Genomic DNA, 143,855 nt, shown 5'->3' with positions numbered 1-143,855 from the left:
TCCTGATTTTTTTCTTTTTCCGCTGTGGAGAAGCCTGTGTTCTCTCTTGAATGTGTATTTCTCTCCTGCACTTTTTAACTCTGGAGAAGCTCAGGTTCTTTTTCTTTGTTTGTTTTTTGTTTGCTTGTTTGGGGACCACACCTAGAGATACTCACGGGTTACTCCTGGCTCTGCATTTAGGAATTACTCCTGGCAGACTTGGGGGACCAAATGAAATGCCGGGAAGCAAACCCAGGTCAGCCATAAGCAAGGCAAGCACCCTACCCACTGTATACTCTCTCCAGTTGTGAGAAGTCTGGGTTCTTGAACACATTTTTCCTTTTACGCACATCACAACATTTCTTTCAATAAAAATAAATTTGTTTTATTAAAAATAAATGCAAACTGGGGCCGGAGAGATAGCATGGAGGTAAGGCGTTTGCCTTTCATGCAGGAGGTCATCAGTTCGAATTCTCGTGTCCCATATGGCCCCCCATGCCTGCCAGGAGCAATTTCTGAGCCTGAAGCCAGGAATAACCCCTGAGCACTGCCAGGTGTGACCCTAAAACCACACCAAAAAAATGCAAATTGTGTATATTCTACCATAAAGTCAATGAAAAAGGCAATGAAAAAATTAGAAAGAAATTTCTGCTAATTTAACTGGTGACTGGCAGGGAAAGTATTTTGTAGTAGAAGCTCTGAGCTGATGAGTTTGCACAATCAGAATATATGCGAAGTCATGTGATTTAGCAAGTTAAGTACTAAAGGAAACGATCATTTTTCAAACAATCTAAGCAATCTCTATTTAGAGGAAAATGGCTCTTGCAACAAAGTTCTTAGAACTTTGGGCTGGGAAGGGGTCAAATCCAGAATGATTTTTTCCAGTCTCCATCAGCAATCACCACCATTCCCACACAGTGACAGCTATTAAGTGCTGGATCCCCTGGTTTGTATATTGAAATTTTGATTTAGGGGCTGGAATTCAATTTTGGATTATTCTCTGGCACTTCCCAGATTGAAGGGGCTGCTCTTAGTGACAAATTTATGAATGACTTTCTCTCCCGCAATAAATCCTAGAGCCCAGCAAAATCCTACATGCATCCTCAGAATCAATAGATAATTGGGGAAACCTGGGCTCACATAAGTTCCACACAATTATCATTCTGCTCTGAAAGGACAAAACTGCAAGATCTGCTCTTTCAGAGTAGTGCAGAGGATGGGGCCCCTCAGCTATGAATAAAAACCCCCGCTTTACTCTTAGCCCCTCATCCTCTTCCTCACTATGTGGCCTGGCGCCCCCACCCCGCCCCCCCCCACACACACACTCATTCCCTCCAAGGAACCTGAAAAAAGATTGAAGTCTCGAGTTTATTAGAATGTTCTTTCTAAGTTGGTTCTGCTCAGTTGTTAGAAAGTGACAGGGAGGGCCGGAGAGATAGCATGGAGGTAAGGCGTTTGCCTTTCATGCAGAAGGTCATCAGTTCAAATCCCGGCGTCCCATATGGTCCCCCGTGCCTGCCAGGAGCAATTTCTGAGCATGGAGCCAGGAATAACCCCTGAGCACCGCCGGGTGTGACCCAAAAACTAAAAAAAAAAAAAAAAAAAAAAAAAAAGAAAGTGACAGGGAACATTGCCACTATTACCTGCCTTACAGCGTTCCAGTCAGAGCCCTTACAAGGGGCGAGGTGCTGAGCAGGATCTGGAGTCCAAAGTTCTCTGATCTATGTGGACTGTCACAGTTTTAAGAAGAGCAACTGTTTGTTATGCCTGGCGTAATACCAAAGCTGTGTGAGACCTGGTTCACAACCAGAAATAATTTAGATTCTGGAAGTTCTTGCTATGTCAGAGCAACAAGAATGCTTCCCCAAGAAATAGGTCTTCCTAAATACAGCCATCAGACTAAGAAGCTGGCAAAGGGCACTGAGAAGTAGTCACATGGGAATCATGAGTGATTGGCTTCTAGAAGCAAAAACAAAAAAACAAAAAAAAAAAACCTCAAAACAAAACAACAGACAACTTCACGAAATCATTCTGTTGAGAGGCCAAAGAAGACAGGGTGCAAGTGTCTCTAGGATAAAAGGTCCCTGAGACCCTAATAAGTGCTCTATGAGGAATCAGTGAGATAACTCAAAAGTCTGGAGCAAATGCACTGCATGTGGGGGTCCCTCACACAACACTGAGTAGCCCTTAAGCCTCAAGGCAAAAGTTTCTCCTGACATGACCAGATATGGCACCAAAATAAAAACATCCAAAATACAAATAAACAAAACAAAACAAAAAAAGCACCAAAATGTGTTGTGGTAGAGAGGGGAGAGAGAGACCCTGAAAATAACAGTTTTCAAAAGTCTGAGGCAGTTATTGGGAGATAGTGACAATTAGAAATGGAAGGTTCCATCTGGTCCTGTGACCTTGTTCTCCCCAATCAGTCTCTGCATCTCTAATTCCATCATCTGGGAATTCCTCAGCCAAGAGCCCCTTGTTCACCATTGCAAGGTTGTGAGTCTCTGAATGAGCTCGTAGGGGTCTCAAACTCAATTTACCTGGGGGCCACAGGAGGCAAAGTCCGGGTGATCCTTGAGTGCAAAGTCAGTAGTAAGCCTTGGGGGGTGTGACCCAAACAACTAAAACAAAACAAAACAAAAAAAGATTCCTCGAGGGCAGGGCCACAAAATGTTGTACGGAGGGCAGTTTGCGGCCCGCGAGTTGGAGAAAAGCATCAGAGAAAGCAGTCAGCTCAGCTCCACTTTCCTGTGAGTGGATAGAGTGACCACTCCTTCCTGGTTCTCTCTTCATAATGTGACAAGTCTGGGGGCGGAATAAAGCATTCTAACTTGCCATGTAATTTGCATTTATTTACATAAATAAGGTTTCAGTCCCCAAGGAAAGATAATGAATTAATGAGTGGTTTCTGTAATAATCAAATCCAGCTCTGTGCACATTAATATACCCACAGTAGGGGCAGGAGAGATCGCACAGTGGCAGGGTGTTTGCCTTGCACAAAGCTAACTCAGGATGGACCTGAGTTCCATTCCCAGCATCCCATATGGTCCCCTCCCCCAGCTTTCCAGGAGCAATTTCTGAGCTAAGAACCTGAGCAAAGAACCAGGAGTAACCCCTGAGCATCGCCGGGTGTGGCCCCAAAACAAACAAGACAAGACAAGACAAGACACCCACAGTAAACAGAACTAAGGACTTAAGACAATCCTTTAAGTAACTGATACATCCTGGGAGCATTTGGGGTCTGTATGAATAAACATTATGCAGATCACAATTTAGGAAAGCAAATAGAATAGGGATTGCCATTACCCTGTCATAAAGAGATCAATTTTGCTCTAATATGGACTTGTTTGACAGATGGAGGGCAAGAAAGGTAATATCCAGAGGGATTCCCTTTAAGAAAAAATAAGGTTGATGAGGAACTGCCTGGTTTCTACCATTTGTTGCATAAAAAAAGAAAAAATACTGCTTCAGTTCCCTCTCCTACAAGGCTTTGCTTGAGGAATAACATCTAAGAATATCTGTTAGACCTATATTTGGGTTAATTCTTAGACAAGAATCTGATATAAGCACACAATACCAAATCCAATGTGAAGGATTATTATTATTGTCATGTGATGCAAGTACCTTTAATTGCAGACCCAAATAACTGACAAAGACTTGTTGCCTAGATGACTGTATGACTTTGGGCAAATCGCTTCTCTCTGAGTCTCAGGGTCTTGGCTGTGGATTGAAAGTGGGAAGGTTTGCAGAGGAGTGTAGTGAATACTAGAACCCAGACTCTAGGTAATCCTGCTAGTGGTCCTGATAGGCCTGGTGGTCTTGCTTTTTCTTCACAAAGACCATTCAGCTTTTATTTTTTTCTGTCCACTCACATCCCCAGACCTCTCAGATTCTCTTCACTCTCAGCAAATGAGCTGGCTTCCTACTGTGTCAAGAGAATACTGTCAATACAGTCATTCCCTTTATTTGTGGTTTCAATTGCCCACCATTACCCATGGTCTGAAAACATTCCCTACAATAAAATATTTTTAGAGAGACCACCTTCAGGTATATTTTTATATAGAGCAATATAAAAAATGTTTGCTTTCTGATCAACGAGTTGCTCTATGGTCAATTATTTTGTTAATACCTTACTGTGCCAAATTTATAAGTTAAGTGTCATGCTAGTATTTAGGCACAGGTAAAAGCATTTCTATAGGATTGGGTAATATCCAGAGTATTAGCTATCCCTTGGTGGTCTTAGAATGTACCCCCCCAAGGATAATGGGAACTAAATCCTCTTATAGGCACGATTTCAATCTCCCACTGCAACATGCAAACTTCTTTCCTCCCCTGTCCCTCCTAGGCTAGGAGAAAGCATCTCTTTAATCTGAATTTAAATACAACCTACCCTGGTCATTCCCATCATAAAAGCAAAACTAACCAACATAAATTTTCTTTGGTTCCAAATCCCTCTCTAGTGTGTAAAGTTTTTTTTTTTTTGTTCTCCCAGACTTCTTAGAGTTTGTTTATATCTACTGTGTTTATTTGCAGTCTTTCAGACATCTCCAGGCTATCCCTTCTTTCCCTTTTCTGATTCCTTTATCTCTTTGCCTCCCCCTCCATTACATCTGCCTTTATTAAGGTCTCAGGGACCTGTTACATTAGGGACATTCATAACTCTCAGCAAAATACCTCTTGAAGTTATCATCTGTTTTCTTGGCTTCCAGAAACCAAACCCTACTGATTCCTAATTGGCACCTTCTCCGTCCTCTTTTCCTGCTTCTTCCTCTTGATCGGATGTTCTGATTTAGAGAGACATAGAATCCAGTCATTCCCAGAGTGCTTGAGAGTTGAAGGAGGTGGGGAAGAGTACGAGGTGTTAGAGATCAAGTCCAGTTCTCCAACATGCAAAATCATACTCAATTCATTGAACGATCTCCTATGTCCTCTTTCTGATAACTTCTTTCTGTTTATTTTGTTTTGAGGCCACATCCTGCATGCTCAGTAGTTACTCTTGGCTCTGCACTGAGGAATTACTCTTGGCAAGGGTACCTTATGGGATGCAGGGATCAAACTCAGGTTGGCAATGTGCAGGGCAAACACACTACCCAAAGTACTATGTAGCTCCAACCTTCTGATAACTTCTAAGGGTTTTTATTTTGTTTTTCATTTATAATCTATTATTCATGTTCAGTTCAATTTCTTTTTTTTTTTTTTTTTGGTTTTTGGGCCACACCCGGTGATGCTCAGGGGTTACTCCTGGCTATGCGCTCAGAAGTCGCTCCTGGGACCATATGGGACGCTGGGGGATCGAACCGCGGTCCGTCCGAGGCTAGCGCAGGCAAGGCAGGCACCTTACCATTAGCGCCACCGCCCGGCCCCTCAGTTCAATTTCTTAATTAAAAAATTATTAGAGGGACCAGAGAGCTAGCACAGTGGCAGGGTGTTTGCCTTGCACGCAACTGACTGGGACGGACCTGAGTTCGGTTCCCGGCATTCCATATTGTCTCCCGAGCCTTCCAGGAGCGATTTCTGAGTACAAAGCCAGGAGTAACCCCTGAGTGCCACCGGGTGTGGCCCCAAAACAAAAACAACAACAAAAAATAACCCTAAAAAATGTATTAGAAAGAAGAGATAAGGGGCCGAAGAGATAGCACAATAATAAGGCATTTGCCTGGCGTTCAGCCAACTGGAAAGGACCTGGTTTGATTTCTGGCATCCCACATGTTCCCCTAGCCTGCCTGGGGTGATTCTGAGTGCAGAGCCAGGAGTAGCCCCTGAGTGCTGCTCAGTGGTCCAGAAACCAATCAATCAGCCAGTCAATCAATAAATAAATTTTAAAAAGAAAAAAGAAAAGAGAGATAAGAAAGCACTCAAGAGAGAAGATAGTTTCATAAAGGAAGAAAAGAGCTTCATATGAAAGAAAGAAAGAAAGAAAGAAAGAAAGAAAGAAAGAAAGAGAGAGAAAGAAAGAAAAGAAAAGAAAGAAAGAAGAAATAAAGAAAAGAAAAAGAAAGAAAGAAAGAAAGAAAAGAAGACAGAAAGAAAGAAGAAAGAAAAAGAAAGAAAGAAAGAAGAAAGAAAAAGAAAGAAAAAGAAGAAAGAAAGAAAGAAAGAAAGAAGAAAGAAAGAAAGAAAGAAAGAGAAAGAAAGAAAGAAAGAAAGAAAGAAAGAAAGAAAGAAAGAAAGAAAGAAAGAAAGAAAGAAAGAAAGAAAGAAAGAAAGAAAGAAAGAAAGAAAGAAAGAAAGAAAGAAAGAGAGAAAGAAAGGAAGGAAGGAGGAAGGAAGGAAGGAAGGAAGGAAGGAAGGAAGGAAGGAAGGAAGGAAGGAAGGAAGGAAGGAAGGAAGGAAGGAAGGAAGGAAGGAAGGAAGGAAGGAAGGAAGGAAGGAAGGAAGGAAGGAAGGAAGGAAGGAAGGAAGGAAAGAAAGGAAGGAAGGAAAAAAGAAAAGAATCACATACCCCAATCTGGGATGCTGGCAACACCAGAGTGAAATGCCTGGAGCTCAGGTATAAGACAAGAGCTGCTTCCAGAGAATGCTCAGCTATGCAGTGTAGCCCAAAAGGTTCAGGGCTTGACTTGGCCATGATTTCGATGAGGGAGAGGGTGAGCAGATGATCCCAGGATCTGAATGAATTCTGGGTCTCACACGGAGTTCTTGGCAGCTCATGTACTATGGCAGGGGATGGGGTCTCCTGCTTTAGGAGCAGTATTTGGTGGTGATCCACTGGAGCGATCACAACAGCAGCATCAATGGATTACACACAGCAATTGTGGGATGCTGTCCAGGGGTCTCAAACTTAATTTACCTAGGGGCCGCAGGAGGCAAAGTCGGGGTGATCCTTGAGTGCAAAGTCAGTAGTAAGCCTTGAACATTGTGGGGTGTGACCCAAACAACTAAAACAAAACAAAACAAAAAAAGATTCCTCTAGAGCAGGGCCACAAAATGTTGTACGGAAGGCCATTTGCATCCCATGGGCCGCGAGTTTGAGACCCCCACTAGGCCCTGAACCCACAGCCTCAGGCTTGCAAGGCAGATATTATACCATTGAGCCTCCCTTGCCCCACAATCTGAACCTTAGTAATTGGAATGCATGAATATTATCCCATTTCAATAACTGTGCTTTTGCAAAATAATTTGTATTGGCTATGCATTATACCTTCGCAAGATTTCCTCAATTTATTGGTTTGGTTTTGCTTTTGCATTTCCAGTGTTGATCCAGGGCCCAGGGTCCACTCTTTGTCCGGAACTATAAACTAGATGCTCCAGTGCTAGGCCCAAAGATGATAGTACCACTTGGGCCTGGATGTACCCCAATGATGTTTTGGGGGCTATGTCTTAGCTGAAATTAAATTTGAGTCTCTCAACACACAAGGCATGCATTTCATAACTTTGTGCTCTGGTCCATAGATTTGATCCAGTGTTCCTACTTGCCCTGATTAGTAAGTAGGTATGTCATTTTTTTTTCTTGGTGCTGGATATCAAATTCAGGGCCCACATACGGTACACTACCCTGACCCCTGTGGGGATAGATTTTGTAATAGAAGCCAATGAGTCTTTCAGCATATTTAATTACTGCTCAGGACACAAATGATCGTCAAAGCAAGAGTGTACCTTTCTACACTTGTGCTCAGACAGCTGTCTCCCTCAAGGTCTCATGCTCCCTTCTGAAACCCTGGCTGCATGACATTTGATAGGGCATTTGACAAGGCCATGTGCCAATTTTACTTCATTTTTTTGAAGATGTCAGTGTTATCTTGCTCAGTGTCCTCACACAGGAAGTGAGGAAAATCTACACCAGGAGCAGCTGGTCTAGCATGGCCCCAAATGAGCAAAATTGTTCTTTAAGTTGGTTAGGGAAAAGAGCCCGGATCCTTGCCAGGTGACCCTTAAATGAGAAGTTGGCTTTTTGTGTGCATGAGGCTATACAGTGGGGAAATCAGAGCTGATTTTTGAACCAGGGGAGCAAGTGGTACCATCAAGCATTCAGAGACATAGTAATCTGAGGGTTCTAGAGGGGAATTTGAGAGCCAAGGGTTGAGGACACAGAACACACATATATGTTACAAGTAGACAGTGAACTATTGTAGAAACTCTACATGGTCTGAGGTTCTAAATGAGGTTGGTCTCTGTGTGTTATGAGAAGAACTTGTATGTATTTATTTGTTCATTTATATTTTTACAAGGAAGTTGAGGCCACAACTAGTGGTGCTGAGGAACTCTGGTGGTTCTTGGTGATACTTAAAGGACCATATGTGGTACTGGGGATAGAACTAACCAGGGTTGGCTGCATGCAGGCAGTCTTCTTATGCCCTGTGCTATCTCTCTGGCCTACGAAGAACATTTTTTGTTTGTTTTGTTTTGGGGCCACACTCAGCAATGTTCAGGGGTTATTCCTGACTCTATAGTCATGAATTACTCTTGGAAGTGCTTGGGGGACTATATGGGATGCCAGATATTGAGCCCAGGTCAGTTTTGTGCAAGGTAAGTGCCCTACTTGCTGTATATTTCTCTGGCCCCAGGAAGGACTTTTTAAAGTAATGCCTAGCCTTGAATGAAGGCAGATGTGTAGCTCAGGGGTAGAACCCTGCCTTGCATGTGTGGCCCTGGACTCAGTCCCTGACACCATAGGAAGGAAAAACAAAACAAAGCAGAACAAAAACAAAAAGCATAGTCAGAGCAAGATCTAGAGGCAGAAACAGAAACAGACTTTATTAGGCTGTGAATTGTCCCTGGTGTTATTCTTTTTCTCTTCCTCTTTTATCTGGTGTTCAATGTCCCCTTAGATGAGAATCTCTGAGATGCCACAGGGTCATCATCAGCTCTTCACTCAAGAGCTAACATACTGAATCTATGGGGCCAGAAGTCTCCAAACAGAATCATTATTATAGGGCAGTTTGTCATTGTAACTTCAGGAATCTGGCTCTGAGGTTTGAAGAGATGAGTGGAGGTGCAGTCAGTGTCTGGTGCCTAGAATGCATGAAATCCTGGTGTGGATTTGCACAGAAATACATGAAATCCTGGTTTGGATTTGGTTTGTACAGAGAAGTTACAGTAAAAGCAGAAAATTTGTTGCTAGGAGCAGGAAAGTTGGAGAAGTTTTCCTGGGTGCAGAAATTGCCAGTTCCATTTGTGGCTGCTCCAAATATAGTAGTCTTCTGCTCTCCCCTCTAATCTTGCTGTGGCCACCAAGCTCTTCCAGCTGCTGCTGCTATATCCCCAGAGTTGATACAAGCTGCAGCCAAAACCCAGTGCTAACACAAAGGCACACCCTGCTACCATCATGTCTACAGAGCACTGACATCTAGAAGCCTTACTTCAAGAGGACACATTTGGATAAGCCAACGGCCAGTATTCATTTCTCATCTACTTGAAAACGTTTCTGCTCCTGCCTGGAGAGTTTAGTTCTGAAGCCTGAGAATGTGCTAAAAAAATATGTGTTGAGGGTTTCTACACAGTGCTGTTCTCTCTTGCCTTCACAGAAAATAGAGAAATACTGGAGCTGTCTGGAGAGGGCATCAATGACCAGAACAGAGCTGAGGCATCCTGTGTTCAGACCTCCTTCCTGCACAGCTCAGGGGACCTGAAAAAAAGTCCTGAACCTGTTCTTTCCTGTAGAAATCTGTTGGTAAAAGCAAACAGGCTCTAATTATCAGACTTTTATTATGCTGAGTGAAAAAAACACTTCTGGCTGTGCTCAGGACTGACTCCTGGCTCTTCATTCAGATATTACCCTTGCTGACATTCAGAGGACCACATGTAAGGATAGAAATTTCAACCAGGGTTGGCCAAGAGCAAGGCAAATGCCTTATCTCCTATACCAGTGGTGGGCAACCTTTTTTTTTTTTTTTTTCCCAGTGAGCCAAATCTCACCAAAACCACGATTGAAATTTATTTTGAGAGCCACATTTTTAAAACTGAAAATACATAGGATGGTACACTGTTTTTAGTTTCAATAAGTTTTTATTGAGTCACATCCCCCCATACCACATGACCCGACTGGAGCTGTGTGGAGCCGGCCGCCGGGGCTGCACATAGGTTGCACAATGACAGAGGCTAGGAACAGAGTCCTCATTCCTGGAGCGGCCACCCGGCACACAGAAGAGCCGCATTAACAAGTTGTAAAGAGCCGCATGTGGCTCGCGAGCCTCGGCTTGCAGAACACTGTCCTATACTATCTCTCCAGCACCTCGATTTTAAAAGATGTATTTATTTTTTGGCTTACACTACTATAAATAATAGTTTTTCATGGATATAATTCCTACACCACACCCGGGGATCAAACTTGGGTCCATCCTGGGTTGGCTGCATGCAAAGCAAATGCCTTACTGTTTAAAGATGTTTAAAATGCCCAAGAGAAACTGGAGTGACAGCATCATGGATAAGATAATTGCCTTGCATGCAGCCATCCCAGATTTGATCCCGAAATCTAATATGATACTATCGTAAGTAAAGTTTAAACAAATCAGTTTGCTGAGCCAGAATGATAACACAGAGTTACAAGTGTTTGCTTTGCACAGCTGACCAGGTTCAATCCTTAGCATCCCAAATGGTCCCCTATGGGGCCAGAGTGATAGCACAGCAGTAGGGCGTTTGCCTTGCCTAGGGTCAACCCAGGACAGAACAAGGGTCTATCCCCGGCATCCCATAAAGTCCCCTGAGCCTGCCAGGAGCGATTTCTGAGCATAGAGCCAGGAGTAACCCTTGAACGCCACCAGAGGTGGCCCAAAAACAAAACAAAACAAAACAAAACAAAAAAAAAAAACACGTCAAAACCAAATGGTTCTTTTTAGCCACATGAGAAGAGATTCCTAAACACAGAGCCTGGTGTAAGGCCTGAGGACCTCCAAGATTGACCACCCTCAGACCTGCTTCCCTCCTCCCCATATTGCCTTGCATGCAGCTGACCCAAATTTAGTCTCTGACACCATGTTTGTTCCCCTGAGCACTGCTGACCTCAAGACAAAAATAAAATAAAATAAAATGCCCACTGAAAGTTACTGATAATTTCATAGCAGAATCCCTTGGCAAGGCAGAGAAATCAAGCTGTAAGGTCTGAGTTCTTGGGCACCCTGGTTTCTTCTCATTGCTCAGAACACCATCTCATTCCGGCTCTTGTTCCTGTCTCCCTGGTCTCCCTGTTTTCAGTTCTCAATTACATGCCAGGTCATGTCACTTTCTTTTCTTTTTCTTTCTTTCTTTTTTCCCCCCATGTCTTGTTTTCTGCCCTAACTCGTGTTTATAAATTGTAGCTTTGTACTTGCAGTCAGAACAGCTCATTCCAAAAGGTGGCCAGAGGACTGATGCGGGTGTTCACATAACTGACTTTGTTTTGACAGCGATGGTATCTGATGGAGTGGGCACCCATTCCAGCCCCACAGTCAGGTCCATTTCTGCCCGCCAACTATTCATAGCTGCAGGGGGCGAGGAACAGAAGCCGGTCAAACAGAGGGCATGGAAGAGGCGGGTGCAAAGCATAGAGGTCAAGGGCATGTTACAAACCGAGTCTTTAAAATATTGGCTTCAGGACAATCACTCTCTGGTCTAAATTTATCCTGCTCTCCCAGCTCTCACAGAGCAGCTAGTGTTACCATTCAGGAAAAAAGGCAGAGCAGGGTCCAAATTTGTATCTGAAAGAAATCTCAAATGAGTGCCTCAGAAATTTGAACCCAGCTCCATCCAAAGCTGAGAGGAACACACAGGGGCTGGGCTAAACCCTGTTCTCTACTGTTCCTTAGTGTTTTCTGCCATGCTGGGTCATTCAAACTCTTCTCACAGAGCAAGGAACATGGCTGGATAATAGCAGAGATTCAGTTCTGTCCTTGTTTCCCTACTCCAGTCCCCTCCAGCCCTACCTGTGTCCTTTGTGTTATCCATAATAACTCCCCCAGGCACCTCAGTCCTCTGGTTTCTTGTTGGTTTTTGCAAATAGGAGACTCTGGCAGGAGATTCCAGGTTGGCAGGCAGAAGAGATAATACTTGCCTTGCATGTGGCTGACCCAGGTTCAGTCCTGGCACCACCTATATGGTCCTCTGGGCCCTGTCAGGAGTGATTCTTGAGCATAAAATGAGAAGTAAGCTCTGTGTACTACTGGTTTTGCTCCAAGGCCCCAAAAGAAAAAGAAAATGGAGAATCCAGATTGGCATATTGACACTCTACTCTATGTCACTCCAACCTCTCCCAGTGCTTCCTGGGAAACTCTGGCCTTTATGCTCACTAGGCTCAGCTAGGGCCATATTCTGGGATGAGCCATATACCCTTAGCCCTCCTTGTACTTTACATCTGATTCTGGTCCCTGGTAAATTCTGGTCACCAAGTTCTTATTTTCTGTCCTCCTTCCCCCCCAATTCCCTTTCCTCTTGTCATTTCTGCAGTGATCAGAGGCCTCATACTTATCATGGGACTCACTTCCATGTGCGGTGGGTGCTTTTGCACATTTTGGAGAGTGTGGCATCTGCCAGGCATCACACACATCATTGAAGTGCTTGCATTGCTGGCTGTGACTTTGTCATCACCCTGTAATCCCAAACAGCAGAGCAACTTGGGATCACACATGTGGGGCATATGGGATCAGACTTAAAATCTCACTGGCCTGGCACTTAAAAGGCAGATTCTGTACTAACAAGCCTCTGGACCCCTTCATTCACTTGACAGCACATCTGTTGCCTGCAAAGACCAGATCAATGTTCTTGGCCTTATGGCTCTGGAAGCTCCAGGTATTGTTCAATTCCAGGCTCTCATATGTGTCCTGCAGACAGAACACTTCACTGCCATGAACTCTGACCTTGGCCCTGGCACAGATCCTAGGGCCTGTTCCTCTACTTCTGCTGATTGCCAGTCGTAATCTGGCTGAAAGAGTTTGCTGTGCTATTTGGGGCAGGGGGAGGCAGGGCCAAGTTCCCAACTGCAACTATAGCCTCTTGAGGTCACTTCCCTTTGCAAAAACTCAGGAGAAGCAGAAATGGGCTAGGGCAGCTAGTCCCTGTGGAGAAGGAGACTCTCAGGCCCTGGGGGTACATAGAGGGTCATGTTTACAGTAAAGATGCTCAGGCCAGAGAAGACAGGACTCCTCTGAGGTCAGGGTAACTAATGTGGTACTGGTGGAGACAGTGTGTAAGAAGATCGTCATCACATTTGAGCTTTTGTATAGGTTTTTATATAGCTTTTATATCTGACCACAATACATAACCAGGTACCAACTCTGCTATATATAGGTCTATATAGAGGTGATGCCTGGAACCACAGAGGGCCCAGGAGACCTTCTCACTAACCAGGGATGGTCCAGACAGCAAAGCCTGACACAGAGTCAGGCTTCTTCTAGTCATGTTGACCAGTGGCTCAATCCCTTTCACAATACAAGTTTCATGCCAGTCACATGATGTTGGGGCAGCCATGCCTTCCTTTCTAAGGCTAACTAATCCTAGGGTACAGCCTTGGCTGTACATCTCACCACCCCCTCCCTTGCTCATTTCCATGGCTGTTCCAACTCTCCCAAGCACTGGAAGGTGGGTGGGCCACCCTGACCCATGAAAGCATGAGCAAACTTATTTTTTTAATTTTTTTTTCTTTCTATGAGCAAGCTTCTGTCTAGCCTTAGTGTGGGAAGGGATAGCTTAACTTTCTATTCTCTTCATCTGGTTAGAAATAGAGGAGGGAGGGGCCGGAGAGATAGCATGGAGGTAAGGTGTTTGCCTTTCATGCAAAAGGTCATTGGTTTGAATCCCAGCATCCCATATGGTCCCTGGAGCCTGCCAGGAGTGATTTCTGAGCGTGGAGCCAGGAATAAGCCCCTGATTGCTGCCAGGTATGACCCAAAAACAAAAACAAAACAAAACAAAAAAAAAACAGTTCTTGCTTCGGCAGCATATATACTAAAATTGGAACGATACAGAGAAGATTAGCATGGCCCCTGCGCAAGGATGACATGCAAATTCGTGAAGCGTTCCATATTAAAAAACAAAACAAAACAAGAAATAGGGGAGGGAGTAGAGAGATAGTACAGCAGGTAGGGCACTTACATTGCAGGTACCTGACCCAGGTTTGATCTGGGGGCATCCCATATGGTACCCCAAACCTTCTAGGAGTCATACCTGATCGCATAGCCAGGAGTAACCTCTGATCACTGCTAGGTGTGACCCCAGAACAAAATCAAAACAAACAAACAAAAAAAGGCAAAATATCTGCACAGATAGAGTTCAACAAGCAAGGGAGTGTCCTTGGCATGCAGAGGATCTGGGTTCTATCCCTGCTACCAATCTGTCCCCCCAAAGCACCACTAAGAGAATTCCCTTCTGCCAACCATATTTACTGGCGATTATCTACTTCTGTTCACTTAGTAAAACCGGGAGACTCAGGATGTTTCCCTAATTGATGCTCAGGAAGAAATAGGTCAGAGGCTGGTGATCCAAGAGAGCTTTATTCCTTCCAACCATGTTTATACAGCACCAAAGAGGGACTGGGATATCTAAATGATCACAAAACATAGTTCAGAGGGTAAGTAAGGCAATGGAGAGCTCACCATGAACATTGAGGCTTAGTATTGCCCTGGAGCAACACTATTTTAACCAGAACTCTATGTGAGAGAGGAGGACAGCCCAAAGTCAATCCCAATCAAGAATCATGGGGAGGGGGGGTTGCCCCTCTTTGTGCTGTTCATTGCCATATCAGTTCAGGTGGTTTGGGAACAGCATCACAAAGGGCATCCAACATCTTTCCCGCTTTATTTTTTTGGATTACCCAGTGGTTCTCAGGAGTTACTCCTAGCTCTATGCTCAGAAATCACTCCCAGCAGGCTTGGGGAACCATATGGAATAAGGGGGATTGAACCCTGGTCAACTGTGTGCAAGGCAAATGCTCTACCAGCTATGCTATTGCTCAGGCTGCACAAATCCCCCTTTTATGTTTGCAAAATGCAAGAAATTGAGATGGGCTTGATAGGCTGTGCTCTCCGCATGGGTTACTTTTTTCAGCAAAAGACAGGATCCCAGAATCAGTAAAACAAACATGATATAGGACAATACTAGCGCTGCCAACAGCATGGGTGAGAAGATCCATTATACTTTTGGGAGTGAATAGTTACACAAAAGATGAACTATTCCAGTCACAAAATAGTCCCCCTTATTTTTTTACCCTAAAATATTGATCAGCTTCCATATTCAGAACAGAGCTTAAAGCAAAGTGTCCAATCATTGTTCAATATTGTGATGGCCTGGACTGTCCAGAGATGGTATGAGTCTTTCTGCCATATTTTGACAAAACCATAGATCTGAACTGAGTTTTAGGGAACCATTTGAGAAACTGTGCCCGCAACAGCAATGTAGTAAGATGGGATTAATCCCCAAATTATGGCTATCAGGAGTTGGATGGATCTGGATTGCAGGGAATATCAGAGTAGGTGTGTCATGACCTCTCTAATGAGGCCTTTACCAGAGTGACTACTGCCACTCTCAGGTCAGGTTGACTGGCAGCCAAAGTAAGAGGTTAGTTTAAATTCAAGTGAGAAAAAAACACTAGGGGCCGGAGAGATAGCATGGAAGGTAAGGCGTTTGCCTTTCATGCAGAAGGTCATTGGTTCGAATCCCGGTGTCCCATATGGTCCCCCGTGCCTGCCAGGAGCAATTTCTGAGCATGAAGCCAGGAGTAACCCCTGAGCACTGCTGGGTGTGACCCAAAAAAACAAAAATAAAGAGAGAAGAAGAACTTTAAAAAAAAAAAGAAAGAAAGATGAGCATCTCTGGGTATGGCCCAAAAACCAAAAAAAAAAATGTAAACTGAGGCATCTGTGAATAGATATAGTTCCAATCAGCAATCTATGCACAAGAGACAAATTTGTTTCTTGTAGCAAGACCCCGATTAAATAACTTGAACCTAAATTCTATTATGTGCTTTAAAACTGTGTGGCTGATTTTACTTTGGATCTTAGCACAAGTCCTTATTATCCTGTATGGGTCCAAAATAATGGTTTTTACATCAAATGCCCTTAAAATGAAGCATGTCTTTTCTTTCCACCTGTACAATTAACAAACCAAGCTATTTGTCTTTAGAAAAAGTGTTATTTTGCATAGGTACAGTAAGAGCTGGGATAGTAACTTTTAACCTAGATTTAGCTTAGAGCGAGGTGGCATTTCTAAAGAAGCATTTGGTCAAATTTTTCAACTTCAGGCTTCAGACCAGTTTTTTAGTTTACCTAACCATAAAGGGTCCTTCTCAAGGTCTTGGAAAAATAAAGGCTCAGTTTTTCCCATTTTCTTCTAGTTAGTGGCTGTCAATTTAAGACATCACACTTGAGTCCTTGGGTGCTCTCATGTCCCATGTTGTTGCCGGGGTAGCACATAGCCTGCCCCAGTGTTCATCTAAGGTCCTTGGTGGGACCCATGTTTTAGAGTGTCAGAATGTAAGGTCAGTCTCAGAGCAACTGAAGCTTAAGTCAAGACAATATGACAAATGTTCAGGATTCTATAAGACCCACCTACAACATTTGAATTTTGGAGTTCCTAGGTGTAATAGACAGGAACCCCTTTACTATCTAATATATCTCATTTTACTATTAACAAGGATACTGCCTCAAGTATTAAGCTTTTTCTATTCTTACCATAGATACAATTTATCTGTTTGTAATGGGGCATATAGCAAAAGGAGAGCTGTTAAGACCTATAAAGGTAGAACACACTGTTTAACCAGTAATAATCATATTTCTTCTTTTTTATTGTTAAATTATCTTTATTTAAACAATGTGATTACAAATATTATTGTAGTTGTATGATTACAGTCATGTAAAGAACACCCCCCTTCACCAGTGCAAGATTCCCACCACCAATTTCCCAGATCTCCCTCCTCCCCACCCCACCCACACCTGTACTCAAGACAGGCTTTATATTTCCCTCATTTATTCACATTGTTAGGATAGTTCTCAGTGTAGTTATTTCTCTAACTGCACTCATCACTCTATGTGGTGGGCTTCATGTCATGAGCTGCACCTTTCAGCCCTCATCACTCTTGTCTCTGAGAATTATTGCAAAAATGTCTTTCATTTTTCTTAAAACCCATAGATGAGTAAAACTATATTTTTTCTTCTTAGTATTATGAGGAAAAACTTAAGTTACTATAGGGCTTCAGGAAAAGACTTTTATTATGGCTATGAATAGATTTTAAGGGGTAACTTGGGTGCAGGAGGTTCTGAGAATTTTTCCTCTTTTCCTCTTCAAGTCACATTCCTAATGTGGCTTCATGATGTGTTGAAAGAGCTAGAAGCCTATTTGAATCTCAGTGAATTCAACTTCTTTTTTTTTTTGTTTTGTTTTGTTTTGGGGCATACCTCATGATGTTCAGGGGTTACTCCTGGCTATGTACTGAGAAATTCCTCCTAGCTTGGGGAACCATATGGGATGCTGGAGGATCAAACCGAAGTTCATCCTAGGTCAGCCATGTACAGAGCAAACGCCTTACCGCTGTGTCACTGCCCCAGCCCCATGAATTCAACTTCTGATGAGGCATAATGGAACTCAAGAGGTGGGGCTGCCATCTGTGTAAATATAAGCATAGCCTTTTCCTCTGATGAGATTTCCTGCTACCCATTATTTGTCAATTTTCACCCAGATAGGTGAATTAACAATATTCTCAGCCTATGCACCTTCTTGAAAGTGTCATTTTGTAGCTGTGTGGGGCTCACCTTGGTGTAAATTTAAAAATTTAAAGAGAATAATGTAGGGCTAGAGAATCAAGCAGGGATATGCCCCCTTTTTTCTTTTTTAATAATTGTTTTTTGAGGGTCCTGTGAGCATGTTCAACAGGGTCTTCTCTCTGAGGATTATAGGGGATACCAGTAACATGTTTGATTTACCATTTATTACAGAATAATGGAAACATTATACTAGTGTAGGCTGGATGAATATCAGTTTTGATGATACGGGAAATGCCCATGGCATAAAAACATTGAACAAAAATGAATAAATGCCCTTAGCTCTTTCAGAAGTCATAGGGACAGCCTGTAGAAAGCAATAATAAGTGTTAATGACTACATAAAGAAAAGTTTTTTTAAAAAAAAAACTGGCAATATGTGTAAAATTCATTTGCCATATTCATTTGTCTGAAGACCTCAGAGATTAGCTCTTGCCACATGGAGTCTACAGTGTAAAGAAGTACAGATAAGATAAACACAGACAATGTCTGTGGCCACTTGTCATAATAAGATGTAATATTGCACATGAAAATGGCAGGCATTTTTGTGCACACCCCGATGCTCTTCCACAGGCAAGATAAATACTGGTACAACTAAGTGATCAGTAGTTTCATTTTCTTGAGCCATCAGTCCAGAAGGCCAGAATGAGATTTAATATGAGGAATAAAAATGAGCTCAGAGTGCTTTTGCAAAAGAGCTTGTAATTGCTGAAGCAAATCCTGAATCACATGTTTATGGGTACTTAGGGAAGCAGTGATGATCCCAGGGAAAAAGCCAACCACACAGGCTGAATTGCTCATCACATTAGATGGGCCTGACACCTGAGAGAGTAAATAAATCAAAGTGGAGAGTTCTTGTTGGCATAAATATAGTTGGTATACACTGTTATGGTCAGGGAGAGCCCAATGATCCTGCCTCTCCCAGAGGAAGAACTATCAGTGTAATACTCTAGGACACCAAGAATGGGGGATGGAGTGGATGATGGAAAAGATTACCACAAAAAATTCCTTCTGAAAAAATCCCAAGTTTTCCCAGCCAGGTAATGGCAGGAAAGTTCTTCTGAGAAGTCAGCTAAAGCTTGTTGAAGAGCTTACTTAGAGGCAAATTCTTATGAATGGAAAGAACAATGACACAAGGGTCATATCACAGTAGAGCATGCACTCACAACCTCCCCTTAATTATAAGGTATACTATTAACTCCAAATATGGCACGAGAATGTGAGGCTGCTTATTGTGTAAATAAAGCTATTCTAGCATGCCTGATAGCTGCACAACCGCTTCAGTGGGCAGCTGAGGGTTAGCAAAGAGAAGCAACCAGAATTTTTTCTTCAGGAGCAAACCAGGAAAGAACTTCTGGAGTTAGCATATAAAAATATTACCAATTTTCCTGAGCCTCATGGGTTAACTGTCTTGGACGATCAACGGTGGTGTCCTCTTCATCGGTTAGGAACAAGTTACTAGGCTCTGAGTTGGGAATGCAAAGGGAGGGAAGGACCCAATTAATGTCTCCAAGCAATTTTTGAAAGTCATTAAAAGTTTTGAGGTGGGGGGGTAGTTTTGAAGTCTTTTTGGCAAATAAAGATACTTTTGAGGATACTGTAGTTCTAACCCAAATATTCATATGGGGGCAGCATCTGAACTTTCTGTATGACAATCTTTCAACACATCTTCACATAATCTCTGAAGCTCCATGTCATTAGAACACTCAAGCAAGATATCATCCATATAATGAAAGCACAAGAAGAATTTAAAACCAAATCAACAAAATATTGGCACATGATAGGAAAGTTAGTCATTCCTTGAAGTAGAACAGCCCACTGAAACCTGCACATATGTGTCTGTTAGAGGAGAAAACAGAAAACGCAAATTTATAGTCATCTGGGTGGATAACAATGTTTATAACATATTAAACAATATTTTAAATCAATCTCAACTAGTGACCAGTCTTTAGAAACTACTGCAGGGCTGGGTTGGAGGATCCCCCATGGAAACCATGGTAGAATTAACATTCTACAAGTCAATCAACTGCCAACGCTTGCCCAATTACTTTGGTATTACAAGGAGAGGGAATGAAGTTTCAGTATGTTCCAATTTAAGCTGTTCTTCTACCAGATTTATCAGCACTCTTAACTTTACATTGCTGAGGGGCCATTGTAGTGTATATGCAGGATTGTAAAATTTCCATTGAATGCAGAGGGGTGGCAGGGGTTGAACTACAGTGATCTCAATTAAAAAGGTATGGCCTCTGAATTAGGAACCACAGAAAGAACTGGAGGAGGAACCATAAATTGAGCCTACCATTGTTGGTGAAATCTAGGCCCCATATATTCAGGGACATGGGGATACATAGGGCTAGAAGGTGGCTGTAACATTTCCTGGATTAATGCATTTTTAGCTCTCTGGAACTCTGTCAGAGAGGAAGAAAGCATTTTGACTACTCCATACAAATCATAAGGTATTACTTGCAATGCCTAGTTGTGGAGCCAGTATTGGGAAGAGATGATAGAAATGACAGTTCCTGTGTCAATTATTCCCTTAAACTCCTTCCCATGGATCTCAAGAGTTATAAGTGGGCACTTGTACTCTGTAAAAGCAGCTCCATAGGCCACCAGGGTATTAATGCTACTGACACCTCTGTTCCAGGTGAATGGATTGGCCAAGAATTGCCAGGCAATAAAAGGGAATGAGGAGAAGTTTGGCCATCCATTCACCCTCTTCAAAAGTCCAAATAGTTAATACCAAAATGACAATTGCTATTTTCCCAGAATAATCAGAGTCAATGACTCCAACTTGGACAGTGATTCCTGTAAGAGTCAGAATGCTTCTCCCTAGGAGTAGGCATACAGTGCCTGAACCTTTTATACTCGTCTGGTATACATTTATTATACCAAAGGAACTGAACCTTTTTTTTTAATATAATTTTTATTTTGATCATAGTGTCTTACATATTGTTGACAATAACATTTTAGGTACATATTTACATAAAATCAGGGGGGATTCCCATCCCCAAATTGTCCTCCCTACCCCTCCGTTGTTGTCCTACCTCCCATTTCCTCTTCCCTCACCCCCAGGGCGGCTAGAATATGTGGTCCCCTCTGTATCCAACCCACTACTTAGTAGTCTTGCACCTGTTTGGTCTTGATGCCTCCCTTATCTCCCCCTCTAACTGTAGGCAGGACTAGCTAGTTCAAGTTGCGTGGTTTTGCCTGAGAAGGAGAAGATAAATAAACTGGGGTAAGAGTCTAATACTCCCAAAATGGGTGGAATCCTTCTAGAGGCTCTCATCATCGATTTGGGAGATGAAGGAGAGAAAGAAGGTGAAACACTCCACCAGTACCAAAAAAAGTGTCAATTATCCAGTGAGGACTCCAGCTATATCGATAAGCACCACAAAAAAACAGCCGAAAAACAAAGCAAAACAGACAGACAAACAAACAAACAAACAAAAAACAGAACAAAAACCAACAAACAAACCAAAAACATGCCATGGTCTTGAAATAAGAAACATGGCATAGCACATAACGAGGGAAAAGAAAAGAATAGAAAAAAATAAGTATAATTGGGGACGACGATTTCAATAATCACACCCAAACAGAGAAATCGACCAAAATAGATAGGTAAATAAAAATAATAGTAACAATAATAAATGAAGGTAAAAGATATATATGTATATATATATACACACACACATATATATACATATATATAAAATACTAAGTTTTTGTGCTTTTTGTATTTTTGTTTTTTCCCCTCCTGCCCTGGCACAGTAAATATTGGGGTCATTCGAAAAGGAATTCACATGGCCTAAGAAATATGGGGTTTCTCCGTCCTTGGAGTATACTGTCATGGGATCAGCTCCAGACTTTGCTCAGGATCATTTATTCTCCTGGTGGTGTTTTTTGGCGTGTGGAAGACTTCTGCTCTGTCCAGGGTGATACACTCAGAGCTCTGTGTTTAGAGGTCTCAGTATCTGCACAGATCCTGAGGTAGGACTTATGGTGAGGTCAGTCTTTGTGGTTCTAGAGGTTCTGTTACCTCAGTGTCGTTTTAGTCCATCTTCTGTGGTTGGTGACCTTGGTCTTTGCACTGAACCTAGGATGGCACCTAGGTTAGCGTCTTTCTTTGTGCTTCCAGAAGGCCCATTCTGTTGCAGTTGTCTCTGTCAGACCTTTGGGACTGGGGGTCATGCTTATTGTGCAAGTCATAGTTCAAACCCTAAACTAGGGCTTTTTTATTGGTCCCAAGATGTATACTGTCTGGTCGTGGTTCTAGTAGCCAGTCATCTGTAAGTCACGATCTTGGCTTTTGGACCTACCAAAGGGTGCCGAGTCTTCTGGTTTTGTCTTATCGTTAGCTGGTAAGGTAGGCTAATCTGCTCTAAGGTCAAGTTGTTCACATTTTCCTCTTTGTCAGGATATCATGTTAGAGCTGGTCCTTGTTGTTGACCCCGAGGAACTGAACCTTTTATAGTAGATTTTAATTTGTAGGGGCCCTGGCCAGTGCTATCATTATGGTATCTGGACAAAGAATATCCTACGTAGCACTCCCTGTGGTGGCAAGTTGTAGGGAATCTATGGATCATAGCTCTGTAAACCCAGGCCAGCGAGGAGTGGGGGAATGCAGTCAGGAATGTCCCCTGATTTGCAAAGTTTGGGGCTGTCCCCTTGCCCAGTTTCCTGAGATAGGATTATTGAGGCAATCTCTTTTTCAGTGATCTCCCCCACAGCATAAAGGACAAGGTCCAGATGGCAGTTGCAAGGGATCAGGGCCAGGAGGGGTCCTGCATTCCCTGCAGAAATGACCCAATTTATCACAATTAAAACATTTACCCTGAGCTTGCCTGTGCACTGTATAGGCCTCAATAGCATTCACATATGCCAGATATTTAGTACAACCAACGTTTCTATATGCCTTTAATTATCCCATAACATCCTCCTTTTCTCTGATGAGACACAAGATAGACTGACAAGCCTCATTAACATTCTTAAAAGCCAATTGTTTCAACAAGTATGTTGAATCTCTTTATACTTAACCTGTCTCAGAATTGCATCCATCAGGTTCCCAATAAATTCTACATGTGGCTCAGAGATTCCCTGAAAAGTTTTTGTATAGTTTTCTTTAAATTCAACATCTGCATCAATCTTCTTCCAAACCCACAACACTGCCTGTGGATGTGAGCAAAGCAGCTTGCTTTTTGTGTGTCCTGCTATTCTCACTCACCAATTAGCATCAGGTTTTAATAACCACATGAAAATCCTGGGAAATTCAACCTGTAAGGTATTCATTGCAGTACAGAGATGTAGGTCTACATGAAGCACAGGCCTTTTTTAAATGACTGAGTGAGTATATTTTTAAGCCTTAATAAAATAAAAGCTGATTTTCCTCCAGATGAATGGGAAAGAAATGAAGCTCATGAGGCCTAAGTGGAATATACCTTTCAGGGACTGATAAGGGTTTTAACCATTAGCTTCATTTGGACTATATTTAGGGCAGTCTCTATGAGGGAACTTCTCTACTGAGTCATTTTCAGACTTTGAGTCTGAAAAAATGGCAGCCTTTTCTTCAACAGATGTACTGGAAATTAAGTGGTATGTGGGAGGAAGAGGGTCTCTTCGAAAAGTGAAGAGTAAATTATTGGCCCTGGGAAGGCCTTTAGACTGAGAACATGTCTCCAATGGGAAGATGCCCCTTCCCTTTCAGGGTTTGTGAGTGGGAGAATGTCTTATTTTGGGGAGGTGGGCAAGGAAGAAGTTGAGAGGTAATATTCTCAGTTGGAGGGGCTTTTTCTGTTTTGTCTCAAATCCTCTTAAAGGTTTTGTTATTCAATTTTTCCCTCTTATCTCATATTTAGTATTCTCTTCTCCAAATCCTGGATGATGAAATCAGCAATATCCCAAGTTTCCCAAAATTTCTGGGGATCTGAGTTCCCTCTTATATGCCCTGTAAACATTGTCCTTAACTTTTTTCCAAATTTTTGTTTCCAAGCTACCCTTATTAGGGAACCACGGGTTAATTTCACAGACTGTTTTAAGGCAAGACTGGAGTTGGTACCAGTAAACATGATCCCCAGTTTTGTGCAAAAAGTGCAGAAACAAATCAACAACGGCATAGTATGTTCAGTCTTGAGCAAAGGATATTGGTGGGGCTTAGCTCAGTACAATTGATGTCCCATCTTAATGGGAGAGGTACGGCTAAGATTCTATCTCTCCAATACCTTAGAAAAACTGTTAACTCACTCACTGCATCATGGGATCCACCAAACACAGTCCTATGTTCAAGTCCCTATGTTGAGGTCCCTGTTTGGGAGTGTTTTGCTGACCTGTTGGCTGGCAAGGGTCTACTTCATTGATATGTTGTGTTTGGGGACCCCCAACACAGAGCCAGGAGTAGTCCCTTACCACCACTGAGTGTAGCCCCCAAGACAAAAATATATTAAGTAAAGAGTTTCAAGCAAGGAACATTTGTGTACACATGGGTTTGGGAAACAACTGTGTGAGTACAACAACCCCACCATTACCATGTATCCCACATTCTGGAGAAATGAGTGATGGGGTAGCTAGCTGAGGTCTATGGTGAATGGGGAGAGATGGAGCCATACAGATACCATGCAGTTTTCCAGGTAAGCCTTCAACCATCAGGCCCATCTTCCATTGACCCCTTCAAGCCTTCTTTGGTCCAAGCACAGAAATCTGATCCTGAGGAAAGCCTGGTGGTCTTCTTCCTGATTTCCATGTCACCTCTCCTGCTACCTAGCACCCAATGACTCTAACCACTTGCCTTGGAAAGTGGGCTGTTCCACCCAGACAGAACCATTTCTCTTTTTTGATTATTATTCAAATGGGGTGTTTTGGTTTATGTATAGGCACTGACAAGGAGGGAGTCCCAGGTTCCACTTCTTCATAGCATGCCCTCTCCCACCATACCACATCCCTGGCCTTATTTCTTTTTAAGTTGAAGTAAGGTTTGTTTGTGGTGTCTACAGGCAAGCTGTGTGCTCAACAATGAGCCCCTGTGCAGTGTTCCAGTTCACATTTGTATGAAGATATGTATTTAAAGTTCACCTTAAAATCCAAACCCTTTAAATTCATACCTGTATTGATCCTCTTACATTCACCACCAGAATTCTAGTTTACATCCATCCATCACCACATAGTTGACCCTTAGAATTAATAGTTATCCATCTCCTTCCCTACTTCCCTTTTAGGAACCATTGTGGGTTTTTTTGGCCAGGGGGAGGGCTAAAAGATAATTTTTGCTTCATTCATTCATTTCCTTCTTTTAACTTTAATATATAACTGAGATGATGTGGTATTCATCTTTCTATGAGACTTATTTCAATAAGCATAATCCCCTCTAGTCTATTCATTCATAAGGTGAGTGACAAAATATTATTTTTTAGATAACTAAATATGGCATTACTTCAGCATATGTGACAACTGTCATCTGTCAGAAGAGAATTATGATTTTTTTTCCTTTGGGGCCATATCCAGCACTGCATAGAACTTACTCCTGCTCTGTACTCAGAGATTATTCCTGGCAGGCTCAGGTGACAATATGAGATACCTGAATGAATCAAACCAGAGTTGGGGACCGGAGATATAACATGGAGGTAAGGCATTGGCCTTGCATGCAGAAGGACAGTGGTTTAAATCCTGGCATCCTGTATGGTCCCCTGAATCTGCCAGGAACCATTTCTAAGCGTAGAGCCAGGAGTAACCCCTGAGCACTGCCAGGTGCGACCCAAAAACCAAAAACCAACCAAACAAACAAACCTGTGTGGGCTACAAGGCAAACTTCTTACCCACTGTACAATTACTCTGATCTTGAGTAATTGCTTTAAAGGGCTCTTTGAATTGCAAAGACCTTGCCTTGTCTGGTCCTGAGTTCCAGTCTCTAGTGTCTAAGTTGTGTTAAATATGATCCTGGCAGCTCAACTATTTGTGGTCGCAGAACCACAATCAATTTTTTAAAGAGGTACTACCCTCGGAGAGCACCACAAATGAAAAAGATGCATAAGCACCCTGGCAAGCATGTATGCAAGCACCCAAACTAAAGTGAGCACTGTGGCTGAGTGTGTGAATAGAGCAGCCTGGCAAAACACTGGAGCTAAAACGTGTGTGCCAGGCATGCGTAGGGTTCCCTGCCTCCATTACAACAATAACAATAACAACAACAAAGAAAAGGGGGAAGAGAGGCAATAAAAGAGATAAAAATTTATTTTATTTGAAAAATAAAGAGTCCTTTTGTCCCTTTTTAGTACCCAAACACACCTAGCCCTGTCCCTGCAATTGTTGGGAGCTTTACTTCAAGCAAAGCTGCAGGCAAAAAGCAACATGCCCCATGGCTTTGTACAATGCATTCTGCAGTGTTATCTCCTTTATTGTTCTGAAAGGACAATAATTTAGGGACACTATTTACAAGTTTTTGATAACAACAATAATAATAGTAATGACAGAGATGATAACCTCCACCTTCTTTTTCCATTGTAGAGACTTCCAGCCATTCACCCTATCAACCCCTTAAAATAGACCCCTTCCTCTCCCGACTATTCCCTTTTGGGACATGACCTAGGTTTCTAAGTCTAATCTCCAAGATCCTGGGGTGGTACCCACAGAGATTTTTTTTTTAATTGGTCAAGGCCAGAAGAGATTATTTTCTGATGAAAAAAAACAATGCCATGTGTGTGTGTTTCCCACCCTTCTGGAGGAAGAAACATTTCAGGGCACCACACCTAAACATCTCTGGCATTTCCAGCAAGTCTCGGCAGTAATGAGACATAGCGGAGACCCCTATTATTCAAGATAGGGTTGTTTTGTTTTCCTTTGGTCAAATAAATGATATATGCTGAGTCTGTTTTCTGTTTCTCTAGGCTTGCTTTTTTTTTTTTTTAGGATTTTTTTGTTTGTTGATTTGGACACCACACCCATTGGTGCTCAGGAGCTGCTCTCAGCTCTGTGGCCAGGGGTCACTCAGGGCAATGCTTACAGGATCTTGGAGTGCCCTTGTGCAGGGAATTGAATCTAGACCTTCTTCTTTATATAAAGCATGTGATCTAGGGGCCTAAGGAGAAAGAATTAGCAGGTAGGGCAATTTCCTATTCATGTGATCAATCTGGGATTTGATCCCATATGATCAGTTCCTTAACTCCTGCCAGGTGGGATATCTGAGAACCACCAGATGTGACCCAAAAACAAACAAATAAAGAAGCATGTGTTCCAGCCAGTTGAGTAATCTCTCTAGTTCTGCTGCTTGAAGTTTTGGTTGATTGCTGGGGATAGAAGAGGAGCTAGCAGTGCTAGCAGTGCTCAGGGATTATTCCTGGCTCTGTGTTCATGGATCACTCCTGGTGGTATTGGGGAAAGAACTGGGGTTGACCACCTACAAGGCAAGTTTCTTAACTCTTGTACTATTTATTTGGTCTTTAGTTCTTAAATTTTGTTGTTGTTATTGGGGGGGGGGGGTCACACCTGTAAGTACTCAATGGTTACTCCTGGCTCTGTACTCAGAGATCTCTCCTGAGTTTGGGGAGCTATATGGGATGCCAGGTATTAAATCAGGCAAGCACTCTGCTTGCTCCAGCCCTAGTTCTTCTAGTTCTTGATTTTTATTTTTTAAATTTTGGACCATACCCAGTGATACTCAGAGGCTACTCCTGGCTATGCACTCAGAAATTATTCCTGGCTCAAGGGACCATATGGGACACTGGGATCTAACCCAGGTCCATCCTGGGTCAGCTGAGTGCAAGGACCACTGTGCTATTGATCCAGCCTCTAGTTCTTGAATTCTTTTTTTTTGTGTGTGTGGGGGGTCACACCCGGCAGCACTCAGGGGTTAATCCTGGCTCTATGCTCAGAAATTGCTCCTGGCAAGATCGGGGTGAGAGGGGGATATGGGATGCCGGAATTCGAACCACCATTCTTTTGCATGCCGGGCAAACACTCTACCTCCATGCTATCTCTCCAGCCCCTAGTTCTTGAATTCTTTTGTTTGTTTGTTTGTTTTTTGGACCACACCCATTTGATGCTCAGTGGTTACTCCTGGCTATGCACTCAGAAATCACTTCTGGCTTGGGAGGACCATATGGGATGCTGGGAATCGAACCGTGGTCCGTCCTAGGCTAGCGCTTGCAAGGCAAACACCTTACCTCTACTGCCACCTTCTTGGCCCCTAGTTCTTGAATTCTTAAAGGGTTAAAATCTTCACTGGAGAATTTTATTTGATGATGGTTGATGAACGAGTGATTTTTTGACTGTTTGGCTATATAAAAAGAGAATAATCTGTTTACTTTTTGATCATGCTAGACTTTTGGGTTCATTCACCCAAGTCAGGAGTCCTAGGCCTTGATGTTGGGCTTGTTATAAATTCACCCACTGATTTAAACATGTCAGTTCTGCACATAAACACTTGGTCTCATCACTTATCAAATAAAGGGTTTAGGTGGATGAAAATGCTGAGCAATTTACCTTGTATGAAGCCCATCCCTGGCCCAGATAACCTACCCTAGGACAGTCGCAACTGCTCTGCTTCTTGGGATCCAGGCGCCACAAAGAAGTATGGGATCTCATGCACATAGCAGCCAAGAGTGTAAGGAAACCACAACTCAAGCATACAATTCCCCAGTCAACATTACAACTAGTTATGTGAGCACTGCAGCCAAAGGTGCAGCCCCAAATGAACACTGCACCTAAATCACAGAACACCCCAGCCACATGTGTACTCACTTGCTATCACCATCACAGAACAGCCACCATGACAAAGAGAAAGGAAGCAGAAAGAGGAAATGAAGGAATGGCATAGGGTTGTTCACAAGTCTGAAGAGACAGAGATCAGCAGGATGTGGGAGGCATCTTACCAGATTCAGACTCGGAATCAGGAGAGAGGGATGGGTAAAAACTTCCTGTCTTACGCGCTCTGGTGACATCACTTCCAGACCATTGGCAGGCCTCCGAGGAGCTGGAGTCTTAACACCCATGGTTGCTTTTCTAACATTCAATGATTCTGGTTTCAGAACATTGGAGAGATCAGTTTATTCGTCACCAGTCAGACTCTCTAAAAGTGATTGTTGAGGACTGGAGAGATAGGAGCTAGGGCACTCGCCTTGTACACTGCTAACGGATCCGAGCGCAGACCATATATACGCCCCTGAACACTGCCAGGAGTGATACCTGAGTACAGAACCTGGAGTTAGCTCATAGACTGCCAGATGTGACTCCAAAACTAAACAAAGCACAAAAATGAGTGTTAAGGGGTCAGAGTGATAATAATGAAGTATGTAAGGCATTTGCCTTGCACATTGCTAATCCAGGTTCAATCCCCCAAACCCTGTATGCTCCCCTGAGCACCACCACCAGAGTGAGCCCTGAGTACAGAAATAGGAAAAAGTTCTGAGCACTTCCGAATGTGCCCCCCCCCCCCAAAAAAAAGAGCACTGATTCTTTGAGGGCTTCTCATGTCATTTTTTTTTTCCTTGGAGGATTTAGGGCCATACGCTCAGGTGCCTGAGGCTTACTCTTGGCATTATGTTCAGGAATCACTCCTAGTGGTACTTGGGTTACCAATATGTGTGCTAGAGATTAAACTGTGATTGACTACACAAAAAGCAAGTGCTTTTCCTAAAGAGAAAGAGCAGGCAGGATAAGCTGCCCAAGTACCAGCTTCACCTGTTGTTCCCATGTTGCATTATAAGTCAATCATTTGGTAGCAGTAGCTAGTCCAGTGGTTAGGACACATGCCTAGCAAGAGCCTAGGGTGCAATTCCCAGTACCACATGGTCCCTGAGCATAAGCAAGAATAGCTCTGGAGTCCCCAGTCCTGAAGGTACCCACAGTCCTGCCAGAGCAACTTCACATTCTGTCTTTTGCATCCTGGAATTGCATAGACCTGCTGGCCAAGAATTGCTAGTGAATGTAGCCAGACAAATAGTAGGATACTTGCCTTGCAAGCAGCCAACCATGATTTGGTCCCTGGCATCCCTTGCAGTCCCCTAAGTACTGCCAAGAGTGTTTCCTGAGCACAGAGCCAAGAGCACTGCTGAGTGTGGTTTTTTTTTTCCTTTAAAAAAAGAATCGCTAGTGGAACCCAAAATCTCTTGCACTACTTTGTAGGTCCCCCAAATTAATTAGTCACTTGTTTATCTCAGTCTCCTTAAGACTTCTTTGAGTGAGTCCACTTCTGAGTCCTATTCACTTTGGGGAGCTCAGGGGCTCAACTCTGAGCCCATTTGAGGCTAGCTCGGTTCTCAAACCCGATGCTCCCCAGTGAAGGTTCTCAGCACTGGCTGGGTCACCCGAATAACTGCCAGGTTTGTTGGGACGTTTCCCCCAGCCCTGGCAATTCCCCTCAGAGGAGTCTTCATAAAAGAGCTGAGTGGATAGAGATGCAGTGTAGCTACAGAGAGGGTTTTTCCAGGGCCTTGCTATCTCCCCTCCTGCTCAGCTGTGCCTGGATCCAGAGAGTGGGGTGAGTGTGAGAGTGGTCACCAATGGCGCTGGTGGGGGTGGTGTCATAGTTGTGAGAGGAAGTATGAAAGGCTCAGAAGCTGCTGGTTCGGTTCCCTGTACCTAAAGTCCGGAAGTGAAGGAAACTTTGACCTCATTCAGTGACTCAGGAATTGAAAAGCCCCGAATCTCTGCTGAATTCACGTTCTGGTCATAAGTAGCAGTTGGCCTGGGGGAGTTGAATGTGTCACAGTGCCTGACTGACTTTTGTTTTTGTTTTTGTTTTTTTTTCGGGCCACACCCATTTGATGCTCAGGGGTTACTCCTGGCTAAGCGCTCAGAAATTGTCCCTGGCTTGGGGGGACCATATGGGACGCCGGGGGATCGAACCTCGGTCCTTCCTTGGCTAGCACTTGCAAGGCAGACGCCTTACCTCTAGCGCCACTTCGCCGGCCCATGACTGACTTTTAATTCTGGATGTTGCTGTGGGTCCTGCCATCGGTGCTTTGCAAGCTGACTTTCCAGTGAGATTCAGAAGGCCCTCCTTGGAGACCTCTACCTGGAGAATGATAGCTCTTCTCCCAACCCCCAAAACCCTTGTAGGCCCTGCCTACCACCCACTCACTCTGTGAGGTAAGGCCTTTGCCCTACTGCCAACCCCCTTACTTTAGGGTAGCAAGTTCCTTTTGTGTTCTAAGAGATGACTCACCTGCCCACCCTACGCAATAAATAAGCCCATAAGTTAAAATCTGGAGCAACGAATCCATTGCCCAGCATTATTCTATTGAAATGAAATCAGGCATCACTTTGAGGTTGATTCATATAAACATCAAAAGAAAGTGTGACTAAGAGACTGTGACAAAAGTGCACCCTGGTTCCCAGTTTGTAAAACATAATGAACATATGAATGGAAACTTAGTGCATGGAGAAATAATTGAATACTATTCATTAGAATACTGACAATGTGGGCCCGGAGAGATAGCACAGCGGCGTTTGCCTTGCAAGCAGCCGATTCAGGACCAAAGGTGGTTGGTTCCAATCCCGGTGTCCCATAAGGTCCCCCGTGCCTGCCAGGAGCTATTTCTGAGCAGACAGCCAGAAGTAACCCCTGAGCAACCGCCAGGTGTGACTCCCCCCCCCCAAAAAAAAGAATACTGACAATGTGCTTATGTAAGCACTTTCACTCTTTTTTCCTTTTTGGGTTCTTCCTGGCAGTGCTCAGGGCTTACTCCTGGCTTTGTACTCAGGAAACACTCCTGACAGTGCTCGGGGAAGCATATCGGACACTGCAGATTGAATCCAGTTTGGCCACATGCAAGGCAATGTCTTATCCCTCTAGCACCTGGTTAGCCCTCTTTTAAATTTCTCTGTATTACATGTAAATTTACAAAGAGTATGATTTCTTTGCATTCAAAGTTTGGCAGACTGTCATGTGAAAATGCTGACCTATGTAGTAGCCATTATGGAGGACAGCAGGGTGGGAACGCAGGGCTGAGAATATCAGCCCAGCCTAATATTCGCCAGGTTCAGCCTTGTATCAGCTGACCTCTGCAGGAGGGCTTCCTATGCAACAGACTATGGTCTGAAGACGCCAAAGAGTATCTCCAGATCAAAACTATTTATAAGAGTCATTTCCTTCATCATGAGTTGGAACTTCCATTCACCACTCCTGTGTTTAGATGAAATCATCCCTGAGATTTATGTGCACTGACTCCTTTTCCTTGATGTTATCAGGGACCTTCAGCAGTTCAGTTCCTTCTATTTCTTTGTGTTTAAATGATATCTGAAGATGCTGTCATTTGTCAAGGTTTAATTGTTTCTCCCTGCTGCTGCAACTCCACCAAAAGTCTCCAACGTTGCCAAGCAGATTCAGCAATGAAATAAGCAGAGATGTTGAGAGATGAATCTTGCTGCCTGGCTGCAAGTTCTAACCCAGATCTTCTACTTTCTCTTGATATGACCCTGAATTAGTCATTTCCCTCTGGGTCCACTGGCTTTGTGTCTATAAAAGTCAAAGAGTGTGGGGAGGGGAAATTGGAAGAAGAGCTCAAAGGGCAAAGCCATGAGTGAGGTCCTCCTGACCTCACTGCCCAGCACTGGGCAATGACCTCAACTATGATGAGCATTTCTGGGAATAGCCCTAAGCTTCCCCCAAACTTTACTGGAGGTGGCTCCTCTAATATAAATAAATGAAGTGAGAAGGGGAGGCTCATTGGGATAAGTGGTTTAATACTGTTGTTCCTGTGGACTGCAGGCTTGCACGCTTGCCCTGGGAAAGGATATCACTCCCCAGATGTTATGCCAGAGGTCAGAGTCAGGGGTGTGGATAGTGTCCAGACACAGGCACTCTTGATGTCATATTCTTGGGTTTAAGGAAAGCTGACTTAAAAGATTTGGTTCAGAGTCTTTGGAGCTATTCAAAGAGCTAAGTGTGTGTTCTTTGCACGGTTGTGCCCTGGGTTTGATCTTTAGAACCACATAATTCCCCGAGCAGTCCCCAGGAGTAGTTCCATAGTACTGCACGGTTTGGCTCAAACATCAACACACACCCCTCCCAAAATGTTTAAGCCATCCTCTAGTCCTTTGAGCCATTTCCCTGGACTTGTGCGTATATGCGTGTGTGTTCAACATATGTGCGTATATGTGTGTGTGTTCAACCATGTGTGCAATTATGAACTAAAATAGATTTCTTTATTTAGAAAAAATGAAAGGAGAGAGAATCCTATCAAGTAGAGACATTACTCACCCAGGCTTGGATGGGGGTGACTCCAGATAGGAGTGTGAAATATTGATGATTAATTATTGATTGACCAAATCTGGACTTCCTATAGCAACGCAAGTACTTTGCTACTGTGCTACATCTCAGTTCTTCTATTTCTGTTTTTGTATTGGGACTCATTCTCACCGTATCATGTCAGGGATTAAATCCTGTGCTCCTTCATGCAAAGTATGTGCTCCAGTCCTTTGAACCATCCTCCTGGCCTCACTTTTGATTTTTTTTCCTTTGGTGGGGAAACTACACCTGGTGATGCTCAGGGATTACTCTTGGCTTTAGATTCAAGAATTACTCCTGGTGATACTCAGGGAACCAGACAGGATGCCAGGGAAAAGAACCCCCGGCAAGGCAAGCTCCCGCCCAGTTCTGATTTTCTATGCTGACATTTCCCTTGAGATAATATTGTAACAGTGTCTCTCATATCCCTAGGCTCAATTTTTGTGTGTGTTTATGTGTGTGTTGCAGAAGATCAAATCTAGGCTTCTCACATGCATGGCTAGTGTGTCCCATGAGCTGTCCCATCCCTGGCCTCTGGGGCCAGAAAGTCTTAAAGAGATCTCATCATCTACATATTTCTTTTCTTTTCCTTTCTTCTTTCTTTCTTTCTTTCTTTCTTTCTTTCTTTCTTTCTTTCTTTCTTTCTTTCTTTCTTTCTTTCTTTCTTTCTTTCTTTCTTTCTTTCTTTCTTTCTTTCTTTCCTTCTTTCTTTCTTTCTTTCTTCCTTCCTTCCTTCCTTCCTTCCTTCCTTTCTTTCTTTTTCTTTCTTTCTTTCTTTCTTTCTTTCTTTCTTTCTTTCTTTCTTTCTTTCTTTCTTTCTTTCCTTCTTTCTTTCTTTCTTTCTTCCTTCCTTCCTTCCTTCCTTCCTTCCTTCCTTTCTTTCTTTCTTTCTTTCTTTCTTTCTTTCTTTCTTTCTTTCTTTCTTTCTTTCTTTCTTTCTTTCTTTCTTTCTTTCTTTCTTTCTTTCTTTCTTTCTTTCTTTCTTTCTTTCTTTCTTCCTTCCTTCCTTCCTTCCTTCCTTCCTTCCTTCCTTCCTTCCTTCCTTCCTTCCTTCCTTCCTTCCTTCCTTCCTTTCTTTCTTTCTTTCTTTCTTTCTTTCCTTCCTTCCCTCCCTCCTTCCCTCCCTCCCTCCCTCCCTCCCTCCCTCCCTCCCTCTCTCTCTCTCTCTCTTTCTTTCTTTCTTTCTTTCTCTCTTTCTTTTGGTTTTTGGGCCACACCCGGCGTTGCTCAGGGGTTACTCCTGGCTGTCTGCTCAGAAATACCTCCTGGCAGGCACAGGAGACCATATGGGACACCGGGATTCAAACCAACCACCTTAGGTCCGGGATGGGCTGCTTGCAAGGCAAACACCGCTGTGCTATCTCTCCAGGCCCATTATCTACATCTTTCAATAATCTATGGATACATTGTGTAATGCTTCTGAGTGCACTGCTTTAACTGCACCCCCACAGTCCTTGTTAGGGGTCCCCATAACTGCTAATATTTATAAAGATGAAGAGCTCCTCAAGTCACACCATTTTATATGGTCTCTTTCTGGGGACCACATGTGGTGCAGGGAATAGACAGCTTGCAAAGCAATTTCCTCAACCTCTCTTCAAGTATCTCTCAGCCACCTCCAACTCCCCCATCCCAAGTTAGCATAGGGGAAGAGGGTCTCTTTTACAGGTCCTCTGGCAGAACAAGAGTACATCAGCATTAGTGCTCTTGCTTTTTCATTTGCAAAGCACAGGTGAGTGAAAGAAGCTTTTCACTGCCTGGGTCAGAGCCTGGGCAGTCTTAGTGAAGTTGCTCTGTTTCAGATCTTGGAAGCCAGGTCTCCTTCCGCTTAGCTCAGATCTCAGAATACAACAAGCAAGGTTTTTTGGTTGGATTAAGTTTGTTGTTTGGGGGACTACACATCCTTGGTGCTCAAGGGTTATTCCTGGATTTAACTCAGGCCAGCTACATGCAAGGCAGGCTCCTTATCACTCTGGGCCCAAAACAAGCAGTTTTTAACCTAGCGCTCCAGTGGGGTTCAGAAACCAGAATAGTGGGTTCAGGAAATCAGCTGTTGAGTCCTTTTTTCTCAGACATTGTCTTTTTGTGAGGGTAGGGTATGCTAGGCCACACCAGGTGGTGCTTAGGGCTTACTCCTGGCTCTGTGTTCAGGGGTTATATCTGGTAGTGCTGGGGGGGGGTGGTATGTAATGCTGCCATTGAACTGGGGCCCTCTATGTCCAACTTAAGTACCTTATGAGTTAAATGATCTCTCTGACGCTCAGACTTTTGTTTTTTTGATCTGAGAAAACTCGAGCTGAGCAGCTGATCTCAACTAACTCAGCAGGTACTTCCCTAAGAAGAATACTTCCCTTCCTTTTCATATTATCTCTTTCTGTTTATAAAATAACTGAGGTTTCTTCTCCCCTCCTCTGGCATCTCCCCAAGTCTTTATCCTCCAGCCCAAGATAATTTTTTGTTGTTTGTTTTTGGGTCATACCCAGCAGCTCTCGGGTTACTCCTGGCTCTGCACTCAGAAGTTACTCCTGGCTGGTTTGGTAGACCCGGGTTTGGCGGGTTTGATGCTGGGGATCAAAGCCAGGTCAGCCATGTGCAAGGCAAATGCCCTACCTGCTGTGCTATTGCTCCCCCCCCCAAGATTTTTGTTTGTTTGTTTGTTTGTTTTGTTTTGTTTTTGGGTCACAACTGGCAGCACTGAGGGGTTACTCTGAGTACTCTGCACTCAGAAATCGCTCCTGGAAGGCTGGGGGACCATATGGAATGTCAGGAATTGTACCAGGTTCTCTCCATGATTGGCCACAGTAAAGCAAGTGTCCTACTGCTGTGCTATCTATCTCTCCTGTCCAAGATAATTTTTTTAAGTCCCTCATGTGACTCAAGAAAGTTTCAGTGACTTAAATCAGAACTATTTAGGCTTTTATTACTTCAGACTCCCTCCACTTTTTTATTGTTTGGGGGCCATACCCGGTGGTGTTCAGGGGTTACTCCTGGCTCTATGCTCAGAAATCGCTCCTGGCAGGTTCAGGGGACTATATGGGATGCCGGGATTTGAACCCAGCCTGACCTGGGTTGGCCACGTGCAAGGCAAACACCCCACTGCTGTGCTATCACTCTGGCCCTGACTCCCCTCTGCTTTTTTTTTTTTTTTTTGGTTTTTGGGTCTCACCCAGCATCGCTCAGGGGTTACTCCTGGCTCTATGCTCAGAAATCGCCCCTGGCAGGCACGGGGGATCATATGGGATGCCGGATTCAAACCACCATCCTTCTGCATAGAAGGCATGCTATCTCGCCAGCCCCCTGACTCCCCCTTTTAAGAATAAATTTTTAATTGAATCACCATGAGATACACAATTAGAAAGTTGTTATTGAATTTTAGTGATACAATATCCAACACCCATTCTTCAGCAGTGCATATTTTCTTTTTTGGCTTGAGAAATTTTTACGTGATTTCAGGTATAGAGGTATCTAAAATAGTTGTATAAAACCAAACATCTACTAATAATAAGACATACCATTTAAATGTTAAAAGCAGTGTTTTATAAGTATTCACATTCTTAGTCTGTTAATAAAGAAGCTTCCTGAATCTAAAGTGGTTATAAGGGTGGTTAACTGCCCGATGGGTGGTATCATTGTTGTATTTCCTGAAAGGATTTCTCCCTTTGCAATTATAACCCATAAACCAGCGGAGCTTAAGGTCAAAGAAAGAGGAACAGAAATGCTGCTTGGGTGGAGGGTGGAGGTGGAAGTGCAAAGTGTGCTAATAGTATTGCATTTGCCTTGCATGCTGCCAACCCCAGTTTGATCCGTGGCACCCCATATGGTCTTCCGAGCACCACCAGGAGAGATCCTGAGCACAGAGCCAAGAGTAAGCCTGAGAACCACAAGGTGTGGGCCACAAACAAAAATACAAAACAAAGGTATCTACATGGCATAGAAGTGGGTGAAAATAATTTTCTCACCCATTTTTAGTAGTGAACCCAAAAACCTGAAGGTGCTGAGCAGGCACCAAAGGTGTGACAAGCGCACCTTTACTGTTAGACATCTGGCCCAGACCAGGATATCATCCCCTTATCACCTCACACCCTTGGTAGGAGTCTTCCTGACACTTTGCCTTCCTGGATGGAATGAAGCAACTGAAAAATCTTGCCCCTGAGTCTGAAGCCCAATGGACCAGGGAGAGATGCTGGAATACAAAAGTGCCCAAAGCACAGGCTCTGTTCAAGCAGTGCCATGCAGAAAGGGATATATCTCTCCTAGAAATAGAGAGAACAGGCAGAAGGTACCAAAGCACTTCTCTTCATAGTAGGGCCCACTGCATTTTGGACTTGCTGCTTCTTTGTCCTGGGGAACAAAACAGGGCTTTCTCCTAATGCCCCAAGGCTTCTTTGTCCAGGGAAATGACCTGGGTTTTTTTTTTTTTGGGGGGGGGGTGTCACACCTGGCAGCACTCAGGGGTTACTCCTAGCTCTATGCTCAGAAATCACTCCTGGCAGGCTCGGGGACCATATGAAATGCTGGATTCGAACCACCATCCTTCTACATGCAAGGCAAATGTCCCACATCCTTGCTATCTCTCCGGTCCCAGGCCTGGGGATTTTATGGCAGTTTCCTCTGCATATGATTCTCATCACTATCACTTGTGCAGAAGGAAAGAGAAAAGATTTTCCAAACTCCTTTTGTTTTTTGTTTGTTTGTTTGTTTGTTTTTGTTTGTTTTTGGGTTTTGGGCCACACCCGGAGGTGCTTAGGGGTTACTCCTGGCTGTCTGCTCAGAAATAGCTCCTGGCAGGCACGGGGGACCATATGGGACACCGGGATTCCAACCAGCCACCTTTGGTCCTGGATTGGCTGCTTGCAAGTCAAACACCACTGTGCTATCTCTCCGGGCCACAAACTCCTTTTGTTGAGCCAGGGAGATGAAAGTGCTGAGCATGTGCTTTGCCCGTGAGAGTCCTGGGTTCCAACCGTTCCAAGTATCCTTAAAGTCCCTAGCAGGACTGGGTATACCAGCCCTGCACGTGAGTTCCCTAGAACCATAAATAATTTGGTTGGGGAAAATGGTGAGCTATTTGCAGTTCAAAAAAAAAAAAATTCAATCTGAAGAGCCCCTTTGATGGAGTCCAGGCAAGACTGAGGCTTCTGCTGGTTCCCCGAACCCCTCCACTCTGCATTGTTCCCTCATGGTCCCTAGTATCTACACAGGGACTCTGGAGAGAAAGAGGCCCACCCAGGCTTCCTTGTGCTGGCGCAGGACTGCTGCTAGCTTTGCTTTCGTCCCAGAAAAGTCAAAATTAGTCTCCCTTGGGCTTCTTTTTTTCTTTTTTTTTTTTTGGTTTTTTGGGCCACACCCGTTTGATGCTCAGGGGTTACTCCTGGCTATGCGCTCAGAAATCACCCCTGGCTTGGGGGGGACCATATGGGACGCCAGGGGATCGAACCGAGGTCCGTCCTACGCTAGCGCTTGCAAGGCAGACACCTTACCTCCAGCGCCACCTTCCCGGCCCCGGGCTTCTTTTTCTTTTTCAAGAGAGTCTGCATTGTATCTCAGGAAAAAAAAATTATTGTACTCTGGGGCCTTATCTTATCATTGGGGGCAGAAAGGTGATGAGTGAAAGGAAAATGGTCTTTGACAAATTGCTTCAATTCGGACAATCACGTGTCTTTGCAGTCAAGGTCCCACTGCTGCTGCAGGAGAGGCTATTGTTTGGGACCGGGGCTTTAGCCAAGTAGCAGGCCAGACCAAGAAGGTGGGGGAGCAGTCACAAGGTCTGGGAGCATGATAATGTGAGGGAAGGATAGGACTTTTATGGGGTGATCTTTTGGCATTGGGTGGGAAATGGTGAGACCAGGAGGTTGTGCTCTTTATTAAGAGCTGAAGGTTTGAGCTAACTTTAGGGGTCCCTGCTGCAAAACTGAGGAGCAGCAGGGTCTCTCCTGAGGCACAGGGCTGCATGGTCACCTCAAAGCTGAGTGTGATGTGTCATGCTGGCTTCATGGTGAGACAGAGGCCACTGACACCCTTGGGGAGATGGGGAGAGATTGTTTTACCTCTCACCACCCACCAGGCCCAGAAAAACAAAACCAACCACAGTGAGTCCAGGGCCTAAGGGACCGGAGCTGGCGGAGTTAAGTTTCACATAAAGAATTCAAAGCATGACCAGGCATTTGGCCTTATGCAGCGGTTCCTGGATTCCTTTTCTCCAGAGACCCATGAGCCCCTTGAGCCTGGCCCCATCTCACAGGACCTTGGAGAGAGAAAGACCACGGCATCCCTACTGGGAAAAGTGGTGCAGGAATGTCATGAATAGAGAACACTTTCCTCCACTCACATGCTCCTCTGTCAGATACATGGGTGGGTGGAGGTGGGCAGCGGGAAGGGAAGGGAAGGGAGGGGCCCACTTGACAGCAGAGAGCCATGAGGTCATCGGAGCCTCCCCCTTTTCCCTGACAAGTGGCCTCGATTGTCTTTCCCAGCCTGTTGAGTTCCCAAGGGCTCACCTTTGCTCCCAGGGAGCCTTGTGTATGCTCCTGCTCTGAACAGAACATTTTATCCCTTCGGAAAACAGGCCCTGACAGCTTGCTAGGGAACATCAGGTTTCACACTGGACTTTATTGTTTTGTATTTGTTTGTCTGTTCTACACAGCCAACGTGTTGTGTTGTTCTACACAACAACCCCAGGGCTTACTTATGCCTGGCTCTGCATTCAGGGATCACTCCTGGCAAGGCTCAGGGGACCATATGTGGTGCCAGGGATTAAACCCAGGTCAGCCATCTGCAAGGCAAGCATCTTACTAGCTAGCTGTACTATTGCTCTGGCTCCTGAGATGGGACTCTTCCAGCTCTTTTCTCACCTAACAGGCCCTTTATTTCACTGCTACTGTGTTGTGATGACTGGACATTGGAGGTGTCACACACTTTCATTGGGGTGTCTAGGTACATGTGGTCACCGCGGAGATTACACAAGCTGTTTGCTGTCCCAGAGGTACCAAACAATAGAGGTGATGTGGGGAACAGTGATGTGGATAAAGATCCAGAATAAGGTCTCAGGACCCTGTGCAAGGTGGGTACCATTAGCACCTAGCCATTCCCTGGCCTGCCATCAGAAGTAGCTTTCCTGGGCCTGATCCTGTCTCAGAGGTACCAGGCTCTAACATGCTGCTCTGACATGTCAACATGGACCACCTCTACCCACTCTCGCCACCCTTCCACCAGGGTCTCATCTGATCCTCTTTCCCTAGATCTTGGGGTTTCATTCCAGAGTCCCTGTGATTGTGGATATCAATCAACCTCCTCCCCCCAGAAAGTCAACACATGTCCTATCTTCTGCTTTATCACCCCGGCCCCTACTAACTGGCCAGAGTTGAGGATGCAACTCAAGGGTAGGGCATTTGCCTTGCATGCGGCCAACCCAGGTTCAATCCCCGGCATCCCATATAACCCTTGAGCCTGCCAGGAGTAACCCTTGAGTGCTGCCAGTGCCACTCCAAAAAAGAATAGAGATTCTGGCTTCATCCCCATGAGGTGGACCTGGATATCACTCAGCACTCTAGGGCCAGCTGGTATTGTGGGAGGAAACTTCAGGGGCCAGGCTGGGTACCAGGGCCTAGGCTAGAAAAGAGGCAACAGAGGTCTCTTTTAGGAGGATCTTGGCTGGACCTGAAAGGCTGTAGGGAGCAGCTGACAGAACCCTGGGGAGGCCAGGGCAAGGCATGTGTTGAACAGTGCCACCATGAGACAACAATATGTCACGGCACAAGGAATACTACATGCTGGTAAGAGGTCTTACTCCCAAAGGCTTCATCTAGAAATGAGTGTTACTCTAATGACACAGCATTCATCTAAGTCCCTCACACATTCATTTTCTACCGTTTGATTACAATTATTATCACCCCCTACCACTGTACAGACTAGCAAGGAGAGGCAAGGAAGAGATATGATTCAGGAGGGGCCCAGAGTGATACTACAGAGTGTAGGACACTTGCCTTGTACACAGCTGACCCAGGTTAGGCTTGATTCCTGGTGTCCCATATGGCCTCCTGAGCATAGCTAGGAGTAATTCCTAAGTGCAAAACCAGGAGTTTTGATTTTAGGGCCCTGCGAGTGTGGCCCTAAAACCAAAATAAATAAATAATACCAAATCAACCCCAGGGTATCAGGAGATCCTAAGAAACATTCTAAGGATATTCCTTATTCCCACCCCAGAGGGGAGAATTCCCCTCTTTATTCAGGAGTAGAGCTTTGCCAATACCTCATTCCAAGAGCTGCTGCTTGTGGCTGCTGATGGAGGAGCTAATCAAACACTGGACAGAGGAACTGGGCACCAACATTTCTGTCCATGAGTGAGCTCTTGGTTGAACAGGAGACAGTGCAAGTGATAGAGCACAATCCTAAGGTTTGTGAGGCTGGCATGACTCTGGACACTGCAGGCCCCCAGCACTGCTGGTGATAGTCCCTCCAGCAATGCCAGGAGTAGCCTCAGAGGCAGTCAAGCATACCTGAGCATGGTTTCAGGTATTTTTAAATGAATTAAGACCAGACAATTGATTGACTGGCTGCAGCACATGCTCAGCATGCAGAGACACACAGTCCTCAAGCACTGAGTCAGAAAATAGTTCCTGAGCACTACCAGGTATGTTTTCCATCCCAACCTGAATTAATTTAAACACACACACACACACTTTCATTCATGCTCTGGAGTCCTACTTGGAAAGTCAAAAAGAACCTCAGGAGTAGAAGAGATAGTACAGCGGGTAGAGCGGGTTCTGATCTTGCACGTTGCCAACCCAGATTCAATCTCTGGTATCACATATGATTCCTCAAACACTGCCAGAAGTGACCTGAGCACGAGCCAGGAGAAAGCCCTGAAAGCATGGGGAAAAAAAGCAAACGAACAACAACAAGAAAAGAGAGAAAAACATCTTATTCTTTTCCCCTTCCACTACTGGGATTAAACCCAGAACCTCATACATGCAAGATTCTACAAGTATTCAATACCAGCATTTCTCAACCCAGGTCATATGTCCTCCTGGGATCCCCAGTATATTTTAAAGGAGCTGAAGGTAAAAATGAACAAACACAAGCATATAAAGGAGGAGGAACAACACAAAATTCAGCTGGTGGAGGCTTCTGGTGGGCGGTGGAAGGAAATAAGGTAAGAAGAGCCATGGTCAGAGAAAGGTTGATACTCTGGAGAGATAGCACAGCAGGTAAGACACTTGCCTTGCACACAGACGACCCAGATTCGATTCCCCAGAACCTCATGTGGTCTGCCAAGAACCTCCAGGAGCACAGAGCATGAGCACATAACCCGGAAACATGCTGGATGTGTTCCCCTCCCCCCCCCAAAAAATAGAAAAGAGATAGGTTGACAAACACTGAGCCACATCACAAACATCTTCTCAGGGGAACATTTCCCTTGTCTAGCTTCACCTCATCTCTGTCCCATCTCCCACCAGCACACAAACATACAGGCTGAGTGGGACCGGGAGGGCCCTCAGAGACACTCCTGCCTTGTGGGGGCCTAGTCTGGGATGGAAAAATCTAAGTGAAGGATGGTATTAAGGCACTCGCTTGCACAACAACCTACCCTGGTTGGATCCCCAGCATCCAATACGATCCCCTGAAAACCACCAGGAGTGAACACTGAGCAGAGTCAGGAGTAAGCCCTGAGCACTGCTGGGTATAGTCCAAAAATCAAACAAAAGAAAAAAGAAAATCCCAGCTGAATGAAAATGAGGGGAGAAGTGATGTGCAGAGAATGGATGGTGAGCTCTACTAATGCTGGCCTCTTGGGCACATGTGCTCTTCCTCAGACCTAAGAAACAGCCACTCCTAACCTCATTTCTTCCCCAGAACTGGGGGCACAGAACACTGAGAGGTGGGCACCTTTCTGATTTCACTGGGAACCATTGCTTCTCTCTGTGCATGCTAACAACCCTCTGAGACAAGTAGGTTAAATGCTAATAGTTTCATTTTATAGCTGATAAGATGAAGAGATGTCTGGATAGCCTTTAGAAACTTTTAGAAACCTTTAGAAACTCACATGGTTAGTACCGAGAGGCTGGATTATTGCCAATTCCTTGCTAGTCAGAAGTAGTTTATTTCTTTCCCTTTCACCATCATACTTAGTGTTCTTTCTGGGTTACTCTTGGTGATGCTTGGGGAATTTTGCAGTGCTGGGGATGGAATCTGGGGCTCCCCTATGCAAAGTATGTGCTCCAATCCCAATCCCAATCCATTTTCCCCAACTCTTTTTTTGAAAAAAAAAAAAAACAAAAAACTTTATTGCTGTTGTTATTATTATTGTTATTGTTATTGTTATTATTATTATGGCCTCACCAGTGGCTCCAGGGATCAAATTCAGAGCCTCATTCATTTAAATCACATCCCTAATCAGTATATTAATTTTTTTATTTTGGGGAAGACATACTCAATAGTGTTGGGGATGGGGAGAACAATGAGGTACCAAGGATAACATCCAGAGCTCTGGATAAAATACAAAGCATATATGCTCATGACTTTCTTTCTTTCTTTCTTTCTTTCTTTCTTTCTTTCTTTCTTTCTTTCTTTCTCTCTCTCTTTCTTTCTTTTTTCTTTTTCTCTCTCTTTCTCCTTTCTCTTCCTTCCTTCCTTCTTTTTCTTTCTTTCTTTCTTTCTTTCTTTCTTTCTTTCTTTCTTTCTTTCTTTCTTTCTTTCTTTCTTTCTTTCTTTCTCTTTCTTTCTTTTTTCTTTCTTTCTCTCTCTTTCTTCTTTTTCTTTCTTCCTTCCTTCCTTCTTTTTCTTTCTTTCTTTCTTTCTTTCTTTCTTTCTTTCTTTCTTTCTTTCTTTCTTTCTTTCTTTCTTTCTTTCTTTCTTTCTTTCTTTCTTTTTTGTCATTTGTTTGTTTCTTTGGCCACACCTGGTGGCACTCAGGGGTTACTCCTGGCTCTGCGAACAGAAATCACTCCTGGTAGGCTTGAGGGACCATATGAGATGCTGGGAATCTAACCCAGGTCTGTCCTGGTTTGACCATGTGTAAAGCAAATTTTACCCTACCACTGTGCTATCTCTCCAGCTCCATCATGACTATTTCTTTTCTTTTCTTGGGGTGGGTGGGTGGAGTGGGGAGGTCACAGTCAGCAGTGCGAAGGGCTTACTTCTGACTCCGAGCTCAGGGATCACGACTGGCAGGGCTCAAGGCACCAAATGTGTTGCTGGAGTTGAAGTACATTGGCTGTATACAAGGCAAATGCTTTACTGTTCTACTGTCTCTACCGATACTCAGGGTGTTTCTCCTGGTCTACAATTAATAATCACTCCTGGTGTGCTCAGGGATCATATGACAGCTGGGGATTAAATCCTTGAACCTGGATGCAGGGCAAACACCCTACCTGCTGTACTATCGCTCTGGCTCCAATAGTTTGTTTCTTTTTTTTTTTTTTTTTTTTTGGTTTTTGGGTCACACCCGGCGGTGCTCAGGGGTTACTCCTGGCTGTCTGCTCAGAAATAGCTCCTGGCAGGCACGGGGGACCATATGGGACACCGGGATTCGAACCAACCACCTTTGGTCCTGGATCGGCTGCTTGCAAGGCAAACGCCGCTGTGCTATCTCTCCGGGCCCAATAGTTTGTTTCTTAAGGTGGAAAGAACTCTGGCAGATTGTCTGGCCCAATTTACTCATCAAAGCAGCTGTTCCTCCAAACGTTTTAGAGGAGGGGTAATGGGGCCATTTGGGGGGTAATTCTAGTAATGGAGAGCTCCCAACATCCACTGCAGCTTGGACAGGATCAAATGAAACTTGCCCCTTGCATTCACTTTCCCTCCTCCTTCCCCTCCCCAACAGCCACATGCCAGGGTTTGTCTGTTGGCACAGCTGCGCGCTGACTCACTGGGTTCTGTGCCAGTGTCCTGAGTCACTCCTTGCCAATGGGCCTTGCTAATGGGAACTGGCTTCCTGTGAAGACTTAGAGGAGAGGTAACATGCTCAGCCACTCTGCTCTTTCAGGACAAAGGGCAGTGCAGAGACTCTCATCCCAGCTGCCCTGCAGTTCAATAGGTTTTTTTTTTTTTATTTCTTAATTTTTATTTCTTGTTTTGTTTACTAGGCCATACCTAGAGATATTCAGGGCTTACTCCTTCCTATATACTCAGATGTTGAATTAACTGCATCTTACCCTATTAAGTATTTGTTCTCCACCCCAGGGTGTGATCTGGTTCTGGCTAATTAAAAGCCCCAGTCTCAGGAAGGCTCTGTGCTCAGAAATCACTCCTGGCAGGCTCTGGGGACCATATGGGATGCCAGGATTTGAACCACTGTCCTTCTGCATGCAAGGCAAATGCCTTGCCTCCATGCTATCTCTCCAGCCACACTACCTGCTTCTTAGGAGTGGAAAGCTTGTGTGTTGAAATTCCTAAACCCGTTTTTTCCCTTTTTCACTGTGTGGGTTATTTCTTGCATCGATATTTGCTTCCAGATATCCCCAGGTTTTTTGTTTTCTCACTCAGGGATCACTCCTGGCTGTGCTGAGGGGATCATAGGGGGTACCAGAGACCGAACACCCAGTTGGGTTATGTGCAAGGCAAATGCTCTATCCACTGTACCAGAGAAGGGTTTGTTTTTTTTTAAAAACTCAGACCACCTCACAGTAAAAATGGACTCAGAACCTCAGAGACACCCAGGTGAGCTGGACCTGCAATGGGCAAAATGAAAAAGTGGACAGTGTCCTGCCAGGAGAAAGGCTAACATCTGCTTTTTCCAAGTCTTTCTCTTAAGAGTGGAAAAGCTCTTTTTGTGTGTTTTCAGTTTTTGCAACTCTCCAATATGGCAGGTAGTAGGGGAGAAAATGTGTGTGAAATAGGAAGGATCATGTTCCCACAGAGGGTGGGGTCCTATTCATACCCAACCCAGGCCCTCAGGGTCAGAGGTCAATGGGACCTTTTGAGAGAGAGGTTTAGCCCTTAAGACCCCTGGCAGGACCCTTGCGTGCTTCAGTTCAGGCCTGAGGACTGGCTGCTCCCTGGGGACTGGTGGCAGCACTCAGAGCCAGGCTTTATTGTATGCTATCTTATCTCAATAGGAAAAGGCAATTCAGGGAAGAATTTCCTTGTCATAGTGCTCCAGACTTACCATTGTCCTGCTCGCTCAGCCCCAGTTCATCCCCCAGCTCTGACCATTAGTCATATCCAGGGAGGTGCCTTATCTGGCCTGTCTAAGATAGAAGGCCTATTTTTTCCCAGTACCAGACAAACTGGAATACTTCCACCTTTTGGGGTCTGACATCATCCCACAGTCATCCAGCTCTAAATTCTAGCTCAGAGGGAAACTGCTAAGGCTGCCAGTCCATCTTTGATTCTCTTTGCCCCCCTTTTTTAATTTATATTATTTTACTTTTCCCCTTTTTTTAATTTGTTTTTTGGTTCACACCTAAAAGCGCTCAGGGGTTACTCATGGCTCTATGCTCAGAAATCACTTCTGGCAAGTGCAGGGTCCCATATGGGATACCAGGATTTGAAACACAGTCCTTATGAATGCAAGGCAAATGCCTTACCTCCATGCTATTTCTCCGGCCCCCTCTTTGCCCCTTTTATTTCTTTTACCCTTTAACTCTCATCCCTACTCCCTCAGTCCAGCCATTCCTCTGGCAGCATGGCCTGTGGATTCAGACCCTTGATGGGCAAGTGTGATGGATAGAGAAGTGTCTCATGGCCCAGTTCATCACATTGATCTCTGCTCTTATTCTTTCTCTTGCTAATGTTTTCTTTGAACAACTTCAAACTGCTGCTGGAGACATGGTATGAGGAAAGGTGCTTGCCTTGCACAAGCCAATCCCAGTTTATATAGACCTTTTAGCACCATCCAGGGACACTCTTAAAGTCAGGAATCATCTCTGAATACCAAAATATCTCTTTCCATCCCTCTAATCTCAATTCTCTAGTGCTGGAGAAAGAGTACGGCAGGTAAGGAGCTTGCCATGCACATAGTTGACTTTAGGCTTGTTCCATGCCACAACATTTAGTTCCACCAGGACAAAGGGGCAGGAGTAGGTCCTGAGCACCATGGGTGTAGTCTCCAAGCCAAAATAGTAGTAATAATAATAACAACAACAACAATAATAATAGTAACTTTAATGCTACAGAAAAGCTGGGAGAATAATACTAAGAACATGCTTATTGGTAAATAGGATGTCCCTATTTTTTTTTTTTTTTTTTTTTTTTTGGTTTTTGGGCCACATCCGGCGGTGCTCAGCGGTTACTCCTGGCTGTCTGCTCAGAAATAGCTCCTGGCAGGCACGAGGGACCATATGGGACACCGGGATTAGAACCAACCACCTTTGGTCCTGGATCGGCTGCTTGCAAGGCTAACGCCACTGTGCTATCTTTCCGTGGACGTCCCTATTTTATCACACTTATGAATTCTCTCTCTTTACATATAAAACTAAAAATGTGGGGCTGGAGCAGTGGCACAGGCAGTAGGGCATTTGCTTTGCATGCACTAACCTAGGATGGACCAGGGTTCGGTTCCCCGTTGTCCCATATGGTCCCCAAGCTAGGAAAGATTTCTGAATGTAGAGCCAGGAGTTAAAAAAAGAAAAAGCAAAATAAATAAATACATAATTAAAATAAAATAAAACTAAAAATGTCTTTCTTCTTTCTTGTCAAAACATTCTTAAGTTTGGCGTACATGGGAAAATATTCCTGTCCCTCTGGTTTCATCAGGTCTTGGTTGAGTGATCAAAACAATATCAGAGGATAAGTGAAGGACAGAAAAATGTAATACCATCTGCCTAAGGAAATGATGGGAACAATGAGGGACCCTCCTTCTGTCAGGGAGAAGGGGTGAATTTCTAAAACTAAGGAAGAGGTTAGGACATTCAGGACACTCAATGAAAATATTGCTTCATTTTTACTCTAAAATAGGGGTCTCAAACTCGCGGCCCGCGGGCTGTTTGTGGCCCTCTGTACATTTTGTGGCCCGCAGCCGGCCTTCAAATATTGCAGTATTTGCGATTATTTGCTTACCAAATAATCGCAATAAAAATTGCATTAGTAAGAAAAAAATCGCATTAAACATTCGCATACCCCGAGCAGTTCCGTTCAGGGTATGCAAATATTTAATGCGATTTTTTTCTTACTAATGCGATTTTTTTGTTTGTTTGTTTTTGGGCCACACCCGGTAACGCTCAGGGGTTACTCCTGGCTATGCGCTCAGAAGTGGCTCCTGGCTTGGGGGACCATATGGGACGCCGGGGGATCGAACCGCGGTCCGTCTCCTAGGCTAGCGCAGGTAAGGCAGGCACCTTACCTCCAGCGCCACCGCCCGGCCCCACTAATGCGATTTTTTATTGCGAATATTCGGTAAGCAAAATCCCTTATGCGGCCCTGCCTCACCCCGACTTTGCATCCTGCGGCCCCCAGGTAAATTGAGTTTGAGACCCCTGCTCTAAAAAATGTTATTCTAAGGCAATAAATTAGCTGGTTAACCACCCGTGGATGAAACCCAAAAATACACACTGGTCTAGATTTTCTTAGAAGACCATTTCTTTGATTAGAAGCAGGGCAGAGGGATTTGGAAAGAAACCCTGGACATTCAGGGTCTTTCTTCATTGTTCTCATCTCAAAATAATCAACAATTCTAGGACTCAGACTTGGTCTGAGTTGAACACCTTCTAATGTCTATTGCCAAATTGTGACAAATCTAGGGCTGAAGCAATAGTATAGTGGGCAAGGTGCTTGCCTTACATGGGGCCAACCTGGGTTCGATCTCTGGCATCCCATATGGTCCCCTGATCACCACCAGAGGTAATTCCTGAGTGTGGATTCAGGAGTAAGCCGTGAGCATTGCCGGGAACCCCAGGAGATAATCTCAGTGCCCTGCTCTTCTTTGTCCCTGTTTTCCTGGCCTGCACTCTTTCTGAGTGAAGGCAGGGGGAGAGGGACAACATATTGCAATGCTCAGGGTTTACTCCTGGCTCTACACTCAGGAATTGCTCCTTGTGGGGCTTAGAAGGCCATATGTTGTCTGCGACAGAGGTCTTGAGCTCCAGCACATGTATCTAGTATGTGTAAGACCACGACAGAAGGGGCCGGCGAGGTGGCGCTAGAGGCAAGGTGTCTGCCTTGCAAGCGCTAGCCAAGGAAAGGACCACGGTTCGATCCCCCGGCGTCCCATATGGTCCCCCCAAGCCAGGGGCAATTTCTGAGCGCTTAGCCAGGAATAACCCCTGAGCATCAAACGGGTGTGGCCCGAAAAACCAAAAAAAAAAAAAAAAAAAAAAGAAAGACCACGACAGAAGAAAGTGATCGCTGGAGATAACTGCAATCAAATATGCAACAACACCCTTTACCCTGCCATGCATGCATGCACATATATACACACACGCATACTCTCACACACTTATGCATATATACTCGCATATACGCACTCACAGTCACACATATACACTCATACACACATATACTCAGACAAAGCTAACTGCACTCACACACATTCATTCATACACACAAATCACATTCATACACTCTCACACACTCGCACACACAATTACACATACTCATAGACACATTCATACGCTCGCACTCACATACACACTGGTTAGGTGAGTACCATGATCACATGTGTATGTAACCCCTAGTCACAGCAATGATAAAGAGAAAGAGATAAAAACTAAAGATGAGGTCAAAGAGATAGTACAGGGTCTAAGGCACTTTTCTTGACTGTAGATGGCCCAGGTTCGATCTTCAGCACCCATAAACCCCACCAGAATGATCCCTGAAAGCAGAGCAAAGAGTATGAGCTAAGCACTGCTAGGAGTGACTCCAAAATAAGAAATAATAAAAATAGGCATGTTACAAAAAGGCACGGAAAACAATAATGTATAAGCAGGGGTCTCAAACTCAATTTACCTGGGGGCCGCAGGAGGCAAAGTCAAAGTGATCCTTGAGTGCAAAGTCAGTAGTAAGCCTTGAACATTGTGGGGTGTGACCCAAACAACTAAAACAAAACAAAAAAAGATTCCTCTAGGGCAGGGCCACAAAATGTTGTACGGAGGGCAGCAAATGGCCCTCGGGCCGCGAGTTTGAGACCCCTAGAAAGGAAATACAGTGTCTACATTTACAGAGTGAGGGAAAAATGTGTAAGTACAGTAGCTAGTAGATTTCTATTTTCCCATGTTTATGTTTTTTTTATTTGAGGGAATCATGTTTATAAGTTGCTTTGTTTACTCAAATTAAATAACACACTGAATTACACATGAAAAAGATTAGAGTACCAGAAGCATTAAAAAGGATAAATTCATAAGAATATTCTTGGCAGGGGCCGGAGAGATAGCATGGAGGTAAGGCGTTTGCCTTTCATGCAGAAGGTTGGTTGGTGGTTTGAATCCCGGGCGTCCCATATGGTCCCCCGTACCTGCCAGGAGCGATTTCTGAGCATGGAGCCAGGAGTAACTCCTGAGCACTGCTGGGTGTGACCCCCCCCAAAAAAAAAAGAATTAAAAATATTCTTGGGGCTGGTGAGGTGGCGCTAGAGGTAAAGTGTCTGTCTTGCAAGCGCTAGCCAAGGAAGGACCTCAGCATCCCATGTGGTACCCTCAAGACAGGGGCGATTTCTGAGCGCTTAGCATCAAACGGGTGTGCCCCCCCCAAAAAGTAAGAATATTCTTGTCAAAGTTAATTCCCATTTTCTTTTTTACATGCCTCTTGCCTATTCATACTAAGATCTTAAAAATATCTAAGTCTGCCAAGCTCAGTGAGCCTAATGAGATGGCTCAACTAGCAACAACTACAGCCTAGTAAATCCTTAGACACTGACTTTAGTAACATTATGGAGAGATATGACAATTATTTCAAATTGGCCCTTGAACTAAGTTTTGATAATTCCATTTGCTTTGTGTTATAACAAAAAAGATGATGTAAATTTTTTGTGCCTGCAAAGGAGCAGGGGAAGGTGGTGGGTAGCAAATTGGGGACACTGGTGGAAGGAAGGTCACTGATGGTGGAATTGGTATTCGAACATTTTATGTCTGAAACAACTGTTTTATGAACAACTTGGTAAATCATGTGTTATTATAAAATGTTTTAAAATGATCTTTTTTTATTTCCCCGACCTGTTTAACTTATTTGAGGGTGTCTGAGTGTGTTTGTGTGTGTGTGTGTGTGTGTGTGTGTGTGTGTGTGTGTGTGTGTGTGAGTGCATACCCAATGGTGCTCAGGGGCTGCTCCTGACTCTATGGTCACAGTGGATTTTGTGTGATAGTCAGAGAACCACTGGTGGTGCTGGGATTTGAACCCCAGCTGCATGCAAAGCAAGTATTTCATTTCTGTATATTGTCTGGCCTGTGCTCTGTTGATTTATATTTTCCCCTAGACCCTTTTCCCTTCATTGTTGCTAATGCTATTGTGTCAGGAAGTGGAAAAGACTGCATACAAGCCCTGGCTGGAGTGCATATAAGTGATTTATTTTGTCTTTGGACCACACCCGGCAGTGCTCAGAGCTACTATACATGGCTCTGTGCGCAGGGAACATTCCTGGCTGGATTTCCTCAAAGGGCTATATGGGAAGCTGGGGATCAAACTTTGGTCTGCCGCATATAGGGCAAGTCCCCTGCCTGCTATACTAGCTCTCTGGCTCCGAACACTGAGGTTTGAGTTCCATTAGTTGGTGCTAGTGCTCTTAGCTGAATCACACAGTTATGGTCATGGTGCTTTCAAGTCAAACATTGTTAACACATGTGCCTGCCCAAGGCTATGGAGCGCACATATTCTTTTTAGTTGCAGTGTTTGCTGGCTCTTACACCCTTTTCTGTGGAGCACACACACGTGTGATATTGGGGTTTGGGATTTGCGGGGCTGTTGAGTTGAAATACCAGAGCTTCCTAAGATCCTGCTTGGCGCCTGTGGGACACCAGGGATTTGAACTTGTAGCCAAGTTCAGATGTGTGTCAGCAGGCACTCTCCTCTCCCTTCACCTGCATTATTCCTCCAGGGCCCTCGCCCTGCTTTTAAATAACCACTCAACTGTCATATTTTCCCAGGGGCGCTCTTATGCCTATTTTCCCTAATTGCAAGTAGTTTCTATTCAATATCCTTTGCTTGGTCTTGGGGGATTGTCGATGAACAAGAACTAAAGCAGATACTTAAACCAAGAGATTTTTCTTGGAATAAAAGCTGTTTATGCTACAAACTTTAAAGAAAAGAGATCTTGGGCTGAGAAGATATCTTTTGAAATTGTGAAACATATTTAACTATTTCCAACATTAAGAAATCATCACATACTTAGACTCTTAATTCAAGTGGGGAGAGAGGGGAGAGGATCTCTCTTAAAATATATTCGTTTTGTTAATTTAAAGATAGCATAACTTGCTTAAACTTCTTATGTGCTGTTAACAAATCAAAGGTTGTTTAAAAAGAAAAAGAAAAAAAAATTAAAGAAGCTTGGGGCCAGAGTGATATACAATGAGTAGGGCATTTGCCTTGCATGCCCTGACCTGACTTCAATCTCCGGCATTCTATATGGTCCCCTGAACCTGCCAGGAGCAATTTCTGGGCACAGAGGCAGGAATAACCCCTGAGCACTGCCAGGTGTAGCTCAAAAACCAGAAAAGAAAAAAAAATAAGAAACTACCACAAAAACCTATTAATATTAAACCCCTTTTCAAGTAATCCACACTACTTATGAAACTTCTAACCTAAGTAAATATTTTTTGAAAAAGCTAATAGTGTCTTGCACTCTCTTGTGTTCTTAAAAAATTATTTTTCTTTGCCACATTCAGAAATTCTAAGAGGTTTTCCTGGTTCTGTGCTCAGAATTGCATCCTGAAGGTGCTCAAGGGACCATATTTGGTGCCAGGGATCAAATCAGAGTCTGCCATATGCAAGGCGCCTTACCTCCTCCTTAAACTAACTCTGAGACCCTCACTTCAATCTCTTTGGTATGTGGTATTATTGGCATATTTTTCTATACAGTGTTAGAACTGAGAATTAATGTGAGAATTAGCAAGTCACTCAGACACTACTAAATGATTTCAAGTCAATTCAAGCCTGTTCTTTGGTCTAAGAGTTTATGGTTACTTAAGTTCAATGGCAAAATACTATTTTGGCAGAGGGTGCCTGCACCCAGCTGAGCTATTCAGAGCTTATTTATGCTCAGGGACTACTGCTGGAAGAGAATCTAGATGGCTGTTTGCAAGGCAAGTGCCTTACTTGTTATACTATCTTTTCATCATTTATTAAAGTATAATATTTAGGGCTAGAAAGATAGTTCAGTAGATGGTCCAGGTATGAGTGAAACCTGTCACTACATTGTCCCCTGAACACCTAGCTGGGAATAGCATCTAAGCACCACCTTGTGTGGCCCCCAAATGAAAGTATCATGGGGTTGGAGAGATACACAGCAGGTAGGGTGCTTGCCTTGCATGCAGCTTACCTGGGTTGATGCCTGGCATTCCATATGGTCCTCTGGGTATAAAGCCAGAGTCAGGAGTAACCCCTAAGCATGCCCTTTGTTACCCCCTCAAAATATTAAAAAAGGAATCATGTTTAATCATTATCAATGGTGGAATTTTAGAACATTATTTTCCTAATTTTTCTTTCATTTTAGTGGGGGCATACCTTTCTGAGTTCAGCAGTGTGTTGCAGAGACCATGAGGTAACCCAGGTCTTCTGTATGCAAAGCATGTGCTCCAATCCTTTGAGCCATCTCCCTGACCTCTCTACTTTTACATGAACAGCAAAAATAAATAGATCAGCATTTCTGTTATTGTTTTGGGACCATACCCAGAAGTACTCGGGGTTACTCCAGGATCTGTGCTCAGAGATCACTCCTTGCAGTACTTGGAGAGCATGTGGGATGCTGGAGATCAAACCCAGGTCAGTTGCATACAAGGCAACTGTCATTTCTACCTGCTGTACTATTGTTCTAGCCCCAACGAGATTAGTATGAAAGGTCATTTCCTTAGATAAGAGTTCTTCAAAATCTGGTCTTAGAATGTTTGTATTAGAATCAGCTCAGAGGCTTATTAATGTTTCCCAGGAATTAATGATAATGATTCCCAGGTCCTGTTCAGATATAAGAAACCACTAGCAGTGGAGTATAGACAAGTTTTGGAGATAAACAAATGCCACAAAGTGCAACTACAATTACCAGTAAGGAATGACTTTTTGCCTCAGTGACCAGAATGTCCTTGAGAAAGACTGGCAGCAGCCCAGGATGGATGACGGCCTTTGTTCTAGTTATGGAGCTAGAAAACGCTCAGACTTGCATGGAAGTGTTCATGCCTTGGCAAAGAGAAGAGGAGGGGGGAAGGGCAAGATCTAGTCTCCAGAGCTGAGTGGAACTTGCAAGAGTATCCTGAGAATAGAAATGAGCTGCATCACAGTGGACTAAGTTAGAGGTTAGAAATTAGGCACGCCAAAGAATTTTTCAGAAACATGCAGAATGTGAATGCCTCAGCTGCTGGGACTAATCCAGCTGAGAACAAAAGCAGAGCCTGGGAACTTTATAGCAGAAGAGCATGTTCAAAGTCAACTTTAATTGAAGAAAAACAAAACAGTTAAATTTGTGCTTGGGGTGGTGGTGGCTGGAGCAACAACACAGCGGTAGGGCATTTGCTTTGCACACGGCTGTCCAGGACAGACCTGGGTCTGATCCCCGGTGTCCCATTGGGTCCTCCGAGCCAGGAGCAATTTCTGAACACAGAGCCAGGAGTAACCCTTGAGTGTCACTGGGTGTGACCCAAAAACTAAAGAAAAACAAAAAACAAAAATCTGGACTTGGTAGGGGCTGGAAAGATAGTATTGTGTGAAAGAAACTTGCCTTGTATGCCACTGACCCAGGTTCAATCCCCGGCACCACATATAAAGCACCGATGAGTAAGCCCTGAGCACCACTTGGTGCTAGCCAAATTAAAACAAAAAAATTAGTCTTGGTCACCAGCAAACTAAATAATATGGCTGCCTGAGTGACAGGAGTGCCAAGAGCAGAAGAGTTCGGTATTGTTTTTCTTCATGGGGTGCATGGGAGAGACAGACAGCTGGTAAGGCCTTGCATGTGGCCCACCTGTCATCCTGAGCACCCCCATCTGGTCCTCTTAAGCGCCCCAGGCTTCCAGAGGACAGAGGCAGGTATAACCCTTAGGCATCCTGGAGAGCGGCCCAATAAACAAACAAAAACAAAGCCCAAATAAAAAAAAAAGTATTTTCCTTGTGGCCCAATAGTAGGGGTTTAAAAGGTGCCAGACAAAAACACCCCAAATTAAACAATAATAACAACATCATGTGCCTTTTGCACATGGCCACCCCTACTAAGAGCTGTCAGGAGGGACCCCTGAGCACAACTAGATGTAGCCCCAAAACTTAAAAACAACACCACCAAAACCCTCCAAAAAACAAACACACACACACACCCACAAAACCCCAAATGCTTGCTCGCAAACTGTTTCAAAAACGTATTTATAAAGCAGAGAATTACAATAGAACGTTAAGGGCTTCCGGTGGCTTCGAACGCGCTAAGAATCGGTAAAGGGATCTTGCAGTTATTCCGTCTCAAAACAAGGCGCCGAAACTAGCGCCAAGCAGCCACGCTCTGCAGCCACCTGAGCCCCGGCGCCGCCACCCGCGCGCGCAGCCGCCGCCGTGGCAGCGGCGTTGACAACCTCGCGCGATTCCGAGAGCGGAGCCGGACAGGGAATGTTTCTGCGCAAGCGCGAGCCGCCAGGCCCCGCCCTTCCCGGAAGTGCTTGTCTTGGACTCCTGGGAAGCAAGAGCAGGTGCGGTTCTGTCCGGGCCTCCTAGGCTCTCCACTAGCAATTTGCTACGAAGAGACCACGGAACTCCGAGAGCCTTTGCTTTTTTCATTGCAGCTGCTGTTGGGAAGCCGTTCAAGGGAGCTGGAGTCTTCCCATCCTGAGAGGCATCTCCAGGATGATTCCATCTGGGGAATTAAGTGTTGTATTCAAAGGGAGCGAACCTGTCTGGAAGGCGCCTTGTGTCGCTTTCTTTTAGGTGGTTCTTGCAAACCTAACAGGTTTGCAACTAATTTTTAAGTGGTTCTTGCAAACCTAACTTTAAGAGTACCCTTCTCACCAGAGGCTGAGTTTGGGAGAAAATACTGTGCCGGTAACAGTGGGAACTGTTTGAAAAAATCGTTCCCAAGTGGCTAAGGATGTGGCTCTAGTCAGAGTGCTCAGGGTTTGATCCTCTGCAATGCTTGGCCCTCAGACTGCTCCCCTTAGCACTGGGCCCGAGAGTGGCTAAAATTACCTGCGCCCCTTCAAATAAAGAAAAAGAAAAGCAGTCATTATTACACCAACACTCACTGTTGGGAGATGTGCTGGGGGCCACGTGGTGTCTGCATGCAAAGCACATGCTCCAGTCCTTTGTGCCATCTCCCAACTCCCACCCAGATCTTTTTGTTCTTTTACGTCTTTTTCCACCTACTGGTATGAAGTTTATGGTCTTCTCGTAACTTTTTAAAAGGTTGCCATAGCATGTCTATTTAAAAATCAGTAGTATCAACTTCCATAGAAATACATTAACTTGGAGCCGAAGAGATAGCACAGTGGTAGACCTTCTGTTAGAGAAACTCCTTCCTGGCTGGAACTAAAGGTAAGAGGATTCAGGACCCTTCAGATGAAAATTAAGAGAAGTCAATGAACTTCATTTCTTTAAAACAAACTGTGCATTTCTGGAGCTGTCCAGAGGACACCACATCTTAGCATCATGCTGAGACACTGTAAAGACCAACCACGCTCAGCTCCTGGTTCCTCACTGCCACATGCAGACTCTGCAGAAGCTCAAATTCCTCCCACGGCCTGGGGGCACATATATGCTGTAGGTTGATGATGACTGCAGGGCAGATCTTGGGCTCTGAACAGAAGTCCTATTCATCAGAGTTCAAGTCTACTTGCATCATAGAGCTTCTGAGCACCTGGGCTCTGAGTATCTCCATATGACTGCCTCTGTCTCTGCCAGAGTTTAAATCTTCAAGATCCCACTGTGGAGAAAAGACACAGATGGTACCTGGGTACAGCAGAGCCTGGTCCCATTTACTCCCCAGCACTGCAGACAATAGCTTCAGTCTGTTCTTGACACCCAGACACAACTGAAATGCAGGTCACTAGACTATTCAGGCCTGCATGGCTAGGACACAGCAAGACAAGTACATTAGATTTGGGAATTCATGGACAGATGCCTGGAATCCAGCAGCCTCCACGTCTCTTCTCACCCACTGTCCAGACTCTCTACATTCTTCTTCCCTTTATCCTGGGAATTTCCACTTGCTTTCTTCCAGGAAGTCTGTCCTGACTGTTTCTACTCTGAATTGTTGACCCTTCCCTCTGTGTTTCCCCGCTCACTCGCTCCTTTGCCAACGAGCAGCTATATCTCAGTGTCTGTGCACCTACCTTGCCTTCAGAGCTCACCTACTCTGGCATCCAGAGTGGTGTCTTTAAATCAGAGGTTCCCAGTTTTATTTAACCACAGTTCACTTTCCAGAAAAAAAGAAACTTCCCACTTCTTCTTTCAAGAAACAAACAGAAAGTGCTCCTCTCCCAGGCCACTATCTTTTAGCACCCCCTGGAGGGTAAGTATTGTCTATACATAGAGAAACACAGCTGGTTGCGTGCTTGCATGCAAATGGCCAACCAGGTACTGATCTCTAGAATCCCATCAGGAATGATTCCTGATAACTGCTGAGTATTCCAGGTGTCCTCTCAAAACCAAAAATAATGTGCTGGAGTAATAGCACAGTGGTAGGGCATTTGCCTTGTATGCAGACAACCTGGGACCAACCCGTTCCATTGCTGGCATCCCATATGGTCCCCAGAGCCTGCCAACAGCAATTTTTTTAAAAATATGTTTTAACTTAATTAATTAATTCATTCATTCATTGGTTGATTTGTTTCTAGGCCACACCCAGCGGCGTTCAGGGGTTACTCCTGGCTCTGCATTCAGAAATCATCCCTGCCAGGCTGGGGGACCATATGGGATGCCGGGAATCTAACCAGGTGTCTCTAGGGTCAGCCTCATGCAAGGAAAATGCCCTTCCTCTGTTCTATCTCTCCAGCCCCAGCCACAGGCGATTTCTGAGTGCAGAGCCAGGAGTAACCCCTAAATGCTGCCGAGTGTGGCCTAGAAACCAGTCAATCAATCAATAAATAAAGTTAAAAAAAAAAAGACTATGATACTGGGACCAGAGAGAGCACTGTGGTAGGGCATTTGCCTTGCATGTGGCTGACCCAGGACAGATTCCTGAGCTTGCCAGGAGCAATTTCTGAGTGCAGAGCCAGGAGTAAGCCCTGAGCTCCACTGGTTGTTGCCCAAAAACAAAATAAATAAATAAAAATAAGAAAAAATAAAATAGGTTGAGCAGATTAGTTAGAAACAAACACTTAAGGGCTTAGGATATAGCGTTTGCTTTGCGTATGTGAGGCCCTGGTTCCATCTTTAGCATGCATGTGTATCTGCACATGTAAATTGATGCACACAAACATATCTCTATAAACCCAAGACAGGCTTCAGAGATGTGATTAAGTAGTGTACCCTGAGTTTGACTGCTGGCTCTCTCTCTCTCTCTCTCTCTCTCTCTTTCTTTCTCTCTCTCTCTCTCTCTCTCTCTCCTCTCTCTCTCTCTCTCTCCTCTCTCTCTCTCCTCTCTCTCATTCAGAGTGGAAGTGTGGAAGTTATTGTCAGTGAATATTTCATCTTTGAATCAAACAAGTATGGAATTGATTGGGGGTGGGAGGGAAAAGTTAAAGGAATAATATGGCTACATTAGCATGGGGAAAGCAGTTTGCAGAGTCCCTGGAATCGTGCACATAGAATCCCTGGAACCATGCACATGGGCCAATAGCAAAGGAGTCTTTAGTGATGCCCTCCAGAGGCATGGTATAGTCTGGGCTCAAGTCCTCCAGCCCCAAACATGCTTTCTCCTCTTTGGGCTTCAGCTTCTTCATTTGTAAGTGTTGAGTCAACAGTGAAATAACACAATCTCTCTTGTTTCTGAGTCTGGTAATTGTGAATTCTAAGATCACACATAGCCTAATGATCTAGGCAGGCAAGAACTGAGCTGGGCATGAACATGGACTCTGAGAAAGCCTCTTGCTAGCTGCCCAAACTCTGCTGACTCACAGTCTGGCCCTTCGTTGACACAGATAGGATCTACATGGCTCTCTTAGCCAGGGACCGTGCTGCCTGCCCCATCTAAAACAAATAGCCATAAATAGGAACAGGACAAAGAAGCCCCATCCATGGGCCATCTATTAATAATAATCAAGTCCTCCTCCTAGGTGACTTAACAGCAGCAGGAGAAAAGGCTATACTTTCCCCCGTGCTGGCAGCAGTGCTAACAGGCCCAGAAAGAGGCCCCCTCACCGGGTGCCCAAAAGCACCTGCTCTCTACTTCCACAGCTCACTGTTCCTTTATTTGTGGTTGTAGGTTGGCAGAAGGCACCTCTGACCAACTTCCTTCCTGACTTTAGCAAAGCTCCCACATCAAAGAGCTCTTTGCCTCAGGTCTGCACCCTGTGGGATGGAAGGAGGGACAGAACACCTCCTCCTTCTGTCTCTGGCCCCAATTCTCATCTGGTAGTTCATTAAAAAAGCTAAGACATGTGTGAAAACAAAACAAAACAAAACAAAACCTGAGATCCCATCTGGCTCCCAAACTCTAACCCACACCATGTTTGGGAATTGGGCCCTGTGGTTGGTCTTTCAACCAGCTAATCAGCAATTCTCAGCAGCAATGGCAGTTTTTGAAGCCTTTGCTGCAGCCCCTAACACTGGCATCTTGGGGGTTCTTGCTGCTTACAAGCTTTTTGGCTGCAATCAACTGAAACAGTGCCGAACAGCTTCAGAAGGGATTTGAGCCTTTCCAAACATTCTCAACCACTCTCTTTTAAATTACCTGCATTATCTTTTCAAACTTCATTTTAAGAAGTAAAACAAAAACCAAAAACCCGACATGTTAAGTAGTCTAGGCATAAGGAGATTTTGAGTAAAAGATGATTGATTCAATCAAACAGTCCCAGGAGGTGAGAAACATGGGGCCGGGGATATCATAAGACATCTTCTCTTAGAGAAAAGGGGGACAAGGAAGCAGCAGCCCAGTCTCGGGTGGGGGTTACATAAGGGTAAATGGCTATAATCCCCTTTGCTCAGAACCCAGTTCCCAAGCATATAAGTTTGCTTTGGGAAACAGTTCTGGCTCCTTCCTAGACACTTTGGGCAGTACAGAGGAAATTGTAAACTGGGAGAACCTAAACCTTATCCTTGCATGGGGTTTTTACATTCATTTTTCCCCCCATAAAGGAACTTGGCATAGGACCAGCTAGCTATGTTGGGGGCGAGGGAGTCTAACAGAAACAGGATGTGAACTCAGTCACAGGAAGTTCCTTCTGGAAGAGCAAAAGATCATGAGTGTCCATACCTGCTCGGAGTTTAGGGCTTCCCAATACTTCTGCTGCAGAATAAAAAGAGAGAGAGAGAGAGAGTAGTGTTGGAGAGATCTGGCCACCATCACAAAGCAGAACAGAGCAGACCAGAGCTTGGTGCCAGCCCCAGATGTGTGGAGAGCCAGGAATTGGGAGCTCAGCTGGCCCAGGGCAGAGGAAAGCTGATTTCAGAAAGCAGAGAGGCAGCAGCTATTAGCAGCGAGAGTTCAATGATCAGGAGGGTAATTGTGCTAATTGTGGAGGGCTGCAGGCCCTTGGAAAAATTATAATCTGTACCGATTTAAAAATTATCACCAGTTATTATTAGTCATAATTATAGTAATAATGATTCCATTCATTAACCACATGGCTGAGATGAGTCAACTCCAACCCATAAAATGAAGAAATAAATGCAAATAAAATCCCCACCTTGAAAATAGGTGGTGTTTGCTACCAGCCAACATGTATTTTGAATCCTCCAGGACTGCATGGTTGATTATAGCCCAAGCCTCAGGTATGTCTGATGAAGGTTCTGGAAGGGCATAGAGTCTGCCTGCCCTCATTCCTCTAGCACCTCAAGAACTGCCTGCGAGAGCATTTCTGGCTTTGAGTTTGCAGAGAGATCTGCCATTTTACCTGTGAATGTCTTCAACCCATCAGCTACTAACCTCAGTGCTCTACAGGATTTGGTACTATTACATTAAAACACAGCCTCTACTGATCAATTTTTGTTTTGTTTTTAAGCTGTACCTGGCAGTGTTCAGAGCTTATTCTTTTTTTTTTTTTTTTTTTTTTTTTGTGGTTTTTGGGTCACACCCAGCAGTACTCAGGGGTTATTCCTGGCTCCAGGCTCAGAAATTGCTCCTGGCAGGCACGGGGACCATATGGGGCACCAGGATTCGAACCGATGACCTCCTGCATGAAAGGCAAACGCCTTACCTCCATGCTATCTCTCCGGCCCCTCAGAGCTTATTCTTGGCTCTACACTCGTGAGTCACTCCTGGCAGTGCATGACCCCATCTTTATTACTTTTGTTTTGTTTTGGGCCACACCCAGTGATGCTAAGAGGTTACTCCTGGCTATGTGCTCAGAAATCACTCCTGGCTTGGGGGACCATATGGGAAGCTGGGGATCGAACCAATGTCTGTCCTGGGTCAGCCACGTACAAGGCAAACGCCATACTGCTGTGCTATTGCTCCAGCCCCTGATTAAGACACTTTAAAGACATCCTAATCACAACCTTATTACACTTCACAGAATTAGAGTCATTCCTTAGCCTTCACTAAGCCTTCACCATTTCCTGACATTCTGTTGAAATTGATTAGATTGGAGATGACACAAAGTGATAAAAAATGATGGTAAAAGACCAATGTAGATGACAGCTTTGAGGTTGGAAACAATTTTTACAAATGTAATGGAAAACAATAAAGAGATATAAAACAAATACTAGCTGGGGCCCAAGAGATAGTACAGCAGGTGGGGCATTTGCCTTCTACATGGCTGACCTGGGTTGATACTGGCACCTCATGTGATCCTAGAACCAACTAGGAGCACAGACCCAGGAGTCAGCCCCAAGGACAGCCAGGTGTGGTCCCAAACTGGCAAAACAAAAACAAATTCTAACCTTCACCTTTAGAAAATACAGATGGTCATCATGTAAAATAGAAATAGTCATCTGAGGGAATGACAATGTTGCTTGGAAAAAATGACTAAATGCAACATGAGATACTGGCCTGTATCCTGGAACAATAAGCACATTAATGGAAAAGTTGGTGAAATGCAAACAAAGTCTACAATGTGTTAATGTTACTTCCCTAGTTTTGACAAAGTGTGCTTATGCAAGATCTGAACATTAGGGAAATAGGGGCAACAGAATACAGAAGCTCTGAACAAATTTTGCAATTTGTCTGTAAACCTAAAATTATCCCAGAATATAAAAATCTTACTTTGGGCAGGAAAGATAGCATGGAGGTAAGGCATTTGCCTTGCATGCAGAAGGACAGTGGTTCGAATCCCAGTATCCTGAGCCTGCCAGGAGCAATTTCTGAGCATGCAGCCAGGAGTAACCCCTGAGTGCTGCTGGGTGTGATCCAAAAATCAAAAAATAAAATAAAATCTTACTTTAAAATAACCAAACAAACGGTCTTAAGAGTTGGGTGTCCCTTCTCTCCCCTGGTCGAAATAAAACCTTGATATTCTCTAATCCTAAGAGTGCCCCCTAGTGGACAAAGTTGTCTTGCTCTCCTCTACCCTTAAAAAATTAACCAGGGGGCCAGAGCGATAGAGGGCAGGGCATTTGCCTTGCAAGCTGAGGACTCAGGTTGGGTCCTTGGGATCCCATATGGTCCCCCAAGCCTGCCAGGAGTGATTTTTGAAAGCAGAACCAGGAGTAACCCCTGAGCACCGCCGGGTGTGGCCCTCAAACAATAAATAAGTAAACAAACAAATAAATAAAATTAACCAGGAATTATGCCAAAGGGGCACAATTAACCAAAATCCTTATAAGCGAGGTATAGTCTTTTCCTCATTTCAAGTGCACGGTGTTTTATTTAATTAATTTTTTAGTGAGGTAAAATAGACATGAAAGACATTTAATTAGAGAATTGAGGGCACACACACACACACACACACACACACACACACACACACACACACACACACAAGATTAAGAGAGATGCATACTCAATAGAAAACAACCAGCTTCTCCAGAGTGGAAATGCCTAACGAGGAGCGTTTTAATTATAGATTAACTTTTTTTTTCAGGGGCCAGACTATTAGACAATAAAGTGCTTGCCTTCCATGTCACTGGCCTTGGTTTTTATCCTCAGAATCCCATGAGTCCTCTGAACACCACCATAAGTGATCTCTCAGCATAAAGCCAGGAATGAGTCCTGAGTGCTGTTAGATGTGGCCCCCAACCATTTTGTATGAGTAGTCACTGTGAGTGTTCTTCCTCCTTCCTCAAGTGGCCCTCATAGTCATTTTGTTTGTTTTGGTTTTGGTTTGGGGCCACATCTGGTGGTGCTTAGGAACTATACCTGGCTCTGTGTACAAGAGTGACCCTGTCTGGTTGTTTTTTTTTGTTTTTTTTTTTTTTGGTTGGTGGGGAGAGGCATATACAGTGCTGGGGTTTGAACTAGGGTGGCCAGGAAACACAAAAGCATCTTAACCCTTGTATTGTCTTACAAGTCCTTGTATTCTCTTAGCCTTGCATATGGCTCCCACATATCCGAAAATTCTCCATGGGGCAAAGGGGCTGGAGAGACAGCTAAGGGACTCCAGCATGCTTTTTGTCCTCAGGAGTCCAGGAAGTCTCCTAAGTACAGAAGTGACTCAAGAACACTGAACTGGAACTCACCCTATTCCCCACCCCACCCTCACCCAAACAGATTAGACAAAGACTTGATCCACTGTCCACCTAGTGTGGGATTCCTTTTTTCTGCTTCATGACTCTCATCCCTCTCTGGAGAAGCCTGTGTTTGCTCTCAAATGCATTACTTTGTCTCTCCACTTTTTGTTTTGTTTTGTTTTTGTTTTGGGGCCATACCCGGTGGCGCTCAGTGGTTACTTCTGGCTATGCGCTCAGAAATCGCTCCTGGCTTGGGGGACCATATGGGACGCCAGGGGATCAAACCACGGTCTGTCTTAGGTTATCGCATGCAAGGCAGATGCCCTACCGCTTGCACAACCGCTTGGGACTCTGTCTCTCCTACTAATAAAATTTCCTTAAGAAGAATAAAAGTGCTGCTGGGGGAGGGCCAGGGATGTGACTCATGAGGATGCAAGCACCCCCAGTAAGTAGGGGGGATGTTGAGGTAGAACTAAGAAGAACAAGTGTTTAGTGATAAGGGCTATTGCTAAGCTAAATGCAATAAGTCACAATTCACATTCAGGTGCCCGGGGCTGGAGAGATAGCACAGCAGCGTTTGCCTTGCAAGCAGCCAATCCAGGACCAAAGGTGGCTGGTTTGAATCCGGTCCCATATGGTCCCCAGTGCCTGCCAGGAGCTATTTCTGAGCAGATAGGCAGGAGTAACCCCTGAGCACCTTCGGGTGTGGCCCCAAACCCAAAAAACCAAAACCAAAACACATTCAGGTGCCCATATGGCCTTCTGAGCCCTGTTGGGCAAAGAATAATGCTGACAGCCCCTAAGCACTGCTGGGTGTGGCTCCTATATTAACAATATTCGTGCCAGGAGCGACAGTACAACAGGTAGGGTGCTTGCCCTGCAAACAATCAACCTGGATTTGATCTCCAGCATCTTACATGGTCTTTTGAGCCTCATCAGAAGTAATTCCAGCCAGGAGAAACCCCTGAGCATCACTAAGTGTGCACCCCAAGGCTGGTAACCCCTAAAGGGCTCCCCATAAGTGTCCCTAATGGTGCAAGATTGCTGGGCAGTGAGTGCTACATGGGAGCTGGAAGTTGAGATAAGAGTTTGGAGACACTGAATAAAGGTGATTATTCTGTGGAGCACCGGGGGTGCACTATGAACCCTGAGGATGCAGATGGGTTATTGGGATTAACCAGCAGCAGGAGGTGAGCAGCGCATTCAAGGAGTTGAGCAGGGCAGGCAAGGACAGAGCAAGCAGCCAAGCACCCTCTCTCCCACTGCATATACCTCGAGGTCTGAGTTGATGGATGAGGCCTCAGAGCCGCTGCTGGAGGACACGCAGGCCCGGATGACCTGCACGGGAGGATACGAGGGGGGCTCCTGCGGGGACACTGCCCGGGGGCTGGTCTGTCCATTGCCTGAAAGCTCAGTGGCTCTGCAGCCGGCCTGCATGGGGAGGGGGGGAGTGTCAGGCTCCCTTCGCTACTCTTATTGCTGTGACAGAGCTTTCACACATGCCAGTACCCCTGGGGTACCCTAGAGTAGAGAGAGGGACATCTCATCTAGCACTCAGGGCTCTGTCTACTCCTCCTTCCAGATACTCTGATGGATGTGATGAAGATTCAATGCATCTTACTTCTTTCACTTCACAGTTTGTCTTAGAGGTAGTCTCCCCACTTCCCTTGGAATTGGGACCACAACTGGTTGTGTTCAGGGGTGACTCCTGACCCTGCACTCAAAGATCACTTGTGGTGGGGCCGGAGCAGTGGTGCAAGCAGGAGGGCATTTGCCTTGCATGTGCTAACCTAGGAGGGACCGAGGTTCGAGCCCCCGGCATCCCATTGGTCCCCCAAGTCAGGAGCGATTTCTAAGCACATAGCCGGGAGTAACTCCTGAGCATCACCGGGTGTGGCCCAATAACCAAAAAAAAAAAAAAAAGATCACTCGTGGTGTCTAGGGAACCTATGGAGCATTGTGCATTGAACTTAGGTTGGCTACATGCAAGGCAAGACCCTATACTATTATTCTTTCCTCTCTCCTCCTTCCTTCCTTCCTTCCTTCCTTCCTTCCTTCCTTCCTTCCTTCCTTCCTTCCTTCCTTCCTTCCTTCCTTCCTTCCTTCCTTCCTTTCCTTCCTCCCTCCCTTCTTCCCTCCCTTCCTTCCTTCCTCCCTCCCTCCCTCCTTCCTTCCTTCCTTCCTTCCTTCCTCCCTCCCTCTTCCTTCCTTCCTTCCTCCCTCCCTCCCTCCCTCCCTCCCTCCTTCCCTCCCTCCCTCCCTCCCTCCTTCCTTCCTTCCTTCTTTCCTTCCTTCCTTCCTTCCTTCCTTCCTTCCTTCCTTCCTTCCTTCCTTCCTTCCTTCCTTCCTTCCTTCCTTCCTTCCTTCCTTCCTTCCTTCCTTCCTTCCACCCTCCCTCTCTCCTCCTTCCTTTTTTCTCTCCTTCCCTCCCTCTCTCCCTCCCTCCCTCCCTCCCAGCCTCCCTCCCTCCCTCATGCCTATACATTACTCCTCTCAGTGCTCAGGGAACCATGTGGTGCTGCCATGGGACCCCAGGCCTCCCACCTGCAAAGCTTGTGTTCCAGTTCATTGAGCTGCCTCTCCACCAGTCTCCTTTCTTGCAAAACTTAGAGGTTGGTTGTAAATGGAATGAGTCTTTGTAAATCTCAAGGGTGGGTTTCTAGCCACATAATGAATGCTACAGAAACTGCTGGCCAGGCAATTTGCTAGCCTTAGACAACTAGTTAGTCCATAAACAGATTACCTTGGGAATGGGGGCCTAGAGCTAGAACTCCAAAGCCTCAACAGTGGGTCTCCAGACTCCCTTCCAGGAGTTGACTCAGAGAGAACTATTGCCCTCTAGTGGACACAGAAGGAAGAGGCCAAATGGAAGTATTTGCTTAAAAAAACGAACAAAACAACAACAACAACAAAAAAAAAAAACCAGAAAATAAACAAAACTATGTGTGTATGGGCTTAGTGAAAATAAGTGGGAGGCACACCCAATTTCCGAAGTCTGTTCCTCATTAGGAATCCATTACAGATTGGCATGATAGAAAGATTAAAATGCACACACGTTTCACATTAATTCCTTTGAAATGGTTTGGACCACACCGAGTGTGCTCGAAGGCCACACCTGGCAGTACTCAGAGGACCATATGTGTGATGCTAGGATTTGAACCATTGTTGCAGCTGAATCCAAGACAAGTGCCTTAACCTCTGCACTATCTTTCTGCTCCTTGCCCCTTTCCTCTTCAGAAGCTCCTATCTAAGGCAGGGTACCAGGAAATAGCTCATTTGGCAGAACATCTTCTTTTTTTTTTTTTTTTTTTTGCAGGGGGGGCACACCCGTTTCACGCTCAGGGGTTACTCCTGGCTATGCGCTCAGAAATCGCTCCTGGCTTGGGGGGACCATATGGGAAGCCGGGGGATCCAACCTCGGTCCGTCCTAGGCTAACGCTTGCAAGGCTTACCTCACCTTACCTGTAGCGCCACCTTCCCCATTCCCTATTCTTGAGTTGGATCCCAACACCCCACCCACCATCTCACCACCTGACACTACTGGGTGGAGTCTGGATTAAAAAAATGTCTAGAACAGGGAGAAGAGAACACACGGGATGCAAGGTGCTTGCCTTGTATGCAACTGGAACCGGTATAAACCTCCAGCAATACATATAGGCCCTTGAGCACTGCCTGTGGTCACTTCTGATCATGGAGCCAGGAATAGGCGCCGAGCACCACTGAGGGTGGACCAATGCCCCACAAATTAAGAAGATTTAAACTATTGCTGGGACCACTTGCCTTGCACATGCATGACTGACCCAGGTTTGATCTGACATCCCCTATGGTTATATGAGCCCCCGGGAGTGATTCCTGAGTGAAGAGCCCTGAGTAAATATTGAGCATCACTGGGTGTAGCACCCAAGTAAAAAAAATTAAATAAAAACTTTAAATGTTTAGTGTTTTGGCTGAGTGCTCCCTAGGCCCCTCTATGCTTTCTGAAGTGTCACCCAGTCCCTTCCTGCTGACATCTCCAGGGAGCTGGTGTCTGTGAGAGCAGGCTGGGGATCCCTCCATCCCACACTCCCATCACACATGGGACCATCAGCAGCCAGTGAACACAGTGACAGAATCAGCCCTGCCTCTTAGATCCCACCTGCCCCCCAGTGTCAGCATGTCTTGCTATAGCTCAGAGTTACTCCCACAGTCCTCTATGCCAAAGACGCCTCTTCTGGGAGTCCTTCTGGGGCACAGTCAGGAGCAAATACAAGGTGAGCAAGGTTATATAGCTCAGCAGAAGAAAATTCACAGATAAGACAGAGAGCGGCCTGGCAAATTACTTCAGAAAGGGATCCAATAACAGGCCAGAAGGTGGAGACTATGGTCTGAAAGGTGACAAGTAAGGCCTTTGGAGAAGGTAAGACTTCTTTATTTTGTGGGCTGAGGGAATCAAAACAAGGGTCTCACACATGCAAAGTATAAAGTGCTCTGCTTCTAAGCGACATTCCCAGTTGGAGAAGGTGACATGTAAACCGAAGCCTGGATGATCAGAGAGATTGTGTGCTCCTAAAGAAAGACACTAAATCAGGAGGAAGAACAGGTAGGGAGAGGAAGGAGGAATCTCACAGTCAGAGAGGAATGAATGGAGACAGAGAGGAATGGTGAGGGAGGTGACTGGGCTGGAAGGGCAGAAGGCCGCAAGGTCCTTCTCAGAGTGTTTGTGACAAGGAGGGCAGTGTGCAACTGACGGGGACAAGAATAGCTGTGGAAAGCTAGAAGATGGTTCAAAAGGCCTCATGCTCTATGTGAGGGAGGACTAGGTCTGATTCCCATCACTGCTGGAATCATCTCTGAATGCAGAACCAGGATCAGCCCTTGAGCCACCGAGAGTAGCTCTAAAACTAAAACCAAACTCAAAAAACAAAATCCAAACAAATAAAAGAGCAGTAGGGAGGCAGCCTATTTAGACAGATCTATGTTATTTACTCTTCTTGAAATTTTTTTGGCCCACAGCTAGCAGTACTCAGGGATTAGACCTGGCTCAATGCTCAGGGATAATTCTGGGGATTGGGACTATATGGGATACCAGGGATGGAACTCGAGTCCAGAATATCGAAGGCAAGTGCCGTATCTGCAGTTCTATCTCCAGCCCCCTCAGTTTTTAAAATTGTAGTTTAAGTAACACAGTTACAATAATGTAAACATTTTGATTTTCATGAACAAAGTTACTGTACCTCTCCACTGCCAAAGTGCCCAAGACCTGGCCTCCCTCCCACACTGTCCTATGTCATTTCAACTTGGCTAGATCCATTTAACAGAAGTTCTTGGGATCAGAGCAATAATACAGTGAGTTGCACATTTGCCTTGCATGTGGCTAACATGGATTTGATCCCTTACATCCCATATGGTCCCCTGACCATCATATACCACCAGGAATGATCTTTGAACACAGAGCCAAAATTAACCTCTGAACATCACCAGGGTAACCCTCAAAATAGAAAAGAAATAAATACATAAATAAATACCCATAGTACTTAGTCATTCCTCCTGGTTCTGCATTCTCAAATTACTCCTTATGGGGCTCAGGGCACCACACAAAGTGCTGGAGATCAAACCTGAATTGGTGACATGCAAGGCATGCCCTCCCCACTGTATTATCACTCTGGCTCAGGGTTCTGTTATAGATTATGACAAGCATGGCCTGGAGAGAACGGACAGATCATTGAAACAGGCGTATGGCAGGATCATTCACCGAGATAAAGGGAGAGAAGCAGACAATGGTCACAGAGATGGCAAATGCACATGGATGGGGCCAGTTTGAGACTTGGTGAATAAAAGGTATCCAAACTGGCATAAGCAGGAGGAAAGGTAGGGCGAGAGTCTGAAAACTGTGGGGCCTTATGGGGCTCAGCTAACAGTGCTGCAGCCTGAAAGTCAGGTTCACTGACAGCAAAAGTGAGGAGGAAAAAGGGGAGCAGGAGGGCACCAAAAGCCAAAGATGCTCACAGCTAGACTAGTTCATTCCTGAGTGGGACAGAAGTGATGTTGAGACTGAGAGCCCTGGGGATAGGAAATGACACTGTGGAGAAATGGGAGCACAGAGTGTCTTGTTCCCTCGCTCACCCAAACTGTCTTCCTGAGGCCCTGATGTACAGGCCAACATCCAGCCTCTGACTCTCCTCTCTTCCATCCCGTCCTCTATCATTCTGGGCAAGGCCACAGGAGCTGCCACCCTCAGCAGAGCCCCAGTGTCCCAAAACACTATTGGGGGACAGAGATAGTTCAGGGCCTGGGGCGTTTATGAGGCCTGGGTTTCCCCATCATCCTCATGGTCACACACTTGGCATCCTGTTGCCTCCTGGTGTGGTTCCTACTAAAGCAGAATTTATCAAAGGCATGCTTAGAAAAAAGTGATGGCTGAAGACTGGCTCCAAGCACCTGTCCTTTAAGTGTGACCCCTGGGCTTTGTCCCAACATGCTATGAATACGTTGCCAGCAGCTCATCTCTCAGGCACCCCCAGATCCACAACAGAGTGTGTGCTCTTTCCTGAGCCCCAAATCCAGGCATGCTAAAGCTTCATTACTGAAATAATAACTAGTAAGCCCAAACATGAGGGTGTAAGCACCAGCAGTCTCCAGAACGAGCTGGAGTAAAGGAGCAGGAAAATGTGTGAGCTCTAGAGAGTACCACAATTGTAGGGGGTCCCTGGTTATTGCAACAATAAAGACAAGGAGACAAACCTAAAAGCATGATTGCACCTGACTCTCTAATCCTGAAACCACCTGCCTCCCATATCTCCCTTGGGATGAGGGCATGGGGAACATCTCCCCTTGGCCACTCTCCCCTGTTCATCTTTGAATTCCCCTCCCTTCACATTCCCCCACCAGGGCCTTTGGAATGCTCCTTCCCTTTTCCCTCCGCTTGGCCTTATCTTGACCATCTTTCCATAAAAAGTCACCCTCTCTAGGAAGCCCTCCCCATTTGCTGCCCACCCTTCGAGACGCCCCACTCTGTATGGTGCAAGGCCACTCACCCTCTGCACTGGCTCCACGGTCAACTCCATGTAGTGACTGATAGCTGCCATTGTCTGGAATGATTTGCAATGTGGCAGTGTGGTGAGAGGCACCCAGTCGGAATTCTTTCAAAGTGGAGACAAGGAGACAGAAAGGGGAGTTCATGAAATCAGCAGAAATGTTCTAAAAACAAGATCTCTTTTTGGGGGGGCTGGGGTGGAGGGATATCTTCTGGTGCTCAGGGCCTACTTCTGGCTGCACTCAGGAATCAATCCTGGTAGTACTTGGGGAATTATATAGGATGTAAAAGTTTGAACCCTAGCCATGTCCTAAGCATGCACCCAACTCTCTATGCTCTATCACTTTGGCCCCAGGGATTCATTTTCTCTTTTTCTTGTTTTGCTAGAAGCCTTCAAAAGGTTTTTTATTTTTAAAATAAATTTTAGTTGAAAAGACACAAAGTTGTTCATGATTGACTTTCAGTAACACAATGTACAACACCCTTTACCAGTGCACATTTCCTACCAACAAAGTCCCCAGTTTCCCTCCTGCTCTCATCCCTGCCAATCTCCTGTCTGCCTCTAAGGCAGCCACTTTTCTTCTCCTCTCTTTTTTTTCTTTAAAATAATTTTTCAAGGCATCAAAGAGATAGTATAACTGGTATAGCACTGTCTGTACCCCCATTTGGTCTCCTGAGCTCTGTCAGGAGCTATCCCTGAGCACTTTGGGGTGTGTTCCTCCTATTCATCTCCTTCCACCCCAAAAAAGGAATCCTTCAAAGACTGGAGATACAGTTCAAGGGTTAAGACACTTGCTTTGTATGTGGCTGATCCCAGTTTGATCCCCAGCACCTCATATGGCTCCTTAAGAACGGTCAGGAGTGAACCTGAACATAGAGCCAGGGCTAAACTCTTAGCATAGCCAGATAGGTTTCAAAATACTGAAAAGAAAAACCCAGAAATAATCCTTCAACTATTTTTATTATTTATTTTGTGGGAGTTTGGTGCCAGCTGTGCTCAGGGCTTACTCTTGGTTTTGTGCTTAGGGATCACTCCTGGTGAGATTCGGGACCATGTGGAATGTCAGGGATTGAACCCAGGTACGCCATGTGCAAGGCAAGTACCCTACCTACTATGTTATCATTTTGGTCTCAGTGTCACTATTTTAACATGCTCTAGTAAGGGCTGGAAACAAATGAAAAACGTGAGTAAATGGCCGACCCCAGGACTCCTTGATTTCCACGTGCACCCTGGAGAGGTGCCCCCCCTCTGCCTACCCAGGGAGGGGGAATCTTGCCTTGCTCCTCGCTGAAGGACTTTCTTCCTCGTCTGCACCACTGGTGAGAAGGGCCTGGGTGTCAGGGCTCTGATGACCTTCAGATGCCCCTGTCCAGGACTCACACATCCCGCACTGCACGCACCAGGACAGGAAGATGATCTGAGCCATGCAGTCAAGGAGCAAGCAGTAGAACCTGTCTGCCAACCTGCGCTGCCTCTCTTATCCCTCCCACCCAACACTCTCTCACTCCACAACAGATAGGCGCTTGCCCGGGAGAGTACCAGGCCTGTTTCTATCCCCGCTTCTGTCCCTGCCCTGCTCACCCCAGCAGACCCTGCCTGTAACCAGTGGGAGTAAATACTATCACAGCTGCGATTGGGGCTTCTGGGTTCCCCTTCAGAATCATATCTTGCTTGCTTGTCTCCATGTTTCTTTGCTTGCCTAGTTCCACTTTGGAGAAGTCCGTGTTCTCTCACAAACACACTTCTCCCTCTCTCACCCCTCTCATCTTTTTAAATAAGTTGTAATAAAAAACTATCTTGCTTTACCTTTTCTCCTCCTGATATTTTTGTCTGTAAAGGAAAGACAATAGGTGTACAGTGTCTGTGCTGAGGTCAGAAATGATCTAGTCTAGGGCAGACATTTGACTGAGAAATGCTGACCTAGGCAGATCAAGCAGAGAGGTAAAAACACTCTTTGAGAGAGACAAATTCCATCAATCCCCCTTTACTGAGCCACCGGCAACAATTTTATCTTTGGCATCCCATATCATCCCCTGAGCACCCCTAGAAGTGATTCCTGGGTACAGCGGCAGGAGTAGCTCCTGAACATCGCTGGGTATGGCCCAAAAACTAAAATGGAAAAAAGAAAAGGTTGCAATGGTTTGTTGCAGCAGTTCTAGGAAACAAAAAGAGCACATAGGAGATCCCAAGTTCTAGAATATTTGTGCAAAATGAACAGGTTTCCTCACACTCCTAAGCACAGAGCCATCATCCCACTCTCAGACCCCCTGAGGTAAGCCTGCTCTCAAGAAGCTAGAGCTGCTGAGGTGATACCACCCCAGAATGGGGACCTTCTCTCCCAATCCCCAAGAGAAAGGGCAGGTAAGAGAAGGGTGAGTGGTCTTAGAAACGTATGTGGAATAGCTAAGGGCAGAGCCAAAACCAGAGCTCAGGTTTTTGATGCAAGGCAGGAACCCCCACATAAAAGCCTCTCTGCTATTGTTCCAGTTGAGAGAAGGGACAGGAGTGATAGAAGAAAGGAACAAGATGGGAGGAGAGGAAGGAAAGAAGGAAGGATGGAAGGAAGGAAGGAAGGAAGGAAGGAAGGAAGGAAGGAAGGAAGGAAGGAAGGAAGGAAGGGAGGAAGGAAGGGAGAGAGGGGAAGAAGGTAGGAAGGAAGGAAGGAAGAAAAGGAGGAAGAAAGGAGAGGGAAGAGTGACAGAAAAGGAAGGAAGAGAAAGGAAGAGAGGGAGGATGGAGATAGAGTGAATAGGAAAGAGAGAGAAGAAGAAATGAAGACACAACAGCAAATGTGGTGATCACAGCCTAGCCCAGGTTTCGACTCTCTCATCTTCTGGGAGAGCCATCCATTCGATAAAGGGAGCAGGGCATGGCTGGGCAGGAAGGACACTGAGGATCAGCCTCCTCTAGCTGCAGGCATTCAAGCTGCTGGGATCCAGGGTGGATACAGAGAGGTCCAGAGCAGCACCGCCCAGAGAGCTCAGGAGCCAAGGTGTGGCCTGGAGCAAGTAATCTGGTCGCTGGTCATGGGCCACGATGGCTGAGGCATAGAGGAGGCCGTCCAGGGCCGACAGGAGGCAGGTCCAGAGGCTGATGGAGGGAACCGCCTCACCCTGGCACTGTGCAGAGACAGGGGAACTGCTGCAGAAGAACAACCCCAGCCCCCCCCCCCACACACACACCTCACACACACCCACACCTCACACCACAGCTACACAAATACCCACACCCATTCATACCTGACCACATCTCCACACCCAAACCCACCCCCCACACTCACCCCACCCCACTCACACTCCTACTCATGACCACACTCCCCACCAGATCCACACACATCCATGTTCACTTAAGCCCCCACCCACATTCACTCCCATCATACTTGCATTCACACAAACTCATGCATACATAGCCATCTATGTACACATATACACATAAACTCACACATTCTACAGATGACACCACCCAGTCCTCCAGCCCAGAACCCTAGAACCCCAAAAACATCCTGATGCCCTAAGGCTGCCCCCAGCTCAGCCTCACGGTTCTGGAGAGTGGGGAGAAGCGGGAGGCCCAGGAGCCCAAGGCGGCGACGGTCCCCAGCAGGCAGCCGAGGGTTTCCGTGTTGTCCTGGGGACAGAGACACAATCAGAGCCACAGTCAGCATGTGTTTCCCTTGGCCTTGGCTGCTAGAAGGTCTTCTTCCCAGGCAGAGCAAGGCCCACCCCTCACCCCCATCCCACAGAGCACTGTCTGCCCCCCTCAGCCCACCCTGGTGCCCTTGGCCTTACCTGCAGCAGACTTCCCAGCAGCCTCCTCTGCGGCCCTCGGATGGGGGCAGAGGCCACCGGAGCCGCAGCCCAGAGAGTCCAACCCGGGCCCAGGCTGAGCGGCAGCATCAGGGCAAACATGCTGGTCTGAAGCTGCTGTCCCCGCCTCCTCTCCTGGGAGCCCCAACCTGTAACAGGCCCCAAATTCCGTCTTGTGCTTTGCCGGCCAACTATGAGGCCAGACCAAGTTCCTAAAATGCTCTCCAGGCCAGAACTTCTCCACCCTCCCTGACACTCCCTCAAGAACTTCTTGATCTCTGTTCCATCCTCCTCATATTTGAGCTAACACAGCTGGGAGATACACCCCTGTGTCTGATGAGCCTTTTCTAGCACAGATGCAAGCACTCCCCTTTGAGACAAATGGCCAAGCTCATTGCTATCTATTCTCAGGGCCATCCTTTCCAGCCCCTCTGCCTAACCTGACTCTGGGTTTCCCCTCCGAGCTGCATGCAGAGACCCCGAGAAGCCATGCACCTCAAAAACCCATTTTCCCCTGGCTTGGCCCCGGTGGGGTTTCCCAACTAAACTACCCTTCTCAGCGCCTCTCATCTGTTCACTACGGCTTACTCTCCTGCAGTACCCAGTTCCTTCATGGTTGAGTTGGGGCCCCATAGGATGCCCACAACTAAATCACAACTTAACACTCACCTGAACTGGAAGTGGACTTGGCACGGCAGATGGGGAAGAGAACAAACACAAAGGTCGCCAGGTGAACAGCTGCTAGGTAGGCCCCTGTGAAAACCTGGAGACAGTGATTCAACAACAGCTTTCAGACACCTCTTGCCCTGACCCTTCTCTTCCACAGTGCCATTGGCCAGAGCCTCCAGAAGCTTCTGCACAGCACCCTTCACAAAGTTATCCTCCCCATCTGACTGTGGAAAAGCCCAGCAACTGCCCAGCATGGCATGGGGTGGGGGGGGGGCAAGAATCCAGCCCTGTTCTTCCTCCACACAGCCTTTCCATCTCAGCGATGCTACTGCTCTGCAATTTACACCTAGTTACCGAACATCTCTGGGTCTGTTTTCTCCAAGGAGGCTAACTGTAGAGCTGCTTAGGCTGAAGATGGAGGAGAAAGAGCAGGGATTGCTGGGGACAGGTGTATGGCTGTGACAGGAGGGTCTGTGTGTCCCCTCACAGTGAGCATAAATTCAGAGACAGGATCCAATCCCTCCAGCTGTCAGTTCCCTCCGTGTGAAGCAGACAAATGAGGGCAGCCACTTCATAGGGTGATCTGGGTTGAAATGACCTAATACATGGAAAAGCTGTAGGGCCAAGCATGGTAAAGTTAATAAACATCAGCTTTGTGACTGGATGTGGTTCCACTCTAACCAGCAGATAGAAATATCCCTCAGACACATGGTGATCTGTGGCTGAGAAATGGCTCAAAGTAGGCTCTAGAGTTCTCCAGAACTATGTCTTGGTCCCCATGTTGCTCTCCTTCCCATTTGCATGGTTGCACACCCAACTAGAAACCCCCATAGGGACTGCCCAGTACTGGAGTCCAAGAAGGCTTTCTGGGGACTATATTGGGGTTAGGCACCTTCTCTCCCAAAAGGGATAGAAGATCTATTCTGGAGGATAGAGACTGCTTTGGGGAAAACTAACTTCTTTTATTATTGTTATTGTTGTTTTTATTATTATCATTATCATTATTTGGCTTTTGGGCCATACCAGCTGTGCTCAGGGCTTACTCCTACCTTTGTGCTCAGGGATCACTCCTACCTTTGTGCTCAGGGATCACTCCTTTTTTTTTTTTTTTTTTTTTTGGTTTTTGGGCCACACCCGGTAACGCTCAGGGGTTACTCCTGGCTATGTGCTCAGAAGTTGCTCCTGGCTTGGGGGACCATGTGGGACACCGGGGGATCGAACCGCGGTCCGTCCAAGGCTAGCGCAGGCAAGGTAGGCACCTTACCTTTAGCGCCACCGCCCGGCCCAGGGATCACTCCTGACCAGGAGCTCGGGAGACCAAGCCTGGGTGGGCTGCATGCAAGGCAAGCACCATTTTTTTTTTTTTTTATGCAAGGCAAGTACCTTACCCACTATTGTCCTGTTCCCACTGAACAGACTTCTTAGGAACATCAGGGGCCCCTGTGGCTGTGGGGAAAGGAGTCTGATCCTTTGTGGCAGCTGGTGCTAGGCCCCTGGCTTGAAAAACAAGAACTATTTATTAGCACACACCAGCTAATGCCAGCTGCATTTCAATTAGGGAATATGGGGCCAGAGTAGTAGGGCATTTGCCTACTGGCCCAGGATGGATAGTAGTTCAAATCCTGGAATCTTATAAGGTCCCCTGTGCCTGCCAGAAGTGATTTCTGAGTGCAGAGCCAACAGTAACCCCGGAATGCTGGCAGTTGTGACCACTCCCCCCCCAAAAAAATACTGAATCAATTAAGGGGATATGATGGAAACACAAATTCAGGCCAGTCAGGAGCTGCTGTTCAAATAGAGTAAAATAAGCAAAACAACCCCAAAACTCATAATAATAAGGTCAAATTGGTCTTTGGTGATAAACACTAGGAGAAAAAGAAGGCAGCAAGAGGGACCAGAAGCCCCTGGGGGCGAAGAGGTCAGAGGAGGTCAGAAAGGCCTGACTTTCAAGCAGACTTAAAGGATGTAAGCAGCTAGGCAGGGCAGAAGGAAGGAAGGAAGGACCCTGGCAGACGGGGGCAGAGAGACCTTTTGCTTACGTACCTGGATGGTGAGCTGTTTGGCCAGAATGGCCCCTGCAGGGTCACACAGACTGGCCAGGAGGAAGCAGGCAGCAGTCAGCACTGACTGGTCTTTTCTGGTCCTCCTGACACATCGCAGATAGAGGAGTCTACGGTGGAAGTAAGAGACAGTGAGGCTCATCAAAAAGGGCAGAGACTGGTGTTTATTAAAGCCTATCCCCCAGATACCCAGCAGCTGTTGTTTTGGGGGGGTTGTTTTGTTGTTGTTTGTTATTATACACCTGTAAAATAACTGCTTTTTCCTTTCACCTTTCCTGAGTTAATTAGCACAAGTACCCTGAGTATGTCAACCCTGACCGTCAGGGGATTTATGTGAAACTCTAGCTAATAAAAGTGGCAGGGAGGGGCTGCCACTGAGCAATAGCACAGTGATAGGGCATTTGCCTTGCACGGTTCTGACCCAGGATGAACCCAAGTTTGATTCCCGGTATTCCATATGGTACCCTTTAGCCAGGAGTGATTTCTGAGCGCAGAGCCAGGAGTAACTCCTGAGCGCCACTGGGTGTGACTCAAAAACAACAACAACAACAACAACAACAACAACAAAAAGTGGCAGGGGAAGCAGCAGAGAGCTAGAAGCTGTCTCAGTAAGATCCAAGAGGCTGCTCAAGTTCATTGGCATTTTCTCCTGTGATTCTGTCTGGTTTTTCGTGCACTGCCCCTTGCTGCCAATCCATCTGTTCCAGGGTCTGCACAAACATGGACACAGCAGATACTGCAAATTGCAGGCAGCAGGCACCAAAGTCCTGGACACCAGCCAACCAGTGAGTCCCAGAATTGCCCCACAGTTGTTGTTTTTTGGGGTTTGGGGCCACACCCAGCGATGATCAAGGTTACTCCTGGCTCTGTACTCAAGAATTATTCCTGGTGGTGTTCAGGGGACTAGATGGGATACTGATATCAAACTCGCGTCAGCTGCTTATAAGACAAAAACATACCCATTGTACTATCTCTCTGGCTTCCAGTGGGTGTCTTTGAACTAAGTTGACAGCAGGGCGGTTCGGAGGGGAGAAGAAGGCCCCAAACTCCCTCACCCCACAACAAGCCTCTGATATGAGCCAATGAGCCAGACGTGGAGACGAAGCCTCGCTAATGAAGAGAAATTTTTCTCTGACTGTTGCTCCAGACAGGCTCAAGTTCATGACCCACCACTTAGCGCTGACAAACCAGCTGTCAAGGTTTATTTTTTGAAAGGAAACAGACTAGTTTCTAAAAGTAACTCCAACCATTGCACTTCAACACCAGCAGAGGAAAAGGGCATCTCATTACTTTGAACCAGAAAGGAAATCCTTCCACCGCAGGGGACAAGGGGAGGGACCTTGGCTAAGTGTATCCCCACTGGGGGGGGGAGCGTCCCCCTACTTTCAAGAGCAGTTCCTAGCAGGTGCCATGGTGCTTCCGGATGGCTTCATCCCAGTGTCCCTGCCCCTCACTGACTTCCTACCCTTACTTGATGCCTTCCTTCCAGAACCTAGGAACTAGAGCAGAAGAGCAGATCATGCCGCTTGCATGAGCCTCTCTGAAGGTATCGAGGGAGCAGTGTGTGTGTGTGTGGGGGGGGGGGGGGACAAGGTCTCTGTGACATGGTCACAGGCCTGATGGCAACACTGAGCACCTGCAGTGGATGGGCTGACCCTGGTCATGCACCAATCCTTTCTCCACTCTTAGGACAGACCAGTGTCAGCATCCTTTGTTAACTGGACCTAGTGGTCCAAGACCTGGGTTCCTGGAATCAGTCTGACTACAAAAAGTCTGACTACAGTGGCTACCTAGTGCTGGACAGAACAGGGCAAAGATGTGGGTCAGCATCTCACTCTCCCACTCATGCTCACTGAAAAGGGGACCTTGGAAAAACAGGTCAGAAACATACAGATTTGGAGGGGAGGGTGCATTGGAACGACAGTACAGTGACTAGGGAGTTTTCCTTACATGTGACCAACAAGAATTCATTCCCTGGTACCCTGAGCACTGCTGGGAGTAATTCTTGAGTGCAAAGCCAGGAGCAGTAACCCTTGAGCCCCACTGGGTGTGGCCCCAAAACAAAAGCAGAAACATCCAGATGAGCTGGAGTGATAAGTGTCATACTGAGGGAAGTCAGTGGGAGGGGGACAGACACAGACTGATCTCTCTTATGCCGGACATGAAGAAATAGAACTGAGGAGTAACAAATGAGAAAGGCAGGAACTCACCACTGGGAGTGGGAAGGATGAGTGAGGGAACCCAGGACAAAGGTGGAAGGAAATGGACACATGGGGTAGGGTGTGGCGCTAGAATTCATGAAAATCTACTAGTAAGTTTGTAAAGCACCACGACTTCTCCCTTCCCCACATTTTTTTAATGAGAAAGAAGAAAAGTGAGAAGAGAGAGAGTGAGAGAGAAAGAGAGGAGAGAGAACACCACTCCATCTGTGATTCTTGTATCAATACTAGGGAGATCTGTAACGGTCCAGCTAAGAGAGAGTATTTCCACACCTTAGAGAATCAATGAAAGGAAAGATTCAGACAGACATGCCTGTAGTGGGGGGGGGGGGAGAGAGAGAGAGAGAGAGAGAGAGAGAGAGAGAGAGAGAGAGAGAGAGAGAGAGAGAGAGAGAGAGAGAGAGAGAGAGAGAGAGAGAGAGAGAGAGATTGATAAACTTTGTCCAAGGTCCCTTGTCATCTGCACTGGGACAGTACACGCACCACTGTTACCAAGCACTTGGCTGGGACCAACTGAATCCCTCCCATCCTTTCTTGTTCCCTTGCCCCCTTAAGCAAGATGAAGCTCAATGGTCTTTCGACCTGGCTATCTCTAAGCCGGAGACACCGTGTGTGTGTGTGTGTGTGTGTGTGTGTGTGTGTGTGTGTGTGTGTGTGTGTGTGTGTGTGTGTGTGTGTGTGTGTGTGTGTGTGTGTGTGTGTGAACTCAGGACTCTGGGTTCCCAGTGCAGGGCACCACCCACTGCATCCTCCGGCCGCTTGCCTCTGGCTCTCAGCCCGGCTCCCAGGACTGGGCATCCGGAAAGTGTCCGCCTAGGTCCTAGGAGCCGCTTGGGACCCCGCAGAGGGCTGGGCTGCCTCCTCCCTAGCGCCCTCTCCAAGATTCCTAGAGGGAGTGAATGCCTGAGGTGCGGGAGGGGCAGGCCCCATGGTCACTTTCCACCCCCATCGCGGTTCCCAGCCGCCCTCAGCCCATCCCAGCGCTGGCTTCCCGTCGGGGTCTCCCTTACAGAACGTGGGCGGCGAGCAGGCAGCAGGAGGAGCAGACCCAGAGGCCGAAGGAGAGGCAGACGCGGTGGCGGGCGAAGCAGCGGTCCAGGTAGCCCCAGGGCCAGAGCGCGGGCGCCGGGCTGGGCGCCTCCCCCATGGCCCGGTTCGGCTCGGTTCGGTTCGGTTCGGTTCGGCTCCCCGGGACCCAGGATCCGAGCCCCCGCGTGCCGGAGAGGCCGAGCCCTCGCCCCGGGCCCTGCGATCGGCTCCGCCGGGCGGGCGAGGGAGGACCCGGGGGGAAGTTTCCGGACCGCGCGGCCCCCACCCTCGGCGCTATTGTCGGGGTTCGGGGCGGCCCGGGAGGGAGCGGGAGGAGGCCGACCCCCAGCGGCCGGCGCGGGGAGCGGCGTCTGGCACAAAGGCTGCGGCGCCCGCACTCGCCGAGCCGCCGCGTCTGCTAAGTCAGAGCAACTAAGTCGCCAACCCTGGTCTGGACTGCGCGTGGCACCGGGCTGGGGACAAAGCGACGGGGGGCACCCGGGCAGGAGGAAAGCATGTGTTGGGGGGCAGATCGCCCGCCAGCACACCCTCCGTTCGGTGGCTCTCAAAGGCGCCTTGTCCGCTCGCACCTGTCACCCACCACCAAGCCGCCCTCCCCAGCAGTCTCACCTTCCCACCCAGCCACGCAGTTCTGGAGCACAACTGCTTAGGGCAGTGTTTCTCAATTATTTTCTGTCATGTTCCCCTAGGAAGAAGAAAACATTTTTGCTCTCCCCCCAATTACCCACACACGCCAGACTGTAAATAGTATCTTTGCTTTTTTTTGTTTGTTTGTTTGTTTTGTTTTTTTGGGTCACACCCGGCAGTGCTCAGGGGTTACTCCTGGCTGTCTGCTCAGAAATAGCTCCTGGCAGGCATGGGGGACCATATGGGACACCGGGATTCGAACCAACCACCTTTGGTCCTGGATCAGCTGCTTGCAAGGCAAATGCCGCTGTGCTTTCTCTCTCCGGGCCCTGTAAATAGTATCTTTATTTAAAAATACTTTAACCTGCAAAACAAAATTATATAAAATAATTTGAGCTAAAAAAATAAAAATGATAAAAAATAATAATTTGAGCTGATTGTTTAATCAGAGGTGATGCCTGGATTAATGGCTACAATGAGCACGTTTTGCAATGCATAGCTTTTCGAAGCGGGGTTTGAAGCAGGACTCAGCAACTCAGCTCAGAGACATAAACACGGGGTTTAGCTTCTTAGGACAGTGTTTGCCTAAGGGGCGAGCCCCACTATTTGAGAACCACTGGTTTAGGGACACAGACCTTGACTGCAACTCGAATATTCCTTGTTGGTTTTATTTTTTATTATAGTTTATTTGTTTGTTTTTGGGTTACACCCGGCTGCTCTCAGGGGTTGCTCCTGGCTCTATGCTCAGAAATTGCTCCTGGCAGGCTGGTGGACCATATGGGACTCCGAGATTCGAACCATCATCCTCGTGCATGCAAGGCAAACATCCTACCTCCATGCTGTCTCTCCGGCCCCTCCTTGTTGGTTTTAGTTGAAGCAGCACAATCATAGTGGGAGACCTCAACACTGCCCTGTCTCCCCTTGATGGATCAGCCAGGCTGAAACCCAACACGAATATGTTAGCTCTGAAAAGAGACATGGATGAAAGTGGTTTTACTTGAGGACATAATTGTATTCTTTGGTTTTCTCTCCCTAATTGGTAGTGGTGATGGTGGTGGTGGGTGTAAAAGCAACCCAGGGCTTCACACTTGGGGAGGAGAAGCTCAGAACTACAGCCTTTTGTATTTTTTTCATTGTTCAAAGTAACCATTTTATGGAACTGTCAAACACATAGCATAAACCCACCTTTTTAAACTGTGCCTGACAATGTTTTTAAATCTAGCCACAGAGTTGTGCAGCTAACCTTATTTGTTTGCTTTTGGGGCTGTCAGTCTGCGTCTAGTTGCTGGGGGGTGGAGGTGGGACACACTTGGTGCCTGGAAGGAACCCAGGCCTCCATAGACAAGGCATGTGATTTACCACTTAAGCCCTATCCCTCCCCTTTGACCTAATTTTGGAACATCTCCTTCATTTACCCAGTTCCCAGTTGTTCTCCATCCTCCCCATCCCCACTCCCAGCCCTCAGCAACCACAAGTCTTCAGCTCTGGCTCTGGGGCCTAGTCTGTTCTGAAACCCCATATAAATGGGATAATCCAGTATCATTAGGCCATTAGGGTGACCTAATGTGATGAACCGTTTCATTATTATGTTTGTAAGGTTCATTTATCCATCCTACACTTCATTCAATTTTATGGCTAAATAATGAATTTATCTGTTCATCAATGGATAGATGTTGGGGTTTTTGCTTCTGGCTATTGTAAATTGCACAATTCACAATAAATTCACTATAAATATTTGTGTACTTTTCTTTTCCTTGGACTATCAAGCTAAGAGTGGATTACTGGGTTTCTTTCTACTCTATTTGAAGTTTTGAGAAACCAAAAGGGTGTGTGTGTGTGTGTGTGTGTGTGTGTGTGTGTGTTTTGCTTTTGGTCACACCTGGTGATACTCAGAGCTTACTCCTGGAAACTGTCAGCCTGTTTTCCAACGTGGCTGCATTATTTTAGCTATTGGTTCATTTATTTTTAAAGTTATGACCTCTAACAGGTGAAATGAAATTCTTTGTAAGAAGCATTGTGCTAAGATGCTCTAGCATTTGCCTTTTATGCAGAAGGTCATTGGTTCGAATCCCGGCATCCCATATGGTCCCCTGAGCCTGCCAGGAGTGATTTCTGAGCCTGGAGCCAGGAGTAACCCCTGAGCACTGCTGGGTGTGACCCAAAAACCTAAAAAAAAAAGAAAAAGAGTTGGATTGCACTATTGAGTAGAACAAACAAGGTCTACCTTTTGGGAACTTACAGCCCAGCTGGAGGGGGCCCCTGAAAAAGCAATTGAGCCAATAAAATTAAAATATATTAGTGGTGCTGGAAAGATAGCACAGCAGCGAGGCGTTTGCCTTGCGTGATACCAACCCAGGAGGGATCCAGTTTGATTCCCGACATCCCATATGGTCTTCCAGCCTGCCAGGGCGATTTCTGAGTGCAAAGTCAGGAGTGGCTCCTGAGTACCGCTGGGTGTGGCCCTCAAACCAACCAATCAATCAATAAATAGTTTTTTTTTTTTTTTGGTTTTTCGGGCCACACCCGTTTGATGCTCAGGGATTACTCCTGGCTAAGCGCTCAGAAATTGCCCCTGGCTTGGGGGGACCATATGGGACGCCGGGGGATTGAACCGAGGTCGCGATCTTTCCTTGGCTAGTGCTTGCAAAGTAGACACCTTACCTCTAGTGCCACCTCGCCGGCCCCAATCAATAAAGTTTTAATAAAATAAAATATACTAGCAAATAGAGGCCAGAGAAATAATGTAGGAACTAAAGCACTTGCCTTGTTTGTTGCTGTCTCTGGTTCAACCCCCAACACTGCATATGGTCCCCACAGGAGTGACCTCTGAGCACAGAGAAGCCCTGAGCACCACCAGGTATGACCCCCAAAACAACTATATATATGTTAAATAAAGGGGACCAAATAAAAATAATAAAAGTATTTAGATAAAGTGATGTAAAATGAATACCAACTAAGATCAGGTTTAATTAAAAAGTGCTCAAGGGACCATATAGCTTCATATAGAACGAGGGTCAGTTGTATGCAAGGTACTATCTCTCCAGCACTGAATATTGACTCAAAAATCTCTCTCTTTTTTTTTTTTGTGTGTGTTTTTTGGGTCACACCTGGCAGTGCTCAGGGGTTATTCCTGGCTCCAGGCTCAGAAATTGCTCCTGGCAGGCATGGGGGACCATATGGGACGTCGGGATTCGAACCAATGACCTCCTGCATGAAAGGCAAATGCCTTACCTCCATGCTATCTCTCCGGCCCCCAAAAATCTTTTTCTAAATAGTTAAGATTGGGGATGGAGAGGTAGTACAGTGACCCCCAATGACTAATAGGAGTTGCCTCTGAGCCCAGAGCCAGGGGTAAGCCTAGCACTGCCAGGAGTAGCCCACAACTCCCTGATCCCTTCAAAATAAATCAATGTATGATTCATATAAGACATCATTAGCTTTCCTGTTTCACTTCATATTTTTGCTCCCTCGTTGAAGATTAGCTGTCCATATATGTACCTGATATATAAAAGGAGCCTCTTCAAAAAATGGTGATGGGGGGCCTGGAGATAGCACAGCAGCATTTGCCTTGCAAGCAGCCGATACAGGACCAAAGGTGGTTGGTTCGAATCCCGGTGTCCCATATGGTCCCCCGTGCCTGCCAGGAGCTATTTTTGAGCAGACAGCCAGGAGTAACCCCTGAGCACCACCGGGTGTGGCCCAAAAACCAAAAAAAGAAAAAAAAAAATTGGTGATGGGAAAACTGGTTAGTCACATGTAAAACAATGAGCTCAGACCCTTGTCTCACACTGCACAAAAGCAAATTCAAAGTGGATTAAAGATCTCATTATCAGACCTGGATTCATAATTATACTGAGAAAAGAGGGCTGGAGAGATAGTTTGCCTCGCACACAGCTGACCCAGGATGGGCCTGGGTTCGATTTCCGGTATCCCATATGGTTCCTGGGGCCTGCCAGGAGCCATTTCTGAATGCAGAGCTACGAGTAACTTCTGAGCACCGCCCGGTGTGCCCCAACACCCCCCCCAAAAGAGAAAAGAGGTAGAATACTTTATGACATAAATCTAGAAGTACTTTCAAGGATTCAATGTCATTGGCAAAGCAAATATAAACAAATGGGCCTTATATCAAACTTAGAAGCTTCTTCATTGGAAAAGAATAAGGACACCCCACGAACCAAGAGAAAATATTTGCCCACCATTCATCTGGCAAGAGTTAATAAGATAGAGCATTTGTAAAACATAAAAACAAAACAAAAACAGAAAAAAAGTCCCAGCAAAATATGGGGAAAGTGATGAGCAAAGTTTCTCAAGAAGAAACACTCTCAGATTGTAAATAAGTACATAGGAAAAAAGTTTGTATCACTCATCATCAGAGAAATGCAAATTAATACAATAAGGTATCACTTCACACCAGACTGTACACATACAAAAGAACAAAACCAATATGGTGTGAACGTGTGTGTGGGGAGAGAATCCTCATCCATTGCTGCTGGTAATGTTAGCTGGTTCAACCTTTGGGAAAATAATAGACACTTCTCAAAAACTAAGAATTGGTCTTTAACAATTAATCATTTATTTTGAGTCATGCCCAGCAGGGCACAGGGGTTATTCCTGGCTCTATGACTCTTGGTAGTGCTCAGGATTTACCTTTCTTTGGTAGTGCTCGGGGGATCATTTGCGGTACCAGGGATTAAATGGGATCTACCACATGCATGGCAAGTCTTAGCCTCTGGACTATTGCTCTGGCCCCTAATGAATAAAGCTGAAGACATGAGGCATGACCAGTAATTATAGATTCTATGGAAGATAAAGCCATCTCTACCAAATGAACAGAAGATGCAAATCGCTGTATGTTTTCATGGTAGTTTAGAAGTGGGGTAAAAATGAAAGGGTTGGGAGCTAGTCACTAAAGGTGCTGGGATCTTTGTTTTTATTTTTATGCCACATTCTGGAGTGCTCAGGGGCAACTCTTGTCGTAGTGCTTATGGGTCACTGCTGGCAGTACCATGGGATCATGGCATGTGAGGGATCAAACCAGGACCCCTTGCATACAAAGCATGAACTCCAGCCCATTGAGTTCACTGACCCTGGGTTTCTTTCTGAGGTGATGAAAATGTAAAATTGTGATAGTTACCCAATCCTCAATATATTGAAAAAGATTCAATTGTGAAATCTAAATGGGTAATAGAAAGTGAGAGCTATCAATTCTACTGTTACAGAAAACAAAGTGTATTTGGAAGTGTATTTGACTACTTTTTCTAAAATTCTCATGTTCTGGCCATTACACTTTCATTACGGTGTAACAGTATAAGTAAGTCCATACTGTGTCTTGTGTGAAAGTTTCCATCACAGGCCAGTTCTGCATTGAGTGGAAGGGGCTGTTTCACATGCATCAATGCCATTTTTGTTTGTTTGCTTTTTGGCAGTCAGGGCTTACTCTTGGCTCTGAGCTCAGAAGTCAGGCAGGCTCGAGGGAGCATATGGGATGCTGGGTATCAAACCCGGGTCAGCCGTGTGCAAGGCAAATGCTCTACCTGATATATTATAGCTCCACCCTGTTATCACTGCTTTTTAGGTCTCACTGTCCTTGGATGAAAGGGAATGACTGGAAGCATGATGTAACTGATGAAGGTTACACTTTCAAAACAGCCTCAGCTCTCTTTAAGACAACATTAGCCTTGATCTGAAATAACCTTTCACCTGCTTTATTTAAAAATTTTTATACTCATTTTATGTGTAAAGCCACATATATCTTCCCTCATGCTTCCAAATTCACAGCACCTTTATTCCCATTTCGATAGCATTAAAAGTTTACCAGCAGACCCTCCACCCCAACTATACATGTTTTCCAATAGTGAGAAACCAGGTTCTCTCTCCTATAAGATACCAGAGATTTCTCCTATACACAACACTGCTGCTTATCTCCAGCCTGCACAGGTGACTTCCTTATCTGGGTTGAATTCCTACCCCATGCCAGATAGAACTCAGCTACCACTTGTCCAGAAGGATCATTTAAAAAAGCCTGATGCTCAGGACTGGAGAGATAAGCTTAAGAGCTGACTGCATGCTTTGCATGGTTTAATCTCCAACAATGTTTGGTTCTATCCCTGCACTACAAGGAGCAGCCCTGAGCACTGTTGGTTGTCACCCAAAACCAATCAAACAAAAAACACTGGAACACAAATGCTATCGACTTAAAGTATATAATTTAGTGTTTCAGATTATGCAACTATAATTCCAAAATAGTCCATCACTCCAAAAAGAAGTAGCTGATAGCACAGCAAGTAGAGTGCTTGCTTTGCATGTGACTAACCCTAGCACCTCCAGGTGTGGCCTAAACATGGAAAAAAAATTCCATTCAAGTTCATTTGGGCCCAGAACACAGATCCCTAAAAATGCTCATATCTGAGGCTGAAGAGATAGCCTGGAGGTAAGGCATTTGTCTTTCATGCAATGCTGAAAGTCAGTGGTTCGTATCCCAGCATCCCATGCAGTCCCTCGAGCCTGCCAGGAGCAATTTCTGAGCATAGAGCTAGGATAACTCCTGAGAGCTGCAGAGTGTGACCCAAAAACAAACAAACAAAATGCTCATATCTGGCACTCATTTGATTCCTCTGCTTTGCCACACTCTGCAAAGTGATTTTATTTTTCTTCCATCTTCTTCTTTACTGTATAGAACTGTAGGGGCATAGGTCAGTATCTCCAGATGTGTATCACTACCTTGTCTTTTATTTTACTTTATTTATTTATTTTTAATTTTTTTATTTTTAATTATGAGAACAAGGATGCAAAGAAAGAGGACAAGGTAAAGTTACAGTGGAAGGACAATCACCCATAACATAATTCTCAGTTCTATTTTTTTATTTTTTATTGGTTTTGGGGTCACACCTGGCAGCGCTCAGGGGCTACTCCTGGCTCTACACTCAGAAATCGCCCCCAGCATGTTCGGGGCACCATATGGGATGCTGGGATTCGAACCACCCTCCTTCTGCAAGCAAGGCAAACGCCTTACTGCTGTGCTATCTCTCTGGCCCACCTTGTCTTCTAAATGTGGAATCAGAGCGACTTCATTGCTCCTTATGTATTGATCTTAGAAGACATTTGGAATCAGGCCCTATAGCTGCCACTGTCCATTTGCCATCAAGCTTTATCCTGCTGTCACTATCCTTCCTGCAATGTGGGAGCTGGTAATTATCTAGTGAAATGAATCACTAAAAATTCCTCAGCATAACATCTTCAAATAGTATTTATAGTTATGGCCAGCTTTAAAGGCCGTTAACTGAATTCATGGGTGACCTTGCAGGGTGAGGTCTGTTAAGCTTCTGATATAGTTTAGAAAATTACATTCTCCGAAAAGCATCAATCTGCAGAAAGCATCAATCACTTATTAGGTTCCCCAAAACATCTATGACATACAACAAAGGATAAGAATGAGTAAGGAATTGAGGTTCAGAGAAAAACACCTACAGAAGGGCTGACAGCATGTGGTGGAGTAGATGAGATTAAGCATTTTGATCTTAGCCTTGATCAATGCTGCGAACTAAGGGCCATAGGGACCCCAAAGCCTCAACTACTAGATGACTGGAGGCATCTTTTCTCAATCCAAGTCTCGACAAATGGTTAGCTCTTAAATGCATGTACACACACACACACACACACACACACACACACACACACACACACGCGTGCGCGCACCAGATTTTCCGGTGTATAAGACGACTCCCTATTTTTCCTTTAAAATATAGCGTTTGGGCTATATTCACCATATAAGACTCTCTTATAATGCACACCAATTAAAAATTAAAATTAAAAAACATAAGAGAAAAAGAGTAGAATCCTCAAAGTTTAACAGTATATGTTTAATCAAGCTAGACTTTGGAGTGCCAACAATCTTACATTTGCCATTTGTAGTGAGTGACTGTGATTCTTTGTGATCTACATTGACAGCAGGGAGAGGAGCTCCTCCAAGAGCAGCTGGTTGGGGTGCAGTGATTAATAGGATAGCTAGAGGGGGAGAGAGAGAGCGCCTTCTTCATGTCCCATAAAAGCTGAACAGAGCACTGGAAAACCACATACCCAGTGGCTCGATGAGATGTAGCACTCAGTAACTCAGCTCCTCCTGTGTGCCCTGAAAGATGAATCAGGACAAGCAGAGGACTGAGCACTGGAAAGCCACATACCAGCAATGACACCTGGTGACTGGATGGGATGCAGTGCTCAGTAACTCAGCTCCTGTGTGTGCCCTGAAAGATTAATCAGGATAAGCAGAGGACTGAGTGATGATGACGCCTGGCAGCTGGATGGGATGCAGGGAGTGGACTACTCGGTCCCTGAAGCTGGAGTAAGTCACAGCATGTCATATGCCAGCAAACAAGAAGACCCCCAAATTTTAGTAAGTTTTCATAGGTTAAAAGTTGTCTTAAACTCCAGAAACATGGTATATGCTTTGGAGGCTGGGACAGGAGCCCAGGTAGGATTCTCCATCAGTCTTAGGGAGCACTCCTTGGTGTAGGGTGTGGAATCTCATTCCCTCCCCCAATACCTGCTTTCTTTTGTAATGTTGATGCACCTTTTCTTTTTGGGGGGTGTGTAGGGGGGATATCTACACCACTAGTCAGCTATCACGGGCAGTAGTGGCGTTTGAGCATTGTAGTGAAACAGCTACATGCAGCACAAGTGTGCCTTAACTTCTGTACAATCTCCCCAGCCCTGTGGAGTGCTGAAAATTTCAAAAATTACTGATTGGTGGTCATTGGTTTGGGGACAACCTGACAGTGTTCAGGGCTTATTTCTGGCACAATGACCCCTCCTGATGGGCCTGGGAGATTCTATGGGGTGCCAGAGATGGAACCTGGGTTGGCCACATGCAAAGTAAGCACCCTACCTGCTGTACTATCACTTAAGCCCAAGATCATTCTTTTAAAAAATAGTATATATGTCTGCCCATCCTTCCAAGATGTACTCTGTATGTATGGGAAGTTGAGAATCACTAAGCTAAATAATGGACTCAAAGACACCATCAAAAGCTGTGTTGTTGGGGCTGGGACAATAGCACAGGGTGTTTGCCTTGCACGTGGCCTACAAGTTCCATCCCAGACATCCCATATAGTTCTTCAAGCCTACCAGGAGTAATTTCTGAATGCAGAGCCAGGAGTAGACTGAGTGTTACCAGGTATGGTACAAATTTGGCCAACCCTTTCCCCCCCAAACATAAAAGCTATGAAGTTTTAGCAAATTAAATGTCGACTTGAAAAATAAGTGAATGTGTACCATCCAAATGGCAGTGTTTATGTAAACCAATAAAACACATTTAGAGGTGATCTGATTTTTAATACCTTCCAACTTACAAATAATTGCATTTGTGTAAATACTAATCATTCACCCCCTCATCTTAAACTCAAGTCTTTTCCATTAGATTTCTGGCATCCCCCCAAGAAGCCTGTGCTGGTTGGAGCTGGCCTGAACAGAGCCTTCAGTCTCTAGCCTGACTCCTAGGCATGGCTGAACACCTGGACAGTTCCATTCTACAGCACCATAGCCAATGAGCAGTTGTGTCTCTGCTCCAGATGCACGAGGCAGATGCTTTTTCTGCCTAGGCTCAAGTTCAGGTATCCAAGTGCTTGTAGAGTCTGCGACTCTTCTCTTTTTTATTTCTGTTGCCATGTTTTTTCCAGGGCTTCCCAGTCTTGCTCTCAGAGTTCAGAGTTTCTGGTGTCACTGGGCCACTGCCAGGTTTATAGCCCATCACAGCCTGGACTCCTTTGGTTAAAGCTCTGACATTTTCCTAGATGTAAGAACAAACATAAAATATGTTTGTGAGAGGTTATATACAGTATTGTTAACAGAGATCAAAGAGAAACAATGTGCAGATTTCCATCTTTCACTAGTCCCCTCCCACATATTTTTTGGGGGGGGTGACTTTTGGGTTTTATCTGTCAATGCTCAGTGGTTGCTACTGTCTCTTTCACAGGAATCACTCTTGGCAATGCTTTTATGAGATGCTGGGCTTCAAACCCAGGCCAACCATATGTAAGGCAAGTGCCTTACCTGTGGCACTATCACTACATACCAGCCCTCTTTCTCTCCTATTTCTCAACTGGTAAGTTTCTCAGCATTTCCCCCCTCAATTTTGTTTAGTACTATAGTCTCAAGTCTATAACTAGACTCATAGGAGCAAGTACTTTCTGAGTTCCATCTGTCTCAACCTGAAAAATGAAGTCTCCATTGGATTAATACAAATGATTAGAAATCTAGATGCTCTTTGGCTTCAATCACTTCTCAGGTGATCTGGCAGTAAGCCGAATGATTCCAGTCTGCTCCCATAACTTCAATGACCCCCGGAATCTGTGAGTGCTCACCAGATCAGTAAGGGTCCACTCTTCTGCTCTGGCATGCACATTATACTACAAGAGCATGTATACTCTACTCCAGCAGACATGCCGACACCCAAGTTCTCCAGTCTGGTTCTCACTAATCACAGACCTCTCCCTGTGGCCTAGAGAATCAAGGTTACTCTTAATGGGACACTAAGAACATGGCTTGCTAGTGACCATCTGCACACTTCCCTTCCTCGTGGCCTTTGTTCACGCTACTCCTCTTGCCTGCAAAGCCAGATCTCATCTTGCCTTCCAATAAGAACATCTCATTTATCCCTCAAATGAAATCCAGCTTAACTCCAGCTTCCTTTTTTGGGGCTTCCACCCATCCCACTCTGCTCCTAGCTCTAAGATGAACCATGCTCTAATCCAGGGGTCTCAAACTCTCGGCCTGTGGGCCGTTTGCGGCCCTCCATACAACATTTTGTGGCCCTGCCCTAGAGGAATCTTTTTTTGTTTTGTTTTGTTTTAGTTGTTTGGGTCACAATCCCCAATGTTCAAGGCTTACTACTGACTTTGCCTCCTGCGGCCCCCAGGTAAATTGAGTTTGAGACCCCTGCTCTAATCAGAGCTCACCATGTACTTATACCTCTATCTATCCTAACAAGTCACGTCAACTCGCTTGTCTTCCCTTTACTAGACTGTGCCCATCCTCTGAAAGCAATACATGGGTCTGACTTATTTTGAGATTTCAGGTCTGAGTAGTATTTCTGATGCAGAGAAAGCACATAAAAAGTTGTACACTGTGCCCTGCCTGACAGCAGTAAATCCATAAAAAATACATACATGCTTACTGGCAAATATCTAATGGCACAGATTTGGAAGCATTCAGACAAGTCGCAGTATTCCTGAGCCTCAAATGTCCTTGGTGGTAAAATGGGAGAGGAATGCTTTTAGCTCACTGAAAGGCACACAAACCAACTCCATAAAAATAAAACTGAGCACTGAACACAGAAAATAGCATTAATTTTCCTTAAATTTTGGGGGGTAATAGGGCCACATTTGATGGTGTTCAGGACTTACTCCTAGCTCTGTGCTCAGGGGTCACTCCTGGCAAGGCTCAGGGACTCAAAAGCTGAGGACTGAACCCAGACTGGCTACATGATAGGCAAGTGTCTCTGTACTATCTCTCAGGCCCCTGACTGCAATAATTTAAAAGGGAGGTGTAGTTCAGTGGTACAAGGATTTGCTTCCAAGAAAAGTGAAGCAGTTTAATACCTGGCACTTTAATATCACTGAGCACAACTCCCCTAAACCACAATGATACTATCATTCCCTATTGTCAAGCAGACAATCCTTTGGATACTGCACAACAAAGGAAGGGAAAGATAAGCATTAAAAAATTAATAAATTACTTAACAAGCATACTGGGTATGGGGCTAGGAGATAGAAGAGGTTAGAGGATGTGCTAGTCATGGGTTCAATTCCCATACACACAGTATTCTGACCAGCATGGGTAGGCCTAGTAATGAACCACTGGTCCGCTGGCTGAATATCACCAGATATAGTCCCGGGCTTTTGAGCAACCTCAAAAAAGTAGTAGATTAGGTACAAGTGTATGTCAGCACACAAATTCATTCTTAAAAATGAAATGCCAGGCTGGGAGATATTTAATGGGTAGCAGTGTGCACAGGAATTTTGTTTTCCGCTTTTTTGGGGGGTCACACTCAGTGCGCCCAGGGGTTACTCCTTGCTCAGCCCTCAGAAGTCACTCCTGGCAGGCCAGGGGGACCATATGGAATACCAGGGATTGAACACAGGTCAGTCACATGCAAAGCAAATGCCCTACCCACTGTGTTATCACTCTGTCTCCAGGAATTCTGGTTTTGATTTCTGGCACTGGGAGCCTGGGGCTGGCCCAACAGTGGATATGGCCTCCATCCCAAACCGAAGACACATACAGGTTCAAGGATGTGACTCTATGGCAACATGCACAAGACACAGGTCAAATTCCTAGCACTGTCAAAGAAAATTAAAACAACCTATATACAAATCGTAGCTGTGACTTACAACTGCCAGCCCAAGAAAAGGTTACTGACAATTAACATATCATAAGCCAAATTGTGGTATGATGAACAAGATACCTATTTTAATTATTAGGAATGTTTTTATGTCCGCCTTAGCTGTCTGTCAAGTTCTTCTCCAATTTTCACTAATCCACAAATTTAAAAAGGTCAAAAACAGTGCTGTAAATAACCAATTTTAGATTTTAAAAATATTTAAAAAAGAGAGCGAGAAGGGCACTTGCCTCATATGAAGCTGACCCAGGTTCTATCCCCAGCATCCCACTTGATCCTCCTGAGTACCACTAGGAGTGATACCTGAGCATAGAGCCCTATTAAAGGTGAGAAAAGGTACAGATTTTTTTTTTTTTTTTTGCCTTTTTATTTTTTTGGTCATACCTGGCAACACTTCAGGGGATACTTCTGGCTCTGTGCTCAGAAGTTGCTCCTGGCAGGCTTGAGGGACCATATGCAATGGCTGTATTTGAACCGGGTTCCATTCTATATTGGCCGTGTGCAAGGCAAATACCTTACCGCTGTGCTATTGCTCTGGCCCAGCCCAAGTGCAAGTTATGAGAACTCTTTCTCAGAACTTTCTGTGGTATTGGCTGAGAAAAATTACAACCCACTAAATGAGAGAAAATATTTTAAAACTGTAAATGTGAACCAAAGAAATAGTACAGTGCACAGGACTCTTAAAAAGTCTTGCATGTAGCTGGCCCAGTTTGATCCCCTGCATAACATATGATCACCCCAAACCTGCCAGGAGTAAGTCCTGAGCACTGTTGAGTGTGGCCTCTAACCCAAAATCAAACAAATAAAAATTTTACATGTGATTAATAAAGATTATTTTCAGGGGCCAGAGTGGTAGCACAGTGGTAGGTGTTTGCCTTGCACACGGATGACCCAGGATGGACACGGGTTTGATCCCCGGCATTCCATATATTCCCTCCGAGCCTGCCAGGAGCTATTTCTGAGTGCAGAGCCAGAAGTAACTCCTGAGCAACACCAGGTGCTGGGTGTGACCAAAACAAACAAAGAAAAAAACAAAAAAAAAAACTGTATTCAGAAAAATACTTAAAAAAAAAAAAAAACAAACACTGACATACTTCTTGCAAGAACATAAACATGTGCCAAAGCAGCATATAGTCAGTCACTAAGGAAATAAGATACAACCTCCTGTAGAACAAATGCCAGAAAAGAAATATGCATCATGATGACTGTAGACTGGTGTATAACATAGTAAAACCAGTAAGTAAATGCTACAAGTTCTCAGCACAAGGGTAAGAAGTATTTTCTTATAGTATTTATATATGAGACAAATATGAGATGCTGGATGTGTTCCTCCCACACTAAAATCAAACCATCAGACTGCACACCGTAAACCTAAGAGATGCCAACTACTTCTCAATAAAATGGGTAGGGAACAAGCAGCTAGAGAGAATAAAGGACAGAAAGTGCTGGCCTTGCCTGCAACTGACTCTGGTCTGATTCCCAGCACTAGCTGCCAAAAGCAGCTCAAGAGTACCACTGGGTGTAGCCCCAAACCCGAGCCTTCATGCAGAAGAGAATAGATACTACTTCATATGCAGTAAGATGATAAAAAAAACTGACATCTGAGTATTTATATGAAGGAATTGGAACGTTAACAGCTACATTAGTCATAATAGACAAAAACACTAACAACCTAAAACTTCAGCAGCTGACAATGTAGTGTTTCTAAACACTCGACTATACTATAATCTAGCAAAAAAAAGGAATTAAGTATTGATACATGAAAGAATCTTGCAGGTACTGTAAGTTAAAGTCACAAGCACACACACAAAGTTTAGAGGGATTGGGGTGAGTTTGCTGGTGGCTGGTGCTGGTAGTAATAAGAAGGCAAATAAGGCAATTGCAAAACCACATAGTGTACCAATTCCATTTATATGATATGCCAGAACAGGCAAATCCATGCAAAGAAAAGTAGACTGGTGCTTAGTAGGGCTGGAGGATGAGAGAGAGGAGGGTTAGAGGGGGGAGAAAGAACGTGCTAATGGAATATTTTTTTGAATGATAAAAATTGCATGAATCATCAGTGATGGTTGTACAACTCTAAGAATACAATATAAACATAAAGGTGTATTTTATGGAATCTATTTACAAGTAAATCTGTTGTCAGGTGTTAAGGAGAAATTTTAAAACTCACTTGATGAAAAAATGTTTTGTCAACAACATTTTCAATCTGTTTTCCTTTCTTACATCCTCCAGACTGCACTTTTATTTCATCACTCTTCAGCTTCATCTCAAGCAATCGCTGGTGTTGATGCTGAAAGGTCATGGGCTCACTTCCAGGAGGTGGATGACAATACAGCAGTTTACCCTACAAAGACAACATGATGGTAACATGAATCTATCTGCATTATCCTGAAGGAAGAATGCCTCTGGCATCATCTTCATTCTCCAGGACCGTACTGGAGCTTTCTGTTTTCAGATTAAGCCAGTTTATCCCTGGGTTTAATCCCTGGTTCCCTAAGCGGTCTCCCAAGCTAACCAGGAATAAATAATTCCTGAACACTGCTGGGTATGGACCCAAACCAAACCAAAAAATACAAAAACAAAATTAAAAAAAAAAAAAAAAAAAACAAAAAAAACTTTAAATACTGGTTTACAAAGTTGTTCATAATACAGTTGTTTCATACATTTAATATTCAAACACTAATCCTATCATTAGGATTACCTTCCCTATAGCATTGTCGCCAGTTAAACCCTTACTCTTGCCCAAGACTGCCTGCTTAGCAGAGACAAAATAGTTTATTTTACATTGCTTGGTACAAGCAACTGGCTAATAAAATGATCAAAAAAATACTTCAGTATTTTGTATATCTCACAATGGAATCATTAAGTCATTGACAGGGTTTACTAAGATAATTGTTGTTAGTTGGGCCTTCTGTGCCATTGTTTTTATTACTGAATTTAGTTGGCTTCTATGCTACTCCCTCCCTAAACCTATTTCAACGATGAAGAAACATCAAAATGAAACAGGTTCTCATTTGTAATATGAGAATAACCCTAAAGACTTTGAATGTGCTTCTCATAATACACAGAAAAAGTTGTTTTATTTATTTTTGGTGTTTGGGTCACACCTGTTTGCTGCTGTGAGCTACTCCAGACTCGGTGCTTCCAGTGGAGGCAAGACGTGAACCCAAGTCTTCCACATGGGAAGACTTGGTCAGCTGAATTATATTTCTGGCCCTCCAAAACACAAATGAAAGCTGTTTTGTTACTAATTCTAGCTGTCTAGCTATAAATAAAATGATCTATTATTATTACTAGATACAGGAAATGTACATACTAGAGCATCAATCTATCAGCCTCAAAGACATTAGATATAAAGCCTATGTCCATTGTATGTCCTTAGTCACTTCTGTGACTTGCATCCTTTGAATGCAAACCTATGAATGGAGACTATCTCCAATTATAATATCATCCCAATGAGAATCTGTGGAGGACAGAGACCTGAGCACGTCTCCTGTGTACAAGCAGCAGCTGCACTTACAGTGACATAATCCTTTAGGATGTAGCGTGCAGATCGAGGCTGGTCTGGTTGCCCATGTGCTGTCATGAAGCCACGCATATCTAAAATGAATTTTGTAAAACTTCATTAAAAGAAGGACAAGTTTGTCCGTAAGTTCTCTCCTCCCCTTTTTTGGTTTTTGGGTCACACCCTGCAGGGCTCAGGAATTATTCCTGGCTCTGCACTTGGAAATCACTCCTGGCAGGCTCGAGGACCATAAGATGCTAGGGATCAAACCTGGGGCCATCCTGGGTCTGCAGCATGCAAGGCAAATGCCCTACCACTGTGCTATCTCCCCGGTCTCTTAAATTCTCTTCTAACAATGATTTTGCAGCTAACCTAATTTTACCATAGTGCTTGGCATTTATCTTCTTTCAAGTTTCTCAATTAAGATAGCTAGTTCAAATTCTGTCTTCACATGAAATCACCCGCCTCTGCCACTAGATATTCAAATAACCTAAGTCCTTCTCAGATGACAGTTCCTTTCAAGTCAAGCAAAAGAAGCACAACATGTTTTACAAGACTGCTACTTCTTTAGATAGACACAGGTCCTCCTGGCCACCTTTAAAGCTGTATTAAGGTCAATAAATCACAACTGATGAGAGAATAAGCAAAATTAAGGCCAAGAGAACTGAGGTAAACATGAACAAGGGGAACTGGGGCTTCTTTTTGTTTTACTTTTTGGGACACATCTGATGGTGCTAAGATTAGTCCAGATGGTCCAGAGCTTAGGTTGCATGCACACTTTAGCTCTGAGAGTTTCTCTGCAATGATGTCCTTGATTGTTGATTCTTCATAGGGGTTTCCTTCCAGAGTCTCTGGGATGCCAATAATTCTTATGCTGTTTCTTTTTTCTTATTTGGCTTTTGGGCCACACTGGTGGTGCTCAGGGTTACTCCTGGCTCTGCACTCAGAAATCACTCCTGGCAGGCTCCAGGACCATATGGGATGGCGGTGACAGAACCCGGGTCCATCCCAGGATGGCTGCATGCAAGGCAAACACCCTACTGCTATGCTCTGGGCCTCAATTCCTATGTTGTTTCTGTTGAGGTTATCAAAGACTTCTATTTTCGTCTGCTCACATTGTTTTAGGATTTTTTCCATTGTCTGATTGTTTGTTCTGAGGCTCTTTTCCAACATCTTCTGTTGTATGGAGTTGTTTTGTATCTCATCTTCTAGAGCACTGATTCTGTCTTCAGCCACTGTTACTTTGTTGGATAGGCTTTCCAGTCAGATTTTCATTTTGCCTACCAAGTTTTTCAGCTCTGTTATTTCTGTTTGAAGTTTTCTTATTTCTTATTCCTCTATAATTCTTTTTTTTTTTTTTTTTGGTTTTTGGGCCACACCTGGTGATGCTCAGGGGTTACTCCTGGCTATGCGCTCAGAAGTCGCTCCTGGCCTCGCAGACCATATGGGACGCCAGGGGATCGAACCGTTGTCCATCCTAGGCTAGTGCAGGCAAGGCAGGCATCTTATCTATAGCGCCACCGCGCGCTGGCCCCTCCTCTATAATTCTAATTGTGGCATATACAGTTTGTTCGATGCTTTCTTAAGAGTTCTATGAAACTACTCCATATTTCTTTTCTAAAGTCCTTACCTGAGAAGCTGAATAGTTAGCAGGTACTTTTTGGTCCATCAGAACTACCATCTTTGTTCTCTAAGCATGGTGGGGTCCTGTATTGTTTTCCCATTGTCATGGTTGTAGTATGATGTTTTCTATGTCTCTGGAGTTCTTTGATTAGGAGGAGGGTGTGACTACACACTTCACTGGCTCTTTGACTTGGTTTCTGTCCCTCACCTAGGCACTGCTGACATGGCTTCCAGGTTCCAAAATATCAGGGTCTGTTGCCTTGGCCTCATCTCTGGGACATGGGTTCCATAGCTGGTCCAGAGCTTAGGGAGGGATCACTACTGGAGGAGCTTTGAGAACCATACATGGTACTGGGATCCAAATCAGATTTAATTGGCTACATGCAGGGCAAGTGCCCTGCCAGCTGAACTGTGTCTCTAGCCCACTGTGGGCCCATCTTAATCTCAAAGTTTATACACTGATGAACAGGGAGGATCATCAGATGAATATCAGAGTCCCTGTGCCTAGTAGGTTTAGATTTGTCCCAATGAGGGCTTACCATTTTTTTAAACTTTCTTCTCCTGTTCTGATCACCACCTTCAATCTAACTGTCCTCCACCCCAACCCTAAACACTCCTTTCTGGGAGAAAAGTGAGAAAAGCCAGCATATTCTAGAGTATTAAACTGTGCTTGCACTTGAATGCCATCTAAGTGGCAAACAGACTAAGGAACTTTCCTTAAAAAAAGTAAGTGGTAGCTGCTGACCAGCTCTGCTATCCCATGAGTTTGTACCACTATCTCATCTGGTTTCGAACAAAGACCAGTAAAGCATAAAAAGCTGTTTCTTTCTAGGGAGTGATTCTTGAAGATTAATGAAAGGATGCTCTGGAAAAACAGAAGGAATACAAGCATCATCATATCTAATTCTAAAATGTTCTTAAAAGGGCTGGGAGATAGTACAGCAGGTAGAACATTTGCCTTGCACACAAGCTGACCCAGGTTTGAGCCCCAGAACATGTACAATCCTCCAAGCTTATTAGGTGTGAGCAATAAACACAGAAACAGTATCAAACCCTGAGCATCCCTGGGTGTGGCCCCAAACCAAAAATAAAATGTTTTTAACACATTGAAGGAAGTACTACTTGGCTTTTTTTCCCTTACTACTGGACTCTAGGATCAATTCTACATTTTGTAGGCAAGACCCACAAAAACAACAATCCTAGGATACTGAATTGTAGTTTTCCAGAAGAATCTCTCCCTCTCATCTTAGTTCTTCCTCCTTTTTCCTCTTCTTCCCTCCCTTCCTCCTCTCCCTTCAAGTTTTCATATATACCCCAAAGCTAGGGAGGGAAACAGCTCAAAAATCCAAGTATATACTTCAATTTCTTGCTTTGCAAAATCATTCTTGGTCCCTCTTCCCCATTATGTAAGTGACCCCTAAACAACTTTGGGAACAATCCTAGACCAACACAGCTAGATATATGGTCCCCAAACTCAACACAAAATAAACCACAACTCACGCCCATAAGCTGTTAACAATTCTTCTGATGTTGGAGGTCGAGTGGGATCTTCATCCTCTCTAGGCATGATGATATTAATGCCATAAGTAGCTTCTAAAACATGTCTTGGAATATTCTGACAAACGTAAGCTAGTTAAGGAATCCATTCCTATGCTTTTAAGAAAAATCTTCATTCAGAAGTCATTCAAAAACTGTTCAAGCCTTAGGTACGAACCAGTTTCAAATAAATCTTTTAAGGTTTTTCCTTTCCTTGTATAACTACCCAAAGATTTCCTTAAGTCACTTGGAACATTCTATCTTTAACCAGTTTGTCAAGGACATGCTCCATATCCTGGACAGACTGAATCCTGGGAAGGCAAGAAGCAGCTCTAATTCATGCCTATATTCCAAAGAACACAAACCAATCAAACTTTTGATAAATATTCAATGCATGCCTGATGACTATTATATTTCACATAATCCATTATCCTGTGTAAAAGTGGGAGAACTATCCATCTGTTACCTGCAAACTAGGTTTTTAGGCAAAATACTTACTGTCTCCATGTTTCCATTTCCTTGGGTTTGAGGGAATGTGAATAATAGTGATACCCTATCTAGCAAGACTTGTTTGGCAAATTATATAAGGTATTACTCTGTGGCAAGTGTTTGGAAAACTACAGAGCAAGCATGCAAATCATCATTAAATTTAATAAGGATTAAATTTTTATCATCAACTGTGAGGTAGTTATTAACTTCATTTTATAAAAGCAAACATTTTCTGAAATTTTAAGCAAGTTTCTGAGGTTACTGAAAATAGTGAAATTTTAGCCTAGTGTAAGATGTCAAAAGTCTGGATTCTTCCCTTGGCACTGAGCTGCACGGCAACAATCTGACCAGGAGGCTCTAAGTCCAGATTCCTATCATGGGATCTTGGCAGATCACAAACATTTTTTAGACTTTTTAATTTCAAGGTATCAGATCTGAAAACCTCAATGTAAGGGATCATGCAAATCAACTAAACCCCCTAAAACACAGCTACTACAATCTCTGTGAAGCACAAAGGATATCAGTGATATGGGTGGGACATGATCTCTCATTTGGTCAATAGGAAGGATTCCGTTACATGTCATTTCTGCCTTGGTAGAGACAAAGGATGGCATCACCAGGCCTGGACAGTCACATAAACAGAGACCAGGTTCCACATAGAGTGTCTGAAAGGAGAGAAGAAAGGCAGCTAATGAATGGCAAAGAACTTCAGAAAACATCAGAAGGAACTGGCAGAGGGATGCTATAGATACCTGAAAATGCTTGGTGTGACCAGGTGTAGCAGAAACAGACACTTTCTTATTGCCCATGATGGTGTTGATTGTTGAGCTCTTACCAACATTTGGGTAGCCCACCTACAATAGAAGAGATTCAACAAAGATCCACCTACAGTACATAGACAATGACATTAGACCAAGTACCTCGTTATCTCAGGATTGGAAATAGATGACTTTGTGTAGTAGAATATCCCCCTCCAGTGGTGGGGGATGAGTCATTTCTCATTTAGGCTCCTTTCTGGTGATGAACAATCAAACCAACTACAAGTTCTACCAATTAATGTTACAAAAAACCTCACCCTGATCCTAGCTCTTCTTCTACTGCCTGACTCTTTGCTCAGGAAATCACACCTGGTGGCTCCAAGGGACCATATGGGATGCCAGGGACAAGCCCAGATCCAATGAACACCACCACCCTTGGCACTAGGTGGACATGTTACATTACAACATATAATTATTTAAACATTTTTAAGAACAGCATGTCGTGTGTGTTTGTGTGTGTATGTGTGTGTGTGTGACAGAGAGATATCCAGTGATGCTCAAGGCTCAAGGTTCAAACCTGGTGGACATGTTACATTACAACATATAAGTATTTAAACATTTTAAGAACAGCATGTCGTGTGTGTGTGTGTGTGTGTGTGTGTGTGTGTGAGAGAGAGAGAGAGAGAGAGAGAGAGAGAGAGAGAGAGAGAGAGAGATCCAGTGATGCTCAAGGCTCAAGGTTCAAACCTGGTACTCAATGTACTCAATGATCACTACCAGTGGTACTCAACAGAACCTATGTAGGGCTGGACACTTTCTTTTTTCTTTTCTTTTCTTTCCTTTCCTTTCCTTTTTCCAACCACTGACTTTCTGCATGTAAGGCAAATGCCTTACCTTCATGCTATCTCTCTGGCCCCAGGGCTGGACACTTTCAAGGAAAGCACCTTAACTCCTTTACTACCTCTCTGGCCCAGCATCAGCATGTCTGTTTTGCTTAATCTAAAATTTTAAAGGATACAACTACTTGATAGAGGGTAACAAATTCTAAATTCTAACAAATACTAAATTCTTCACTATGTCTTGGGTTTATTTAGTTAAGATAATATCCATTCTTTCCCCTGGTTTTCCCCCAACTCTGCATACCTGAAATTTCATTGTCTTAGATCAAGCAAAATCAAATAGGTGGACTTGCCCTCAAAATGACAATTAATTGTTTTGCTTACACTATGCTTCCCAAGTCCTCTTTTACTTGGTTCCAAGAATCCTTCATCAACATGACTGGAAAAGTGAATATATTTATCCTCTTACTATGAAATTCCTTATGTTCCATTTTCATTACTATAGTCCTCAGGGAAGAAAGTGACCATCATAGTCTTACTACTCTTCAAATGAGTCGTACTCAGTCATTTTACATCTTATATAACTGAGAAACCGGTTCAAAAGTCTTGCTGGGGGCAGGAACAGGAATAGGCTTTCACTACCCCATTCTGTCTCACTAGGTCCCCTTGTTCTGGAGGTGAACTTGAAGGTGAGGTGGCTTCTCTAGCCCTCATCATACTTGGAATGACAAGCTGTGAGAACAAGAGCTGTGCCTGTTCTACTGCATGCCTTGTAGGGTGCCCAGCATATAAATATTTATAGAATAAATAAGTATCTTCTCAGGATCCCCACAGTAAGAAATTCAGGAAGTGGGAGAATTTATGGCACTGTGACAAAGTTGGACTTTCTGGTACATGTGGAAAATGAACTGTTAGCAATGAAAAAAGCAAAGCCTTAAAGATGAAAGGAATAAGCTTTCCCCAAATTACTAGCTAGTCAGCGTTACTGCAGAATAGGGAACTAAATTAGGCTGCCCTGCTGTAAGGTAATTAAGCTGGTGTGCTAAAACAACAATATGCCTGAAGCCTAAACAGTAACACAACTGTAAGTGACCATAGGGAATGAAAAAAAAAATTCCATTTTCTCTATTTTATTTATTGTTTTTTTGAGAATGAGGTTAGGGATTTAAATAATTATAATTAAACATACTTGGCACATAAATTAAGAACAGACAGACCAGTAAGCATATCTATTCTGTTCTCCTTTTTATCTTAGAGCACAAATTTCCTTAGCTCAATATGGGACCTTCTGGAGCTTAAAGTTAGGGTACATGTAGTTAAGAGATGTGATCTTTTTTTTTCTACTTGTATGTGTAACTAAAGCATCTGATAGGTCTCTTTCTAACTATGCACCTTGAACCTAAGATACTCTAAGGTGGCAAGATTACACGCTAGCAATCTATAGAAGGTTAAGTGAACTGGACAGAAATTTAAAACATTTATTTAAAGCTCTGTCCTTTACTATTTCTTTTGTTTCTGGGCCATACGTGGCATGGCCCAGGGTTTATTCCTGGCTCTGGGCATCAAACCAAGGATGGCTAAATGAAAGGCAAGTGATATAACCTCTGTATAATCTTTCCATGCTCGCATTTTAGTTATCACTTGTCATGTTATATAGGGATGAAATGAAAATATACTGGTAGGCCGGAGCGATAGCACAGCAGTAGGGCATTTGCTTTGCATATGGCGACCTAGGACAAACCTCGGTTTGATCCCCCAGTGTCCCAATTGGTCCCCCAAGCCTGAAGCAATTTCTGAGTGCATAGCCAGGAGTAATCCTTGACCGTCACCAGATGTGGGCCCCCTCCCCCCAAAAGAGACAAGACACTGGAGAAGAGACTCATTATCAATAGGGATACGCAATATAAAAGCCTTGAGAAAGTTCATTATTTTGAGTTGGGGTTGTCTTTCCCCACCACCTATGATACCTGTGGTACCAGAAAGCAACAAAAGGGCAATTTCATGAGTTCCAGTATAGCTAACAACAGATAAATAAAGCAACTCATGTACTGCCAATTTTCTGAGTATTTCATCTTACCAGTCCAACAGTAAGTTGCCCATCTTTCGCCTTTTTCCCAGTATGAAGCTCCTTAAGGATCGTCAATAATTCCTGCTTTGATACCAGATGGCTGAAATTGTGTATTTGCCTCTTCGGTGGAGTTTCCCTGCCTTGAGCCCCAGAATCCATAAGAGAGACTTCCTTCAAGTCCTGTTCACAGTTTTCTTCATCAGAACTGTCCTCTTCCAAACATGTCTGCCAATCTTCCTCCTCGTCCTCCTGACAGTCCTCATACTCACTATCATCTTCATCACTAGCAACAACTCCATCCAGTGAGAGAGACCCTTGGCGCTGGAAACTAGACTCACCAGGTGAAATTCCATTCTCACTACCACTGGAGTTTTCAAACTCAGTTGATTCTCTAGCAGCCTTGGTTACTTGCTCCTGATAATGAGAAATCACAATGATCAGAAGTTTATGGTAACTGTACTTTTCACCCTATTTAAAAATACCGAAGTGTTGAGTATTTAGTATGAATAGAAAACAAGTAGTAATGAAAATAATTGGAAAAGTGAATGCTGAGAGGAAAACCTACCCTCTAGGAATAGAACATCTAATCACCAGAGTGGTTGTGAGGAGTGATAGATAGATCTTCACTTTAGATTTTCCACATTATTTTGAAATTTGTATAAATCACCTGTTACTTTGTAATAAAGAACATCTTCTATGGTTGCTATTGCTAATTTTCTGAGCCACACTGGGCAGCGCTCAAGAAGCTTAAATAATGCCAGAGATTTGGGGGTGGCGAGGTGGCGCTAGAGGTAAGGTGTCGCTTTGCAAGCGCTAGCCAAGGAAAGGACTACAGTTCAATCCCCCATCGTCCCATATGGTCCACCCAAGCAAGGGGAAATTTCTGAGCGCGTAGCTAGGAATAACCCCTGACCACCAAAAGGGTGTGGCCCGAAAAGACAAAATAAAAAGAAAAAAAATAATGCCAGAGATTGAATATGAGCTTGCATGCAAAGCATATGCTCTAGTTTGATATCTCTTTGATCCCTATAATGAAGAAATGTTTAAAGAAGGCAAAGATTTAGAAATGGTCATGGCCAGTTAAACCTTTTGATATTATTTTATTATTTTGAAATATTGCCCATTACCAAAGAAATATTTAGTGGGTTTATTTTATTTTTTTTTTTTTTTTGTGGTACAGTGGGTGAAACCCATGTTCCATACGAACTGCATTTTATCTCTGAATGACATGTCAGACCCATAACATTCTCTTCTCTGCATAAAGCTTTTTACAGAATCTTTGTTTTTGAGTCATGAATGGCGATGCTCAGGGGTTACTCCTTGCTGGCTCAAGGAACCAACCACATGGAATGCCAGGGACCAAACCTGGGTCAGTTGCATGCAAAGCAAACTCCTTACTTGCTGTGTTATCACTCCTGCCCAGTTTTCTGTTTTATATAGTTTGGGAGCTATTCCCAGCTTGGGGGTCAGGAGTCCATGTGGTGCTTGGGATTAAATACAGGGCTCCTTTATATAAAGCACTCATCATTTGAGCTTACATGTATATTTTTAAAGAGCAACTTGGGGGCAGGCGAGGTGGCGCTAGAGGTAAAGTGTCTGCCTTGCCAGCGCTAGCCTAGGACTGACCGCAGTTTGATCCCTCGGTGTCCCATATGGTTCGCCAAGCCAGGAGCGACTTCTGAGCGCATAGCCAGGAGTAACCCCTGAGCGTCACCAGGTGTGGCCCAAAAATCAAAAAAAAAAAAAAAAAAGCAACTTGTATGCAGAAGGAAATGGCAATTCTTTCATAATTGCCTTTATAAGAATCAAAGTACCGGGGCCGGGCGGTGGCGCTAAAGGTAAGGTGCCTGCCTTGACTGCGCTAGCCTCGGACGGACCGCGGTTCGATCCCCCGGCGTCCCATATGGTCCCCCAAGCCAGGAGCGACTTCTGAGCGCATAGCCAGGAGTAACCCCTGAGCGTCACCGGGTGTGGCCCAAAAACCAAAAAAAAAAAAAAAAAAAAAAAAAAAAGAATCAAAGTACCACAAAGCATAGCTTCCTAAGTAGAAAAAATATAGGACAGACAAACACTCAATTCTAAATGCAGATCATTCATTATTCTAGTGTGCGCCTGAATTTCTGGCTATAGAACACAAACAAGACACATTCATAGAAGAGGACACAATGAACCCAGTCACAGAGGTATACTAAATTTAGGAAAGGAGGAGATTATAATTGTCAAGAAAAGTAGGTATAATCAGGATCATGCCTGGCAACTAGAAAAATACAAAAACCACAAAATGAACCAGGTGTGGTACAGAGAATGTACAGGTTAGGAACTTGCCTAGCACACAGCTGATCTCCAGAATCCTGAGTTCTGCCAAGAGTGATTGTTGAGCACAAAGCAAGGCACTGGGCACAGGGTGGCCCAAACCCTCCCTCTATTTCCACCCCCTCAAAAGACATATTAAAAGAACCACAGGATGAATAGCAACTTATTTGCTAAATGTGTAATGAATGTAAAGCTAGTATAGTCACAATAAGTGCTACTGAATCATTTAAAGTATGTGGCCGAGTTCCGAGATAACCTAAAATTTCCCCTGCGGTGACTATAATAAAGTTAGACTATTTTAAGGTCTATACCATGTCCTTTGGTTTAAAGATTTGCCTTATAGTAAATAGATTGTTGCAATTTGTTGTTACTATTTATAGTATATAGATCTGGTGACTTCTGTAGCCCGCCCCCCCCACCCCAAAAGACAGAAATTAAGACTGTCGTAAGGTCCTGCCTGGGAGTATAGCAGAAAAACTATAAAGCCTAACAACTTTATAAAACTATAACAGCCTAAGAGCATTTTAAATTAAGAAACACTGATAAAGACAACAAAAGTTGTAGTGGTATATTAATCAACCTCTCAGGTGCTTTTTTATTGATGACCAGGAGAATAAACCAAAGCACTCAAGCTGAGGGTAATAAGCACTTATTACTGAGAAGATATAATAAAGTACCTAGGACAATGGTAGAGAATTTTTCTCTTTTCTATGGGTTAATTTTATTAAAAATAGTAAAGTAATTATTAGCACTACATTCTCACAAATATATATGCACTCACCACACCAATCGGTAAAGACTGCTTCTAGCTAAAACATGTGGGAACTAAGATTCTATTGATAATTTTTGTCTCAATGCATAGATAGCTATTTTTGCTTCCTAATAAAAACAAAACCAATCAAAAAAACAAAAACACCTGGTGGTGAAAATGGGAACAGAGAGGTAGTACAGGGATTAAGGTGCTTGTTTAACAGTAAACCCTGGTCTGCTCCCCAGCATAGTATAGAAATAAATGCAAACAGTCAAACCTAGTTCAATCCCCAGCACAGCATGAGAGCACCACTGGGAGCAAATTGAAGCCTCAAACTCTAGAAAAATAAAGTAAGACTGAAAAGATTTTAATCAAGTTCCGAAAAGTCACTATATTCATCAGTTAGGATTGACTTCTTTTCTGTTCAAGGTTATTGTGAAATGTCTTATGGAACTTTCAACCTAAAACTTTACAAAAGTTAGTATTAGTTTCTAGCATGGAACAGTGGGACGGCCGACCACTGGCAGTCAGAGAGTCACTTGCAACACACTTTCCTACAGGCTGACTTACTATGGCTGTGGCTGGTTGCTGTACTGTACAGTGCAGAGGAAGGGCACTTGCCTTGCATATGTCCAACTGGATTTGATCTCTGGTACCCCTTCTGGTCCCCTGAGATCACTAGGAGCAAAGGGTCATGAGAAAGCCTTGAGGGGCCGGAGAGATAGCATGGAGGTAAGGCGTTTGCCTTTCATGCAGAAGGTCATCGGTTCAAATCCCGGCATCCCATATGGTCCCCGTGCCTGCCAGGAGCAATTTCTGAGCATGGAGCCAGGAATAACCCCTGAGCACTGCCGGGTATGACCCAAAAACCACACACACACACAAAAAGAAAGCCTCGAGCATGGCCATGTGTGCCCCAAACAATCTCCCAAATTAAAAAAAGAAAACAAAATCACAAAATGAAACTGAATACCCACATCTCCAAAGTGTACTCATTTGAAACCTGACATTCTCCTCCTCCCCGAGAAAGTTCCCGAGTTACCTCAGGGTCACCAGCCAAAGCTGACCAGAAAATGACTTTCACACCTTCTTTTTCAAAATGTGTTGCCCAGGCACTTCGCTGCTCAGCAGTCAACAAGTCCGACTTATTAATCAGGATGACATTTTCCTTATTCTCATCTATTTCTTTTACATAACATTCCTAAGGTAAAACACAAAGACATTTAGAAAAGGACTCTCCCAGCAAATAAGTCAGATTAATTGCACTGAAGACCCCCAGCTATGAAGAGTAATTTACTGTCCTTAGTTTTTAAATCATTCCCAATTTAAAGATGTTGAGCCCTATTGTATTTCACTGATTCTGGAAAAAATGTAGGTCATACCTACTTAGAAATACTCAACAACATAAGCGGGAAATGGAACAAGAAATTGTTGCCCTGCCCTTCCCATGTTGAAATATAGAGGATTTTTTTCCTTTAAACAATAAATTCCTTTTTATTACTAGTGCTGGATTGTTTCAGTAAACAAAGTTAAAAAATGACATCACAGATTTGTCAGTCAGTAAAAAACTGACAAAGCCTGGTTTTACAAATAATAATAGTCAATAATAATTTTGGCATTTAATTAAAAAACTTTTTTTTTGTTTTGGGGCCACACCACGTGACACTCGGGTTACTCCTGACTATGCATTCAGAAATCACTCCTGGCTCGGGGGACCATATGGGACACCGGGGATTGAACCACGGTCCATCCAACATCAGCCTCATGCAAGGCAAATGCCCTACCACTGTGCCACAGCTCCGGCCCCTTAAAATGTATTTTTATACAACTAAAACCAGAGGCAACAGAAAAATAAAACTCAGTAACAAATTGATCATTCAAGTCAGCTTTTCAATAGAAAATAAACTAAGAAGTATAAAAGTTAACATAAATGTCATCATGAAGTTTTGTTCTTTACCAGTGAATATAAAAATAACCTGTATACCATAATACTCAAAACCAAAACAGGACAATCATACATGCAGTGCTTTATTAACCATGAGCTTCTATCAGTGTTTCATGTGATTGTTACTCAATGGTTACCCCTACCTTCTCCATGGCATTTTACACATTAGTTCCATTTATAAAACAGCACAAGGAATAAAAACAAAGATATGAGAAAGAAGAACATAATGAGATGGACACAGGAGCACAACTGGGAATACGGTAAAGAAAGTAAAATGCGGGGCTGGAGAGATAGCATGGAGGTAAGGCGTTTGCCTTTCATGCAGGAGGTCATCAGTTTGAATCCCAGCATCCCATATAGTCGTCCCCGTCCCCCCCCCCCCCCCCCCCCCCCCCCGTGCCTGCCCGGAGCAATTTCTGAGCCTGGAGCCAGGAATTACCCCTGAGCACTGCCGGGTGTGACCCAAAAACCACCACCAAAAAAAAAAAAAAAAAAAAAAAAAAGAAAGTAAAATGCTCTTTTAAATAACGACACTTATAATGAGCCACATTGATAAATGTCTCCAACAGATATATGACTTCTAAATCTGAGGCTCGAGAGTTCACGTAACAGTGCATGCTTTCCTGCAGATGGAAACAATTACTTGAGAAGGGAAAGCATCTGTCTAAACAGTGGCATTATGCAAGCTCCTGACCCTCAGAGAAGAGGCCTATCTAAACAAAGCAGGAGAGAATGCAAGCCTGGTGTTAGGGCTCTCAGCCATTCTGGCCTCCCACTGCTGCTCTAAGGACCTTCAAAACTTGTTTCTGGTCACACTTTCTTACCAAATCTTCACATCGAAACAGGAGTGGGTTCCGAGCATCTACTATCTGGACCACAATATCACTGGAAAAACAAAGTTGAGAAACCATAATTACCTCCTTCCTCAAAGTCAAAGATACTCAACCAAATTAACATAGTGGTATACACTTTGATTATTAAATATTTACCATATTTTTCTTTGGGGGCTGGTGTAAAAAGTTTGCCAAAGATCAAATCCAGGGTCTTATATAGTATGTGCTTTTTTGCAAAATATGTCCTTGGCCCTAGATTTAATGATTTGTTTGTTTTCTGGGGTTTGGGGTCACACTCAGCAGTGCTCAGGGGTTGCCCCTGGCTTTGCACTTAGAAATTCCTCTTGGTAGGTCAGGAGGATCATATGGGATGCCAGGGATCAAATCTGGGCCGTCCCGAGACAGCCGCATGCAAGGTAAACACCCTATCCACTGTGCTACCACTCGGGCCCCAGATGTGATATTTTATTTATCAACCTCCAGTTTATGTACATATACATATATATATATGATATATATGAGTTTATATATGAGAAAACTGAAGTTTAGAAGAGTCAAATCATTTTTGCCCTTATTTACTAAGAGATGGAACTAGGACAGGAACTCAGGACATCTGCACAGAGGCTACACTCATAATCCTAACATCACACTGGTATAAAATGATCTAATGATAGATAATTCATTATTAAAACCTCAAGTGAAGCTTCTAACCATGGGTGAGATGAAATAAACTGCATTTCAGGAACAACGAACATTCAGTATCTCCCTAATTTATAATTTACATCTTGTGAAGTCACGGCACATGCTTGTGACATATCACTTTCAAAGACTACCATCTTAATTTAAACCCAGAAGTTAACAAGAGAAAATTTACATCTAGCAAATAATCACCTATCAGTTCCAAGAATATATTAAAAGCCAAAAATGCAAAAGAGCAAATTATCAACATCATAAGTTGCCATACTGAGGTCACATGTGTCCAACTTCTTCCACAGCATGTAAGCAGCATGGAAATTCTTCAACTGACAGCAAGTCCCCAATAAACACAATGTAGACTACAGTCCATATCACTAGACAATAGGACTTTACTTTTTTGAGAGGTGCCTCCCTTCCTTTAATCTCTGTGGCTAGGAAAGAAAGATGCTTTTAGGGCCAACTATAACTGGCACCATATAGCAACTTCCCCAACGCTTATTCGGGGGCCAGGTAGGCAGCTTATGTGACTAACATATATGAGGCCTAGAGTGCGCTCCCCAGCACCGTTGACCTTTGCAAACCCCCCCCCCCCCAATTCAATCACTGCTTGTGGCCCTCAATAAAAGAAATCCTCATCTGCTTAATCTTTCTAAGCTCATTTTTTGTTTGGTGGGGTCACACCCATCAGTGCTCAGTGTTTACTTCTGGTTCCGTACTCAGGGTCTGAGCTAACTCTTAAGCAACTATGCTGAATATTAAGAAATTAGCTAATCAAAATTATCATTCAGGGTCATAACAAAGTGGAAGTGAATTTCCATTACAAGCTGGTGATTCAAGAAACCCACACATTGGCTTAATGATGAGTTTCTTGAAAGTCCTCTAATTGAGCCCCTGTATTTCCTTCCTTAAGGGTATTATCTACTATTTTCAAATCAAGCACAACAGTAAGTGCCTAATGATTGCAAAAAAAAAAAAAAAAAAGGAACAAAGTCTAACAAACTAAAATTGCAGATCCACATGTCTGCCTACCTACCATGGAGAAATAAAATTAGAATTAGAGAAACATCAGTAAGAAAAGACTAACGTAAAACAGTCTGCTTCATGTGCTGATTTAGATTAAAGTGCCAACTATGTACCAGGAAAGATTTATACAAGCACAATAGAAGTGCTTTATCTTATTGGAAATGTGTTCTGCCCCAGTACCTTGGCAATTTCCTGTGTTTCAATGACATGTCATGCACCAAAAATTTTTTTGTTTTTTGATAAACTACTCTTAAAATTAAAGAGGCAGATGGCTTGGCAAGCCTATTACCAAACAGGAGACATCTGCTATTGAAAACACATTAATAAATATTTCCTATTAAAAATATGGCAGCATGTATGAGGCCCTGAGTTTAATCCCTGACTTTCCCCACCTTTTTTTTTTTATTTTGGGGGACCACTCCTGGCTATACTCAGGGCCCACTTCTGTTTCTTATCTCAGGGATCACTCATGGTAAACTTGGGAGAATTATGGGAATGCAGGGATCAAAAATGAGAGATAGCCTGAGGTAGGATAGGACGTTTGCCTTGTATGCAGAAGGATGGTGGTTCGAATCCCGGCATCTCACATGGTCCCCCGAGCCTGCCAGGAGCGATTTCTGAGTGTAGAGCCAGGAGTAACCCCTGAGCACTGTTGGATGTGATCCACCACCCCCCCACCCCCCATAAAAAAGAGCATGTAAATACCTTACTGGCTCTAGCCCTCACCCAATATTTTTTTCAGGGCAGTAGTCCCTTAATAAATATAACTCAGGTCTACTTCCATGTGATACAAATCATATTTCTTATGCTAGACACAAATTTTTTTTTTGGGGGGGTGCCACACCCAATGGTGCTCCAGGCTTGCTTCTGCACTCAGGACCACTCCTCAAAGGCTTGGGAAAAAATATAAGATGCTGGGAATTAAACCTAGGTCAGCTACATGCAAGGCAAATCCTCTACCCACTGTATTATCAATCTGGTCTCAAAACAAATTCACTTATATAAAGAAAGAAATATCACATCTCAAAAACAACAAAGTAATAATGGAATGAAATAAAGCTAGAAGTACTTTTGCTTGTTTGTTTTGTTTTTTATACCACACTCAGTGATACTCAGGTATTACTTCTGGCTCTGCACTCAGGAATTGTTCCTGGTGGGCTTGGGGGACCATATAGGATGCCAAAATCAAACCCAGGTCAATCTCAAGAAAGGCAAACAGCTTGTGCTAATTGCTCCAGCCCTGAAGCTAGTAGTCTTAACATGAACAGACCAGAGAGAATTAGCTGTTTATATAGGGGCATAAGCTTTAAAGAGGCCTGTCAATGAAAAAATGGAAAATTTTATCTATGCATTCTTACCTCTATTCCTTCTCAAACCAACAAAATAATTGGATAAAGAAAAGTAGTATGGCAAACTGATAAGAAGCCTGTACATGTCCCTGAGAAAGCTCATACATGACTGGGCACAGCCAAGCCATGAGTAAGGAAAGGAAATCAATCCGAATGGGAGATAACACTCACTGTCCCTCAACCTTCCTATTCCTATTCCAATGGCTAGGGTTTTATTATAGAGAAAATGAACTTGAGCAGCTACCAAAATGAGCTACCAAGAAAGAAAAGAGATAGAAAGAGATGTCAAATGGCATGCCAGCCTTCTGGAAATATCATGAATTTTATCCCTACTCCTGGTAGATCATGCTTCTTTTTAAGAAAGATTCTATTGGGGCCGGTGAGGTGGCGCTAGAGGTAAGGTGTCTGCCTTCCAAGCACTAGCCAAGGAAGGACCGTTGTTCAATCCCCCGGCATCCCATATGGTCCCCCCAAGCCAGGGGCAATTTCTGAGCACTTAGCCAGGAGTAACCCCTGAGCATCAAACGGGTATGCCCTCCCCCAAAATAAAAGAAAGATTCTAAAGAAACTTATGAAGAGTAACATCTTGGGTTATTTTAACAAAATTAAATTGATCTCGGTACAGTGCACCAGTTAGCAAACTTAAACCAAACAAGTAGTTCTGTCAATTAGCTTTCTAACAGTTCAAGTTTTTTTTTGTTGTTTGTTTGTTTGTTTGTTTTTGGGTCACACCCGGCGGTGCTCAGGGGTTACTCCTGGCTGTCTGCTCAGAAATAGCTCCTGGCAGGCATGGGGGACCATATGGGACACCGGGATTCGAACCAACCACCTTTGGTCCTGGATTGGCTGCTTGCAAGGCAAAGCTGCTGTGCTATCTCTCCGGGCCCAACAGTTCAAGTTTTAAATATCAATACATAATCAACATGACTACCCAAGTCAGAAATGGAAAAGAGAAGGGAATCCTACAGATAATTAGAAGTGTGAAGATATGGACATTTCCTCTGAGTTGTGTTACCATTCCCCCCTCACCCCCAATAAAAGAGAACAGGCCATTTTCAGCAGTAAATACCATCAACTGTCAATCAAGTGAGCCTAGAAGTTCTCTAGGAGAAACACTGGGTCTTTCCCATTTGAGCCTAACTAAAATCAAAGGGGACTTGCATGGAGCCTGGGATTCAGAAGCAACCTGCTACTTCTTCAGGTTTAAGAGATTTAACCCCAGTGCTCTGACCCTGAAAGATTCCAGTTTAACACTCCAAATTCTCTCTCCCCCATCCCAAGGGAGCAAGGTGGTGGAGGTATGTGACTGAAAAACAAATAAACAAAAACAAAACCAACCCTGCTATTTCAATATCATAAAATCCTGTTGAAAGTGAAAAGTTCAGTGGTTTTCTGTATATTCACAAAGTTATACAACTGTTCTCACTAATTTCAAACCATGTCCACCAGCTTCTAAAAGAAATGTAAGCAACTTTTACAAGTTTAATACAAAGTTTTCTTAGTAGCAATACTAAATGTCTAAAATGCTTTTCAGAGGTCCCAGTTAAAGCATACCCCCCCCCCCCACGGATATTCAGGTTAATTTTAGTTGGTTATGTATATCAGATAGCTCTTTAGGGGTTAGATTGTGTCAGGAGTTGAACTAGGCCTCAAGTATACAATGCATTTGTTTTACCAATGACCAGCTTGCTAGCCCGATATATTTTAAGGTTTGAAAAAAAGAAGCCTGGAGATGCCAGACAAACAGCACAGTGGGTAGGGTGTTTGCCATACATGCAGTCAACTCAGGTTCTATTCCCAGCATCCCATATGGTCCTCAGAGCCTGCCTAGAATAATTTCTGAGGGCAAAGCCAGGAGTAATCAGAATGCTACCGGTGTGGCCCAAATACAAAAACCGTAAACATAAACAAAATCAAAAAGCCCCATATCCTCCCTTAAATTCAACTTTCACTTATTTTACGTTTCTTTGCTTATTTCTACTTTGGAGAAGTCTGTTTCTCACTGAACAGAAATTTCTCCCTCTCTCCCCACACAACTTTCTAAATAAGTTTTAATAAAAAATTTTGCTTCATAGGACTGAAGTGATAGTACAAGGGGTAGGGCTCATGCCTTCCATATAGCCAACCTGGGTTTGATCCCTGGCATCCAATATGGCCCCCTAAGCACCTCCAGGAGTAATTCCTGAATGCAGAGCTAGGAGTAATCCCAGAGCACCTCTGCCACCAGGTGTGGTCCCAAAGTCCCAAAACAACAAAAACTTTGTTTCACACCCAAGTGTGTGTGCGCGCATACTCCCCCCCCACAAAACCGAAGTCTTACAGTTCCTTGTAAAAAGCACCATTTCCAATTTAAGACTCATTTATAGAGTCCTTGAAAAAAATCAGTCTTTGAGGTAAACAAAATTTTAAAGATACCAGAAGCATGAATGAAGAAATTTGACTTATCAATTTTTAAACAAAGATACTCAAAAATTAAAGTTTTAAGGATACTAGAGGCATAAATGAAGAAATTTGATTAAATTTTAAACAATCAAGGTTGACACTCAAAAAATTAAACAATAACCCCCACCAAAATCCCATTTTCAATTTATCGAGACTTGTCTATTTCATAGTCTGCTTAAAACAAATCATTCATTCATTATCCTCCTGAAATGCTGTTTCCTCTGTTATGACTCAGTAATGTGGCAATGACCACACTCCACTTTGGGGTTTTACCAAGCGCCAAGTTCTCTGAGTGTAAGCTATACAGCATTTTCTTGTGTGCCCTATACCTAACTACTGTTTGGTCTTCCCTTATTATTTTTTAAAAATAGTTTCTTCATTTAAGCACCATAGTTACAAATATATTTGTAATTGGGTTTCAGCCATGAAATGTACACCCCACTTCACCAGTACAACTTTCCCATCACCATTGTCACCCATTCTCCTCCTCTCCCACCCACTGCCTGTCTTCGAGACAGGTACTATGTTTCTCTATTATTGTCATGGTAGTTATCAGTGTAGTTGTATCTCTAAGAGCACTCACACTCTTTGTGGTGGGCTTCATATTACGAGCCAGTCCTTCCAATCCTCATATCTATTATCTCTGGGCATTATTACAATACTGTCCTTAATTTTTCTTAAAACCCATAGATGAGTGAGACTATTATGAGTCTATCTCTCTCCCTCTGAATTATTTCACTCAGGATAATAGATTCCATGTACATCCACATATAGGAAAATTTCATAACTTCATCTCTCCTGATGGCTGCATAATATTCCATTGTGTATATGTACCACAGTTTCTTTAGCCATTTATCGGTTGAAGGGCATCTTGGTTGTTTCCAGAATCTGGCTACTGTAAATAGAGCTGTAATGAATATAGGTGTGAGGAAGGCATTTTTGTATTGTGCTTTTGCGTTCCTAGGTTATATCTATAGAAGTGGTATTGCTGGGTCATCTGGGAGCTCAATGTCCAGTTTCTTGAGGAATCTCCATAATGTTTTCCATAAAGGCAGGACTAGACAGCATTCCCCACTGCAGTGAGAGTTCCTTTCTCTCCACATCCATGCCAGTATTAATTCTTATTCTTTGTCATGTTTGACCTTCCCTTATAACAAACATTTCTGCTCTTTGTAGACCTCAACATACACTTTAATTTCCCATGTATGTATTTGTTGAAAAAACTATAGGTGCTTCTAAATTCATATGTCCTTGTGTGCACACGTGTAAAGGGGCCATACATGACAGTGCTCAAGGTCAATTTCAGCTCAGGCAATCAGGTGGTGCTGACTGAACAGGGGCTGACTATATATGATGCAAGCACCTCTAATACTTCAACTATCTCTCCAGTCCCCTCAATTCACTTTTAGAAAATGTTCAACTTTCTTACAGATTCCTAAATTGCAAGAAATACATGTATTTTACAGAGAAAATATTTTTAATACTTTCAGTCATGAATCCCTGTTTAGACCACTCTCCACTCAGACTATGAACATAGATATCCCCCCAATGCCATGACACTTATATGACTTTTTTTGGTCCTCATTATGCAAAAATAAAAAGACTACTTACCTTCTCTCAATCACCCTCCAGAGCTGGCGCCAAAAATCCAAATTTCTTTCAAATGGCGTTAGTAACAGCTTTTTTTCCTCTTCTAGCCTGGCTTTAGAATGAGAAGTTTATACCTTTGCCAGTTTAAAAATGCTAAAATTCATTGTACCACAATATATGGGCACAAATATTAGTCATATATTAATATTCTTTTCTTGTGAGTCAATATGAAAATCAAATTCAAATTTTATACATTAATCCTTATGTTGATTTGTCACAACAAATCACATTTTCTGCATACACTTTCCTTTCCAAAAGAATGTTCAAGAGAGCAGGGATCCAGTCCAGGCTTCAGTAGAGACTGTAAGGCAGTCTAATGAAGCAGAGTCATTAACTCACTCTTTGGTTGAGGATGCAGGTGCACTTAGCAATGCTGCCACACAATCTACTGGTAGAAGAATTCTACCATTTCTCTTAAGTAGGATCAGGCAGAGAGCAATGGAAGTACAAAAGATGCCCAAACTGAGAATTTCAAAGTAGATATTTTCTAACACTCACCGGACAAGCTGCCGTCTCCATTCTAGAAAGTTATCTTTCTCTGCCTGGTTGAGTTCTTCTGGGCTAGTATTTTTGTCCCACTTTGGTCTGAAACAATCATAGAGGGGGAAAAATATCCATACAAGAGTTACCAAAATAAAACAAGGGATTTGTATTCAATAATGACATATGAGAAAAGCCAAGAAAGTGAGTATATGTCCACTTTAAGATTTTACCCTCAGTGGCTTTGTCTCACTTTAAAATATTCAACTCACCTCCTTGGTATACACACAAACTGTTTGTTTTCTTCATGGAGCTGTTTAATTCTCTTACTCTCCTCAAAAGATGGTAGTCCAGTCCTAGTTCCAGGATCCACAAACTTAATATTAAGTTTCTCTATATTAGGAAAGAATAAATAATGTTATTCAGGAGGCACTAGATACCAAACTAAAACTATGTCCAACTACAAACAGAATTTAAGCTTTCTTGATATAGTTGCCAACTTTGCTTTGCATAAATTTAAATTTCATAATAAAGTTTTCTATTTTAAAAAACCATGCAAAATGCACTTACTCTTCAAGAACTGGCTTTTTGAAATTCCATAAAAGAGGTAGTTTTATTGTTCCTACTCACATCAAAAACTGAAACCTGGGGCTGGAGAGATAGCATGGAGGCAAAGTGTTTGTTTGCCTTGCATGCAGAAGGTCAGTGGTCTGAATCCCGGCATTCCATATGGTCCCCCGAGCCTTCCAGGAGAGATTTCTAAGCGTAGGGCCAGGAGTAACTCCTGAGCGCTGCCAAGTGTGACCCAAATCCAAAAATAAAACAAGCAAACAAACAAAAAACAAAACAAAAAACCTGAAACCTAAGCCAGAAAGTACTTAGAGAAAACACCAGCCATTACAATCCTCATCTTACCTTAGAAACAGTCTGCTGGGCCCGGAGAGATAGCACAGAGGCGTTTGCCTTGCAAGTAGCCAATCCAGGACCAAAGGTGGTTGGTTCGAATCCCGGTGTCCCATATGGTCCCCCGTGCCTGCCAGGAGCTATTTCTGAGCAGACAGCCAGGAGTAACCCCTGAGCACTGCTGGGTGTGGCCCAAAAACCAAAAACCAAAACCAAAAACAAAACAAAACAAAAAAAGAAACAGTCTGCTGTAGAGCCAGGGCTCAAGGGTGAGAGTAAACAACACATAGCTTTGCATGGCCCTGACAAGCCTCAATCCCAGCACCACAATGGTTTCAAGCATCAAAGTTCTGGAGGTACAGAGCACTATGGGGTGTGTATGTGTACACGGGGGAGGAAATTCTTGGTTTCAAAAGGCTGGACCCTTGCACTGAACTTCACACTGAATTCAGTCCATCCTCCCAAATAAACTGGAATATTCTATACTTCATTACTTCGAAAGTGTACCTTTCTATAATGCTTCTGGGGTATTTGCCTTTGGTTTCATGCTAGTTCATACATTCAGTCAAAATCGTCTACTCCCAAGTAGACTCATTTACATTTAGTCAGCAAAGATGGAAGAGTACTCATTGTCACATATACCAGCTAAACATCACTTACCAGCTACAAACTCTGTTCCTGCAAGCTCTGCTGTTGCAAGGAAGTCATCCAGGGAGCTCTGTTCAGTGATAGACTGGAGATTAAGCCGGCCCCAGTCGTAGCCATCATTGAGCTCACTTGTGTGCAACTAGGAATACAATACAGGGGGAAGAGTAAGCTGCTTGCATCTGCTCTCTCCATCCAAGCAAACTACAACCCTGGAGAACTTCACTACAGTTCATTACAGGGGATGTCAGCCTGTTCAGTGCTACTAGAGATCAATGAAATGAGCAAATGAGCACTCTCATTATAGGCCCTTTTCATTCATTTCATATTTTCAAAAATCTTTGAAGTAAATTGTATTATGTTTATATTTTTCTGGTGAGAAAGAAAAACTTGACACATACTGCTACAACAGTGTAGCATTCAGTATAAAAAATAAAAAACCAGAAGCAAAAGAGTCCTGAAAGTTTCTTTGTTCCATCAAACAAACTGCAACATTTGGGGATGTGTGTATGTAGGACTCCCAAGAAGTGCTGGGACCACTAGTCACACCCGGTGGTAGACTTCCAGGGCTACACCCAACATTGTTTGTGAGGTCCACAAAAGTGTGAAGCCTGGGCTCTGGCCCCTAAGCTACTTTACCCTGCCTACTAATGTTTTGAATTCTAGACACACACATACACACTTTAGTTCCTTGAATTCTAAACACACACACACACACACACACACACACACACAAACACACACAGCACACACCAAAGTTCTTGAGCTGATTTCCACACAAAATCTAGAGCTTGAAAAAAAAAACAACAACACACTCATTAATGGCACAAATAAATGGGGAACGGTTGGGCTATTTGCTCCAAGCCGGGGAATCCGAAACCACGGCAAGGAGGATTAGAATTCGGATCTTAGGGAAGCGTCGGTTCATTTCCAACCACGTCCTAGAAGGAAGGTCCAGAACGAGTTCTCATTTGCAGCTCCGTGGATACAATAAATGACAGCCGCGTGGATGTCCCGCAGGTGCTGGCACTGCGGATGGCGGGGCCAGGCGGGGTCTAGGGAGTCGAACGATCAAACACTTCTTCCCCCACTTTCCTAACGCGAAGATCGCAACACGCCCACCGGGGACCTAGAGCGGGGCTTGAATCCCGCGAAGTTGCTGCGGCCACTCTGCACCAACGAACTGCAAGCAACGAAAGCATGCCTTGTGCACCTTTCCCGGTTAGGTGCTTCAGCTTAAGGCCTCCGGGGCTACCTGGACTGCACCTCCTAAGGGAGACGGGAAGACGAAAGCTGGCTCACCCAGGAGTCGGTGTGACGATGGCCTCGGCTCCGCTGCGTCTGATGGCGGATCAGGGCCTTGCCGAGGGACGCGGCGTCCGGCGCTCTCCTCCGCCCCATCTTCGAGGTCTCGGCGGCGCCACCGCGACTTTCCGCCGCACATGCGACTTCCGGTCCTGGGCAGGAGCGGAAGTAACGTCAAGTGCCAGGGACGTCCGACTTGGAGGGGGGGCCGGAGTCGTTTGTTCCAAGGCGGCACCTTTACCTACTCATATTTTCCCTCCTACTCATATATTTTGACGTGAAAATGTAAAATACTTGTAGTCGCACCTGACTTTTCTATATCTCCTTTGGAATCCCTTAAGTTTAAATGACGGAAAGGACCTGAAGGAATGGTACGGTCCGAGGAGCTGTGCTCTAAGATCTACTTCCGACGAGAAACAAGGAAGTCCGGAAAACACGGCCGGACCGCCCGGACTTTGCAGCTCGGGCGCTCCCCCGCCCTCACCCCTCCGCGCGGGCGTGTGGACCGGAAGAGGCGGGCTCTTTGACCGGAAGAGGTGGGGCCTCGTGCTGGAAGAGCGTCTGCAATGCGGAGCATCCCTTCACGTTCCCGCTGCCAACCCAGACGTTTTTTCTTTTTTTGGTTTTTGGGCCACACCCGGTAACGCTCAGGGGTTACTCCTGGCTATGTGCTCAGAAGTCGCTCCTGGCTTGGGGGACCATATGGGACGCCGGGGGATCGAACCGCGGTCCGTCCAAGGCTAGCGCAGGCAAGGCAGGCACCTTACCTCTTGCGCCACCGCCCGGCCCACGTTTTTTCTTTATTTTTTCTTTTTTGCGAAATGGGGGAAATTAAAAAATAAAAATAAAAAAGAATTTCCGTCCGGATGGCAGTTCTGAATGGAAAGATGAACGATGCTTTCAGAACTTGTCAAGGCTGCCCCCGGCCTGGCCTAGGCGGCGCATCAAGGCGGCCCTGTTGTCGGGCTCCAAGGCCCCTGCGCACTGCGCCTGTGTTTTGGGTTTCTGGGCCACGCCGTGAAGTTCTGGACCTCTGAGCACGTCGCCTGGACGTGCTGCACAGGCATGTTGATGCCTCGGGGAAGCTGCACTACCTGCACCTGCTCAGCACTGAGTGGGGCCTGCCAGCCATTGTCCAGTCTTTTATTGGTGCAGCAAGAACCAAAGCATAGTGCAAGAACATTCTGTAGATTATCCAGTTGAGAAAACAATGGAGCTGAAATCCACCAATATTTCATTTACAGATATGATGTCAGTAGACGAAAGACATACAAATCACATCCTTAACGTGCAAAAATGTATTCTCATTGCAAGAATCCATCATTGTTGTGAAGGGTATCAGTCTCAGCAGCTACCTCGAAGGCTTGATGGCAACCACTCCTCAAATGCCAGTAAAGGTCATGAAGCAGTGGAATGGGTCATTGATAAATTAAATGCTGAGATCGAAGAATTGACAGCTTCTGGCAAGAGGAAGCATTAGAACGCCCATGGTGGCTGCGGCCTTTGCAGAGAGATGGGAGTCAGCCATGGCAGCCTTTTCTCTGGGCGTCAGCAAACTGGCGATGTATTTATTTGCTCTTTGAGAAAGACAACTATGTTGTAATTTTAAAAAAGAATTTTCTAATAAGCCGAAGCAAGTCTGCGACTTTTGGTCAATGCCAAGTAGTGTAGGGCTTCTAAATAAAAAGGAATTGTCCAGAAGTGTTTCTGAAATTACCACCTAATTTTGAGGATTCCCAAGTGTTTATGCAAAAATGTTTACAAACCAAAATTGACCATGGCATGCCAGATCTCCCGAGGCAAAAATGTCATAAGGCTTTCCACTCCCTGGAAATCTCCCCAGCTTTGGAGAAAGCCAAACAGGGCCGAGCCACCTCTTCACACACCCATTTTCATGCCTCAGGAAGCATCTAGCTAGCTAGCACATGGGAGCTCACTTTAAATGGAGAAAATGTCTAGTCTGAAAACATTTGTCTAAGACTTGCTCTTCTATAAATCACTATTGAAAGTCAATATTTTGATTTGGTACTGAAAATGACCTTGTTGGAGTGAAAATTATTATCACTGTGGTATAAAACATTACCCAAACAACAAAATAAAAGATTTTATTGTGTTAAAAATGAAAAGTACTGTTTTGATTTTCCAAATAGTAAAGCTATTGCCTTCCTTGGATTTGTACTTTGTGATTTGATATTCTGTACCTTGGGTTGGTTATGGTAACTGAAAAAGTCATTACTGAAAAAAAAAGACTGCTAACAAAGCCAATACATTGACAAATGGTTACAAATATAGTTGCAATGTAAAAACACCTGTACTATCTGTATATATGATATATAAGCATTAGAATATGTATATAGTATCTGTAGGGTACCTATCTGAGACCCACCCATTTCTGGGAGGGGTCTTGGGAACCGGATAATAGGTGTGACTTTACCTGCAAGACCTGGCCCATTCCTGGGAGGGGTCTTGAAAAAGGTAGATAAACCCGGAAGCCAGGGGATTAAGGGTCTTTGCCTTTTGGCCCTGCTGGGCGCTCTGAGGAAGATGGCTGAAAGAGTTTAGACGCAGGGTAGCCTGGAATGGCTGAATGCTTAAAAGGTTATGAGATAGGCCACACACACGTGGTGGCTAGGGCATGAATAAAGCTGATGGTTCCTAATGCCTGCCTGTGAGTGAGTGATATCGCGTTTCACCTGGGCCTGGGACTCGCCGGCTGGATGGGGGATGAAGCCATGTGGCTGGGGCCTAAGCACAAAGGCCTCCATCCATCGCCATCCAGTCCCATCGTTATTTATTTGACACAACAGTATCTGCTTAGGTGTCTATATGTATATAGACAAATTTTTGGAGGGGGTTTGGGCCACATCTGGCAGTGCTCAGAGCTTATTCCTGGCTCTGCACTCAAGAATGACTCTAGGAGGGACACATGGGATGCCAGGAATCAAACCTGTCTCAGCTTCATGCAAAGCAAGTGCACTGCCCATTACAGTATCACTCCGGCCCTGTGTTTATATATATTTGAAGTGAATATCTAAAGGTTTCATTTGGCATTGCATGAAAAATTTCCTATAATTAAAGTGAAAACTTTGAACTCCCCTGTGTGACTTAAAAAATAACTTTATTTAAACACTGTAGTTTACAAGGTTGTTCATAATACAGGCATTTTGTTTTTGTTTTTGTTTTGTTTTTGTTTTTTTGGGGGGCCACACCCATTTGATGCTCAGGGGTTACTCCTGGCTAAGCACTCAGAAATTGCCCCTGGCTTGGGGGGACCATCTGGGACGCTGGGGCATCGAACCTCGGTCCTTCCTTGGCTAGCGCTTGCAAGGCAGACACCTTACCTCTAACGCCACCTCGCTGGCCCCATAATACAGGCATTTTTTTGTTCACAGTTACAAAGTTGTTCATGATTGAGTTTCAGTCATATAGTGTACCACCAATTACCGATGCCCCAGTTTTCCTCCTGGTCACCCTATCTCTCCCAGCCTTCCTCTTTGGCAGACCACTTCCTCCTCCTGCTGCTGCTTCTCCCCTTCTTCTACTCCTCCCCTCCTCTTCCTCTTCCTCCGTTTTGCAACACTATTACTGAAGTGATACCATGCATATCAATTTATCTCCTTTCAGCACCCAGTTCTTGTCCAGAGTTATCATTTTCAACTACCATTGTCATAGTGGTCCCTTCTCTGCCTTAATTGCACTCCCCCATTATTTGTGACAAACTTCCTACCATGGACTGGTCCTCCTAGCCCTTATCTCTATTGTCTATGGATATTATTACCATACTATCTTTTTAAAATATTCTACAAATGAGTGAAATTATCAAATGTCTATCCCTCTCCCTCTGACTCATTTCTGCTAGCATGATACTCTTCATATACCTACATGTATAAGCAATTTCGTGACTTCATTTTTCCTAACAGCTGTTTAGTATTCCATTGTGTAGATATATCACAGTTTCTTTATCCACTCATTTGTTCTTGGGCACTTGGATTGTTTCTGGACTTTGAGTATTGTGCTGCGATGAATATATGAATACAGAGGGATTTTCTGCATTGTGTTTTTGGGTTTCTAGGGTATATGAACAGAAGATGAAAAAAATCCTCTTTGTGACTTTTGTTTCTCATTTTTCCTATGTTTTCCCTGTCTTGGGTGGGAATCTTGAGGTGCCAGGCCCTTTACCTATTTTTAGTAATGGGGAATCTCAACATTATTTTCCTCAGAGAGGAAGGAACTCACCTAAGTCAGAGAAAACTTTTCATGGTGTCAGAAATCAATCAGAAGTCTTTTCTATATGGTCCCAATGAAATGAGATAGAGGGTTATTAGTGCCTATTTGGAACTAAGGGCTTGTAAGATTTTAACAAACACACAGATCTGCTGGAGATTTTATTCACACACAGCTCCTAATGACTAGTTTGAGGCATAATCTAGCTTCCAGACTATGCTAGAAGTCTGATCAACTCCCCACACTTGAATAAAAAAAGAAATCCAGGCTCTTCTGTGGAGGAAGGTACTGAAGTGAATTGACAAAAATCCTCAGCAAGTTAGAATCAGGTGAAGCTGGCAAGACAATTTCCTACCCATCTCTGGATTCTCTGCCAAGCTACCATGTGCTATACCTCATTGCTTATTCCTACTGAATAGGAGTGAAATTTGGGGAATACCTAAGGGATAAGGACAAACCCTTTTATACTTGTTAAGGATTCATGGTGGCTTCAATTCACAGGACGAATAGATCAAAATAAGAGTTCTCCCATTTCCAAGTTCAATTTACATAAATCAGGTATATGAAAACACCTGAGCATAATATACAGATATCAAATGTGGAGAAGACCTATAGAAAAGAATTATGAAATAGAAACAGCAAAATGTCTCATTCCCTCAAAACTGAAGAGAAAACAAACACATCAAGAGCAAGTGGATTTTGTATTCTAACGCTACTAAGACTAACAGAAGCTCTATCATTACTACTGCTACTAGATAATACAAATAAGTCTGCCTTCATATCTTCTTCTTAGAGCTCAACCAGAATCTTGAGATTTCACCCTATTTTTCTTTTCCAGATTTTTTTCAGCTTCAGAGATTTATAGAAGGTAAATACTTGGGGGTTTTATTTTCATTTTATCATGGGCTCCAAAAAGTCTTGGAGTAAAACTATAATTTAATCAAGACTAGTGAGGACTGGAAAAAAAAAAAGACACTGGCACTGTAAGATCAAAGTAACAGCAACTGTTCTTAGCTGTCAAATAGGTAAGACTTTAATTCTAATAGTCCCCTAACATCTTCAGATCTACAGCTGGAAAATAAGCAAGCTGTATATTTTTTCCAGTTTCATAGGGAAATAATTTGGCGAGAGATAAGACTGTAAGATTAATGTCCACTAATTTGTTGAGTACCCAGTTTCAGGACCAAACAGAACTTTGTCCAGTTACTTAGCTGCTTGTGGGGATTAAAAGTGTAATTAATCGGGCCAGGAGAAATAGCACAGCGGTGTTTGCCTTGCAAGCAGCCGATCCAGGACCAAAGGTGGTTGGTTCGAATCCCGGTGTCCCATATGGTCCCCCGTGCCTGCCAGGAGCTATTTCTGAGCAGACAGCCAGGAGTAACCCCTGAGCAACGCCGGGTGTGGCCCAAAGATAAAAAAAAAAGTGTAATTAATCCATATCGAGGGTCTAGAAGGCTTGTTCACTGAGAAAGGTTGAGAGAAAGGGAACCAAGGCTACTGAATAAACAAAACATGGAGCCCATAGTCAGAGAGAAAAAAATGAGATGGAGGGGTGCGATGCTGATGGTGGTGATGGTGATGGTGATGGTGAAGGGTGGAGCAAGGTGCTGGCTGCTGCTGGAGTGACAGAGTTGCCAAGATGAATCAGCCAGGTCCCTGCCCTCCAGCTGCAGAAGCCATTCCACCCACCCACGGCACAAACATCACCAGCCAAACTCCCCTCCTAGTGTTGTTGCAACAGTGGAAATGCTCACACACCAGCCTGGGCCTAGAAGACAGGTGAGGTCGGGAGCTTGTCTATCCAAGTCAGTATTCTTTGAACAACCTACTCTGGAGAGGTCCGCCTTGCTTTTTCGATTTGAAACCTCAAGGCTAACTCTTAATAGCAACAGGGAGTGTTCTTATTCTAGCTGTGCTGTTGCATAACTCTTGACTTACCGTGGCTAAACAAATGTCCTTATAAACCCTGAAACTCACACCCACACAGACACATCTTGGAGTAGCTCTCACAACCCAACACTGCTGTGCCTTTGGGCTCACATCTGCCTGAGGAGAGCACGAAGAGTGGGTGGGTTTCTGTTTCTTCGGTTCATTTCCTTGGTCAAAAATATGATAGCGATAGAGAAATTGCTCTGAGGCTAGTTTGCAGCCATGCCTTTCAAAGCTCTGTGGCATTCTTCACACCATCTTCTGATACCAGGACATAGAGCAGCTTTTATAAAACTGGGAGTTGGGAGGATTAAACATCTGGCTAATTTTGTAATGTGACTGAATCAGGAGAGAAACACCCTTTAATATCTGTCACTCTCAATTTGTCCCTGCTGAAAACAGGTGGATTCATACCCTTGAATGAGTTTTTAATAATTCAGCAGCCATTTATATTTGTGGTTATTATGAATGATTAATTTGAGTCTCTTCAATCAAATATGATTGCTTTCTTGTGCAAGTCATTGTGTGTATGTGGGAAGCAGAAAAACTGCATTGGGAATAGAAGTTGCATGATATTTGAACCGATGGGTTTTTACCAGGAGTAGTTATGTGTAAAACATCTAGGACTTTTTTTTTTTTTTTTTTTGGTTTTTGGGTCACACCTGGCAGTGCTCAGGGGTTACTCTTGGCTCTGCACTCAGAAATCACTCCTGGCTGGCTCAGGGGACCATATGAGGTGCTGAATCACCATCCATCCTGGATTAGCTGTATGCAAGGCAAAAGCCCTACTGCTGTGCTATTTCTCCAGCCCCTAGGATTTATTTTATTTACAGATACTGCAATGTTTTGTTGTTTTCGTTTTTTAATCTCATGGAAATCAAGTGAGAAACAGCAATCCTTATTTTTTTTAGTAGTTAAAGTGGAGTTCCAATAAAGTTAAGCAAAATAAAACAAGGAAAATGACGCTAGAAATGAAATTCATAATCGCCAACTCTGAAATCTGCAGCTAGAAAACACCAGATTATTTTTCACTCATTTATCAAGCTGATGGAAACAGGAATTTGGAGAAGCTCTGGGAATTTGTAACATGAGAATCCACACCTCCATGAACTTTATCAATGGTGATCAGCTTGAAGGGTAGAAAAGAACAGAATAACAAGTCTGACTTAGATGCAGGGTGAAAGAAACCTTTATCTGCTGCTAATAGGAATGCCTATTCAGTTCAATCTTGTTGGAATAGTATTAGCGCTTCTCAAAAAAAAAAAAAACTAAACTTCCATATTACCCAGAAATCCCACTTTTTGACATCTATTCCAAAGGCCCCAAAGTGTAATTTTGAGAATACATTACATTTCTATGTTCTTTGAGGCACTATTTGCTATACTCAGGTCTGGAAACAATAACAGATGACTGGATAAAGAACTGTGGCAAATGTACACATTGGGATCATGCAATTTACCACTACATGGATGGATCTGGGTGTAATCATGCCGAGTGAAGTCAGTCAGAAAGAGAGGAATAGGTACTGAATGATCTTTCTCATATGTAGGTTATAAAGAAATATATTAAGTGAATAATAAATAGTTAATGATAGTAGAACTGAAGATATGACTTACAGAATTGAACTTACCAATGTGAGTGAAAGGTGGGTTATTGGGAGGGGGCCTTGAGAAATGGTGAAGGGAAGTGGACACGTTGGTGTTCGAATGCTGTATGCCTGAAAACCTATCATGAACAGTATCATAAATCATGGTACTTCAGATTTGAAAAGTTAAGTAAAAATAGATTTTTTTCTAAATAATAATAAGCACATTTTGAAAATATAATGCAGAAAACACGGAAAAACAATCAAGTCAGAAAGACAAAAACAAAAAGTTAAACAGCTCTCCAGCAATTAAACCATAAAGTATAACCACAGGTTAGAACCTACTACACTAAAAGGGTCTCAGATCACTGGGATTATACCATTTTGCTTTTAAATATTACCCATTCTGGTCAGCAGTGATATTTCTACAGGCTAAAGTATATACTAGGCATGCAGGAGGTCCAGGTTCCATCCCCCTACAGCCTCTCTTTTAATATTTTATATTTTTATTTAAACATCATGATTACAAACGTAATTGTAGTTGGGATTCAGTCATAGAAAGAACACCCCCCTTCACCAATGCAACATTCCCACCAACAATGCCCCCATTCCCCCACCTTTATTCGAGACAGAATAGCCTCTCTTTTGAATGAAGTGCTTTCTTTCCAATATCTGTGTTCATGCATGTCCTGACCTAAAGTGCTGTGAATAACCTTCTTTGGAAATAGGCTATTAGAAGATGTAATCAAGAAAGGTGATTAAAATGGGCCCCAGTGCAACTATAGGCATCTTTAGAAGAAGAAACACAGAGAAAATACACAAAGATAATGACATTTGAGGATGGAGGCAGTGACTGGCATCTCCAAGCCAAGGTTTGTGGGAAATCTTCAGATTTTGGGAAGAGACAAGGCAGTATGCTTCTTCTTTTTCAGAAAGGAAGGGCTGGGAGCAAGAACCAAACAAGCTTCTGTGGTTTTAAGCCACACTTACTCAAGGTAATTTGTTTTGACAGTCCTTCAAAGTTACTACCCTAATCTAGATTTGCCCCTAAAGTACCACCTACATCAAAGAATTGGAAGGGACTTTGTTCAGTTCCTACATGGGGCTCAGGGCCAAGAGAGATTGGCAACAACTTGTTCTGGGCTCCTCCATGAATCAGGGTTAGGATATAGGTGTTGAGGCTCTGGCTATGCTCATGATACATCTCTTTTCAATGCTGCCAGTGAGTCACAAGCTGGGGACACACCTGTGCCTACCTCTTAAGGCCCTTTAGAGTCACCTTGACTTCATGCAAACACCAGGAGCATATGCTCTGGAGATCTAGAAAGTTTCTCAACTTATCCCCATACCTTCTCAGACTCAGTCCATTCCTTATTTATAATGAAGAGTGTGACCTGGAGCTCACTATTCTCTTGAGGATGGAAGGTCCGAATGAACTTTAAGTAACGTAACTCAGTATTGAATGTGTAGTTGGTGTCCAATAAGCTTTGGCTTTTTTTGGGGGACCATACATTGTGATGCCCAGGACTTAGTTCTGGCCCTGTTCACACTCCTGACTGTCCTGGCATGCTCAGGAAACAAGGTATAATACCAAGGATTGAACTGCAATTGGTCACATGCAAAGTTAGTGTTAAACCTCAGTACTAGATCTCTAATTTCTGGTAAGCTTCAGCTCTCTGTTTTAATTTCAGTTATTTTGGGTAACTACTACTTGCATGGATCATTTTATCCCTTTGAACTTATCTTTCCCCTTTTCATTCACAGTAACTTGTTAATTCTCAGTGCTTCGCAGGAGGCCCACAGCACCATGAGACAACAGTGCCCTCCTTCTTGTTTTGTAGAACTTCTTTCCCCAACCTGCTTCCCTGAAGACTGAACCATCATCATCTGAGATCAAATCTTATTTTCACCTATATTTTCTCCCCTATCACACACCAGAAGTCTTGCCTGCAGTTTTCTGTGAGACAATGAACACCAGATGATAAACTCCTTGAAGGGCAAGACCTTGTGCTTCTTTACAGCAACTAGCAGTGAGGGACACATTCGTTAATATTTGTGACTGAATAGCTAGGATTCTGTCAATTTATTTGCATAGCCAGGCTGAAGATATGCTAGATACACATGTCTGGAAAGAAGCTCAAAAATAAGAGAGCAGCTAATGCTCAGATTGCATAATATCCGCAGAAGATATTTGAAAATCTCCAAGTATTTACCACACAGGTTTCATATTATTTGTCCTTTTACGCTGCCTTCTGAGAAGTAAGAACTGCTACAACTTGAGATTTTGAAATGAAAACCCCAAGTTAGTTAAGTGGTAAAACAGGGCATGCCAGAAGAACCCAAAGAGCAATGGAACTGCATATGACTGTGGCCACTATAGAGAACAAGTCTTATTGTGTGGCGCCCAGACCATTCACACACAACTCCAACCCTTTTGGGGGCAGTAAGAGTGGGACAAGGGCATTTTCACTGAGGGGCCAGGAAGAGAAAATTCCCTTGTGTCATGAGAAGTCTGTTTAATAAGATCTGTTCCTATGCATTTTACCATGAACCCCCCAACATAGTCCCTCACAAAAGAAGAGGAAATATACATACATATTTATGTGCTTACAGTCCTCTGATTTTATGTTTCACTAAAGGAAAGTAGCCTGGATTGAGAAAACTGATTGAGAATGTTTAGTACATTGAACCCTAATCTGTTTTGTTTTGTTTTGGGGTCACACCCTGCTGTGCTCAGGTTACTCGTGGCACTGAGCTCAGAAATCATTCCTGACAGCCTCAGGAGACTATATGGGATGCTGTGGATCGAACCAGATTTCATCCCAGGTCGGCAGCATAGAAGGAAAATGCCCTACCTCTGTGCTATCAGACTGACCCTTGATCCTAATCTGGACTCGCTACTAAAGAACCATATGGCCATGATATGTGCTCTTAGGGGCTCTTAGAGTTTCCTCAACTCAAAAATTGGGAATAGTTTTTTTTTTTTTTTTTTTTTTTTTTTTTTTTGTATTTTTGGGCCACACACAGCGGTGCTCAGGGGTTACTCCTGGCTGTCTGCTCAGAAATAGTTCCTGGTAGGCACAGGGGACCATATGGGACACCGGGATTCGAACCAACCACCTTTGGTCCTGGATCAGCTGCTTGCAAGGCAAATGCCGCTGTGCTCTCTCCGGGCCCAGTTTTTTTTTTTTGAAGGGCTTGTACACATCTCTATCTGGGATAGTCTGAATACTAAAAAAACAAACAAACAAACAAAAAAACCCAGCATCAAGTTAATGTTCATCTACAGAATTGGACTTAGTGGCAGGCCTTATGCTAGCACAGGGATGAAAAGACAAATAAATTGGCCCCAAGACACAGCATCTTGTGGGGAAGTTAAAGTCCATATAACACAGCAAGCACAAAGGTTAAGACACACAAAGACTGTGGGGAGAGAGTTAGGTAGAACTAAGTCATTTTCCTGCTGAAGATGGTACCTGTGTGGGCTTTTTGGAAATGAGTCAGGGCCAGCCAGGGGGAAGTGGCATAAAAAGGTATTTTCAGTAGGAAGTCCACAAACAATGGCAAGATGTCAAGGAAGTCTTACTGGCCTGGATGAGGCACCGGTTATTCTCCGTAACAGAAGTGACAAGGCCAAGAGAGGTGATGAAAGAGGTAGCAGGGTAGTTAGAAATCAGATCTGAAAAATCCACTTTGCTGGAGATGTGGTATACAGAAGGAATGAATCAGATACTCATCTGGAAGGTCTTAGATGGAGAGAGAGACAACACACAGAGAGACAGAGAGAGACAAAGCTAGGAGACTAAGGGGCTGAGAGTGGGAGAAATGAAGGAGGCTACCAGAGGCACTCCTCACTTGTGTATGTATTCAATTCTGGAGGGAGATTGAAGCATGCATATGCACTGTCCTCACTCTAGAGATTCTGATAGAGGGGTTTCTTTTTGTATTATTTTAGAGGTAGAAGAGGGACTCCAGACAGTGCTTAGGAGGCTTTGCAGCCCAGCCAGTGACTCTCGACCAACCCAGCTAGTGGTTCAATGTGAGCACTGCTTGGGCCTTGTCATGTGGAAGATTACCCAGACTAGCCTGGAAGATTATGGAGGCCTCCAGGTACACATCTGGAGGTGTTTGGGGAGAACATCAGGGTGTCAGATTCATGTAAGACTTGGGTCTTACCTGGCTCAGGAACTTCATTTTTTTGTTATTTTTTGTTTTGTTTTGTTTGGGGGTCACACCCAACAGTGCTCTAGGGTTACTCCTGGCTCTATGCTCCGAAATAGCTCCTGGCAGGCTCAGGAGGCTATATGGTATGCCAGGATTCGAACCAATGACATTCTGAATGCAAGGCAAACGCCTTACCTCCATGCTATCTCTCTGGCCTGGCGCAGGAATTTCTGATGCAACCAGGAGGTTGCATTATACGGAAGGCGTATTTCAATCCTGGGAAGTTGGGCAGTGATATGACTGGAGTTAAGAAGAAAAAAGGCTGGGAGATTAGAAAGCTGTGATCACACAGTGAATTTGGGTGTTTTTGCTTTTGTTTTGGGGCCACAGTTAGAGGTGTGCACAAGACATGGTACTGGGGATGAAAATCATATGTACAGCCCTACTGAGCTCTCTCTCCAATCCCACAGAGTGAGTTTGGGAGCCAAAAAGTCCTTGAATCTACTCAGTCCAGTGCCTTCATGTTAGCTGTGCCCCAGGCTAGCACAATGCTGTCTGTGCAGTTGTTAGGGTTCTATTGCTTGTATGAAAGAAGTAAAGGAAGCAGGAAACATTGATTTTAGTGATATAGTTGGTATAACTCAACATGGCCTAATTGATCTTATTTGATACATAATTGTATCAAAGAATGAATATTGTTTACATTGGCATTTTTCAATCATAGACCATAAGACCAGAGATGAAAATCATGTAAATCGGAGGGGGCATCATTATTAAGCAGGAGACTAGAGGGTCCAATGAGTTAGGATGGGGGCCACAGGAAGGAAACAGTGTTGAAAGGAGCCCCAGTCTGTAATCTAAGGTTAAGAAACAGTGGCTTACATTCCTTTTGTCTTTGGAACCTGGGGAAGATTTCACACTTGCATCACATCTCATTTTAGATCAGCTATATTTCAAGTGCTCATACTTACTTTGTGACTATGGTCATCCTGGCCAGCACTGGCTTGAATATTCTTGTACCCTCTACCCTGCAACATCATTGCTAGCTGTATCTCATTCAGTTTTCTGTTCAGAGATCCTTCTCTAGCCTGGCTGATCAAGTGACTAGCATTGACTTCCAGTAGAGCTGTTTTCTCTTCCAATGTGGTCGTTCTGATAGCTAGGCAGTTTTCTGTTTATTTAGATCCAAATTCCATGAGGGCAGAGACCACACTGTCTTCTCGAGTACAATATCCCCCAGCAACTCTGCCACATTCCCAGTAATCTCTCAGCAAATATTTTTTGAATGACTTAGAGAGTCCAGATTTGTCATTTGTCATCACAGTAGCCTGTGTTTATTGGGTGGAGAGGGAGGAGCATTGGGTAAGAGATAAGGTGGGAGACTTGACTGAAACTTTTCCTGATGAGCTCCAAGGCTGGGATGCTCAGATCCTAATTTAGAGGCGGGGTTTCTTTCCAGTGTTGACTTGGACCAGTGTGTTGATTCAGCCCCTGGCTTATCCGGTTCTAGGAGAAACCTTGCCACCAAGTGGCACTTCTGCCTGGCACCAGTAGATGGGGCAGTGTCATTTAAACAAAAATAAATAAAAAGCATAGTAAGCTGTTAGAATGCAGGCCCGAATTCCTTTCCCAATTCAATGGTAGAACTGCTCTCAACTGAGGGTCTGTGGTATGTGGAGGCTCATATGTGAAGCTACTTGATTCTGAGCTTGGTGGGGGTGGTGGGATTAACCAGCTCCCCTATAGATGAGGCAGGCCCAGAGGCAAGCTAGATCTGACTCCTAGGAGTCTGTGCCTGGCCTCTGGCTTTGAGCACTGGTGAAAGGCATGAATCACTCATGGTTCCATGTGCCCGAACCCTTTATGTCCTAAGATTGAAAACAAGCTTATTAAGAAGAGAAGCCAGGTGTGGCAGAGATCAGGGCATGAGGCTGTAGGCAGAGTTTCAGGGGCCTAGTGGTGGCTGAAAGGCTGGCTGGACCTGCTTGGGCCCATAGCTTGGCCATTGCTTTCCCTGGCCCAGCTAAGGCTCATGACAGTTACCCTTGCAAGAAGCTGAGAGCTCCCCTCATAGTTTCCTCTTCCTCCCCCTCCTCCTCTTCCTTGTCCTCCTTGTCCTCCTCCTCCTCTTTCCTCCACCTTTCTAACCTCTGAACTTGTGTACAATTTGCAAAATGTTCACTGCTTCAACCCAAGGTCTGTTTTTGTAGTTAGACTTTGAGATCCTGACTGCTAAAGCTTAGTTAGTTAATGTTTTTTCACCAGAATTCTTCGTTTGAAGCATGCACTGTCCACTTCATGGCCACTTTACAGCAAAAGAACCTGAAAATTTGAAAAGAAGAGAATTAACCTGGGCTTTCAGGGGTCTCAAACTCGTGGCCCCTGGGCCGTTTGCGGCCCTCCATACAACATTTTGTGGCCCTGCCCTAGAGGAATCTTTTTTTGTTTTGTTTTGTTTTAGTTGTTTGGGTCAAACACCCCCAATGTTCAAGGCTTACTACTGACTTTGCACTCAAGGATCACCCCGACTTTGCCTCCTGTGGCCCCCAGGTAAATTGAGTTTGATACCCCTGGGCCTTAAGTCATTTAAATGCAACCTAACTAAATGCATTAGAACACTGGACCTGTTAATGCCTTGACAGTACTTGTCAGTACAGCTGTGGATGCAAATATTTCAGCGCCTTGGATACTGCTTTGGGGGATCAGTCAGTCATGAAAAGACCACTTTGGGGGGCCAGAGTGATAGTACTGTGGGTAAGGTGCTTGCCTTGTATACAGCTCACCCAAGTTTGATCCCCAACATCCCAAGTGGTCCCCTGAGCCCAGCAGGGATGATTGTGGAGTGCAGAGCTATGAAAAACTCCTGAACACTACCAGGTGTGGCCACAAAACAGAAACAAAAGCAAAAACACCCGAGAAGATGAAAAAACCACTCTCAGAGACTCTCAGGAGGCCTTCCCTGCCTGTCTTTCCCTCACTGACAAAGAAATTTCCCTCCCTTATTGCTATAATAATAAAATTCCATTCTAATCAGCACATGTGCATGCATTTTTTGTGTCTTGTGATCTTGCTCTTTTCTATACTCAGAAACTATTTGGATATACTCAGAAAGTATTTCTTCTGCCCGAAGAAAGAATTCCTGGCTGAAGAACTACTATTCATCCTTCAAATGCCATTACCTTCATGGTACCTTTATTGATTTTCCTGGTCGCAGTGAATTGTTTCTTCTTTTAGCTGCTTCTAACATGGAGGTCTTTTTTTTTTTTTTAGTGGTGGTGGGGTACACCCAGCGCGCTCAGGGTTACTCCTGGCTCAGCGCTCAGAAATTGCCCCTGGCAGGCTCGGAGGACCATATGGGATGCTGAGGATTGAACTCGGGTCTGTTCCCGTAATTTCCAGATAGTAGGTTCTAGGACCTTATGCTGAAGACTAAGACACATCGAGGCCCCTGGAGCCTGGTTTTATGAATCTGGGGGAATCCACTGTCTATTATGTAGACTTGCTTGGAATATAAACATATACATATATTTTCACAGTGTCAGTGTGTGTATATGTGTGTGTGTGTGTGTGTGTGTGTGTTCAAGAACATGGAGGCAAATAGGTAATTTTAAGAGTTCAGACATGAAATATTAGCCAAGGGTCAAAGACAGCTAAAGGATTAAAATGTGACCGTCCAGCTGGTGTTTCTTTAAAATATCCAAAATCAGCAACACTCATTCTGGAGAACTGCCACACAAGAACAACAGCAACAACAGCAACAACCCCCCAGACACACAAACACACACACACACACACAACACAGTTTTCCTCAAATCTTTAGGAAATATAGGCTCAACTTCCACTAGAAGTTTCCACGGTGGCACATTTTAGGCAGTGAGATACTTTTGTGACACGCCACGGTGGAGTGTCAGAACTCAAGTTGCTTTCCCCGCGGGGTAACCCCCAAGTCCCGGTGAATGTCTGTAACTCCAAAAGAGATGCTTTTAAATTGGAGAGGGGACTGCCCGCTCGGGCTGGTGTCTCCATGCCGCCTGCCAAAGGCTGCCAGCGGGTCCCTTTAAGAGACCAGAAACCCACCGGGCGTCCGAGCTGGCAGCGGATCCACTTTGCAGCTCCTCCCCTGTCCCCGCGGCCGAATGGTTCGCGCCGGCCGGCCGGCCTATATTTACCCGAGCTCTTCCTCCCGGACGGCAAGGATGTGAGGCTGGCGAGCCGGCCAGCTCTCGCAGCACCGGAGCCCGCGGGCCAAGGCGGGCCGGCCGACCGACCCACCCGGCGGAGACGGGCAGCGCCGCTGGACGCCACCCGGGGAGGGCTTGAAGCCATGAGGTAGCTAGCGGAGGTCTCCCCCGAGCCCACGATGCGCGCGTGCCGCCCTCGGAGCCCCGCGCTGTGTCCGCCGAGCCAGGCGGCACCCTGAACCGGCCGACCCCGAGCCCCCCGGCGCCCGGCGGGAGCGAAGATGCGGTGATGCGGGGCGCGGGGCCCGCCGCGGCCAGCCCGACTCGCCTCTGACCGCGCTCGGGGGCCGGCAGAGCCAGCTCCGGACCTGGGAGAGCACCGATCGCCGGGTACGCGCGCCGCGGAGTTGCAAGCTCGGGCCCCGGGGACTGCGTGCCAACCAACGGTGGGACGAGGAGCTCCCGCTTCTTCGGCTGCCCCGATCCGGGGAGCTCCTGTTTCTTTTGCACGCGCATCTCTTCTTTCCCGAGACATTTTCTGCACCGCTCCTTCGGTGCCGTCTTTTCACCTGGGCGTGCGTGCGTGACCCGGCCGGGCTGGGCGGGGGACCTCTGCCTCTGCGTGCGCCCGCCACCCGCGCCTGCCTTCCCCTCTTTCGCCCGCCTCCGCCGATCTCCCCCGGATCCCCCCGCGGGGTTCCGGAGCAGCGGACTTCCCACCCTCCACCTCCTCTTGCCAGCCGCCGCCCCTGGGCCACTCCCTCCCAGCAGAGTTTTATTTTTCGGTGTCGCCGGGACCGAGCCCCGCCGCGCGCGCTCGCCCTCGCCACCGCCGCCCCGTCTTGCGAGGGCTCGGGGCGCTCCCCGGAGATGCTGCCGTGGAAGAAGCACAAGTTCGAGCTGCTGGCCGAGGCGCCGCCGCGGCAGGCGGCCAAGCCCAAGGGCTACGCGGTGAGCCTGCACTACTCGGCGCTCAGCTCGCTGGCGCGGGCCTGCCCCGAGGGCGCGCTCAGCCGGGTGGGCAGCATGTTCCGCTCGAAGCGCAAGAAGCTGCACATCACCAGCGAGGACCCCACCTACACCGTGCTCTACCTGGGCAACGCCACCACCATCCAGGCGCGCGGCGACGGCTGCACCGACCTGGCGGTGGGCAAGATCTGGAGCAAGAGCGAGGCGGGCCGGCAGGGCACCAAGATGAAGCTGACGGTGAGCGCGCAGGGCATCCGCATGGTGCACGCCGAGGAGCGCGCGCCGCGCCGCCCGGGCCACCTGTACCTGCTGCACCGCGTCACCTACTGCGTGGCGGACGCGCGGCTGCCCAAGGTCTTCGCCTGGGTGTACCGGCACGAGCTGAAGCACAAGGCCGTCATGCTGCGCTGCCACGCCGTGCTGGTGTCCAAGCCCGAGAAGGCGCAGGCCATGGCGCTGCTGCTCTACCAGACGTCGGCCAACGCGCTGGCCGAGTTCAAGCGGCTCAAGCGGCGGGACGACGCGCGCCACCAGCAGCAGGAGCTCGTGGGCGCCCACTCCGTGCCGCTCGTGCCGCTGCGCAAGCTGCTGCTGCTGCACGGGCCCTGCTGCTACAAGCCGCCCGTGGAGCGCAGCCGCAGCGCCCCCAAGCTCGGCCCCATCACCGAGGACCTGCTGGGCGAGCAGCAGGAGCAGGCGCTGCAGGAGGAAGAGGAGCCCCCCGAGAGCTGCCTGCAGGAGGAGGACGAGGAGGAGGACGACGACGAGGAACGGGAGCAGGAGGAGGAAGAGCTGGACCAGACGGGCCGTGCCGGGGAGGGCGATCCCGCCCAGGCCTCGGTGGTGGCCCTGCACTTCGAATGCGGGGACTTGCTGGACACCCTGGATAGCGGCCAGGAGGAGGCGCTAGGAGGCGGCCCGGCCGCGCTGGAACCCGGGGGCGCTGGCGGCCCTTCCCCGCAGGCCGAGCTGTCGCAGCTCATTAGCGACCTGGGGGAGCTCAGCTTCGGCAACGACGTGCGCACTCTGCAAGGCGACTTGCGGGTGACGCGCCTGCTGTCCGGGGAGAGCACGGGCAGCGAGAGCTCCATCGAGGGCGGGGGCCCGGAAGCCAACTCGGCAGGCCCCGGCGGCGGGGACCGCTTGGGCCCCGCCACCGCCCCCGGCGCCAGCCTCGCCGAGCCCCCTTCGGGGTGAGCGCAGCGACTTCTTGGCGTCCCACTGAAACACCCCATCGTTCATCTCCGCCACCTCCCGGCTCCGCGAGGAAGGGGGAACCGGATACCGGGCCCCTGCCCCTCGCTTAGCCTTTGGGCTCTGCTTAGAACCGGGCTCTGGGAGAGAGAGAGATCGGGAGATTTGGGGAGAGATGCAGGGAGACCTCTGCAAGGAACCCGGAGGAAGGCAGGCGGCAAGGGGAGGGAGGGCCAACAGCTGAAGTTGGCCAGTCCTGCCAACTTGCAGGCCCGAGGTGCCATCCGGCCAGTTTCCTGTTTGTAGAGCCGCTGGGCCCCAGGAGGAGGAATTAGGGAGCGTCTCACACCATCATTGACCCGACAGTCATTAAAAAAAAAAAGCTGTTCTGCACTCGAGTTTTGAGGCCCTAATGCCACTCCTTGCCCCCAGCTTTTCTGGTGCAAGAACTTGGGTTGTTTACCTCACAGTGGGACCGTTGACAGGCTGCCAAATAACTGTTTGGGTTGGGGAATGAAAGAAAGAAAGGTTGCCTTTTGTTTACAATTTCAGATACACAGTAGCTTCTTCATGAAGGAGTTTTTCTTTGGAGCCACAATTTCCTATTGCATCCAAGATCTCACTCCACGATGCTGTGTAAAATATTTCTAGGTTCATGTGAAGTATTTTTGACACATTTGTTTTTGTACATAACTGTTCTCAGCTGAATGTTTATATCTTTTGCTGTGCAAAAGGGACCTGTAAGATGTTGTTCAGTTGTATATCAAGAAATGTGTATAAAACATTTTGTTATTTTTTAAGAGTTCACTGCTCTGGTTCAGTTGCACGCTAATGGGGGAAAGAATAAAGAGTCCAGTGGAATGGAAGAGGTGTGGAACTGTTATGGAAAGAGCTGGGTATGGGGCTGGGAAAGGCTTTGTCCATCCTGGGGAGAGTGTAGTAGGACAGGTGCAGGCTCTGATGTTTGGCGATGGTTAGGGGACAGAAGGCACTTCACAAGAATGGAACGTTTCTGTCCCTCCAAAACTAAGAATTGGGCTGAGACCAAGCCTTCTCTGGAATATCCTGTTGTTGTTGGTTTTTTTTTCCCCTTAAACTGCAGGGTTGTGAGCTTTCTTGATTTTCAAGGGTGCAGCGTGACTTCTGTTTCTCACATTCAGATTCTGTGAGGTTATTGTTTGTGGTGGGGGTGATTTTCAAAGAAGCTTCTTTTTGAGGTTTGACCATTTTCTGGACTCGCACAAAAAATCCAGAGTGAGAATGTGGCACACATAAAGATGAAGTAGAAACCTCAAATAGTCCCCGCCCCCCCACCCCCAGAGCTCTCTAAGGGGTGAGATGGTGTCTTGCTTTTCCTGGGAGGACAACAGAGGAGAGAGGGAAGTTGCTAAGTTTCAATCATGGCACCAATGAGTCATGGTGCAGGTGGGTGGGTGGGGGGCAGATTGAAGAATCCATTTCCTTTCCTTCAACAATTCACCATGACCCAGTGGGGGAAATGATGTGCAAGTCAAGGAGATTGGGCTGTGTGTGTGTGTGTGTGTGTGTGTGTGTGTTTAAGAGAGGGGAGAGATTTAGCTTTGTGTTTCTATTTAATATGTATACGTGCATAGAATAGGCTATTGGAGTTTATGTGTGTATGTGTTGTGATTTTCTCTGTTTCTGGCTTGTATGTGTTCATGCAGACTGGGATGTTGCAATGTGTGTGTATGTATGTTTATTATCTTGCTTTCTATGTTTCTGAGTTGTATGTGCACAAGTGTAGATTGAGCTGTTGTAGTGTGTGTGTGTGTGTGTGTACATGCATTCTCTGTCTTTGTTATACATGCCAAACAGCTGTCTCTAGTTTGACTTACTGGTCAGCTGGAAGTTGTAATAAGATACTGTCCAGACTGCCTTTGTCAAGTTGTTTCTGATTCCCCTTTGAACACCTCACCCATGTCACAGAACAGTCACACTCCTGATTTTCTTTGGTTTCCTTAGGTAATTTTGTGTTGTTGTTATTGTTTTTTCACAAGTATATTTGGAGCAGATAGATCCAGAGAGCTTAAGAAATCTGGAACTCACTAATACCGTAAGGGGAAGAGGATGAAAGAATTTTTTTCTCCTCATTAATGGGACTGGTTGGGCATAAGATTATCCTCAGAAAATGTAAAGAGGGGTGAGTGGGGGAAATAATTATAAAATATTCAGAGTCACCTAAGGGCATCATGAAAAGCACAGGACTGTGTGTGTGTGTGTGTGTGTGTGTGTGTGGTTTTTGGGTCACACCCGGCAGTGCTCAGGGGTTACTCCTGGCTCCATGCTCAAAAATTACTCCTTGTAGGCGCGGGGGGGGGGGGACGACCATATAGGATGCCATGATTCAAACCAAACTGATGACCTTCTGCATGAAAGGCAAATGCCTTACCTCCATGCTATCTCTCTGGCCCCAGGACTTTGTGTTTGATTTAGTATCCCTATCACTCTTCCAAAATGCCTCAGGTATTGCAATATGGAATGACATTTTGTCCACCACCAGAGATGTCACAGAAGTCAGGGTGTGACTTCCACAATGTTCTTCTTTTCTGGTCCAGGCAGTTGTGGGGGTCACCATTGACACATGTGGCCAGATTTTACATTTCAAACGATTTCTCCACATGCCAAGTTCCTCTACTGCTTGAGATGGATGAGAACATTCAACATGTGAAGAGATGTTATTAACACTGGGAAAAGGGGTAGGCGAGTCTTCATTTCATCTATCTACTGTACAATGAGAATGCCAGGGCAAGCTTTCCTCCATGACAATGGACTATGGTGATTGCCCCCCCCCCCCAAAAAAATCTAGACAAACTGAAACACCTCACCAATAAAATGTAAGGCCTCTAATGTCAGATTTTTCCTGCTCTCTGGTCTTCTGATAGAGAAGGTGGCTGAAGCATTCAGGAAGGAGGAAGAAGAAATACAACAGACTGTAAAAGAACCAGCCCCCTTATTTCCTCCTATGGGTGCCCTCTCTATTGGTGCTCTCATCTCCTATTGGCTCTCTCAGTCCTCTCTTCTGCTTTTTGGCTTTCTCCCCACTTCAAACCCCCCCCCCCCCAGGACTCTGGCCTATGTAATTCTAGAAGAGAAGAGAAAGTGATACATAATTCACCTCTTCTTACATATCTATCTTCCATATTTGATATCACTGGTGTAAGAAGAAGCTTTTTGAAAGAAATAAAATGACAAATGCCCAAAGTCACCAAACGCAAAACCCACTGAAACAAAAACGTGGTGTGGCACTCAGGGAAAAATGAGGAGTCACCTAAGTAAAACCAAACAGGTAGAGGAAATACATGTCCCCAAAGCATCTGGTGGCTGTTTCCTTCATCCAATCGGGCCCTTACTACCTGCATGGGGGAGGATCTTGTTTCTCCTCTAGGTGAGAGGAGGGTGTTTGAAAGGCAATAAGAGGCTCTCGAAGCCTAAGTAAGCACTGTCCAACCACTCAGCTGGTTGAACTGCTGCCTGACACCCCAAGTGAGGAGTGACTTCCGGTGGCAGGCCAGGGCTAGTGTCCAGAGTTTGCGCATAAATGCTCTTAGGAGGCATGCAGTCACCTCCCTGTTACCGACATCCCACATTGGTTTGTACAGTTAGTTGTGAGTTAGTCCAGTTCGTTGTGTGTTGTGGGAACAGGAGAGACGTGGAAGACATAAAAGAAACTATTATTCAGTCCTCTTCACTACTCCGGTTTCAGAGATCACCAAGTTCTAGGGCTTGCAGGCTCCTCCCCACGAGTACACCTCTCTGGCTAACCCCACTGTCAGCAGACTCGACAAAGGCATATCAGAAAGGCTTGGTTAGACCAAGAAACTACAATTCCTGCTGGGAACAGAGCTGCTTGGAAAGGTTCTGTCTGGAAAGGAGAGACCAGGGCTGGGAGATCCTGCCACAGGGATCTTCAGAAACACCAGCATTATATTGGGAGCCAGGTGACCCCTGCTCTTTAGCAGGATTTTGTCATTTCACAAGAAGAACCTCTCTTTCCTCTGTGCAGTATGCAACAGTGGCCTGAACAGCTGCGAGGAGGCGATGCGTAACTAAGCTAGAAATGGGGGGGGGGGGAGCTGCCGGGAAAGGAGCCATGTGGTTCCGCCTAGTTCCAGAGGACTGGAGGTGAGATTCTCTGCACTGGTAATACCTGGGACTAGCTTTCTGTTAGCCAGGACCTTTCCTGATCCTGCTGGGCCTATAGGTCACCTTGTAATTAAGACCCAATAACCCCTTTCTCACCCCTAACAGTTGAAATGAGCACCTTTTTTTTTGGGGGGGCCACACCCTGTGATGCTCAGGGGTCACTCCTGGCTATGCACTCAGAAAGTGCTCCTGGCTTGGGGGACCATATGGGACGCTGGGGATCTAACTCAGGTCCGTCCTGGATCAGTAGCATGCAAGGCAAACACCCTACTGCTGTGCTATTGCTCTGGCCCCTTGACTGCCATTTTTATTTCTTGTTTTGGAGACACACTTGGCAGTTCTTGGTGTTTACTCCTGGCTTTGCATTCAAAGATCACTTCTGACCAGTTCGGAGGACTGGGGATAGAACCCAGGTTGTCCGTGTGCAAGGCAAGTGCTCTATCCACTTTACTGTACTACCATTGCACAGCCCCTTCTATAGCCCCTTTTCTGTCATTTCTTTGAGTTGAATGTGAGATGGCTCAGAAGCTGGCATCTCTGCCCCTCTATTGCGCTCCTCACTCTCATCAATAAAGCTCCTTTTTTTCTGTCCCCCCCACTCTTTTGGACATACCCTATTGTACTCAGGCTTACTCCTTCCTGGCTCTGCACTCAAGGATCACTCCTAGTGGTACTGGGGACAGAATTTGGGTGGATCATGTACAAGGCAAAAACCCTACTGCTGTTGTATTGCTCCAGCCCCTTTAATTGTATTTTTTGGGGCTGAGGCACAACCCATTTCTGAATCTGTGATTAACAGAGACCTCTGGCCATGATGGGGAGGGAAGGGTTTATATGCAATGTGAGGATGGGAAA

The 143,855-nt window shown here is 44.8% G+C and overlaps 3 protein-coding genes, 1 non-coding gene and 1 pseudogene across 4 annotated transcripts; 3 read left to right on the top strand and 2 right to left on the bottom strand.

Annotated features, from left to right (window-relative positions):
* Window positions 1–13,813: 13,813 nt before the first annotated feature.
* On the top strand, window positions 13,814–13,916 carry LOC126013017 (U6 spliceosomal RNA). Its single transcript, XR_007497355.1, has one exon. It is a non-coding gene; the product is annotated as a U6 spliceosomal RNA (small nuclear RNA).
* Window positions 13,917–56,313: 42,397 nt separating this feature from the next.
* TMEM44 (transmembrane protein 44) lies at window positions 56,314–80,628 on the bottom strand. The gene is made up of 11 exons (XM_049776034.1): window positions 80,374–80,628; window positions 77,128–77,254; window positions 75,085–75,178; window positions 74,398–74,564; window positions 74,150–74,236; window positions 73,561–73,731; window positions 71,889–72,029; window positions 70,613–70,717; window positions 64,872–65,030; window positions 60,247–60,279; window positions 56,314–56,814 (listed from the first exon to the last, which is right to left on the bottom strand). The coding sequence occupies exons 1-11, from the start codon at window positions 80,508–80,510 to the stop codon at window positions 56,701–56,703; spliced, it is 1,335 nt and encodes a 444-aa protein (XP_049631991.1). The 5' UTR covers window positions 80,511–80,628; the 3' UTR covers window positions 56,314–56,700.
* A 9,765-nt stretch (window positions 80,629–90,393) lies between these two features.
* LSG1 (large 60S subunit nuclear export GTPase 1) lies at window positions 90,394–120,732 on the bottom strand. Its single transcript, XM_049776031.1, has 14 exons — window positions 120,588–120,732; window positions 119,301–119,427; window positions 118,010–118,130; window positions 117,756–117,842; window positions 117,219–117,305; window positions 110,089–110,149; window positions 108,362–108,520; window positions 104,265–104,669; window positions 101,343–101,444; window positions 101,103–101,255; window positions 100,066–100,180; window positions 96,958–97,037; window positions 95,608–95,781; window positions 90,394–90,824 (listed from the first exon to the last, which is right to left on the bottom strand). Exons 1-14 carry the CDS (start codon window positions 120,684–120,686, stop codon window positions 90,645–90,647), a joined length of 1,950 nt encoding a protein of 649 aa, XP_049631988.1. The 5' UTR covers window positions 120,687–120,732; the 3' UTR covers window positions 90,394–90,644.
* A 226-nt stretch (window positions 120,733–120,958) lies between these two features.
* On the top strand, window positions 120,959–122,173 carry LOC126011854 (PRELI domain containing protein 3B-like; annotated as a pseudogene).
* A 15,330-nt stretch (window positions 122,174–137,503) lies between these two features.
* Window positions 137,504–138,839, top strand: FAM43A (family with sequence similarity 43 member A). Its single transcript, XM_049775623.1, has one exon. The coding sequence runs from the start codon at window positions 137,544–137,546 to the stop codon at window positions 138,837–138,839; it is 1,296 nt and encodes a 431-aa protein (XP_049631580.1). The 5' UTR covers window positions 137,504–137,543.
* The last annotated feature ends 5,016 nt before the right edge of the window (window positions 138,840–143,855 follow it).

Source organism: Suncus etruscus, chromosome 6, assembly GCF_024139225.1.
Source record: "Suncus etruscus isolate mSunEtr1 chromosome 6, mSunEtr1.pri.cur, whole genome shotgun sequence".
Taxonomy (NCBI): Eukaryota; Metazoa; Chordata; class Mammalia; order Eulipotyphla; family Soricidae; genus Suncus; species Suncus etruscus.
The sequence above is the reverse complement of the archived record's forward strand: the minus strand, read 5'-3'. Positions and strand labels throughout refer to the sequence as shown.

Coding starts and splice junctions, on each gene's coding strand:
- TMEM44 (XM_049776034.1), bottom strand. CDS start 80,510: ATGGGGGAGGCGCCCAGCCCGGCGCCCGCGCTCTGGCCCTGGGGCTAC. Junction 77,255..80,373: donor CTGCTCGCCGCCCACGTTCT/GTAAGGGAGACC, acceptor CTTCCACCGTAG/ACTCCTCTATCTGCGATGTG. Junction 73,732..74,149: donor TCTCCCCACTCTCCAGAACC/GTGAGGCTGAGC, acceptor GTCTCTGCACAG/TGCCAGGGTGAGGCGGTTCC.
- LSG1 (XM_049776031.1), bottom strand. CDS start 120,686: ATGGGGCGGAGGAGAGCGCCGGACGCCGCGTCCCTCGGCAAGGCCCTG. Junction 108,521..110,088: donor TGTTTCGATGTGAAGATTTG/GTAAGAAAGTGT, acceptor GTTTTACCTTAG/GAATGTTATGTAAAAGAAAT. Junction 101,445..104,264: donor GGCAACTTACTGTTGGACTG/GTAAGATGAAAT, acceptor CTTCTATTGTAG/GTGGGCTACCCAAATGTTGG.
- FAM43A (XM_049775623.1), top strand. CDS start 137,544: ATGCTGCCGTGGAAGAAGCACAAGTTCGAGCTGCTGGCCGAGGCGCCG.